This window comes from Stereum hirsutum (assembly GCF_000264905.1).
Source record: "Stereum hirsutum FP-91666 SS1 unplaced genomic scaffold STEHIscaffold_9, whole genome shotgun sequence".
Classification (NCBI taxonomy): domain Eukaryota; kingdom Fungi; phylum Basidiomycota; class Agaricomycetes; order Russulales; family Stereaceae; genus Stereum; species Stereum hirsutum.
The window spans coordinates 1,111,640-1,241,389 of record NW_006763139.1 but is presented as its reverse complement, the minus strand read 5'-3'; the positions used below and the strand labels follow the sequence as shown (position 1 = coordinate 1,241,389).

The 129,750-nt window shown below is 51.8% G+C and overlaps 35 protein-coding genes and 1 non-coding gene across 36 annotated transcripts in view; 18 read left to right on the top strand and 18 right to left on the bottom strand.

Moving 5' to 3' along the window:
* The window catches only part of STEHIDRAFT_158174 (uncharacterized protein), a gene marked incomplete at both ends in the record, with an annotated part of 1,021 nt that extends 347 nt beyond the window's left edge, over window positions 1-674 (bottom strand). The window contains 4 exons of the mRNA XM_007305509.1: window positions 1-106; window positions 169-345; window positions 416-502; window positions 555-674. The exon at window positions 1-106 is cut by the window's left edge and continues 347 nt beyond it. Of these exons, the coding sequence (XP_007305571.1) occupies window positions 1-106; window positions 169-345; window positions 416-502; window positions 555-674 (490 nt within the window). The remainder of the gene's footprint in view (window positions 107-168; window positions 346-415; window positions 503-554) is intronic.
* Window positions 675-1,851: 1,177 nt separating this feature from the next.
* STEHIDRAFT_158173 (uncharacterized protein) lies at window positions 1,852-4,469 on the bottom strand (the record flags this gene model as incomplete). The annotated part of the gene is made up of 3 exons (XM_007305508.1): window positions 1,852-2,539; window positions 2,603-2,813; window positions 2,867-4,469. The coding sequence occupies 3 exons, from the start codon at window positions 4,467-4,469 to the stop codon at window positions 1,852-1,854; spliced, it is 2,502 nt and encodes an 833-aa protein (XP_007305570.1).
* A 387-nt stretch (window positions 4,470-4,856) lies between these two features.
* On the top strand, window positions 4,857-9,189 carry STEHIDRAFT_112093 (uncharacterized protein; the record flags this gene model as incomplete). The annotated part of the gene is made up of 10 exons (XM_007305507.1): window positions 4,857-6,228; window positions 6,282-6,326; window positions 6,383-6,430; window positions 6,490-6,721; window positions 6,783-7,064; window positions 7,095-7,606; window positions 7,649-7,697; window positions 7,768-7,997; window positions 8,064-8,788; window positions 8,860-9,189. The coding sequence occupies 10 exons, from the start codon at window positions 4,857-4,859 to the stop codon at window positions 9,187-9,189; spliced, it is 3,825 nt and encodes a 1,274-aa protein (XP_007305569.1).
* A 1,682-nt stretch (window positions 9,190-10,871) lies between these two features.
* STEHIDRAFT_132095 (uncharacterized protein) lies at window positions 10,872-13,456 on the bottom strand (the record flags this gene model as incomplete). The annotated part of the gene is made up of 2 exons (XM_007305506.1): window positions 10,872-13,020; window positions 13,071-13,456. The coding sequence occupies 2 exons, from the start codon at window positions 13,454-13,456 to the stop codon at window positions 10,872-10,874; spliced, it is 2,535 nt and encodes an 844-aa protein (XP_007305568.1).
* A 1,823-nt stretch (window positions 13,457-15,279) lies between these two features.
* STEHIDRAFT_80978 (60S ribosomal protein L3) lies at window positions 15,280-16,991 on the top strand. The gene is made up of 7 exons (XM_007305231.1): window positions 15,280-15,318; window positions 15,374-15,383; window positions 15,445-15,531; window positions 15,592-15,685; window positions 15,739-16,353; window positions 16,409-16,698; window positions 16,769-16,991. Exons 1-7 carry the CDS (start codon window positions 15,314-15,316, stop codon window positions 16,832-16,834), a joined length of 1,167 nt encoding a protein of 388 aa, XP_007305293.1. The 5' UTR covers window positions 15,280-15,313; the 3' UTR covers window positions 16,835-16,991.
* A 2,133-nt stretch (window positions 16,992-19,124) lies between these two features.
* STEHIDRAFT_158169 (uncharacterized protein) lies at window positions 19,125-20,835 on the bottom strand (the record flags this gene model as incomplete). Its single annotated transcript, XM_007305505.1, has 3 exons — window positions 19,125-19,737; window positions 19,801-20,008; window positions 20,070-20,835. The coding sequence occupies 3 exons, from the start codon at window positions 20,833-20,835 to the stop codon at window positions 19,125-19,127; spliced, it is 1,587 nt and encodes a 528-aa protein (XP_007305567.1).
* Window positions 20,836-24,753: 3,918 nt separating this feature from the next.
* STEHIDRAFT_122442 (uncharacterized protein) lies at window positions 24,754-27,470 on the bottom strand. Its single transcript, XM_007305504.1, has 5 exons — window positions 27,329-27,470; window positions 27,089-27,258; window positions 26,934-27,027; window positions 26,172-26,834; window positions 24,754-26,102 (listed from the first exon to the last, which is right to left on the bottom strand). The coding sequence occupies exons 1-5, from the start codon at window positions 27,414-27,416 to the stop codon at window positions 25,903-25,905; spliced, it is 1,215 nt and encodes a 404-aa protein (XP_007305566.1). The 5' UTR covers window positions 27,417-27,470; the 3' UTR covers window positions 24,754-25,902.
* Window positions 27,471-27,894: 424 nt separating this feature from the next.
* STEHIDRAFT_59511 (uncharacterized protein) lies at window positions 27,895-31,870 on the bottom strand (the record flags this gene model as incomplete). The annotated part of the gene is made up of 8 exons (XM_007305152.1): window positions 27,895-28,018; window positions 28,225-28,452; window positions 28,646-28,903; window positions 29,048-29,132; window positions 30,436-31,014; window positions 31,066-31,203; window positions 31,418-31,579; window positions 31,696-31,870. 8 exons carry the CDS (start codon window positions 31,868-31,870, stop codon window positions 27,895-27,897), a joined length of 1,749 nt encoding a protein of 582 aa, XP_007305214.1.
* Window positions 31,871-32,382: 512 nt separating this feature from the next.
* STEHIDRAFT_59677 (ClpS-like protein) lies at window positions 32,383-33,154 on the top strand (the record flags this gene model as incomplete). The annotated part of the gene is made up of 4 exons (XM_007305164.1): window positions 32,383-32,502; window positions 32,605-32,688; window positions 32,773-32,889; window positions 33,038-33,154. Coding segments are annotated over 4 exons (438 nt in total), but the record flags the coding sequence as incomplete, so codon positions are not given.
* Window positions 33,155-33,746: 592 nt separating this feature from the next.
* Window positions 33,747-37,344, bottom strand: STEHIDRAFT_158164 (uncharacterized protein; the record flags this gene model as incomplete). The annotated part of the gene is made up of 6 exons (XM_007305503.1): window positions 33,747-34,049; window positions 34,135-34,850; window positions 34,918-35,141; window positions 35,209-36,126; window positions 36,187-36,442; window positions 36,498-37,344. 6 exons carry the CDS (start codon window positions 37,342-37,344, stop codon window positions 33,747-33,749), a joined length of 3,264 nt encoding a protein of 1,087 aa, XP_007305565.1.
* Window positions 37,345-37,704: 360 nt separating this feature from the next.
* On the top strand, window positions 37,705-39,866 carry STEHIDRAFT_158163 (uncharacterized protein; the record flags this gene model as incomplete). Its single annotated transcript, XM_007305502.1, has 6 exons — window positions 37,705-37,860; window positions 37,922-37,962; window positions 38,018-38,142; window positions 38,213-39,007; window positions 39,063-39,135; window positions 39,200-39,866. 6 exons carry the CDS (start codon window positions 37,705-37,707, stop codon window positions 39,864-39,866), a joined length of 1,857 nt encoding a protein of 618 aa, XP_007305564.1.
* A 295-nt stretch (window positions 39,867-40,161) lies between these two features.
* STEHIDRAFT_169430 (uncharacterized protein) lies at window positions 40,162-41,184 on the top strand (the record flags this gene model as incomplete). The annotated part of the gene is made up of 2 exons (XM_007305501.1): window positions 40,162-40,278; window positions 40,345-41,184. 2 exons carry the CDS (start codon window positions 40,162-40,164, stop codon window positions 40,798-40,800), a joined length of 573 nt encoding a protein of 190 aa, XP_007305563.1. The 3' UTR covers window positions 40,801-41,184.
* Window positions 41,185-45,168: 3,984 nt separating this feature from the next.
* On the top strand, window positions 45,169-49,945 carry STEHIDRAFT_140148 (uncharacterized protein). The gene is made up of 7 exons (XM_007305500.1): window positions 45,169-45,226; window positions 45,304-45,458; window positions 45,524-46,225; window positions 46,789-47,079; window positions 47,176-49,357; window positions 49,425-49,547; window positions 49,629-49,945. Exons 2-7 carry the CDS (start codon window positions 45,308-45,310, stop codon window positions 49,672-49,674), a joined length of 3,495 nt encoding a protein of 1,164 aa, XP_007305562.1. The 5' UTR covers window positions 45,169-45,226; window positions 45,304-45,307; the 3' UTR covers window positions 49,675-49,945.
* Window positions 49,946-50,089: 144 nt separating this feature from the next.
* STEHIDRAFT_t174 lies at window positions 50,090-50,171 on the top strand. The gene has a single exon. It is a non-coding gene; the product is annotated as a tRNA-Arg (tRNA).
* Window positions 50,172-50,435: 264 nt separating this feature from the next.
* Window positions 50,436-52,816, bottom strand: STEHIDRAFT_80965 (cytochrome P450). The gene is made up of 12 exons (XM_007305230.1): window positions 52,629-52,816; window positions 52,464-52,557; window positions 52,074-52,398; window positions 51,865-52,013; window positions 51,690-51,799; window positions 51,524-51,629; window positions 51,448-51,464; window positions 51,205-51,387; window positions 51,129-51,135; window positions 50,999-51,080; window positions 50,676-50,936; window positions 50,436-50,614 (listed from the first exon to the last, which is right to left on the bottom strand). The coding sequence occupies exons 1-12, from the start codon at window positions 52,725-52,727 to the stop codon at window positions 50,539-50,541; spliced, it is 1,509 nt and encodes a 502-aa protein (XP_007305292.1). The 5' UTR covers window positions 52,728-52,816; the 3' UTR covers window positions 50,436-50,538.
* Window positions 52,817-53,534: 718 nt separating this feature from the next.
* STEHIDRAFT_158158 (uncharacterized protein) lies at window positions 53,535-55,744 on the bottom strand (the record flags this gene model as incomplete). The annotated part of the gene is made up of 20 exons (XM_007305499.1): window positions 53,535-53,642; window positions 53,707-53,825; window positions 53,886-53,943; window positions 54,004-54,031; window positions 54,086-54,120; window positions 54,178-54,202; window positions 54,262-54,362; window positions 54,415-54,457; window positions 54,517-54,532; window positions 54,602-54,613; window positions 54,678-54,702; window positions 54,762-54,796; window positions 54,852-54,877; window positions 54,934-54,959; window positions 55,014-55,063; window positions 55,324-55,378; window positions 55,434-55,504; window positions 55,557-55,567; window positions 55,626-55,664; window positions 55,719-55,744. 20 exons carry the CDS (start codon window positions 55,742-55,744, stop codon window positions 53,535-53,537), a joined length of 909 nt encoding a protein of 302 aa, XP_007305561.1.
* Window positions 55,745-56,472: 728 nt separating this feature from the next.
* STEHIDRAFT_140146 (cytochrome P450) lies at window positions 56,473-58,740 on the bottom strand (the record flags this gene model as incomplete). Its single annotated transcript, XM_007305498.1, has 12 exons — window positions 56,473-56,580; window positions 56,653-56,793; window positions 56,887-57,003; window positions 57,068-57,149; window positions 57,212-57,234; window positions 57,290-57,456; window positions 57,512-57,526; window positions 57,601-57,705; window positions 57,771-57,886; window positions 57,955-58,103; window positions 58,162-58,486; window positions 58,551-58,740. 12 exons carry the CDS (start codon window positions 58,738-58,740, stop codon window positions 56,490-56,492), a joined length of 1,521 nt encoding a protein of 506 aa, XP_007305560.1. The 3' UTR covers window positions 56,473-56,489.
* Window positions 58,741-59,922: 1,182 nt separating this feature from the next.
* STEHIDRAFT_158155 (FAD dependent oxidoreductase) lies at window positions 59,923-61,315 on the top strand (the record flags this gene model as incomplete). The annotated part of the gene is made up of 2 exons (XM_007305497.1): window positions 59,923-59,977; window positions 60,051-61,315. 2 exons carry the CDS (start codon window positions 59,923-59,925, stop codon window positions 61,313-61,315), a joined length of 1,320 nt encoding a protein of 439 aa, XP_007305559.1.
* A 143-nt stretch (window positions 61,316-61,458) lies between these two features.
* Window positions 61,459-62,276, bottom strand: STEHIDRAFT_60073 (NDUFA12-domain-containing protein; the record flags this gene model as incomplete). The annotated part of the gene is made up of 5 exons (XM_007305198.1): window positions 61,459-61,563; window positions 61,640-61,756; window positions 61,819-61,847; window positions 61,962-62,011; window positions 62,161-62,276. 5 exons carry the CDS (start codon window positions 62,274-62,276, stop codon window positions 61,459-61,461), a joined length of 417 nt encoding a protein of 138 aa, XP_007305260.1.
* Window positions 62,277-62,473: 197 nt separating this feature from the next.
* STEHIDRAFT_147899 (uncharacterized protein) lies at window positions 62,474-65,268 on the bottom strand. Its single transcript, XM_007305496.1, has 10 exons — window positions 64,187-65,268; window positions 64,091-64,125; window positions 63,921-64,025; window positions 63,728-63,866; window positions 63,443-63,660; window positions 63,292-63,380; window positions 63,201-63,236; window positions 63,016-63,143; window positions 62,933-62,957; window positions 62,474-62,868 (listed from the first exon to the last, which is right to left on the bottom strand). Exons 1-10 carry the CDS (start codon window positions 65,258-65,260, stop codon window positions 62,603-62,605), a joined length of 2,115 nt encoding a protein of 704 aa, XP_007305558.1. The 5' UTR covers window positions 65,261-65,268; the 3' UTR covers window positions 62,474-62,602.
* Window positions 65,269-72,136: 6,868 nt separating this feature from the next.
* STEHIDRAFT_140143 (uncharacterized protein) lies at window positions 72,137-74,252 on the top strand (the record flags this gene model as incomplete). The annotated part of the gene is made up of 2 exons (XM_007305495.1): window positions 72,137-73,906; window positions 74,082-74,252. The coding sequence occupies 2 exons, from the start codon at window positions 72,137-72,139 to the stop codon at window positions 74,250-74,252; spliced, it is 1,941 nt and encodes a 646-aa protein (XP_007305557.1).
* A 1,266-nt stretch (window positions 74,253-75,518) lies between these two features.
* Window positions 75,519-76,920, top strand: STEHIDRAFT_140142 (uncharacterized protein). The gene is made up of 4 exons (XM_007305494.1): window positions 75,519-75,617; window positions 75,714-76,181; window positions 76,269-76,418; window positions 76,480-76,920. The coding sequence occupies exons 1-4, from the start codon at window positions 75,564-75,566 to the stop codon at window positions 76,753-76,755; spliced, it is 948 nt and encodes a 315-aa protein (XP_007305556.1). The 5' UTR covers window positions 75,519-75,563; the 3' UTR covers window positions 76,756-76,920.
* Window positions 76,921-77,246: 326 nt separating this feature from the next.
* Window positions 77,247-78,633, top strand: STEHIDRAFT_147896 (uncharacterized protein). Its single transcript, XM_007305493.1, has 6 exons — window positions 77,247-77,392; window positions 77,465-77,476; window positions 77,574-77,872; window positions 77,950-78,066; window positions 78,131-78,217; window positions 78,282-78,633. The coding sequence occupies exons 1-6, from the start codon at window positions 77,298-77,300 to the stop codon at window positions 78,398-78,400; spliced, it is 729 nt and encodes a 242-aa protein (XP_007305555.1). The 5' UTR covers window positions 77,247-77,297; the 3' UTR covers window positions 78,401-78,633.
* Window positions 78,634-79,623: 990 nt separating this feature from the next.
* Window positions 79,624-83,014, top strand: STEHIDRAFT_59279 (uncharacterized protein; the record flags this gene model as incomplete). The annotated part of the gene is made up of 14 exons (XM_007305138.1): window positions 79,624-80,064; window positions 80,137-80,352; window positions 80,470-80,546; window positions 80,606-80,744; window positions 80,805-80,915; window positions 80,976-81,147; window positions 81,210-81,269; window positions 81,338-81,640; window positions 81,705-81,946; window positions 82,025-82,297; window positions 82,355-82,415; window positions 82,486-82,608; window positions 82,686-82,780; window positions 82,859-83,014. 14 exons carry the CDS (start codon window positions 79,624-79,626, stop codon window positions 83,012-83,014), a joined length of 2,469 nt encoding a protein of 822 aa, XP_007305200.1.
* Window positions 83,015-84,511: 1,497 nt separating this feature from the next.
* STEHIDRAFT_140139 (fatty acid hydroxylase) lies at window positions 84,512-89,645 on the top strand (the record flags this gene model as incomplete). The annotated part of the gene is made up of 25 exons (XM_007305492.1): window positions 84,512-84,698; window positions 85,004-85,077; window positions 85,130-85,234; window positions 85,298-85,425; window positions 85,488-85,521; window positions 85,587-85,642; window positions 85,705-85,745; window positions 85,801-85,887; window positions 85,948-85,966; window positions 86,027-86,180; window positions 86,254-86,369; window positions 86,444-86,465; window positions 86,530-86,547; window positions 86,607-86,741; window positions 86,817-87,037; window positions 87,105-87,149; window positions 87,209-87,274; window positions 87,347-87,719; window positions 87,780-88,048; window positions 88,118-88,283; window positions 88,336-88,387; window positions 88,447-88,516; window positions 88,571-89,328; window positions 89,383-89,437; window positions 89,490-89,645. Exons 1-25 carry the CDS (start codon window positions 84,694-84,696, stop codon window positions 89,643-89,645), a joined length of 3,225 nt encoding a protein of 1,074 aa, XP_007305554.1. The 5' UTR covers window positions 84,512-84,693.
* Window positions 89,646-89,801: 156 nt separating this feature from the next.
* Window positions 89,802-92,676, bottom strand: STEHIDRAFT_99091 (cytochrome P450). The gene is made up of 13 exons (XM_007305491.1): window positions 92,126-92,676; window positions 91,934-92,048; window positions 91,853-91,870; window positions 91,777-91,796; window positions 91,697-91,708; window positions 91,458-91,632; window positions 91,263-91,405; window positions 90,929-91,203; window positions 90,851-90,867; window positions 90,514-90,793; window positions 90,368-90,454; window positions 90,193-90,312; window positions 89,802-90,108 (listed from the first exon to the last, which is right to left on the bottom strand). The coding sequence occupies exons 1-13, from the start codon at window positions 92,450-92,452 to the stop codon at window positions 89,940-89,942; spliced, it is 1,758 nt and encodes a 585-aa protein (XP_007305553.1). The 5' UTR covers window positions 92,453-92,676; the 3' UTR covers window positions 89,802-89,939.
* Window positions 92,677-93,212: 536 nt separating this feature from the next.
* Window positions 93,213-95,568, bottom strand: STEHIDRAFT_99088 (cytochrome P450; the record flags this gene model as incomplete). The annotated part of the gene is made up of 13 exons (XM_007305490.1): window positions 93,213-93,339; window positions 93,409-93,535; window positions 93,606-93,616; window positions 93,670-93,795; window positions 93,868-93,878; window positions 93,947-94,017; window positions 94,069-94,258; window positions 94,314-94,328; window positions 94,385-94,489; window positions 94,554-94,863; window positions 94,928-95,255; window positions 95,315-95,395; window positions 95,424-95,568. 13 exons carry the CDS (start codon window positions 95,566-95,568, stop codon window positions 93,264-93,266), a joined length of 1,596 nt encoding a protein of 531 aa, XP_007305552.1. The 3' UTR covers window positions 93,213-93,263.
* Window positions 95,569-97,419: 1,851 nt separating this feature from the next.
* On the top strand, window positions 97,420-99,315 carry STEHIDRAFT_80936 (uncharacterized protein; the record flags this gene model as incomplete). Its single annotated transcript, XM_007305229.1, has 6 exons — window positions 97,420-97,756; window positions 97,846-98,096; window positions 98,254-98,424; window positions 98,542-98,811; window positions 98,889-99,164; window positions 99,226-99,315. The coding sequence occupies exons 1-6, from the start codon at window positions 97,738-97,740 to the stop codon at window positions 99,310-99,312; spliced, it is 1,074 nt and encodes a 357-aa protein (XP_007305291.1). The 5' UTR covers window positions 97,420-97,737.
* Window positions 99,316-99,883: 568 nt separating this feature from the next.
* Window positions 99,884-101,368, top strand: STEHIDRAFT_37561 (phosphatases II; the record flags this gene model as incomplete). Its single annotated transcript, XM_007305122.1, has 5 exons — window positions 99,884-99,924; window positions 100,017-100,266; window positions 100,340-100,432; window positions 100,498-101,109; window positions 101,198-101,368. Coding segments are annotated over 5 exons (1,167 nt in total), but the record flags the coding sequence as incomplete, so codon positions are not given.
* A 2,203-nt stretch (window positions 101,369-103,571) lies between these two features.
* STEHIDRAFT_158146 (uncharacterized protein) lies at window positions 103,572-104,330 on the bottom strand (the record flags this gene model as incomplete). Its single annotated transcript, XM_007305489.1, has 2 exons — window positions 103,572-104,051; window positions 104,298-104,330. 2 exons carry the CDS (start codon window positions 104,328-104,330, stop codon window positions 103,572-103,574), a joined length of 513 nt encoding a protein of 170 aa, XP_007305551.1.
* Window positions 104,331-104,640: 310 nt separating this feature from the next.
* Window positions 104,641-106,898, bottom strand: STEHIDRAFT_158145 (uncharacterized protein; the record flags this gene model as incomplete). Its single annotated transcript, XM_007305488.1, has 3 exons — window positions 104,641-105,316; window positions 105,381-105,453; window positions 105,509-106,898. 3 exons carry the CDS (start codon window positions 106,896-106,898, stop codon window positions 104,641-104,643), a joined length of 2,139 nt encoding a protein of 712 aa, XP_007305550.1.
* Window positions 106,899-107,192: 294 nt separating this feature from the next.
* On the top strand, window positions 107,193-110,780 carry STEHIDRAFT_158144 (uncharacterized protein; the record flags this gene model as incomplete). Its single annotated transcript, XM_007305487.1, has 6 exons — window positions 107,193-108,033; window positions 108,089-108,341; window positions 108,402-109,319; window positions 109,387-109,610; window positions 109,678-110,393; window positions 110,478-110,780. 6 exons carry the CDS (start codon window positions 107,193-107,195, stop codon window positions 110,778-110,780), a joined length of 3,255 nt encoding a protein of 1,084 aa, XP_007305549.1.
* A 2,530-nt stretch (window positions 110,781-113,310) lies between these two features.
* STEHIDRAFT_122425 (alpha-L RNA-binding motif-containing protein) lies at window positions 113,311-114,704 on the bottom strand. The gene is made up of 6 exons (XM_007305486.1): window positions 114,629-114,704; window positions 114,502-114,578; window positions 114,205-114,445; window positions 113,924-114,000; window positions 113,782-113,854; window positions 113,311-113,722 (listed from the first exon to the last, which is right to left on the bottom strand). The coding sequence occupies exons 1-6, from the start codon at window positions 114,686-114,688 to the stop codon at window positions 113,699-113,701; spliced, it is 552 nt and encodes a 183-aa protein (XP_007305548.1). The 5' UTR covers window positions 114,689-114,704; the 3' UTR covers window positions 113,311-113,698.
* Window positions 114,705-117,798: 3,094 nt separating this feature from the next.
* On the top strand, window positions 117,799-118,358 carry STEHIDRAFT_37377 (uncharacterized protein; the record flags this gene model as incomplete). The annotated part of the gene is made up of 3 exons (XM_007305121.1): window positions 117,799-117,867; window positions 117,949-118,060; window positions 118,150-118,358. Coding segments are annotated over 3 exons (390 nt in total), but the record flags the coding sequence as incomplete, so codon positions are not given.
* Window positions 118,359-120,838: 2,480 nt separating this feature from the next.
* On the bottom strand, window positions 120,839-125,661 carry STEHIDRAFT_140135 (uncharacterized protein; the record flags this gene model as incomplete). Its single annotated transcript, XM_007305485.1, has 12 exons — window positions 125,213-125,661; window positions 124,889-125,144; window positions 124,193-124,832; window positions 124,066-124,155; window positions 123,744-123,837; window positions 123,101-123,286; window positions 122,207-122,808; window positions 122,011-122,119; window positions 121,185-121,940; window positions 121,030-121,085; window positions 120,926-120,975; window positions 120,839-120,893 (listed from the first exon to the last, which is right to left on the bottom strand). The coding sequence occupies exons 1-12, from the start codon at window positions 125,421-125,423 to the stop codon at window positions 120,839-120,841; spliced, it is 3,105 nt and encodes a 1,034-aa protein (XP_007305547.1). The 5' UTR covers window positions 125,424-125,661.
* A 1,113-nt stretch (window positions 125,662-126,774) lies between these two features.
* STEHIDRAFT_158140 (kinesin-like protein) overlaps window positions 126,775-129,750 on the top strand; it is a gene marked incomplete at both ends in the record, with an annotated part of 6,472 nt that continues 3,496 nt past the window's right edge. The window contains 16 exons of the mRNA XM_007305484.1: window positions 126,775-126,841; window positions 126,940-127,197; window positions 127,297-127,308; window positions 127,381-127,399; window positions 127,460-127,470; window positions 127,543-127,658; window positions 127,741-128,030; window positions 128,110-128,302; window positions 128,475-128,682; window positions 128,790-129,073; window positions 129,147-129,167; window positions 129,238-129,244; window positions 129,311-129,363; window positions 129,423-129,551; window positions 129,613-129,645; window positions 129,708-129,744. Of these exons, the coding sequence (XP_007305546.1) occupies window positions 126,775-126,841; window positions 126,940-127,197; window positions 127,297-127,308; window positions 127,381-127,399; window positions 127,460-127,470; window positions 127,543-127,658; window positions 127,741-128,030; window positions 128,110-128,302; window positions 128,475-128,682; window positions 128,790-129,073; window positions 129,147-129,167; window positions 129,238-129,244; window positions 129,311-129,363; window positions 129,423-129,551; window positions 129,613-129,645; window positions 129,708-129,744 (1,738 nt within the window). The remainder of the gene's footprint in view (window positions 126,842-126,939; window positions 127,198-127,296; window positions 127,309-127,380; window positions 127,400-127,459; window positions 127,471-127,542; window positions 127,659-127,740; window positions 128,031-128,109; window positions 128,303-128,474; window positions 128,683-128,789; window positions 129,074-129,146; window positions 129,168-129,237; window positions 129,245-129,310; window positions 129,364-129,422; window positions 129,552-129,612; window positions 129,646-129,707; window positions 129,745-129,750) is intronic.

Here is a 129,750-nt window from a genome sequence, read left to right as displayed (position 1 = left end):
CGAGGAAGAAGCGAGGAGAGTTGCGAATGATGTGGCGTAATGTGTCGAGGGGAGATTTCGGAGGAGTTGTGGCCGAGGATCTTTGTGCGGCGAGGGACTCCGCGCGCTATACGATAACGAAGAATAAGACCAATGATGAGACGAAGAATGTATTGGATGTAGACTTACGTAGTCGTCGATGCCTAGTCGACGTAGGTCGACACCTATCCAGGATAACCACGGTCGGTAATATGGTGTCTTTTCGAACAAATATGCGACGTTGTAAATGAGAAGCCAGGATTCGAAGCCCAGGTTCAGCCATGGGTACAGCTTCTTGTATAGTCTCCTCCATCGGCCTCGCCAGGTCTAACAGAAGCTCAACAGGTCAGTTTCTCGTTCAAAAAGCCTCAATGGTTGACCTGCGACAAGTACATACCTCTTCTGTCAATGCACGAATTTGCCTTCCTCCCGCATCATCGACGAGATCTGAGTCAATCCCTCCGCCAAGGTCCTCGAAGTAATCCTGCGCTTTGGCGCGAATGTATGGCAGGCCTACCTACACGTTCAAGGCATACAGAAAGGACATATTCGAGTGCAGGTTGGAGCAGGTCGCAGAGCTGTTCCTGAGCAATGAGCTCGAAAAGTAACGGCTTGAGGGGGTTTTCGCCCCCACCAATGTCGTTGAAAAATTCCATATTGTGGGTCAAGACGCTCCCAGCAAGTCGTTCAAAGCTCGAACCTGATTGAATGCGAGGATAGTCCTAGTAGTAGGAGTACTGAAGCAGGGAGATAGAGGAGGTCCCCGGTGAAAGCTGATATGAGGTGAAAGTCCCTGGTGGCGCGCCGTGGCGACCGTTACAGTGTCGTTGATATCTTGGGGCGTTCAACTGTCCTGGTGTGAATGAAGAGCTCGGTGCGGTAGCTTCTGATAAATTTAAACATGGCGAACATCGGAAGACGCGCGAACGACGTGTGCTTGCTCATGACGTGCACAAAAGACAGACCAAAGGAAAGATCAACGGCATCGAGAGGCAGAGTTGCGGGTACGGAATACATGAACACAAAGCGAGATACAGGCAGTCGGCGAGACATAAACGAAAAATCAACGACAACACGAAGCAGGATTGCGGGTACAAAATACATGAACAGAAAGGAAGCTACAGGCACAATCCGCGAGACGTAAGTAAGCAAACAAACAACAACATCATGAAGCAAGGCTACAGAGACAGAATACATGAACACGAAGCAAGATACAGGCACAGTCCGCGAGACATAAATGAAAGCGAAAAAGAGGAAGATTAAATGGTCGAGAAACAGAGAAAGGCGGGATAAAACTACTTGTAACCACAGGGTTGTTGAACCGCGCTGGACACGAGCCGATCGCTGTAGATGGACTGAACCAGGACGTGGTTATGTAGCTAATATCACCGCCACAAAGTGAAATAGAGACCACGAGACGAAATCAAAGGGAGCACAAATAATGCAAAGGGGACAACAAAAACAACGATTCAAAGATGTGCGAACGTACATGGACCACAGGTGATGGAAAGGATCACGCTGGACACTAGCCGATCGCTGTAGATGGACTATGCCAGGACGTGGCCATGAAGGTACGGATGCTGCATGAATCCGCTGGCATGCGTTGAATATTGTCGCGGATGAATGTTTGGACGTCTAGTGGTCCTGCAGCATCTTGGCTGGCGTAATACATTCATCAAGGCTGCATGCAGTGACCGAGCCAGAAAGAGGCTATGCAGTGGACGACTGTGGCCAACGAGAGGTGACGGCGACGATTCCAGGCCGCAACTAGATGGAACAGTGCATGAGAAAACGCAAAACGAGATGCGAAATACAGAACACGTACGCAAGCCCTCAAAACCGTTTATCAAATCCAAAGAACAGAGCACTGACACCGAGGCGGGAGCAGGCGGGACGCCGACTGCTTGAGGGGTTTTGGTAAACTGGAGCTTCGACCTCGTCGACCGCGAGATAGAATGGCAGCTTCACGTTGAGAGAATTTTCAAGGGCCTTCAGGACCATCGGATAGTTGCTCGGGTGGTAAAGTTTCTTGTAAAAAAGATGCCGATTCCTGGTAAAGAGCGCATTGAACCGACCTTCGGCCGTCCGCTTGAGGTCGAAGACAGAACTACAGGCTCTCTTGACATGGCGATAGACTGCGGAGAAGACGTCGTCCCTATTCGGTAGACGGGGTGGAGCATGCTGAAATACGGCCCATTCAGTACGTGCAAACTCTAAGTCTATGTCTCGAGGAAGACAGTCTAGAAATCTGGAGAGGACGATGATACGGGTGAGGTAGAGCGCATAGAAGCAGCGATGGGCCAAGGCGGTGTGGTAGGCTTCTGTTTCGTGGCGGTGAGTCGCGGTGTCCATGATAGACCCGAGCTCTTGAGTCGCGAGGATCAAATCTTGGGACATCTGGCTCGCGCGAGCTTCTTCCGCTGTCTTGTTTGGTGAATACGCGAAATAGAAGCCCCAGTGGGCGCTGATCCCGCGCAAGAGGTCCAAGGTATGTGGTCGTGACTCCTCGGCCCGGTAAGATCTATATTAAATCAACGTTGAATGAGTGAACACGTTGATGAACACAAGAAGGTATGCAACACACTTTCTCTTGACGAAATCACGCTCTATACAATATTTGTCGTAGCCATTGGGGAACGAGAGTCGTTCGACTGAGAGGGGATTTCGATCATCGTGGATATACGGTGACGGCCTTCGATGTGACGAAGGATGAAGTATCGCAGAGGGGATGAACAAGGGTTCTACTTCGGCTAATGCTTCATCGATTGATGCATCCAGAGGATTGGAGAACGCATCTGACATCATCCTATCAATATGGGCATGCAGAAATATAGGTAGGTCGGCTTACCTTGATTAGAGAGCATATAGAAGTCACGGTGGCGATCTATCACCCTCATACTAAGAGATCTAGTAATACCCGGAGTGGTGTCGGTCAAGTCTTCCGTTACAGTGCCGTCAGACGTCTCGCTCGTCGATGAGCCCAGAACATCGGTGTAACCGGTCCAACCGATGCTGTACACCTCATCTCGCCCACTCCAAGCTTGGGAGACCAGATAATTGTACCGGGCAGACAGTCGAGTTCGTGTGCTCTCAGGAAGTTGGTCCCAGGGAAGATGCTTGGGTTGAGCCATTGAACTTGAGTTCGCGTTGTCGATTGAGGGGCGAGAAGGAATAGATGTCGAGGCACAGGTTTTGCCGGTAGCTGGGGTAGGGCTAGATATTTGTGCTGGGTCTGGGATCTGGATGACGACTGGATGGACTTGAATGCAAGGGCGGACAGAGGCTGAAATAGTAGCTTGGGTAGAGGCTGGGGTGACAGCTGGGATAGGGATTGGCAGAGAAGCAGGGGACGGAACGGCTCGGATGGTAGTTGAGGCTGGGACGGGAGCAGGGAGTCGATCTGGAACGAAAGCAGAGGTAGAGCACTCAATGGATACTGATTGGGGTGCTGCGTTGCTCCTTCGAATGCGGTCCGCGGTCATCCTGAGCGAGTAACGGCTTTGGGCGGGATAGTATGGCTTCAACGATAAACGGCGCAAATGTTTTGGCCTCGAGAATGTCACTTCGCGTTGATGAGGGCACTTTGACGGCTCTCCGGGAGTATCGAAATTCACAGTATCGCGGGGAGGCTTTACTAAGTTGGACTTTTTAGAAGGGGTCAGGGCGGGAGCTGTGATTGGCACGGGAACGATAGAAGCTAAGATAGTAGGTGTGTGGCAAGTTGGAGGTGCTATGATTTTTCTTCTGGAGCGCACTCTCGTATTCCTCAGCGCGTAACGGCTCTGTCTGGTGGTGGCGGGCTTTGTCGAGGAACGGGTCTGATGCTTCGGGGGTGTGGATATTAGATGGCGCTCGTCGAGACACTTCGCCTGAGGTTCGTCAGAGACATCAGCATCCACACTATCGCGTGGACTCTTCGCGAGAGTGGGAGCTGGGGGTTGAACTTGAATGGGAGCTGGGATAGAAGCTGAGACAGAAGCGACGGATTCCGTGATGTTCCTTCGCGTGCGCTCTCGAGTATTCCTGAGCGAGTAGCGACTCTGGCTCGTGGTAGCAGGCTTTGACGACTCGTGCGCCTTACGTTTCGGTGGAGATGTCAGATGGCGCTGGTGGTGACGTTTCGCCTTCGGTTCTTCAGAGTCATCAGCATCCACAACATCCCGTGGACGTTTCAGGAGGCGAGCTGGGGATGATACGGGAACAGGAGCTGGAGCGGGTGCGGTGATTGCTCCGTTATTTCTTCGCGTGCGCTCTCTAGTATTTCTGAGCGAGTAGCAGCTCTGGCCAGTGGTAGCAGGCTTTGTCGAGAAATGTGTCTTGCGTTTCGGTGGGGACGTCAGATGGCGCTGGTGATGACGTTTTGCTGGCGGTTCGTCAGGGATGTCGACCTCCACATCTTCGCGTCGTCGTTTCCCTATTATGAGATTTTGGATGAGTCGAAGTGCGTACATTGTGAGGAGATTGGATTGTGGAATCTTCAAAGCGCGTATGTCGCAGTCATGGTGAAAGGAGCGAAGAACGTGGCGCGGTGCGCCCGCGCCGGTTGCTTTGCCATGTTTGTCTTGGACACCGTTCGCACGATGAACTTGCGATGAACGGCCCGACCGCTTAAACTTGTCCCTCTCTCAAATACGGCACTTACTTTGACAGTGACACGACACAAATGCGGACGGACCCGCGACAGCCATGTTCCCAGCATAAAACCTTGTTGTTGCCTCCTCTTTGCTCTCCCTCATCTCTTCCCTCCCCCACCACCCGGATTTCTCCCACTCCCCTGCCATTAATATTCCTCTTCCCCTTCTTAGGTCTTCTGACGCTAGTTCTTGGGCTCCGCTCTGATGCTCCCCCGAAAGCGCAAGAAGTCATCGCACGAGTCTCCTGGCCCATCAACTGGTCATAGTAGCGGCCTTCCCAAGCTCAAGCTTGCTCAGTACAACGCTGGACTCACCAGGATCCCTGGCTCCCTTCCTGCAGACACCTCCCGACAAGGCTCGAGCGCGGCACAACGACCGTCAATTAACAATGCCCCCAATCACCCTCATGACCGCCCGCCATCAATGTTCACGAAAGGGCATTGGCAGGCAGGAATTAGAAGAGTGATCGGTGTATTCTCCCAGCTCAAAGAGACCCTTCTTGGGAAACGTCCTCGTTCTGACCCTCTCGATAACAGTCCCTTCGATCCTGCCACGGTCCATTCTACTCAGCTGAGCTCTGGTGTAACAGCTCCCCTCACCTCAACTGTTCCCTCCGATGAACCCTGTCTTTCTGAACCGAGCGCAAAGCGCGCCCGACTGAGTGACCCGGATGACACTGTTATGCTTTCTCTTGACACTGCCCAGCCACGATCCCTTTCAACACGTCCTTCTCTTGCACGATCTCAGTTTTCCCGATCTTTGAGCATGCCTGAGTCTAGTCCAATGTTTTCCCACTCCCAAGTTACCGACAACCACATCCTCTCTCAGAGACGTGTCGGTTGGCCCTTTGAGCTCGGGCCAAGATTGAAACCACATGACCACGATACTACGGACAATTCTGAACTCCCTTCACGGCTCTCTAATTCAGAATCCGTCCAACCGGTCGATCCCCAGTGCTCTCCCCAGGATCGCTCAAGCTCTACTACAGCGACACTTGAAAATATATGTCGCCCCTCGGAGAGCCCATTCCGTACCCCTGAACTACAGTTGTACCATTCTCATATCAACACTCTTAACGATGTTCCTGAATCTCCTTTGGAGGCCGCCCCCTCGCGCTCCGATGAATCTGGGTATCTCGCTCCAAGCGATCATTCAGGTCTTCATAATTTCTGTGCGACACAGTCTCCCCTGGATATTTCCGACGACATTCTTGATCATTTTCTTGGGCCTTCCTCGATAACCTCTACTGCAGCTGTATGTCCTGTTTCACCAAGTCTCCCGTGGGATGCTCTCAGTTCAGCTCAACAAGAGGAAGTCCGAAGCCTGTGCCAAGATGCAGTGGACAGATGTCGAATGGTAGACCCTGAAATGGAGGACCTTCGCAAGAGGAACGCTCATCCATTTTTTAGAGCATTGGGGTTGAATTATACGTCTGACGCGGACGACGCATTTGGTATAATTATGGAGCACGTGGACATGATGCCTTTAATACGTTCGTTTAAAGATGTATTTGAGAATGCTAATCTGGAGCCTACGCCGGCCGTAGCGGAGCAATACTACCATCTTCTTCATCACAGTACGTCCTCATTATATTCCACTGATTTTCGGTGAACTAACTTCATAGCACAGAAGCGTGGCAGAACCGCACACTTGCAACTGACACATTGACACAATGTATGTTCACTCTTATTCGTGACTGATCGACTGGGGTATTCAACGTGATATTTTAGCGCCTCTTTTCCCACACGAAGCACTGCCTGCCCCTAACCCATCCAAACGTGAGTTTCATCATTCATCTGTGCTGCAACTTTCCGAATCATTCTGACCGTTCGGATAGCTTTGCCGAAGGAAGAGCACCACCTGATTATGGGAAGGCTCAATCATGGCTTAAAAGTCGTATTCAGACCCCTCTTCGACGAGCTTCTCCGGACCAAGAGACAGATATCCCTACGCTTCGGGCTTAAGAATGACGCCGACTGTGTGACGACTGCTCTGCTTGATGACCTTCATTCACCCTCGGCAGCGCTCACCGAGCAAGTCCGCCGCATCTTTGTTCCACAGCAGAACTCGTGGGTAGCATCAGTATCGTGATTCAGCTCTTTTCCAATCACTGACATGATACTCCTCCAGAATTGTGGGGGGCTCTTCAGGCCGGGGAAAGACACGGACTGGCATACAAGGCGGGGCGAAGATCGGCTCGATGAACTTCGGGTTTGTAGCAGGAATAGGCGAGCCCCTGCAAAAGACGTTGCCCAATGGCCATGAATTCTCTGGAGCCCAAGATCTCCACGTAGCGATGACGGAGGTCCTTCCCAACATGAACGATTTTGGCGCTATCTATGACGATCCTACCCAGCTGGAAAAGAATCGAAATTCTCTCAGACATCTTTTCCTGGCGCTGATTTGTGGTCGGTTAGTAATCATGGAGATGTTCTATGACAGCAAACCGCGCCGCGTGTCTCTACTGAAATGGCATATCGAATGGGCCGCGTTTCAAGCTCTCGCAATCTTATACCAGCGTATCCTTGCCGATTCTCACGAGGATATCTTCGTCTACTTCTTCAGGCTCTTCATGAAGGCTACCATCGACACACTCGAAGAGATTTTCTATACCACATGGAAGCGAATCATCTCCAAGTATCCTCAATTCGCAGACTGCTTCGCACTGGTCTTTGACAATGCGCACTTAGGTGCAGAGATGTACAGCTCCGACCACTTCCATTGTCGCTTCAGTCCAGACAAACCTCGCCCCGTCCTGACCGAGTTACTCACTGCCGCCATGGAGCTCAACACAAAGATCTTTACCCACACCGTCTTCTTGGGAAGCAGCGCGTCGACGGGCATGATGAAGGAGGCTCTTGAATCCGCCGCGACCTCTTTCGGATTGAAAACAGTCGAGCTTAGTGTTGACGGTAGCTTTGGCGATCAGAAGGCGCACCAGGAATTCATTCGTCGTAAGCTCCAGTCGAGGGCTGACGAATGTGAAATATCCCCAGATTCTTTCCGATGGTTTTTATCGCGCGCAGTTGCTTGGTTCCCCGGTCGGTACGTGGCATCTCATTAGTACTTGACACCTCCTCTCGATTTGACTTGACGAGATGTTCTTGCTTCCCAGTCCTATGATTACGATGTGGCTCATCGAAATCATTCTGCGGACCAAAACGAAGTCTTTCCATCGTGTCATCACCTATATCGTCCTCCGCTGGTCTAAGGGTTGGAAGGCTACTGACGGAGGAAAATACCAGTCTTTGGAGGCGGCGCTTACGGCGGAAGCTAAGCAGCTCACAGAAAGTTTGGTAGCAGAGTGTTCCATCAACTGGAATGAATTCGACGCTTTACACTCAGGTTAGTGTTTTTTCTGAGGGTCCTGTGTCGTCGTGGTAGCTTGACCTCAATATATCGTCGCCTTAGATATCAAGCAATCTATCTACCAGGTTGCTATGCGCCAACTCTTTGGATTCGGAACTTCACTCGAGGGCAACGTCATCAAGCTTATTGAAACCAATTTCGCCCAGGTGACCTACGAATGCTCCGGCGTCGGGGGTTCTGGGACCGTGAGGTTCCAAGAACCAATAGTACTTGCTGCGCTGGCTGCGAACCGCAGAGCTGAGCTCCTCAAACAAATGGCATACGCTGGTCGTTGGGGGCATGTACCCGAGATGCAGGGGTTTTCTTTCGAGCTTCAAGTCGCCGTCGCCGCCATAGACAAGCTCCAGGGGTTCATACGGTTGGACGAGCTGTTGACCATCGACACAAAGTTCAAACATCTCGGCAAGCTCGAGGTCGAATTTGTCAGTGTTTATCTGGTGGACGGCAAGTATGTGGCATCTAGACTTTCGTTCAAGGAGGGCCCTTTCGTCCAGTTTGCCTTCAAGGCCAGTACTTGCCAGGACATGCTTGACTACATCTATACTCGCACAGGAGCCGGGTTCATTCTCCCTGATAATTTCTTCCGCATCGACCTGTACTGCCTAGTGAGAGAGAAACAGACGGGGGCCCTAATCCCTCTCCTATGGCAGCTCAAGCACTCTAAAGGCAAGGACGGGAAAGGGGAGGTCCTTAGAAAGGAAACATGGGAAGAGGCGGTGGACAGCCTCAACCCCGATACGCACTATGGCAAGAAGTATGACGCAAAGGTCCGTACTTGTTCCTGTGTGACTGTTGTATGACCGTTGACTTCATGCCTTCTTTGCTTTGGATTTTTCAGACGGGTATAACGACCTACCGGCCCAAGGCGGGTAAGGAGATCCTCGAAGGCCTCGAGAAGATGTGCTTAGCGGAGAACACTGACTACGAACCGCCCGCCATGTCGCGCAGACAAAGAGCAGCGAAAATGAAACAGCTCCCCAAGATGATCCAGATCATCGCGGTTTCAGGGGTGAAGCATGCGACGCTGTCTGAAGAGGCGCCGCCCATTGCGGTGATGAAGAACGACCACTTGAAGGTACTTTTCGGCAACAGCTGGGAGCTCAGTCACGAGCAAACTAAGAGTGAGCCTCCACTGGCCACGTTGGGGTCTGTGGCTAGCCCGAATTGAGGGCAGACGTCGGACACTTTGCGCACGCATTTGCTCCTGCCCTTTATATTTTTCTATCGACGGTTCTGTTACAGAGACTGTATCTTCCTCTATGTTGTGATTCATGTTCTATATAACAATTTATGCGTTTTATTCAATATACAGTTTGTCTCCCATCCGGTCTCGAATGGTCTATTGCAAGTAGCCACTGCTTGAATTCCTGGATATCAACATGATTCCACGACAAGATTGATCCACCGACGAACATGGTTTTTTTGACCATCCGGTCTGGAGTAAGCCAGCACTTATAAGGGGAGAGATCCACGAACAATAGAAGGAGGGAGAGAGAGAGAGATCACGACACGAAAGACCGGACATCGTTCATATGAACGATTCGGCTGCTTGGTGCTCGGCGGATACTACGTTCGAGCAGAATGCAAGCTATCGCCCTAATTGGGGAACCATTCCGATCCAACACTAGCACTGTCTGCTGGTTAAGAAGAGAGAGAGAGACGGTGAGAGGGGTTCTATTTATGAAATGGCAATCCTAGACTAGTGAGGTGAAACAAGTAGAACGCGAGTTTTCAGAGTGGAAAAAAACAAAGAGGCAGGGGCCAACCAACCCAGTGCTCATTTCAGAATATCGAGAGAATGGCCAGAGACGAGGTAGGTCGGAGGAGATTGAAAGGACTCTACCCGCTGAGTTATTCGGTTGTCTGCCGCTTGGTGGCGCATGGGCTTGGATTGATAGAGTGCAAGCAGAACGCGAGCCAAACACACGGACGGATCAACGAGGGCCATGTTTTAGTTAGCTACAGCAGTGTTTACCAGTACCAACAAGGCAGACGACATGAGAGGAAGGGCCAGAAAGAAAGGAGGAGGAGGTCCTCTGGACTCTCATTCTTAGATCACGAATAGGCGTCAAGATTAAGCCACCTTCAGATCTAAAAGTTCTCGATGGGATGCGACGACGAGAACAGTCATAGATCCCACGTACTAACAGGTGTCTCCACGCCTTTGTATGACGCCGTAGAACGGATCAGCGACCTAGATATGCTGAGTATGAGAAGCAGAAAGATAGCGGTCAGAATCACTAATGCACCGCTACCACGGACAACTCAGGGCTTGGCTTGACTGACCTATGCTGAGTCGAGTACACTTTCTCACTGGTTCTGAGTCGGGCGGTTACCTTGGCTGCTGTGTTCGTTCGTCTGTTTTCTCGAAGAGGTTCATGATTGTTGATAATAGGGCTGTATAACCAGGAGATCAGAATTCAGGACGTTAGCATACAGCTCGCACACGTAGATGGTCAAGCACACACTGTGAATCCGCGGAGGTTGTCGTTGTCTCGAAGGAGCAGGGGCCGTCGAAGAGAGACAAGGGATGAGTCTCTTGCTCTGCATAGTGAGCGCGAGCATCCACTACTAAGATACCCATCGCACGCAGTAAGGGAATCACCGACTGTGCGATGGAATAGAATGAACCGTTGGCTCCATACCTTTCTCATAGCCGCTCCTTGCATGAAACGAACCGCTAATCAAATCGAACATAGCTGGCTTCAAAGCAATTAATCATTTCACAATAAGGATATTCTTCATCGACTCCATCCATTGTCCGGATTTCTGACGTAGACACCAAATGCGATGCGCGCCCAATTCGCTCTCGGTCGTCATCCCGTCATCACCCACCACCGACTTTCCCTCCTACTGTACATCCTGCCACCTAGAAGCTTTCCGCCCATCGTCGGAATTCCTCACCCTATCCCTGATCCTCCACAATCTCCCACCACCCCACGGAATATAGAACCTCTCTTCCAACCTTCGAATCACGCTTTCCATGACCTCTAAATCATGACCGCTCGCCTTACTGAACGCCATCAAAATCCAATAAACAACCGGGGCGCGGAGATGGATGTCTTTTGGGAGCGCAAGGAAACTTTGAAAAAGCAGTTCGAGGTTCGAGAGGTTCCAATCTTCTTGGGATGTCGAAGAGAATGCAGGAGAAGATAGTGAGGACGAGGACCAGGAATAAGAGGATAGTCGAGGATTAGAGAAATGGGCGTCGGGAGGTTGTCTGGTCAGCGAAGCGGACGACGGGCGCGGAGGCTGAGATGGTGTTTGGGTGTGTCTGAAGAATCCGATAAAAATGGCGCGGAACGATGTCATGTTGGGCTGAAACGTTGGCTCTGGCTCTGCTTCGTGCCTAACCCCGTCCCTAAACGGTCCATTCGGACTAACACCTGAAAGGGAATTCCGCATCCTCTGGACAGCTTTTGGTACACCATCGTCCGCCACTCCCGCAGGGGCAGTCAACATGTCCGCGAATACCTCCAAGCACCTCGTGAACTTCCCGTCATACGCGCATGCTTGTATGAGCATGAGGTATGAAATCTTGTTCGGTACCACATCAGACGGAATCACGACGTTTTCCTCTCTGAGGAGCCACGATCTCTCCATCTCGATCTCCAAGAGCTCGTCCTGGGCCCTATGCATCTCCTCCAGCGCACGGGCGCTACGAGGACTGTTCCCAGCCACAGGTCCTTCTCCCTTCCCTTCGTTGGAGGGACCCAATACACCAGCTTGAGCTTGACCGTGACCATCGAACTCCTCTGCCTTTCTCATCTGCTCCTGCAACTGCCACCTCATAACCCTATAAATCCGCATCGCGACATCCAGTCTCTTGTTCCACGCGAACGCCCACATGCTCGCATTCACGCTTACATAATTCACTTCTACACCCTGCTGCCGCATCTTGAGCAGCGTCTCGCGGACACCACGAATTTCACCGCGCCGAACGAAGTATCCAAGGAGGGAGAGATGGGAATGAAGATTGGGCCTGCAGCCAGACCGTTCCAGCAGTGATGAGGCATATTGGACGAGAGCCGGGTCGCCCGTAAGGCCCGCGAGGTTCAGAAGCGTGGTGTAAGTGACGATATCGGGCTCGACCTTGCCTCGCGAAGAATTGTCCACCACTTCGGTCTCATACCCATACTCGTCGTCGAAACTCCTTGCACCTTCGCCCTCGGTATTGGCAAGAAAAGTCGCGCCGGGCTCGCGTCCGTTCATCATGTCGTGGTAGAGGTCGAGGGCCGTTTTAAAGTCCTCCGCTCGTTTCTTCCGCCAATGCCTCCCAGCAAAATCGATCAGAGCGTTCCATTCCCAAATGGCGACCTGTCCGCCAATGCGGTGCAGATAAGAGAGGACGGTGAGAAGGCGGAGGAAGCGCGTGCGGGTGGGTTTCATGGTGCAGATGAGGCGAGCAAGACGATGTATATGACGGTAAGGAATATTGCGATGAATGGAAGGAGCGAGATCTGTGACAGGGGAAGGATGAGATAATTGGTGCGCGGATTCGAGAAGTGCAGACGTTGAGCTGATGGAATCGCTTGTGGGTGACATCGCTGAAAGCTCGTGATAGGCTTTCCAAGCGTCATCTACGGAGTCTGTACGGGCGATAATGTCCAGCAGTTGGCCTCGTCGGTCAGCAACTCCGACAGCAGGGCACAAACTGACATCGCCCTGGTCGCCAGTCTTTGTGCCAGCTCGAGGGGTACGTTCGTCGATAAGGGGTTTGCCCGAACGACGAGAGGGATGTGGACGAAGTGGTGCTGGCATGCTGTAGCTGGGTTCTGGAGGGTTGAAAAGCGCTTCGATCTCGAGAGACAGGTCTGGTGCATCGTCTCCGAGGTTCATTCGAACTTGAGGGTGTGGGGATGAAGACGAGTGTATATAGGATGGCGTATTCCGGTCGTGTGATGGATGGTGTTTTGCAAGAGAGTGTCTGGGGTTTGTTGGTGTAAATGCCAAGGAGATATTCGGTGTGGCATATACGAAGATGAGAGGGCGGATACGTCTACTTTGGTCGTCAGTAGTAAAATGGTTATGATCGCGTCACAAACATACATGTCTTCTCCGTTTTCTTCTCCACAAGATCTCGCAGCGACACTTCGTGTACGTCCTTCGCGTCCTATGGGAGCGCTCCGAATATCCCTGGTTTCGGTGCAATCTTGGGTTGGATGTCGCGTGCACTTGAACGTGTTCGAATGAAGACTGACACTTGCGCATTTCGCATATATATTGTCGATATGAGCACTGCGGGTAGTAAGAACAGAGGCAGTCGGAGGACCAGGTGCCGTTAATAGACGGTTGAACTTGGCGCGTTGTGGGATGAGGCGACAGGCGGCGGCGGATAGACTGGGGCTTTTGTGCCATATTATGCGAGGGTCTAGAGTTCGGTATGTCCGCGTAGACGAAGAGTGAGTGAGGCCCAGAGAGGACGCTCTGAGCATTAAGATGGCAGGCAGTCATCCACCGTGCGCTTGCGAGTGCGAAGCAAGTACTAAATAAATCCCCTGGATATGGACCGTTAGTTCAAAGGTTCATATAACGGGATATTGACTTACGACAAAGCCTATAGCAACGTTGTCACCATGTGATCCAGTCTTCGTGTTGGCTTTGCCAGTTGAAGTCGTGAGCAAGTCGATGAAGGTTGCGCGCGATTGGATGGTTTCAATTCCCAGGAAAACAAACACACGCTTGCCATTGGCCGCCACTTCGGTACTTTTGCCACAGCGCTACGAAAAGCTGTCAAACCGCACTAGCCTTTCAACCTAGCGTCAACGATCTGTCTCCTTCCTTGTAATATCTCTCCAAGTTGGATGCTGATCGCCAATACATTACTGTCATCACTCGTATTATACTCAGCTGCGAGTGCAGGCAGAAATCTAGAGCCTCTGCGCCTTCGACTTTTCCACTCTGGCGACACTTACTCACGAACAGTCCAGCGAGATTTACGCCTTCGCAAGACTTCATTAATGTTCTCACTGCTCAGTTGCTACCCAACGATACTACTGACGATATTCTTCTAGCTCCTAGTCTTTAACCACACTGGACAAGAGGACTCCTTGGCATATCATGGCTCTGCTTCTGTCCTCTAGCTCACTTGATGGCGAACCATAGGGCGTCTCCCGGACACGTCTCTGCCAACATCCTCAGACGGGTTGAGTCACCACCGCCGACTCTTCAGAGTCAAGATGTTTATTCCTCACGAAGATCGTACAGTTCACCCTAAATCTAGCGCTCATCCCTCCCTACCAGCGCACAGATCAAAACACAGCTTTCTCTCATATTCTGCACAAATAAGGTATTCTTTGGTGTAGTCCATGCTCGGTGCTGGGATCATATCATGGTCGCTCTATAACCCTGTTCACGACCTCGAATCATCGACATTGCACTCGTCGCTCACGCCCGTCCATATTCTTTACTTCGACAACCATATCACCCCTTACACGCTTGGTCATGGTGCGTAATCTCGACAGAACCACGCCACCGACCAAGGTCCCGCAGGACCGACAGTGGTAGCTTGAATGTTTCTCTACGATCTGCCGCGGATGCAGACCGATGCGCGCAAAGCGTCAGTACTGATCGGCGGTGTCCAGACTCTAGTGTGTTACATATCTACGCCTGTGGCTCATGTAAGTTTTTCCCTCTTCCGCGTCCTCTGCTTTTTTCTTCGTCCCACATTCATTTTATGCGGTAACTGGATACTTATATCACCATGTCCTAGTGCAGTCATTCAGAGTGTTCGGCTGACATCTAGCGTGTTGAATTCTCAACACTTGCGGTCCAATTACTTACATCCATTCAATCATCGGGGCTTCCTGTATCTCTTTGTGCCTCTTCTTGGTTGCCTTCGTTTCGCGGACTCTGTAATTACTGTACTTACAATATATTTCACCATAGTCGTCAGTCTCCCCTAAGTTGAATCGACACGAATAACTGAGTAAACCCAAAAGAATGAATAAACGCCGAATAAACTTTACTGTGCCACCATCTTCAATTTGGAACCAGATATTCAGAGAAAATTGTTGTCGGTGATGGATAGCTGTTGCCCGCGGTACAGTCATCGATTGAACTATTAGTATGGGTTCTTAACCTCACGAAAAACAATAATTTTGTGAAAGCGTGAGATCGGGCACTCACTGAATACGGGCCACCGTGAGGGTCAGACAGGTACAGTAACGTCGCGGATGTGCGTGGGAATCGTCTATACAGTTGAGATCAGCCACCGCCACTGAGGTCCGCGTGACGACGCGCGACGTCGAGCAAGACTCCTTCATCGACGACCGCCGCAAATTATCCTCAAGATGAGGTGAGTTTATTATCGTTTCCCTGTTTTCGTTTGACTGAGCCAATTCTTCTTCCAGTCACCGTAAGGTTCGTAGTCATCTTTTTCCAGCCAGGGATCACCACTGAAGCGAGGCGTCGATTCGTCTAGTACGAAGCGCCCCGCCATGGCTCCCTTGGTTTCCTCCCCCGCAAGCGTGCGGCTCGTCACCGTGGAAAGGTTAAGTCCTTCCCCAAGGTAAGCACTTCTTACCTCTCAAGTACCGGTTGCTTTGATAGAATATATCCCCTCGTACAGGATGACCCCAAGAAGCCCGTTCATTTGACTGCCATTATGGGTTACAAGGCTGGTATGACCCACGTTGTCCGTGATCTTGACCGTCCTGGCTCCAGTGCGTATTCTCTCTCGATTCATGGAAATGAACAGTGTCCGATGATTTCGCAGAGATGCACAAACGTGAGGTCGTTGAGGCCGTCACCGTCGTCGAGACCCCTCCCCTCATCGTCGTTGGTGTTGTCGGCTACGTTGAGACTCCCCGCGGCCTTCGCACCCTCACCACCGTCTGGGCCTCCCATCTTTCTGACGAGCTCAAGCGCCGCTTCTACAAGAACTGGTACCGCTCCAAGAAGAAGGCGTTCACTCGCTACGCCAAGAAGCACGCTGAGGACAACGGCAAGTCCATCACCCGTGAGCTTGAGCGTATCCGCAAGTACTGCACGGTTGTCCGTGTCCTCGCCCACACCCAGATTCGCAAGACTGGTCTCGCCCAGAAAAAGGCCCACCTCATGGAGATCCAAGTCAACGGTGGCTCCGTGACGGACAAGGTCGAGTTCGCACATGGCCTGTTCGAGAAGCCCGTCGAGGTTGGATCCGTCTTCGAGCAGGATGAGGTTATCGACGTCATTGCGGTCACGAAGGGTCACGGCTTCGAGGGTGTTACTCACCGTTGGGGTACCAAGAAGTTGCCCAGGAAGACGCACAAGGGTCTCAGGAAGGTCGCTTGTATCGGTGCTTGGCATCCGTCGAAGGTCATGTTTTCTGTTGCTCGTGCCGGTCAAAGTACGTTTTGCCAGCCTCCTCGCTCCATTCCCCATATCCTTATGATGTCTATCAGACGGTTACCACCACCGTACCGAGTTGAACAAGAAGATCTATCGCATCGGTCTCGGCACCGACGACGGCAATGCTTCCACCGAGTCTGATATCACCAAGAAGACCATCACCCCCATGGGTGGTTTCCCTCACTATGGTATCGTCAAGAACGACTACCTCATGCTCAAGGGCTCCATCCCCGGTACCAAGAAGCGTGTCATCACCCTGCGCAAGTCCCTTATGGTCCACACATCGAGGAGAGATCTTGAGAAGGTTCAGCTCAAGTTCATCGACACTTCGTCGAAGTTCGGTGTATGTTTCTTTGGTTCTCCTTCGTCTGTGGCGCTGCTAATTTATATCTCTTCTACTTACTCTCTTGCAGCACGGCGCTTTCCAGACCTTCGAAGAAAAGGCCGCGTTCTTGGGAACGCTCAAGGCCCGGGATTGATTCTCTTCACCTTTTGTCGTTGTCGTTTTCGCATTTGTTACTTCATAGGCTCTCATGTTCTATCCCTACCTATGCATATGCTGCTATGCATCCTTTGTGCGAGAGCACATTGTATCAACTCTTCCCAGCCTTTTCGGCCAGGCGAATGATATATCGGTCGTTTCATTCTCAAACACTCGAAGGTACAGACCCAGAAACTCATCGCGAGTCGACTGCTGCAGGGCACTTGCCCAATCTTTGACGGTCTGTAATAAACTCAGGAACACGAAAACAAGGACAAGCACACATTGTCTCGCCGTGCATATTCATTCTTTTGTTCGGGCTTGGGGGTGGCGGGCCGTTTCTTACGGTTCCAGGGAAACTTATACCCCGGAAAGGCAGAAATCACCCGTCTATGCGACGATGCTGTGGTGCACCGTCAAGTCGATTCCTCTGATGGTGAGTCTTCCTTCTTTGCCCCCTCACCTAGTCTGCACGTTCTCTAGTAAAGCCAGGACGAATGTATTAGTCACACCCTGACTTGGCCTGACGTCGTGGCCTTACCTTATTTCGTTGAGCGTCAAGTGTCCAAACTCTCCCCTCGCCTCGCCGGCTCCATTTGTCCAACATTGACTGCTTCCCCACCGTAACCTACTATCAGTGTCCCAGCATCTAAAGCTCATTCTCTAAGGCTTTCTACGTCCACTCTTATATCAGGCCTTCCCGTTCTAAATCACTTTGCTCTCTGTCTCGCTAAGAAATCCGCTTCTAAGTAGCTCAAAGGTCAATGCCGAGGTAATATATCGATATCTAGAGTCTTGCGCTGTAGGTTCGATGTCAGGTTGACGACGGCTATCAATTCAAACGAATGGGCGACCGACACAACATAAACCTTCGTCCACACCTCATCCCTTTTCATTTTGGATTACGAGCTCGAGTGAGCAGGTGCCTTCCCCTCCACTAGGAGTACCCTGATCGTTTATGAATAGTCTATGAGTTTCCTCTAGGCCAGGTGTATGTCCGCTGCGTCAGTTTCTTGACGTAGAAACCCGTTTCTGACCAGCACGAAAAGGCCCGCGAGTCGAACGCCCATCCGCTGCCATCACCTTGTCAACAAGCTCGTTTGCTCATCTCTATATCGTCCCTTAGAACATAGGACACCATCATGGATATATACTTGCTGACGAACTTGACTACTCTTCACACAAAAACCGAAACTACGCAATCCCACGAAACCTTCCAATCCAGCTCGATTTCGCCCTGAGTTTCCGCCCTAGTTTTCTCCCTCAGACTCTTCGACACGGCGTGACATGATGCTCCGAGATTCGGACGGCGCGCTACGTCTGTCCGTCCGTCCTCACGGAGCACTTCCTCACGTTACAGTAATGGAGTGGCGTCCAAACAATGTCTGTCACGGTTTCCACGTAGTGAGCGTACGAGCTTGCATGTTAGTAAGGAGGATATCCCGACGACACGAGCGGCACACTCGAAGTCAGAATCGAAAGTGATTGGGACTTGATTTTGAACGCTCGTGATGACTTCTCACTGTATCGGAGAGGATAGAGATCTTGGACAATCGCGATCTCGTCGCATTACTTGCGTAAGTTGGTGGGCTCGGTCGATGCCTTGATGAACTAGAATAATACATATTCGAGCACGAATGCACAACTGTCATGGTGTCAACGTATTTCCCAAGTCTGACCTGGGCATTCGAGGTGCGTCCCTCACGGTGCCCAGGCGAAGATAGCGCTGAGGTCAGCAGACGGGATGCGCCAGTGTATGTACGAGATTGCCTACCAAGGACTCAGATGGCAAAAAAGGGTACAAAGCGGGGTGGTGAGATAGATTGCAGGTAGATCAGTTACAGTGTCCGCAAAACAAAGGCAAACAAGAAGTAGCATAGAGACATAGAGAAACCGAGGTTGAATGGATGGATATAGGTGATTGAGCCACAGGTGCCGAAAATGCAACATGCTGGACATCAGCCGATCACTGTAAATGGACTGCACCAGGACATGACCAAGATGCTGTACTTCGAAAAAAAAAACCTCGTAAGGTAAAAAGCAATCGCCCTGTATAAGGAGATTCGCAGTCAATGTAAATTCGAAAACAGGAAGCCATCCTTTCGTCATGGTCTAAAATCGTCAAATTGGCGATGGCACCCAAAAGATTTACATGCGAGACGAGATATGCAGTGGGACGACTGTGTCTGACGAGCTGTGACGGCGATCATTCCAGGCCACGACTAGATAGAACAGGGGATGAGAATACACAAAACAAGATGGAAGAAACAGGGCACATATGCAAGCCCTTAAAGAGCTTTATCAAACAGGGCACTGACACTAAGGCGGGAGCAGGCGGGACGGTGACTGCTTGAGCGGTTTCGGGAAATAGGAGCTTCGACCTCGTCGACTGCGAGATGGAATGGCAGCTTGATGGAAAGACGCCGATTGCTCTTGGCCAGCGCACGAAATCGAGCTTTGACCGTCCGCCTGAGGTCAAAGACAGAACCGCGGGCTCTCGTGACATGACGATAGGTCGCGGAAAATACGTCGTCGCCATCCGGCATACGAGGTGGAGCATGCTGAAATACGGCCCATCCAGCACGTGCATACTCTGAGTCTATGTCTCGAGGCAAACATTCTAGAAATCTGGAGAGGACGATAATACGGGTGAGGTAGAGCGCATAGAAGCAGCGATGGGCCAAGGCGGTGTGGTAGGATTCTGGTTCGTGGCTGCGAGTCGCAGTGCCCATGATCGACCCGAGCTCTTGAGTAGCGAGGATTAAATCTTGGGACATCTGGCTCGCGCGAGCTTCTTCCGCCGTCTTGTTCGGTGAGTACGCGAAATAGAAGCCCCAGTAGGCGCTGAGCTCACGCAAGAGGCTCAAGGTACCTAGTCCTATGTCCTCGACCCGGTAAGACCTGGATTTAACGAAGGTTGGATGAGTGAAAGGGTTGGCAAATACGAGAAGATATGCGACGCACCTCCTCTCAACAAAGTTACGCTCTATACGATAATAGTTGTGGCCGTCGCACGAGGTTTTTTCGATTGCGAGGGGATGTAGATCCCCGCAGGTATAGGCTGACGACCTTCCGTGTGACGAAAGATATAGTATCGCAGAGGGGATGAACAAGGGTTCTACTTCGGCCAATGCTTCATCGATCGACGCGTCCAAATCATTGAAAAACAAAGCTAATATCGCCCGATCAATACACAAGTACATACTTACTAGAATATGAACAGTGCCACTCACGGTGATGATAGAGCTCGTAGAAATTACATTTGACTTGTGCAACGTGCAAAGCAGCACGAAGGTTGGGGAACTTATCGAGTAAGTCGTCCTCAGGAACACCATCAGGCTTTTCACGAGTCGACAAACCCAGAGCATGAGTGTAATCAATCCAGGTGTCACCCCAGATTTCCAACGGACTGCCCCAGACTCGAGAGACAAGACCATCGTACTGTGGGGATAGACGGTTTCGTGTGGCTTCTGGGAGTTGATCCCAAGGCAGATGCGTGGGATTCGATGCTGTGCTTGCGGTCTCGACTGAAAAACGAAAAGGGAAGGCACCTGAGGGACGAACTGGAATAGCAATCGAAGTGGGGGCTGAGATGGGAGCCGAGGCAGGGTCAAGAATACGCATAATCTGAATGGGGGTGGGGGACTTTGACGAGGATCGGGTCTGATGCTTCAGCGGTGGGGATGTTAGTTGGCGCTCGTGGTGATGCTTTGCCTGCGGTTTGTCAGAGATGCCAGCGTCCACAACATTGCGTGGACGCTTCACGAGGATGAGAGCTGGGGATGGTACTGGAACAGTTGCTGCAATATCCCTTTGTGTACGCTCTCTAGAGTTCCTGAGCAAGTACTTTGTGGAGAAAGTTGTCTTGGGTTTCGGCGGGGAGGTCAGATGGCGCTGGTGATGACGCTTTGCTGGCGGTTCGTCAGGGATGTCGACCTCCACATCTTCGCGCCGTCGTTCCCCTATTGTGAGATCTTGGATGAGTGGAAGTGTGTACATTGTAAGGAGACCGGATCGAGAAATCTTCGAAGGAGGTGTGTCGCAGTTATGGTGAAAGCACTCCCAAGGAAACGTGGTCCGGTGCGCCCGCGCCGGATATTTTGCCGTGTTTGTCTTGGACACCGTTCGCGCAGGTCGGGCTGTGCGGACGTCGACGATGAGCGGCCCGACCGCTCAAACCTGTTCTATCCCGAATTCGGCACTTGTTTTGGAGGCGACACAAATGCGGATCGGATCCGCGACTGCCATGTCCGTCCCCCATAAAGCCTTCTTATTGTTGTAGTAAGTCAATGTCCCTTATGTGAACCTTTCGCCGGTTGACGGTCCCTCGAATACCATGTCCACTGCATCCCGGCTATTTATTTGGTACTTCGCATTCACGAGTGCACGGTGGATGACTGTCTGCTGTCTTAATGCCCTCTCTGATACTCATACCGAACTCTGAACTCTCGCATGATATGGCGCAAAAGCCCTACCGGTCTATCCGCCGAGTAGCCTGTCGCCCCATCACTGTGTGACCGAAGGGGGGTGGATTTCAATATCACGAGCGGTGAAATTCATCGTTCGCTGAATTTGCAGCGAAACTTGTTTCGCTTCCCATAGAGCTTCAAGAGGATGGGAGTGAAATCCACGAGCTGTTACGCGAAGATTGCTTTTGGGGGCTATTGTGGCGTGTGGCAGCGGTGTGGGGTTATGATGTCATTGGCGGCTATGAGCTTCGTTCGTGATGCAAAGTCAGTCAAAGTAGCTCTTTGCTCTGTACCACCACCTCACCGGCTCGTCAAGGCTATGACCATGTCGTCGTCGTCGTCGTCGTCGGTGTCGTCGTCAATGTCGAGGCCCCCCTCGAAAAGTTCACACATTCTACTACATAAGTATCCACTCACACTAGGATGACAAGTTACTTGCAAGTTACACCACCATCACGAAGAGCGTCAATATCAGCGAGCCCATAACACTCTGATTGAGCAGACTGGAAACAGTGAGAATATTCGTAGGCACAAAGGTGTGTCTCTTTCTGTCTTTTGCTTCTCCATAGTCTTTGCTAACAAGACATCCTTCGGCTTGCCGTTGTAGCACAGGGTAGACATTTTGATTTTTTCTAATGACTAGTACTGGCCCTCGCTCTATTTCTCGCTGCCGCCTATTCATCTCACCCTCCTTTGCAACAGGAGCATTCGGTCTCCCAGCTGTGCTACACCTCCGTGTACGTTACCGTCACCAGAATCTCCGGCCTCGCTTTTATATATTTAGGCACACGTCAAAGGTCACCGTCAATGTACATGGAGAGTTCAGGCTTCACACGGGTCACGAGCGGCATACTTTAGGCAATATGTATATTAGCAGTAGGATAATTGTACTCAATTAACATTCTCATGGTGTCTAAATGATCGAGAGCAGCAAAGGGAGGTGGTTCAGTGGTAGTGCTCGCAAATCACCATTACATTGATAGCGAAACACATCGTGAAACGTTTCTAAATGGTAGCGAATTTTCGCTCCACCGTTTCGCTCGGATGCTGGTGAAATTGTTATCCATGCAGCGAAATCCACGATGTTTCTTGATGGACTTGACCTATTCTGCACTCAAAATGTGTCGTGAAAACCATGCTCCAAGAGGGGCTCAGTGCATCCTACAACGCGCAAGTTAAACCGTCTATCGACGACACCTGATCCTCCGACTGTCTCTGTTCTTATTACCCGCAGTGCTCATATCGTCAATGCATATGCGAAATGCGCAAGGGTCAGTCTTCAGTCGAACACGTTGAAGTACACACGACGTCCGAGCGCTAGCTTGGCGATGCTCGGAGCGTTATAAGGACGCGGGAGGGGTGAGTCAAGTTGGCAACTGTGATCACTATGTTGATTATCTTCGCATACGACTCGAAACTGACTCCTGCACACTTGCGCAGACATATCAACCTGGACTTGCGAAACTGATTGAGATGAATACAGAAAGTGTAACACAGAGCATTCTGAGCGCCAAGGGGGATCAAACGATCAAAGCCAACGAGTGGTGGAAGTTTAAGCCAAAGTTTGAGTGGCGCGATCATGAGAATCTGGATGGAGTGACGCCTAGTGACGCGTTGAGCCCTTCCACAGTCACTTCTGAATCGTGTCTCTCAACTTGATATTGTTTCGAGCTCAAGCTATAACCTCCGTCCTGTCAAGTGCCCAGTTGATTGCTGACTGACCATATTTTGTGTAACAGCACCTACTGGATGCAAATGCCTCCACTTAGCCAAAGCCGACGATCCGTCCTCTGCTTATTCGGTTAAGTACTGTTGCTATTACCGTCCGATCGGTGGATAAGCGGAACTAGTTGACAGTCACCGCGAGCAACCCTAATTCTCTGAGAACTATATGGGCATGGGTCCCTATATAAATGTGCCCCACTGTTAACGCAACGCTCTATCATTTCCCCCATCGTTCTCAGTTCCGGTGGGGAAATTCCTCCGCTTTTATCCTTCCTCCGTCAAAACATTGGGCAGTCGCACTTCGACATACCCTTCGTTGACACGTGCATATTCTCCTTTGGCTCCCTATTTATTTCATGGTCCTCTTTTCCCCTCATTATGTTCTCTCTTAGACGTCCGTCTGGGTTCTGATCTCTGCTCGTTGTGACGACCCGTCTCACAATTGGTTCTCTATGGTGAGTATCTTGTTCCGTGGTCATGGCCACTGTTTGTCATTATACTTTGTATTTTTCGGAATGAAGCGCTGACTAGCCTGAGTATCCTTGTACACGTCTCGCTTTCCGCCTCACACTAGTACGTTGCAGTTTCAGTCGGAGCACTACAGTCAGAGGCCGGACGGAAAGGAGCTCTAGTTGAGGAAGTCGGGGAGGGTTCAGATGGTACTGCATTTTGCTGAGACGACCCTCGAGTGACGGTCACTGCCAGGCCCCGTCGTCAGTCGGGGTCGAAGACAAGTGGACTTAGACCGACTACCTTTGATGACTGTGAACGAGCAGTCAAGGCATGGCCCTTCGCTACGTTCGCACGGCCGGTGAAGGCTGGGACCCACCGGGCTAGTATAGTTGTATAGGCCATTAGGCTGACCGAGTCGGAGACGCACCTTTTACCGGCCTGATCTGCCAATGTAAGGAAGGCCTCAGCTCGGATTGAATCAACACCAAGCTAAGACCGTCAGCTAGACCTTCATTAACATTGAAGGAAGTAGACGAAGTATCCACTGGTCGCGCACTATTGTAGTACCTTGGAGTCAGGTCTGCAATCTTCAAGTTAGCGGGTTTGCTGTGATGTCGACGGTTCCTAGTGGATTAGCTGGAGAACTGGAGAATACGATTAGATTGGAAGGCAGGCTACTTGTTGAAATCAATCATCGAAAGATGTACACGAGTACCTGTGATAGCTTACTCCAAGAATACATGGGTTCCACGGCTAGAGGAATAACGCGGCGCGGTAGGTGAAGAGAAAATCCCAAGGAAACCGGACCCGGGGCAGGAAGGTCTTCCGTTCGAAAGTAGAAGGGAAAAAAAACCTGCGTAGAGAGACAACCACTGAGCACGTCACAGTTCAAAAGCCAACCTATACTTCTGAGTCTTACACAAGAAGACGACTTGAACTGCCACTCGGAGGTGATGAGGTACAGAGACCGAGGGCCCGGGGGCAGATGTGAGATAGATGAACTTGGACGGTAGATAGGACCCAATGGACGCCGTACTAGAGATATGCGCAGCAGAAGAGGGCGAGAACCGAATTTCATGGGACGTTGGGAGAGGAATGGCGCGGATGGGATGGGAAAGGCAGAAAGGGGTTACGCAAAAACCAAAGATAACTCTCGAAGTAATCGTGTCCAATCGAGAGATGATTTTAGAAGGTGAATCTAGAGCGATGACACCGGCAATTGGGTCCATCGGCGAAACAATGAGAGAAAGAATCAGACGATGGAGATGTTGCGAGATGTATAAGATTGCGGGCGAGCAGAGATGGACGGATCATAACTGAAAATAGAGCCATAATCAAGGGTGGACAGGGTATGCAGGATGGTAACAATATAGACAATATGATGATATGTACAATACGCAGTATGTACCGAGTACGTGGATGGAGAGGAGAGGAGAATAGATCGATAGCTCGAGAGAACGAAACATAGTAGACCAAACGGAGAAAACAGAACAGTGGTGCAGGAAGCAAGCACGATGGCGAGAGTGTATGTGACGGGACCAAGAATGGGAAAAGGGGCCAACGGTAGACCGATAGTAGAATAAAGGTGATAAGTCAGGAGATCAAAAGAGGCACACGAGGAGTCATGGGAAGATAGGAAAAAGAAACGCGGAGAGGTATGAGGGTCGTTAGGCATAAAGAAAGAGAAATTGATGATGGAATGATCGATGATGAGAAGGAAATTGGATGGGATGCGAGAGGATGCGGAAGTGCATGCTGGAGCGATATCTTGTGGGCGTTACAGACGCGAGGGAGGAGATGGGTACGAAGAACATGGGTGTTGGGCATAGAAGGGATATCAATCCTGGAAGAAGCAATACTGTCACATGTCGTTGACAAGAAACGAACAGGAGGTATGACTGTATGGAGAAGTATGAAGACCAATCGGTGGCGTGGGGGAAGAGAAAATCAGAGGGTGCAGGCTAATGTAAAGCCGATGCAATCGGAACACATAGATAGCAGAATAGCGGGACTGGAAGTGAAGAACAAAGCTAGTTCTTTCCCTATTCAGGGGACGTTGTAGCTGGAGCAGGACCTGAGACGGCCGAGCACGTTGAGAGGTGATTGTCCTGATATGGCCGGAGGTATTGGCAGCCTTGAGAGATACGATGGAGGGAGTCCGACTGGGATATTGGAAGGGGCTTTTGGGATATGGAAATGGTGAGATCGAAACCGGAACACGATGCGGGAACGACTGCGGGCCAATCGTTGCTGGATAATGGCACAGAGCTGGTAGAGAGGCGTGAATCAAGAACGTGGAAGGATGAGTGGAGGGAGCGGCGGGACAAGTGGAAACTCGAAGGGTAAGGGCGCCATGACTGTTACTCGGTGTAAAGGTGTGAGTGGGCGTGCCATGTGTGGCCGAGAGGTGCAGAGCGCTTCATGTCTGGCAGCAGCTCCAGCCTCCGGTGCGCGAAGAAGCGGCCTTCTCTCTTGCCTCTTCCTCTTCCGCTTGGGCGTCCCATGCGGGAAGGCTTGACAGAAACACACTATCTCGCTTCTTCATCTCGTTCTCCTGCTCTATGGCGTCTTTCTTTTCGATAATCGCCCCGATAAGGGAGTCAAATAGTGTTTGGACACCTTGGGTGAGGATTATCGCATCATGGTAAGCCAGAGAAAGCAAGGGGACGAAGGAGCATAGATACACACCCAAATCATCCTTCGCAGAGACTTCGAAAAGTTCCATCCCCTTCTCTAGGCCCCACTCACGATCATCTGTCTCCTCTTCTTCTTCGTGCTCCCCAATCAGACTGTGACTATCCACATCCGCATATCCATAATCTGGACCTCCGTAGGTCCTGCCGTTGCCAACTACACCGTTTCCGTCAATCGCGCGCGCCAACGCCCCGCCGGTTCTAGAGATTGGCACGCCGTTTGTGCTCTTGGCCCTGTTGAGTAAAGCACTTGTCGACTTAGCACCACTAACGTGTGCTGTGCCTGTGTTCGCTCTTCTGAGTGCCGACGCTCGATTAAACGCGACCCCAGCACCCGGCGAGATGCCAGACATCTGCGCACTGCTTTCTGCGGAGGAGTTCGACTCTGGTGGGGATTGCCTTGGTAGCTGTGAAGGAGGGACAGGTGTGGCAAGAGGTGCAGAGCGTATGGAGGTGAAAGAAGTAAAGCGTGGCCGGATATAAGAAAAAGTGGATGGAGGGTTGGGCGGTGGCGGTGGCGTTGGTGGCCGGGGTGGAGGAAACCAGCGTTGGAGGGATAAACGTGCGAGGTCAGATGATACCTGGCGGTGATGCTGTAAGTCTGCTTTGGAACCGACAATGTAGATTATGAGATCTGTCGAACAGTTTTTCTTGAGTTCTAAATGATGAGCAAAGTCAGGATCGACGAATGATTTAGAGAAGTCAGTGGTGGTCAAGGCACGAGAAAGTTTTCCGCGAGAAGAAGGATATGCCTCACCTTCCAACCACCCTTTAACATCTTCGAAGGAAACTATGCTGGTGATGTCGTACAGGAGGAGGGCCGCGTTCGCGCCACGATAGTACATAGGTGCCTGGCCAGAGTAGAAATGCTGTGAGAAACTAGCTCAGAGGGCAAAAGTGAGAAAGGCGCACCATGCTGCGAAACCTCTCCTGGCCCGCGGTATCCCATAGTTGCAACCGCACTTTGACACCATTCACATAGACCTTCTTGGTGACGAAGAAGGCGCCGGTCGTGGAAGTTGTGTTCTTCGGGTCAAACTTGTTCTGGGTGTAACGTTGCAGAAGGCTAGTCTTGCCAACGCCTAGCAGAGCAAATCAAGGTCAGAATTTAAGCCAAAAGGAACTCAAGAGCAGCGAGCAAATGATAGCGACCTGTGTTGCCCATGACCACGATCTTCGCGTCGATGCCTTGCTCATACCGGGAGCGTTGGTAGGCATCCATGCGAGGGTAGGCGGCCATCGGGCACGACGACGACAACAACGGCTCTGAGGACGCCGAGGAAAGGGGGAGGAGGGAGGGGGTGGTAGGAGGAAAGGAGAGACGGCGAGCACAGGCTTTGGAAGAGCAACGAGCGCGGCTCTTGCTCTCAATTCACCGTCCGTGTCCCGAGCCGTGCTGTCGGGCGCGCGGCGCTTTTGTCCACCGTAGCCACGTGGCCCGCCTCTGCGTCTGCTCATCCATTCCATCCCGTTTGGGGTAGGCGCACAGAGGTCGGATGTTCGGTGCGCTCTCACGACATCGTTTGTCCCGCTCGCAGATTATCGCATCATCGTATCACTTCCTCACACGCAAAGCAAAGAGAAGAATGCTTCAAAGCAACGAACCCATACAGTGAACGGAACATGGCGCATGGACATATTTTGATGTGGCGAAGTAAGAGAACATGTCATAAGCCCGATCGCCCCTCCGTACCCCTATCACCCAAAAACTCGCTGCTCTACTCCTGCGTCTGCTGCACTGGGAACTCAAACACGACGTCCTTGCCAGTCAGGCGGCGGTAGACGGACGAGAACGAGTCGAGCTTGTACTCAAGCGACGTCGAGTCCTTGGAGTCAAGGAACCTGGAACATAAACGATAGTAATGATTAGTTTCTATCATTCCCCATTCTTCGCCCTGGGCGGTGTTAACTCTCTGCCGGAGCATTCGAGCACCGGAGAACGGCATAGCCACGATCTGAGGAATGAGGGGAGGATAGGATAATGGTGCAAGACAGGCTGAACGGAGCGATAGAGACAGTATGGAGAGAAATTGAATATGAATACGTACACCTTCAACAATTTTGACCCGTCAACGGCAACACGTGTCCGCTTTCCAACAATCTCGGTGGGGAAGACAAGATCCTCAAGAATCTTCTCGTGCACGTTGGTGAGGGTGCGGCTGCGCGGCCTCTTTTGCTGGACACGAGAGGTACGGGTGGGCTTGCGCAACATCCGGCGCTGGGCGACAAAAACGACATGGCGGTCCGAGAACTTCTTCTCCAACTCACGAGTCAACCTATTCGTTCATCCGCCATCCGGCCGATTCATTCGTCCCAAGCCAACCGATCCAGGCAGTCGTGCGATCCAGTGTCGACATCACATCCCATTCCGACCACACATCATCCCATTCGCCACCATTCAATATCATCCGCAATAAGATAGATACCAATCAGTTGAGAGCTAGGAATCAAATGCAGACGCTGACGTACCTTTGCTGAACCTTGTGGAAGGCCTTCAATTGGGGAACAGGGACGAAGATGACAATCGCCTTCTTTCCACCACGCACGTCCACCTCACGGGCAGCAGAGATCTGAAGGGGGCGAAGCTCAGCCTTGAGCTCGGGCACGTTGTTTTCGAGGTCGACGAGCGCCTGGGCGACGCTGGTCTCCGTCTCATCAGGAGCTGTCGTGGGCGCGTTAGCGGTGCGCAGAATCTTGTGTTGGACAGACATGGTGTTGGTGGATTTTCTTGAGGATGAGGGATTGGACCCTACAGGTACGATAGTAACGCAAAGTAGTCAGTAAGTGTTGCCCAACATGCCCTGAGTACAAAGACAAGACATGGACGGCGGGTGTCATCCATGCGCGTGCCCTCTAATCCGTCAAATTCACTCGTTTAAACTCGGATTTTGAGTGTCGTGCTCATTCCTACGTATCTTCTGCATATCCTGGAAGTCATACAGAGATGAATCATGGACTCACCGAGCGTAATTCCTGCCTCGCTGCCTTGACGATTCTGGGAACTATTGGACGAAGCGTAGCACGCTGAAGGAGGCACGGCAAGTACCGGAGACCGGCTTACGTCACCAACAATGTGTTGCGATGTACCTCGGTGTCCTCGTCGTTTGAGCTTGTCCCAGCCTACCGTGCACTAACATTCTTGGTTCCATATGTTTCTAAAATACCATGCTTGGCTGTGGTAGGTATCGATTTCAGTGATCTTGAAGCTTGGGCTTTGCTGTGTTTCCCCCTCTCGCTTGGCAGCTTAGTAACTTGAACGCAAACAACTACAGTATCCCTCCATTCACGAACGATATTAGGCCACTGCAGCGCTTTGGTCCTACTAGCTCGATCGTGCTGATTGGTTCCGCAGGTTATATTGATCTTGAAGGAGATGACAACACATGAGCCAAGGCGACGTGCTTAGGTAGAACTGCTTTCTTCGATCTCTAACGTGTTTCTTGGGAAATGGACGGCCATGGCTGGGAGCTAAGTGTTACACGACCTTGGTTTCAGCTGGAAATCCGAACGGTGTGCAGGAAAGATATACAGCAGTCCTCTGGGATTTAATTTTGTGAATTTTACTAGACGGGATCACTGCCAGGATCCAATAGCCACCCCTGCTTGTGCGCGTCTTCGCCTCCGAATTATTCATTACACAGGGCCGGTTACAACGTCGAGCGTGCCTCCTTACCCCAAGCTCTCACATAAATTGTCTCATTCTGGGTCCACCAAGATGTACCTGGTGTTATTCTCAAGGTGCCAGATGGCGAGTGTTCGCGGCTGATTCCACACGCAGGGTGTCACTGCTAGGCGTGTGGTCTCTTATCCGTGCACTTGTCTCTGGATCTCCTGGCCTTCCTCGAAAGAGTTCCTCTCCCCGACCTGGCTGCTCTTGGGGCTCGCGATCCAGACCTGGCATGACAGAGTCTCACCCTTCCTCTCTCCTCCCGCCCTGTAATCCTTGTTCTTCTTCCGACCAGCTCAAGCCGACGTTCCGCAGGTACTCTGCCCGCCTGAAGTTATTAGATCTGCCCACCGTTGCTCCTTGAACTGCACTGAGGAGCAAGCAATCGAAAGGCTCTTGTTTCTTTACTAGATCAAGCATATCTGGCTACCGCTGGCGAACTTCCTATTCGTCAGGCCGCGTCTGGATATGTCGGTCCTCGAAGTCCGTTTACCGCCATTGGCATAAGAATACATTGGGGGTTGCTACAGAAATAGTGATGGACACGGAGGAAATTATAAGTAGACGTCTATCTTAAAAGAAGATCATGCACCGCCATCTCTATTTCTCTTGAACTCGTCCACCCAGTTCTTCTCCACCTCGCCCTTCACGAGGACTAGTACGCTCAAGCACCCATCCTTCATTTCAAGGCCGTCGATTTTATTGTCGCCCTCCTTCGCCTTTGCGGCATTACAAAGGTCCCGTAGAGACATCTTCTTCCCCACTTTTAATAGTCGTTTCCTCTTCGTCACAGCATAGACTACCAACCTCCCATCATCCACGTATTGACCCTTTACGTCCCAATCCGGCTTGGCTGACTGGGGTGGGAACATGAGCGAGAGGTGATCAGCGAAGGGCGTGAGTTCATGATAGGTTGGGACGAGATCGGAGGTGGCATATTGTGGGTAGAGGAAAATGACGGGAAATATCATGGTGCTAGGGTCTTCGGGGTCAAACGAAGGTGGAGGGTAGGGAAGGGCAGCAGTCGGTGCTGTGGAGGGCGCGGAAGGGAGCTCGATGATATTGCGTTCAGCCAGTGCGGCTTTCATGATTCTTCTTTCTTCCTTTTCCCTACGCTCCTTCTCCTTGCGCTTCGTCTCAAGGTCTATCTTTTCCTTTGTTCGCTTCTCCGCTGTTTCCTTGAGTCCCTTGACGCCGGAGTTATCTGGGTCAAACTCTAGACATCTGGTGCAACAGTCCAGAGCTTCCTCCGGACGTGAGAGGGCGAGGAGTGCGAGGGCGGAGCGGTAGTATGCCTTGGAGGATTTAGGATTGAGAGCGAGGGCGCTTCCGCAATCACGTAGGACGGACCCAAAGTTTTCTGTGATGGTATGATGATGGTTAGAACTGCACTTGTACGGAACGAGTCGATACGGATGCGCAAAGGCCGGTACGGGGACGTGGGCGTGATGCCACAGCAGTCGACTGCAGGGCCACACGATTCGTTGACACAGTAGAATGGGGTCAAATACAGAACAACGGAGAGCCTGTTATGCCCAGAGAAACTCTGGGCTTGACTGGTTGGAACTACTCACTGAGCTCCAAATTGCATGCCGCTCGGTTACATAGTAGAGCCTCCTTCAAGATTGGATCCGTTGGCTTTGCATCGATGCCTTGCTGATAGAACCCTGCTGCCTCTCTATGTCTCTTCCCTTTGAAATAATCATTTCCCTGTTCTTTGAAGTTCTGTGCGATCTCTAGTCATTCCCAGGAGACACATGTTCGCCATTGTACAATGTACGCGGTCGATAGGAAGTGTTGCGAGAGGGCGAATGAGTTCGAGGTGTCATATGGTTTAAGAAAGCAGGCGCACCATCGGGAGTGCCCTCGTATGCGAGATTCTGAAGCGCTGCGAGTGCCGTGTTGCTTTCATCCTCAGATGCAGCAGGCAGAGACCTCATGAAAAGCGGTGTCGAATCGAAATCCGCCAGTTTCGCATCTAAATCCGTGGGTGCGGGGCGTGCAGGTAATAGTATTTCCTCCGACATAGCTCAGATCGTGTCGTATAAGCCCAGTTGTGTAAGGTATTGCCTTCAGAGGGCGAAGATGATGGCTTTTCCTGCAGTCCCATTTTTAGCAGCCAGTTTGGTCAAGGAGGCTGCTGCCACACAAAGCCAAACATCGCCTTCAATTCTCGGCGGCGCGTCGAGCCAGCGTCGAGTTCGCGCGACCAACACAACTTCGTTCTGTTCAGCACAACAATGGCAGTGAGTACGCCCCATATTCACCCTCCATCTTTTCTTCTGATATCATCGTCGTTTCATAGACTCGTTGTTCATCTTCACTTCGTGCCATTGCGCGCTGTTCACGGTCACGGCCTCTCAGTGGGTGAGCCGCGTTCGTCCGATGGCTGCTGTAACCCTCACTGACCGACTCTCCATCTCCTTCTGTTTTTAACGATTGTGCCCTCGCGAATTCGACGAAAATCCAATGAATATATAGCCCGCTTGGCTCATCATCCGTCTTCGCTCGCTCGCTGGCGACGGCAGCCCCTACCGCCTCTACGTCGGCACCCCCTCCACCGCCAGCTACCTCGTCCGACCCCAAAATCAGCAAGATTGTTGATGACATCTCTGAGCTTACCCTGCTTCAGGCTGCGGACCTCGTTACTTTGTTGAAGGTTCGTCAATATAGGCGTCACTGTCCATTGTACACGTGCTAACCGCCGTCAACTCGGCGAACAATGCGCCTTTCCTCATGTCTCAACTTTGTGCGTAATCAGTCTCGACTGAACATCCAAGAGATTGCCATGCCTGCTGCTGGTCCGGCAGTAGCTGCAGCACCTGCCGCGGCAGACGACGCACCCGTCGAGGTTCGTACCTCTCTATGTCCACACCTTACGCTCCCGGCGAGGTATTGAGTCGTTTGCTCATATTATACGCGTCTGTAGGAAAAGCCCAAGGAGAAAACTATCTTCAACGTCAAGCTTGAGTCTTTCGACGCTGCCGCGAAGCCAAAGATTATCAAGGAAGTCAAGGCACTTGTGCCCAACCTCACTCTCATTGACGTTCGTCTCTTCCTTCATCACTCCCTTCCTTCGATGCTCTGCCGTATACCCGCACCTCCTCAGCTCCTACTATCCGTTTTCCATCGTATACTGTCCTATCGTTCGTCTCAGGACAGAAGTACTCACCACATACACTGTTATATTACAGGCCAAGAAATTCGTCGAGTCCCTTCCGAAGGTCTTGAAGGAGTCGTTACCAAAAGAGGACGCAGAGAAGATCAAAAAGACCTTCACGGATCTCGGGGGCATCGTCGTTCTCGAGTAGACTATCCTACATCATCTCATCCAATAATATTCGGTCTTTCGCATTGGTTTGCCCACTTCTCTCGAGTGACCACTGGTCGCTTCAGTGTTCTTTCAAGTTGGAGCTTGACAGTCACGAGACGCCTGACGTTCACGTACCAGCGCAGAGTTAGGGCTTCAATCTCCTCGAATAAATACTTAACGTGGGCTCCACGCCGTGAGCACGCAACATCAACGAAGGAGGGTTTGCACCAAAAAGATCGCCCATGTAATGGAAAAATATAGCAAACGTGTGTTACTTCTGAGACGTTGTTTTAAACCCAAAAAGCTTGACATTACATAGAGTGACCTTCTCTTTGTACAAAAGATCCGAATGTTGCACACAATGCTGTCAGGAGAGGACAGCATACGTATAATAGTGATATATCAGAAAATTTGAGCAGGATAGCATACAATCGCATAAGGCATAGGATGTAGGAGAAACAGTAGATAATAGGGTACAGGTTGTAATACCAAATGCATAAGCATATTCGAGATTGACAACACAGCAACAAATGAAAACAGACAAGTCCGACCATGCGAATGTATGACAGCGAGAGAGAGATCCGGGCCTCTTAAGAAAGCCTCGCCATCGGAGGCTCAGCAATGCTTTCCTGGAGAGAGGCCAGCCAGCAGGCACCGAAGAGTTTCGGGAAGCGGTCGAGCCTCAGGAACGCGTATGGGGGATCATGCTCCGCGAGCTCCTTTTCTAGCTTCTTGGACAGCTTCGGCTGAGCTATCGCCGCGATCGCAAGGACACAAATCATCTCGGGAAGGCCGCCCCGTTTTGTGTCTGATTTCAGCGCCTTTTGCACCTTGGCCCTCTCCTTGCGAATTTCCGGGCCAGCTTTGGTTGACCAGACCCACTTCTTCTTCTTCTGGGAGATACAAGCCAAACGGAAAACACATATCAAGTTAGCAGGTGCAAAAATCTGGAAGGGTGACAATAAGATGAGTACACACCTTGTGGTCAAACCGCATATGGAAGTGTTCGGGGTCGAGGCTCTCGATCGCCTCTTTGAGCACGGTGTTCGTCAAACCCTTCGGATTCTCGGTGAACTTGGCCTGTATCACGAGCTCGATGTACCAACTTCTATTTTCCTCCGACTGCAGCAGGCAATGGATGTCGGGACCAGCATTAGGGTCTGGCCGAATGAATGCCGCGCCTTTGGGAACCTTGAGCTCGTCCCGGTAATCGGTGGCCCTCCTTGCCTTGAAGGCGAGCTGGGGGGAAGCGCCCGAGTTCGGCGAGACTGCCGATACGACGTACTCACCAGACTCCGTGTGAACACTGACCAGACGGAATCGACGTTCAGCTAGGTGTTCGAGCCCCTTGGGGAGGTTGAGGAGGTCCTTCAACGGTGCGAAATCGCCCATCGCATCTACGGTGACGACTGCGATTTGGTTTTCAAAGTTGGAGCCTTTCTGGTGGGACTCGGGCATGTTCTGGTAGACGGTTGTCATATGCTCCAGAAGCTCCTTCCTGCAATGGACGGCCACCGCAGAAAACACTATCGGTGCGGCGAACCTTACCTTTTGGACATCTGTCGGGTCACTATGGTCGTAGATTAGCTTTCCGACACTGGATTCGATGAGTTTGGCCGTCTCTCTGTTGACCGGAGTTGCATATCCGCCCAGCTGCTGCATAACGGTGATGGTGTAGATGGTTTGTTTGACACCTGTGAAGTGCCGAACCAGTCAGTGTACTATTTGAACGACACAGGACAATGCTAAGGCTTCGCTCACCCTCGGGGAGGCTATCAAAAGCAGTCCAGTCCATAGGATGGACTACTACCCGTTTTATAGTCTGCTCGACGTCATCCCCAAGCGCAGGTTCAGCAGACTCAAACTTTTCACCACACGTGATAAGCCAACCAGTCCAGAAGGAGACGATGCGACTCAGGACACGATGAGGAGATATTGTCTTCGTCTGGAGTATAATTTCGATCAGCCACGCAGATAACTCGTAGCTAAAGACAAAAGCGACGACTGTAAGTGATATTGTTGGAGGATATGAAAGGCTAGAATGACACATACGGACCACAAAGCCAATAGACGGCCCGATTCAGAAACCTTTCGAAATCCATCCGCGGTATCCTGCGTTCCTTAGCCCAGCCCTTAAGCTTGTCCTCTAAAAACGTCCAGTGATCCTCGGCGTCCCAAAATCCGCCAGTAATGGGAACCTCGACCGTTTCAAAGTCAAAGGAGGCCGCAGTAGACTCGAGAGCGCGCTTCATGGTTCCCGCCGATACGCCGCTCTGAGTAGAAAAGACAGTGCTGGTGAAGACGTCCTCGAGGGCCAACCAGGCATGGAGAAACTCGGGCAGAACCGAGCAAGGTTCGTCAGGGCGATCACGGAGGCGGAAGTGATCAGTGTTGAAGTGATTCAGGCCGTAGCTGGCGTTCGTCACCACCAGAGAGAGATTCTCCCTGAGCTTTGGAGCTTTCAACTTGATTTGATCAGAGAGACCATGGATGAGGCGGACAAGTTCTATCGTAGGCGCCGTTCGAAGCACCTCAGTACAACGCACAAAGATGTCCTTGGTGGGACCAATACGATCCGGGTCGAACGGCAACAGGCTAGAGGCCGTTTGGATCGCGGGCCACTCACGCAACCAGTCCTCCAGGGATATGTGCTCCGGTCTGCAATCCAGGAAGGCATTCAAGACAAATAGATGGCTACCGGCGACTGTGTAAGCGATGTGTTCGGACGCGTCTCGGTTGTGCTCTATTTGCTTGGGGTCGTCAGCGATAGGGCCAAATTTGGTCTTGTTCTTCAGGGTCTCCGTTATGGCTAGATGAAGGCTCTGGGAGCCATAAAAGGCAGATCCATCGGGAAACTGTTTGTGTAGAGCCTCCTCTTTTGGGCGAAGCGGGAGTATAATGGCGCCTGTATTCATAGAGTGTTGCATGCAAGCGTCAGTCTTGCCTTGTCCCTTGGGGCCAATCAGGATCCTGTCATTGTAGCATAAGTAAAAATCAGATAATGTCAAATAGCGATCAGCGGTCACATACGAGTTCTGGTGAGGTTTGGCGAGACTCTTCACTTGCTCTGAGAGTTCTGCGGGGGGAGAATAAAGCCTGTCCAGCCTCATGCTCACCATAGAGCCACTGCCGACTCTAAAGCGACCGGATACTAGGTCGCCGCTTCGAAAGAAGTCTAAGACTGGTTTATACTCGATATATAAAACGTCTTTGAGCTGTTGCATCACTACCGCGTAATTCTCCTTCTTTGGCGTGTCAGGGATGATGGGGCGGCCGTGCCATACTTCTGTGCAACAAAGTCAGTAAAAAGGCACTAGTCGATGAAGTAGATATGACCGTACTGTGATTGATGAGATTATAATAGCTCTCCACGACAGCTGACGTGACCTGCCCCTCCGAGCCTCTCTCTACCTCGACCTTGAATATGTTTGCAGCAGTCGACACAGTGTTGTCCTCCTCAAGTATGGCCACAGCGTCCTTTTCATTACGCGTATAACGCAGTCCAACTGCACTAAACAGCGCATGGTGCTGGCCCCAGCGAAAAACTCTGAGGCTAGGATCTTCAACGCGCACTGCTTCGATCTTCTCTTGACATTGAGCTCGAATTGCTTCTTGCTGTGCTTGGGGGAGGTCGGACCATGGGGTGAAGCAGCGTGGAGCAGGAAGTGCCACAGCAGGAGAGATGGGTGTCATGGTAGGATCCGGAGGACAAGCAAGGACTTCACTAGAAATGCCAGGGGGAGAACGTGTCGTGCTCGGCTGGTATTGATCCGCAGATTCAGAGAACTGACGAGGCGAAGAGAGAGACCCAGCTGGGGCAGGACTTGGTGAGGCAGCCTCAGGAGGAGAATCTGAAACGTTGCCAGGAGTACGAATATGAGAACGGCCCATACTTGTTTCAGAGTTCGAGTGCGCGGCCTCAGACGAGTCATCAAGCCTTGCGTCGTGAGCACCGAGACGAGCGCGCTTTATTTTGCGCTCAAGACGATCCTCTACAGGTGCAGGCCGTCGAGCGAGAGACACCGACGCATAAGAGCCGGGCCGGGGAGGCTTGCGAGGACGGAGAGTTCTGCTCGAGCCGGAGGCATGAATAGGCTCAGGAGGCGAGGGCCCTGCCAGTGGAAGGCCATCGCGGCCGTCCGATGTGTCTGCAGCATCTGGGTTTGACTTCTTGCGCTTGCGGGCCATGGTCCTTTCGGTATAGGGCAGCTCACGGTGAGTTACTGATGTGTCTCGAGATGACTAGAGAATCGTCGTCAGAAGGAACTGGCAGGTAAAGGATGGTAATACTCACGGGAAGGACGGGATGGTGGCGGGATGGTGGAGGTTGGGATTGTGCTGTGTCGCTGCAAAGAAGGGAAAGGAAGAAGTTCGGGAGGTGTTAGCCGACGCGCAACCGACGCGTGAGATGGTGTCCAAAGCAAACAAGACACAACACCCGGCGCGCCGGGCCATGCCGGGCCGCGCTCGCTCCTTTCATCACGACTTGCGACTTGAACGTTCCACAACATACATCCTTTGAAGATTGCACAATCCAATACCCTCGCCATGTACGCGCTCCGGCCGATCCAGAATTGTATGTCAGGGAAACGTCGACGCGACAATGTCGACACCAACATCCCAGAAGAACCGCCGGCGAAACGTCACCACCAACGCCATCTAACATCTCCACCACCGAAACGTGGAACAGTACTCGCTGCGATGGTACTTCTGGCGCGCTCTCTGGTATTCCTCAGCGAGTAACGGCTCTGGATGGTCGTCGCAGGCCTTGTCGAGGAACGAGTCTGCCGTTTCGGCGGTGGGGAGGTTAGATGGCGCTGGTGATGCCGTTTTGCTTTTGGTTCAACTGTGGAAACATCAGCGTCCACAGCGGTGCGCTGACGCTTCTTGAGGTTGGGCTTCGTGGGAGGGATTGGGATTGGGACTGGATTGGGAGCTGGGATGGGAGCGGTACTTGCTGCGATGGTCCTTCTGGCGCGCTCTCTGGTATTCCTCAGCGAGTAACGGTTCTGGCTGGTCGTCGCAGGCTTCGTCGAGGGTTGAGTCTGCATCTCAGCTCCCAATCCAGTCCCAATCCCAACCCCTCCCACGAAGCCCAACCTCAGGAAGCGTCAGCGCACCGCTGAGGACGCCGGTGTTTCTGAAGTTGAACCAAAAGCAAAGCGGCATCACCAGCGCCATCTAACCTCTCGACCGACGAAACACATAGCCCGTAACTCGTCAAAGCCAGCTATTCCCACTCAAACCCGTTACTCGCTCAGGATGACCCCAGATCTTATTCGACGAAACATTGCGGCATCACCCTCAGCTGCTCCTGTCACAGATCCCATCCCTGCACCCGTCTCAATCCCATCCCTTATCCAAGTCAGTGTCCCGGTCCTCACCCCAGCTGCCATACCAGACCCGACAGCCCCCAGCGACCGAGCCGCCACCTCCTCTTGCATTCAAGACCGCTCAGTCCCCATTCAGATTACTCGCGTCCTTAACCCTGTCATAGCTCCCATCTCAGACCCCACCCTGGTTCCTCCTTCAACGTCCATCCCCTCTCGTTGTTCGGTCAATCCTGCAAGCACATTGTCTAAACCTACGCATCTGCCGTGGTCTCAACTCCCAGAGGTCACACAAACTCGACTGTCTGCTCAGTACGATGATCTGGTCACTCGCACCTGGGGAAGCCAACACAGGCTCTGGGGCGACAGCTGGCCTGGTTACTTTGAAGCTCTGGGTCTATCCACCTGCCAAAAACCTATCGGAATCCCAGAGGATAATGTGTTCAAGATGTTTCCCGACCTAGATGATGCTATGTTTGTCGCACACGGGAAATGCAATTTCTATGATCTTTGCCACCATCGTGAGTACAGATTTTCTTCTTTTCCAGCCATGCGTACTCAACTGGGTCCTTTAAGATGTATTCTCGAATGATCTGGACACATCAATCAATGAGGCGTTAGCCCAAGTAGAGACTTGGTTTCTACAAAAGTGCGTGGTATTCCTGTATGTACTAGTCGGGGTTTCCCGCTCATTTGACCCCGATCTATTATAGGCGACTCTGTGAAGTCGAGGGGCTTCGTCCACATACTTTAGATCTCCTGCGCAAGGTCAGCGCACACTGGGGCTTTTATTTTGCGTATTCGCCAAATAAGACAGCGGAAGAAGCTCGTGCGAGCAAGCTATCCCATGATTTAATCCTTGCGACTCAAGAGCTCGGGGCTTCCATGGACACTGCAACTTACAATCACAAAGCAACATCGCACCACGCAGCCTTGGCACAACACTGCTTTTACGCCCTCTACCTCACCCGTATCATCGCCCTCCAGAGATTTCTAGATTGCCTACCTCGAGATATGGACGCAGAGCTCGCACGCAGTGAATGGGCTCTATTTCAATATGATCCACCTCGTCTACCGGATGGCGACGACATCTTCTCCGCGATTTATCGCCGTGTCACGAGAGCTTGTGGTTCTGTCTTCGATCTCAAGCGGGCGGCCGAAGCTCGGTTTCGTGCTCTGGTCAAGAAGGACCGGCAGTTTTTCCTGAAAAAACGTGAACACCCGCTTGTTATCTTCGCGGCTTCCTACCAGCTACCATTCTATCTTGCAGTCGACGAGGTCGAGGAACCTGTTCTCCAGAGCCCTTCGAGCGGTCGCCGTCCTGCCTGCTCCCGCCTTGGTGTCAATGCCCTGTTCTATGGATTTGACGCGCCTCCTTGAGGCCCTTCGTACGTGCTCTATTCCCTCTATCTTGCTTTACACTTCCTTACCCCTATTATATCCAGTTCCAGCCTCAAATCGTCACCATCACCTCTCTTTGGCTGTGGTAATTCACAGTATTGCCTTCCGCCTGCTCAGTCATGGTGCAACCCTGGCAGAACTGGGCTATTGCAACACCATTGGGCGCCCTACAAGCATACATCCACGATGTTCTGCGACCGTACGCTAACGGATGCAAAGCATCGATCTCCATGGTCGATACTTGGAAGGGTTCCTAGGTCTGCGGCCACCCGCCATGCCTATTGGAACCGACGCCCCGATCCAGCCAGTTTGTCTTCACCTCCGTCAATCGGTCGACGTTACACCTTCAAGAAAGGATCCCGGCTTTCCGTTCTCGCCTTCCGACGGATTCGTGTTTGAATTACTTTGTGGCAGGTGATCGATTTCGCCCTTACGGTCTCTCTTGTATCGATACCAGCTACACGGCCATGCCCTGGCGCAGTCCATCTACAGCGATCGGCTGTGTCCAGCGCGTTGTACTACAACGCCTGTGGACCATGTACTGGTATTCATACAGACCCTACTTCCTGAAACCATCTTCGTCACCTCTCTCTCTGCATCCGCATCGAGGACCCCGGCCTCTCTCATCCTCGTCCTCGTCCTCGTCATCGCCCTCGTCGACCCCACCTTCTGCGCGTTTGCCTCCACCCCTTCCGCCCCTGCCGTTTTGGTCCGCGACGGTATTTATATTACGACGCCTCCATCTGTGATGCTCGCGTGGTGCTTCCGGCCTCACTATCGTGCTCGGTGCGGGACATCGCCTCCCAGTGGCATCGTCCTCGCGTGGTTATCGGGCTCCCTGGTGGATGTGTGTAGTGTGAGGTGGATAGATGTGCGGGTACGGTGGTTTATCTTTATCTCTATCATTTCTTAATTACGGTCTCGGTCTCTTTTTCTTCGTACTGATACTAGCTACGTGGCCGTGTCCTGGCGCAGTCCATCTACATCAATCGGCTCGTGTCCAACATGCCCGTGGCTACCGGTACTTCTATCTCTTCACTCTTCATCATTTCTCGACCGTTTAATCTTCTTTCTCCTTTTCTTTTCGCTTTCGTCTATGTCTCGCGGGTTGTGCCTGTAATTTCTTTTCTGTTCATGTAATTTGTCCCCGCAATCCTGCTTCCTGGTGTCCTTGATCTTTTGTTTATGTCTCGCGGATTGTGTCTGTAATTTGTTTTCTGTTCATGTATCTTGTCCCCGCAATCCTGCTTGTTGTGGTTGGTTTTTCGCTTACGTCTCGCGGATTGTGTCTGTAGCTTCCTTTCTGTTCATGTATTCTGTATCCGCAAACATGCCGTTGATTTTTGCCCTCGGTATACCTTTTGCACCAAACGTGAACAAGCACACGACGCTCGGGCGTCTTTTGATGTTCGCCGTATCTCGTTTGTTAGAAGCTGCTGTATCGTAAAATTCCATTCACTCCGGAATAATTGAACACCTCAACATATCAACAGCACGGTTACTATAGGAAGGCCTGGTAAACATACGTGTACACTGCAACTCGAGACAACTCAGCTGCGAGCATTATCGTCGTAGCTCACAGCAGGCCTTCACAAGATCCACACCTGTTGAACCGAACGGACAACAACAAGAGCTCCGGGATCTAAGTATCTGAGCGACGTTAACGGTTTCCCCTACCCCAGCGAACCCCTTTTGGACCAAGCGTGGCGTTCACTTCGTCCCAGGCTCCAAGATCGCCCTCTCTTCGCTCCCTCCGAGTCGTTTGTCGAACGAAAAGCGTGACGCGCACTGGATCGAGCGTCCGGGTGTAAATGCATCGTGATCGTGTCGACATGTCGTAGCAAAGGGAAGGGCGAGTCGATGTGAGCCTTTACCAACCTCGAGTTTCAATGGGAGGTGGGAGGCGAGTCGGTGGCTGTCGGTGGATAGCGACCGGGGGGTGGTGGGTGGGGAGGTGGCACCTACTCTACAGACATTCCGAGCCGTTGCATCAGCGGATTGTCTTCAGACGTGAGAGCGGGAGAGATTAGCCAACAAATATACAAAGACAAACATAGTTTTACTTACTTGAGAGACTCGAATCTGGCGAAGATATCAAGCAAGTAGGGGGAGGGAGGTGGGCGGTGAAGTGCACGTGGCGCCTAGAACCATTTCGCGTGTTCGCATTAGCGGGCTTTCTTCAAACGCGAGGGTGGGTATGGTTAGTCGACGCATATACGGGTATGAATAAACTCTTATTCACCTGAGAGCACAAAACTCGCAGAGATACCATAAAATCTCGGGAGGGGGTGAATCGGACGTGGCACCTAGTACTAAGTAGCAGAGCTACCTCAGGCTAAAATATTACAAGCGGTCACATCATCGAGAACTCTACGAACTGGACATTATAGCCAACTAGCTGTCATGTAAATGAGCACAGAGGTATCTTTACTTACGTGAAAAGAGCCCATTTTGTGGAGATATGTCCAAATCTCGCAAGCACCGAAGGGCGAGTGGTTCATTCTGGCACGTGGGTGACGCGATGCGCGACGCGTCTGTTTGTTTATCGCCCAATTCGGTCAGAGCCATCCGGACCGCGAGCGGAGCCAGTCGACCCCAGTCACGTATATATACCCTCTCTCCCCTTGCCTGGTATCCTTGTCGCTGCTACACCCGCTGTGGGGCTGTTTGAAACGGGCTGCGGCTCTTGCGACCCACCCACTCTTCCTCAAGATTTTCGAGACCATTCATTCTTTTACCTTTGATCTCTTCGAGTGAGCTCATGACCGTCATGATCAGTGAGTGCTTCCTGAATTCTCGACCATGCTTCCTCATGTTTTTTTGTGCTCGCGTTAGCTACGCGTACTTACTCAATCCTCGCTCATTATTGTCACCACCATCACTAGCGTCCCATCGGACAATGGTCAGATTGTGCCTACGGCCGTGAAGTACCAGGCTGAAGCAGAACGGTGTTCAAGGTTGGAGTAGGTATGTTCTGTCTTTTGTGGGAACATATGGCAGAGGGAATGAGAAATCTGACAAAAGCGGTACAAGATAATGTCGCACACGGCGCATCGTCCGCACTCGCGCTCGACGTGCACCTTCCGCACACCGTCAGGCCCCCATCTCGAGAAAAGACGCGTCAAAATGCATCGAAAGCTCGTGTCTTTTGAGACTCCGGAAGTGCGTGCTATAATCTCCCTACCTCGACCATCCGATTTATCATCTTTTCTCCACTGTTCAACCTCGACCTCATATCTTTATTCTACGTCGTTTTGTGTAGACACTCAGGCCGTTCTTACCACGCGTAAACTCAGTCTGACGCATCGTGCGTTGCTTCGTTGGGGAAATTTACAAGGTCCGTCCCGTTCGCCTCCATCAGTCTCTGCCTTTCTTGGGACGGGTGGAAACTTTGGGGGCCAAAGACCAATCGCACCGCTCGCCGCCTCCAATTTAACAAGGGACAGTCTCAGAAGACGTCGATGACATTGAGCCGCCTTAGCGCCTGAACAGAAAGATGCTTGTTGACAAGGACAAACTAGAGGCCATGGACAAGTCCGCTGCAAGTGAGTTCACTCTTGTCACACGTTTGAGCAGCGGACTGCACCAAGCTGTCATCATCTCTCAGAGCCACCCCGTTCCAGGTGGCACCTTCGTCGCCGAGCCCGCGGGAATCAACACTCAGTTCTACTCTGCGGATGCCGAGGTGCACTAACTGACGTGGATCTCGCTGCGCCGCACGGAATGTAGTACGTCTCCTGAGCTCTGATCTCTGGTGTAGAACACGGTAAGAAGTCTGGCTCGCAGAACGAGCCTGATAGTAAGTCGTCCTTTGGGTCCTCTCAGATGATGCTCCAGTCTGATACATTTACGGCAGGTTTGACGGGTGTCCAGATCCCGGCGCGCTCGAAGTTCTACTCTGATGAGGACTCATCTTCGGAATCTGAGTCCGAGCCGGCGTCGTACTCCCAGAACATATATCTTCCCATCGTCCATCTCAGCCCTGTACGTCCCTTTACCCCATGCCTTTCATACCGCTTCCTCAGCTGTGGGATGTCACAACCGCCGCTCGGGTTGAACGAGGTGCTCCATCTCAGCCTGCAATGATAGTGTCAAATGAATCCGAAGGCGCGTCAAGTTATCACACTCGATAATGCGCTCGGTGTCGAAGCCCATGATTGTTCGTATCTTCGCATAATATAGTGAATGAGCCCATCATGGTACAAGAACTTGCATCACTTGTTCTGCTCTGCTCACTCGGCGTGTCGAATTCAATCTCGGGTCCTTCTCTGCTGCACGATGCAGGCAAAGTGAAGAAGACCCGAAAGGTGATGTTTTCCACGTAGCCCATGCAGCAGGCCGAATGTGCCAATTTCTCGCTATATGGTCGTGGTGGTGCGTCGGGCCCGCGTCGCTAGGTATCAAGTATCATCAGCCCTTAATTGTACATTTGCATAAGCCGTGATCTTTTGCCTTAGTCGTCTGCCAGGATTGTCTGTACCTTCGGAATAGTGTATTCATCTGCATTTCTCAGTATTTTGCCTTTCTATCCTTCCTGTGTATGGTTCTTTGCATTTATTTGCTCCCGCGCGTACCCGTTACATCAGTAGCATTTCAGAGGATTTTTCTTGCACACAGTCTTCTGTCTTATCCTTCGTAGTATGTTTGCTTGTTGGCTCGAGATCGTGCGGGGTCTCCTTGCATCAGTATACCACCCGTAGGAGCTTGTATATCGGTCAGGTCATAACGTGATCGACAGGACCTTCTAATTGTTTCTCTGCTCGACAATGTTACACGGTTTGTGGGATGGGCCGTCGTTTTCAAGTATGGTGCAGTTCACTTAGTCACCACTAAAAAAACAACTGCCAAATTGGTCGGTCCAAAATCGAAAATCTAATTTATTAAAAGAAAATTCTTGGGCCAGTCAAAAAAACACTGGCACTTTCGAAAATTAATATTTAAATGAATAAAATATTATTCTTTGGCGGGGGATTGCCAAATCCATGGGTGGCAGTTTTGTAAGTCCCTCAGTTTTGATTATTTTCGAAATCTGTCTTGGGGAACTCTTCCTTTTAGCAAAAGAAACACTTTCCCAAGACAGATAAGAAATTGAGGCACTTTTGGGCCGGGTATACCCGATTCTTCCGGTTTTTTTTTTTTAGTGGTGACTAAGTGAACTGCACCATAGAGTACATAAAAGCAAAGTTACTACTTTGAAATGTGGCGCTCATTGACAAGTGGCGGAAGGCGGGAAGGAATGATGCGCGTCAGTGCGCGTCTCGCCGACTTCGACTTCTACCACCGGCACTGCATGCCTACTTACCACACCATATAACTTTTTAGACGAGACGCATACCCTGGTAAGCTTTGCATAGTCAACATGTCTTCTATCCCATGATGGGGCTCTATTGGCGCAGTCTGCTCATGAGATTGGCAGAGCAATGGCGAGCGCATTCGCAGACATCGTCAGCTCTTCGACGCTGGACGTCGTCGCACCCACCAATACTCTTGGATTTCCGTCCTCTGATGACACCCAATGGCTGGAAAGAGTGAAGGAGGACGTGTCTGTGGACCGCAAGCAGGTTTTCTACGGTGCGTTGCATATTCGTACACTATGTCTGTTTGTCTGATCCTCAGATGTATCGCCGCACAAACAGACGAACGGCTTGTGTCCTTTCTCATTCACCGTCTGGAAAGCCCGGAATCGTCGACACCAACTAACACTCTGTCTCCAGAGTCCTCTACACCACAACCACCAGCCTTTCTACTTTCGTACCTCTCTCATCTCCAGGTATCTTACGAAGCCTCTTACATTCCACAACAATATCCATCATCCCCCGGGCCACCTGGAACAGCCCATCCAAATCCTCCACTGACCGCACGATCCCCCGTACCACCACTCGCGTCACCGCTTCTTTCAGCTACACGTCCAGCATCGACAGGTCCACCTGCATCCGCGTCACTTCACCTGTCGGCACCTCCACCACCCCGGCCATCATCGCTGGCCCCTCCTGTTCAATCGTATTCTTTACCTCCACCACAAACGCAGGGTCATAAGGCGAGAGGACACGTACCGCCGAGCATTGTTCCGCCTGTTACGCCACATCCAACACCATCAACAAGGGTCGAGGATAGGAGATACGCTGGGGCTAATGTCAGGGAGCAGGGCGTGTTGCTGGTGGGTGGGATTTGGGGCGAGGAGAGGGACGGAAGAAAGTCACTGTCCAATGGGACATTATTTGAGAAGGGGCGGCCAAGCGCCGAGGAGGCGGAGCAGAAGGAAGCGTCTAGGTTCCAGCTTCTTTGGGATGAAAAGGACGGAGTTTGGGTAGCGGTGTATAAGTTGTGGATAGATGTAGGTGCGACCTTCTCTGTCTCTTTTATTTCTCTCCTTCCTATCTTCCCCATCCTTGAAGTGTTGGTCTTCGTCTACTTCCCTCGCACGGTGTTCGACCTCACATACGATGTTTTGGGTCAACTGTCTCCTCAGGAGGCGTATCGTGTCATTCTGCACCTGTTTCCATCTATCAAATATCCGTCAACCCTTGGCGCATGCGGTCTTCGAGTCACGATCTCTGAGCACGACATGTATCGCTACGTGTGGCGCGCCACACGGTGACGGTCTCATGCTCGGAGCATATCGTCCCCAACTCAGTTCACACTAGGAAATCCTTGTGGGTAATGATATTTGAGGTCTCCATGGCTTCGACTTGCACGGATTTTGTGCCACACTAAGTGCAGGGGAACGATGAGGAGATGGTCATCATGTTGCATTGTGGAGTTCGTAATATCTAGAATTGTTTCTACAGTGGCATTATATCCCTTTGGGTTCATTTGTCTATCTGTTCCATGTCTATTCATCGTCTACAGCACTCACCACGCACTCTACTAACGTTTCTCAACCACTCTTCTTTTTAAAAAGCATTTCTTCGCACCCCCTACCCACATCCTCTTCTTTGCCTCACGGTCTCCACAACTCTACGCTCGCATCCGGTTCACGTCACACCTGCACGAAGCCGCCTCATGGAGTTCATAGAAGCCATCGGAGGGATACCTGACTCGCTTGTGTTGAGTGCTGGAGGTGTACCAGGATCGGAGAAGGAAGGCGAAGAACGAGATAAGGGAGATGGGACGTGGGGCCATGGATATGGCGAAGATAAAACCAAGAGAAGTACGTTGGAGGAAGTTAACTTGTTCGCTGGATTGGCCGGAGGTTCGTCACATTTTCTATTGCCGACTTTTACTTCCTCCTCGTCCATTACAATTCTGTCGTTGACCGAAATGAACTTCGTTCTTCCCATTTAACCAGAGAAAATAGCGGGCAGCAAGAATGGGAAACCATTAGACCTACCTTCAACCCGTCTAGGACCACAAACCCGCCGATCCGAGTTCGGGCTTGGACCTCCTCTGCCCATGCCTTCTTCCGCAAACAGTTCCGCAAACTCCGCCGCTTCGACGATCTCACCGACTGCAATGGCCACAACGTCAACGCACACAAATACAGTCCACCCGACCATGCGTAAATCGTTCAGGAAGACGCTCCAGGTTGTTTCGGGATTCAGGGTGAGGATGAGGACGGTGTTCGTGCCGTATGTTTTGTTACCGGGTACTGGCGATAGCGAGAAGAGTAAGAGGAAAAGTAAAGGAAATGAAGGACTGGGCGGTCGTGAGGGCGAAAATGATGAATTACAGGCAGGCGGGGCGGAGAGGACGGTTGTGCTTTGCATTGAGATTGAGAATGGTGGAGAGGCCGGGAGTGGCTTCGGTTTTGAGGTTGAGGGGGTGGATGTAAAGGTTGGTGGAGGATCGGGAGCTAGTCGAGGGAGTGGGATAAAGGGTGGAGGTGGGAGTGCTGCTGGAGGGGAGGGCGGTACGAGGGTTAGGCTGATTGAGTGGGATCGAACGTCCGTTGGAGACGGAGACGAGGTAAAGGGAGCATTCCCGTTGCGAGTGGGGAGTATGGAGCAGTTCAATTTGCTGTATGCAGTGGAGTTCCTGGAGGATTTCGGCGGAGATGGGGATATGCTAGCTGGTAGAGACGCGAAAGGGATGGTAGAGATGGAATTGCAGCGGGCGGTGGTCATAAATGTGCTCGGAAAGCCATACCACGTCGTCGGAGTCGACGAAGGGTTCAGTGAGGACGGAGACGAGGAGAAAGGCAAGTTTACATATCCCACAGACTCGTTCAACTCAAGATGGAACTGCGTCCTCGACCTCTCACCGAAACGGAATCGCGACTCGTTGTCTGTGGCACATACGTCCTACGCTACCGATGCCGATGGACAACCCTTATTCGATGGACCTCCGTCTGGTCTCAACAACCGTGAAGCTCTCCCTGAACCTGCTTCCCCTTTCCCTACCGCTACCTCTCGTGCACGTTCACACATGTACAGTCCCGGTCCCACTCCGCTGAGGACCTCGTCCTTAACCCCGACCGTCTCGTTGGCTAACTCTGTGGCGGGTAGCAAGAGGCATACGATGCCTATTGTTGGAGGCCCGGCTCGCCGACCTCCAATGAATTATCGATCTTCGACGTCTCTTCTAAATCCTGCCAACGCAATTGTCTCGAGTTCGGGGCCGTCTACTCCGATGGGGACGGGATCGACACCGACATTACGGGACTCACCATCGACCTCTGTAACTTCTTCACATTCTCCCTCGTCATACTTCAGTCCTTACCCCGGCGGAGCACACGGATCTGGCTTTGCAGCATCGACACCCGGAATTGGACCTTCACCACTCTCTAAAGTCGCGTATACACCCACTCCACCGTCCCTAGCTGTCCAAACGTACATTAGACCTCCGGGCACACCGACAACGACATTCGCTCCCCCACCTCCTCCTACCCCGCTACTCACCAATGCCTTCGGTAGTGTTATACCTCCGCCAAAACCAATCGCAGAGGTATTCACGGATGAACAGGAGGCGATCGCCATCGCTTCTGGGATGGGCGGTGGTGGTGTACCACCGACACCTGCATATCCTGCGTACCCGAATTCACCATTTCCGAGTACCCCGAGAGCTATGGACCCTGTCGCTGGATGGGGCGCTGGTGCTGGCGCTAGTGCAGGAGGTGTGCCCAATAGTGTGGATATTCCGAGGTCGAGAGGCGTGGGAGGTCTTGCGCCTGCTGCAATGATCAATATGCCTGGAACGCCTGGACCGAGGGTTGGGGCTGGGTATGCTGGTGGCTTCCGAGACAGCGGGATAGGTTTCGGAAGTGGAAGCGGAAGTAGAGACGAAGATGGTGAAAAGATTGTGGTTTCGATTGGACTTGTTCATGAGGGAGGGGAACAGAGCAAAATATACCCACACGACGAATTCACGCTCGACGTTTTCGTGTTCAATCAGAGTTCGTGGACTAGACGGTTCGAGGTCAGTTGTCCAGGGCCGGAGAGAAGGAGGAGGAAGCTAGTCCAGTCGAATATTATGAAAGTAGGAGGAGATGCTGGAGACGGGATTGTACCATTGGATAATCGGATCCGGGTTGGGTGAGCCTTCTATCTGCTTTCGTCCTTCATTCCAGAAGTCTTAGCTGATGAATGGGGCGGTGTGTAGACCGCTGAAACCCGCGACGTGTCAGAGCGTGAGGATGGGTTTTATGGCGTTAGCGCCGGGTGTGCATAGGATCGACACAGTCACATTGCTGGATGTTGAGACGGGGTATTCCATGAACCTGCGGTGGGTGAAGTTCACCGTACTTTACATGAACGAGTCGTCACTGACCGACTGATCGGTTTTGTTGTTGACTTTGGTCCGCAGGTCTGTGATGGATATCGTCGTTCATGAGGTTCCCGTCCAGACTTGATGCGTTGTTATATGTTTGCTCTTGCGTTCGCCGGCAGGTACTACGTCCAAGCCAAGTGCTTTGCACAGGTTCTATCAACCAGACTGTCTGCCATTGAGATATTATCCCCACTCTGGCAGAGCTCCTCAAGGGCTGAACATCGCACACTCCTCTCATCCTCGAAATGACCAAATATGTACGTCTCCGTAAGTTACCATACTTTGGTAGTTGCCTGCAGTAGGTTGCCTTCCTTTCACGGTCTCTGGCACGGTTTTATTCACTTGCCTTTGACATACCATCGCGAAACTGTGAAACAATTCTTTCTTCAGAGTCTCATATATATCTTTTCCTTTTTATGAGCCTTTAATGACTTGAGTATGATGGGGCTTCTACAGGACTCAAGGTCGGTGTAAGTCATGCACATAACTCTATATATGGCTACCTGGCGCAATGGTAGCGCGTTTGGCTTCGATTGCCTCCATACCAAAAGGCTGCAGGTTCGAGTCCTGCGGTGGTCATCAATTGTGTTCATTTGTTTTGCACCCACTTCCTTAACAGATTGAGGGGAACAAAGTTGGTACTTGGATGATTTGGCAACGCCAGATGGGCGGCTGAGTAAAGAACATATGTTGGCTAATTACTGAGAGATCGACAACCTGTGGAGAATTATAGCGTACAGAAACGTAGTTTTTCGAAAAGCATCTGCTTTAGAAATGTGCACATCCGACCCTTTCACATGGCGGTCATCATTGAGAATCACAGCGATACGTATTTGGAGGGCAAAAAGTTGAAGTGTCAAATGATAGGTGAGGAAAGAGAAGAGAGGGGAGGGGTTAACGAGTCAATGATAAAGGGAAGACATATGATTATTCAAAGGCGAAATATTTAGTGCTCAAGGAGGATAAGTTCCTCAGCCTTTGTCGAACGTGGCTTGATTATGCATTTGAATGGCTCAGGGTGACTGTAAGATGCATGGTGTTATAAGTCTGAATGATCGAGCAATCAGACAGACCAGTACTCGCCTGATAGTACCATCGGTGTACTTAGGGACTGGCACAATAGGAATGCCATTCTCGTCCAGCTTCTTCGTGATGTCGAAAACAGCAAGGGACATAGCGCAGGAGATCCACACGGAGACGTCAGCGAGCTGAAGGCCTGGACAGATGCGGCGTCCAAAGCCGAAGCACATTGTACGGGGGTCTTCCTGTGGATTTTGGTCAAGGAAACGTTCAGGTGAGAATTCCAGGGGGTTTGGATAACGTTCTGGCTCATGGAGCATGTTCCTATGTGGTCACGACAGCGTCAGAAGAAACACATTGAGGTGTGTTGTGAGGACATCACGCACCAGAGATTAGCAATGATTATTGTGCCCTTAGGGATGAAGTAACCGTCGTGAATATCGTCCTCCATTACACGATGAGGAACGCCTGAACGAGATCAGGCACAGCAACCAAAGGATTCTGGAAGCGGCTCACCGAGAGGCTGAGGATGTAATGGTAATATTTGTCAAAACCCCGCCACGCAATGCTAGAGGAAATGAGCGGTACTCACAGCCACAGGATTCCACCGAAGTACTTCAGTGACCAAAGCATTGACGTACGGGAGGCGTTCACGGTCAGCATGAGTAGGGAGCCTTTCGTGACCGATGACCGCATCAATTTCGGCCTGAGCCTTCTTCTGGACATTCGGGAACAGCGTCATGGCCAAGAAGAAAGAGTATACCGAGGAGACAGACTTCGAATAAGAAGGGTGTCAGCTAATAGATAGCCAGATTGGTTCGAGTATTATACAGACCGTATCAGCTCCTCCACCTGTAGGCCAAAGTTGTGAGTGTCTGAGAACAACGAGAAAACCAGGGAAGACTACAAACCGTAGAGAGAAGCGGCAGACCATTTGACTATGTCCTCCTCCTCTGGGGTGAGTTGCTTAGAATCTAGTAGGTTGGAGCTGAACGAAGACTCTGCCGTGCCCTTAGCCTGCAGTTACTTGTGAGCTTGCTAGTAAACAGTGTTTATGATTGTAGTCCGACGACGCACCATGTTGGCCTTCACCAAGTTGAACGGAAGATCAGCCATATCGCAGAGCGTTTTTTTCCAGGCAACCGCCCTCTGTTTGAATGGTGTGATGAACGTTGGCATGTATTGGACTATGTGGATGTAGTACAATGGTGACGCCCAGGAAAGTCTGAAGAGTTGAACCATTTCCACGTACGGGCAGGAAACACGTCAACGAGATATGCACCAGGAGCAGACATTTGAGAGAATTGATCTGTGGCGAGGTCCACGAGAGCGACCAGCTCATCAGTTTCCTCCTTCACCTTATAGCCATATACCATGTAGAGAATAATAGCGCCAGTAGATCTGAGTATGAGCTCAGCATTGCTATAGACTAAGATAATATCTATATTGATCTGAACTCACTTCCGGATGTTCATTGAAACAGCCTCGGGCTTTGCAAGAGTCATCTTCAAGAAGCTATGTGTCTGGGTCTCTATCAGGTCGATCTGCGGCTCGACGTTCGCGCGGGAGCCCATGAGGCGAAACAGATGCTTTCTGTACTCGCGGAAACGATGCCCGTACGGACTGAGGGCGAGGGTGTTCTTCCAACCTGTAAGGATACTGGCCATGATGAGAACAGGACGGTCGCTGTAGATGGCGCTCTTCTTGTCAAGCATCTCGAAGGCGATCTTCGCGTCGTTAACAATCATCATAGGTTGACCCAGCGCATCGACATAGATGATACCCCCTGTTGACGCCAATGACAGCATCAGGAAAGAGCACGAAACAGATCCTTTGCACAATGCTACATACCGTACTGTTTGCCCCACCCAGCAAAAGTCAACCATTCCTGCGTCTTGGGCAAATCGGTGACATTTCCTATGATTGGGAGAGGCTTCGGACCAGGCTATGGAAAGACATGGAGACATCAAGCAAGAACAGTGGCATGACGGGCATGTAACGGATAAGACAGCGTACCGGCAAGGGAGCGGCGGGCTTCTTAGCAAGTAATCTCTTTGCCAACCATATCCCAAGACCAGCAAGCGCAAAATCTAGCAGAGCGATTGTTCCTCCCATGTTATAAAAGGTTCAAAGGAAAGCGGGGTTCAACGGCAAACAGAGAGGGCGAAGAACGAGAAAAAAGCATAAGCGTGCCCCGCTCCAACACGCTGCCACAACATTTGAAGGATCCAGATAGCATCGTAGAAGCGCGGGGGGCAGGCTTCGTACAGGCATATCCTGCCCGGAGATAATAAAATTGTTCTGATTAGACTAGCGAGGAACGGAACGGTGGAGAGAGAAGCCTGGCCTCTGGTACACTGTTTCACGAGCGATGGTTCAGGCTGGTTCGGAACAATCAATAGGGACAACCACCGCGACCCTGATTACCGGCTATACCATTTCATAATTCGCAGGGTTGAGTCGAACCTGCTGTACGGTCGATCCTCCATCTAGCTTGGCCGATCCTAGTTAAACTTCAGACAGTCTTGCGCATGAAACGCATCTGGCGAGCGCTTCCAGTATAAGTAATATTATTTTTGACTTCGGTTTTGACCGATCGGCGGAATTGAGATTTCTGTGAAGCAAAATTCTGATCACCAATACGATCTCGTTCATTGGCGGGATTTACGTGCTACACTCGTCCCTCAGATTGTCGGGCGGCGAACGAGAGAAGACATGCCCTCTCCAAGAGCAGAGCAACGAGTCCAGACATTCCAAAAGAATGCTCTACGGAAAATATTCACACTTAAACCGTCCAGCCGACTGCAATTGGAAAAGTTGAGTTTTTCACGCGAAAGAGAAGGGATCCTGGATCAGAAACAGTCAGAAACGACCATCGTTGTCCTGCATGTGTTTGATGTCTCCGGCCTAGATTGTGCCTGGTCAGCCTCCTGCGTATAGAGAGATCGGGTTTTGACGTGCCTCGAGGTCGTGAGCCGACTGCTGCGATGTTCCAATCCGGATAGCAAGGTTCGTCTCAGTTCTCGACACCTAACAGAGTAGAATAGTGAGATGAGCCTGATGAGGGGACGAAGGATTGGGAGAGACAACATACGCTACCGAGCGGGAGCGCCATCCTTTGGAGCGAGACGGATGTAGCGCCGTCCTCGTTCTGGGACGCGGCACGAACCGACCTACGAGCATTAAGGCTGGCGAGAAGGGAGTTCGCGTAGACTAAATTGACGTGGTAGCGTGAGCTAGGCAGAAATGATATGGTATCCCAAGAGGACTGACGGCGGCCAAGGGCAAAGAAAAACAGGATATAAATGAAGGTGTTAGGGTATGCGGCACCCTGTGACGATAGACATATTAGATCTCAGCCTCTCTGGTCGGAAGAGCTGGAAAATATCACCGTAGCAAGGCCACAAATAGCGTCGATGCTGTATATCAACGAGGGGTTAGTGAAGAGGCCTCAATATATGGTGTCGCCGTACCTTGTTAACAAACCCGTGTTCACGGTAAAGATGATCTATAGCGTACATGGTATTGAATCTGCATCCAAAAGCACAGAGTCCTAACGACTTACTAGCTTGGTGATCATTGTGTCTGAGCTTTGAAGCCAAAATCGCCATTATTAAAATGTGCTAGAGCTGAAACAGGGCCCAAATACCGTTTGAAGCCCGTTCGAGAGCTGTGCAACATGGTGCAGAGAATAACCGCAATTAGCACGTCAGTCGCGGCCGTGATCGCGTTAATGGACAATGTGAGTTCCTGTGAATGAATAAGACCTGTAATCACGATGAGAGGAAAGTGGGGCGCGTACGTGAAGTTTGGTGTTAAGTTCCACATAAGTCTTCAGTTCGAAGCTGGATCAAAAGTACATCGTAAAACGTTATGTTGACCAGAAAAAGGTGAGCCTACTTACGCTTGTGCCGTATAAGCTGAGAAAACATGTATAGCATATTAGAACAAAGCTTATGGACATGCTAGATCACAACGAGATCACGTACCGATGATAAGTACTGTGCGGTTTGATAGATGAGTCAGAACATTCAGTGCAATGGAAGCCTGAGGGCGGATACTTACGAAACTGCGTCAAAACAAGTATGCCCTGGCCAAGGCCACATCAGCGTGGCCTTTACACGATCGATGGGCAGAAGTTAAACGTACCACGCCGCCCGAGAGGTAAATATTCTGGTTGCTCACTATGACCGACAATACCTCAGCAATAGTCATGTAGATAGTCAAGAGCTGGCCTACATCTGTAGATACGCATTACAAAGAACCTAACAAGTGCGGGTAAGCAATCCCGCTCAACAAGACATCATGAACAATTGCTTACCCTTGAACAAGTAGTGCGAGTAGGCCCTAGCGACAGATCAAGTCAGTCTGAGGCTATTAGAGATGTTGACAATGACGTACATTGAAGAGGACCTCAGCCTCGCTCTCGGGGTAAGAAAACAGGAATTCATCTATGAAGGTTCAACTCACTAGGATGCTCCTTCATAGGGACGAATTGTTCAGACACGAGAAGCCACACTGGCGCGTTGAGACCTACCAGACGAGTTCTCCCAAGAATGCCACGTTGAAATAATTGGTGACCTTGATGATAGATGATGAAAGAGATCTCATGGATCAGGTCACAGCCTTACCAAGTATGCATATCCTATGAAAAACGAGGCCATGTTACGTTATTTGACAGATTGTTGCAGCAAAAAGTTGGGAAGCTTACCGGTATGCGTGATGAGGGCTTGATGAACTGTATCGAACAAGCAAACCATGACGACCTATGGGTACACATCAACTATCGAGCTTATGTTTAGGCATAATGGACAGAGTAACAAGAAGCTTGATCCAGAATGTATCCGTCGCGTAGTACTCTTGGAAGTAGTACCAAGTCTGCAGACACGTCACTGGCCAGGCGTCAGTGTGTTAAGGAGCAAACGTTTTAGACTTGTGTCTTACTTCCGTATAGTCTGTTCGTACGCGAGGTCCATGAGCGAGAATCACGGCAAGAGTAACTGGACAACATACATGCCGGATAGAACAATCCCGACATACATCACACCCATCCTGCATGAAGTTCAGTAATGAATGAAACTGCGGAACCGCGTGACGGAGACGCACGTATTATCCAAAGCCGGGGGTGCCATCGTCGACATAACTAGTACTGAAGGGGGGAAGAAGTTGGGGTGGAGAAAGGGGACAGGTGGAGGGGATAATGTTCTCGCAGCGTCTATCCATAGTCTTGGGTGCACCGAATATATATATACCTCGAAATTGGTGATTCTTCTAATTTACTTGCAGTAAGGTATTCGAAAGTCTTGCAGCTGTGAATGATGGAAAGCTTCATATTCTGGGTCCATCGGGACATGAACGGCGTCTGAGAGACCTCGTTCTGCATTTCCTGTGATGTTGATTTTCTGCATGCCACTGCTTAGTAAAACAGAGCATGTTGGGCCCAGAGTCGGCAAAATAGCGAGCAATCGAAGCGCAGAAACGGCACCAGCTCTTATTCACAGTTGCGAAGAACGCAACAATGTGATCGGAACGACGGAAACCTGCACAGATAGGGACCGCTGTGAGGATAAGTAACTTTCAAGAAAGAGAGGAGCTAAATTTAGGCATACCTAGCCGCGTTAAAGAGGGAACGAAGCCGAAAACTTGCGAACAGTGATGATGGTAATAGCTCATTCAAACCATCATTTGAAGCCTGAGGTTGATTCCGAGGAGAAGTAGAGGTCATCAATAAGAGGTAGAGAGGACAAAGGGCGGAATAGAAGTGCGTCGATCGATATCTTAGGTAAAGTAGATGTGAAGACACGGATATATTACAGCAGAAGGGAAGGGAGATGAGGCTCGTTGTTCTTTACTGGTAATGACGAGCAGACAATATACTCAGACATCACCGAAAAGACCATCAGACAGTATCAGTGTGACCGCCTTCTCCGAACGAGGTTTGATGGAACACTTGAATGGCTTTGGATGGCTACATTCATGTAGATCATTAACATCTACCGTGAGACGAAATGAAACGAGGGGGTAGAGAGGATTCACGCACCTAATAGTTCCGCTAGTATACTCAACTTCTGGTTCGACGACATCACCGTTCTCGACTGCCTTCGTGATATCGAACACCGCTAGTGTCATCGCGCAAGATATGAACACCGATGCATCTGCAAGGTTCAGGCCTGGACAGATACTATGTATTTTGAAAAGGGAAGGGAAGGGAAGGGAAGGGAAGAAGTATTGAGCGGAAGCAGCGGGGGAATAGGGTAGAGGAGTCTGAACTGACCGCCGCCCGAAGCCAAAACAGACAGTTCGAGGGTCCATCTGTGGTTTCGGCCCCAAGAATCTCTCGGGATCAAATGACATAGGATCCGGGTAGGTTTCCTCGTCATGAAGAAATTTCCTAACGGTTATAACCATCTTGATTAGTGTTGGGTTTGAGCAGGCAGGTATATCAGTACACCGACCAGATGTTAGTGAAGACCACTGTGCCCTTTCTTATAATATATCCCTCTTGTACGTCGTCCTGGATAAGCCTGTGTGGCAAGCCTGATACACAGGGAGGGGATAATCAGAGGATGTCAAGAGATGATGGCTGAAATAGGACTCGCCCATCGGAACCACTGGCTGCCATCTGTGGGCCAAGGTTAACCTTTGACGCCGTTCTAAGAAGGTTGCGAGAGACTAACCTGAAAACTTCCTGGACAAGCGCTTCAGTGTAAGGTAGGTGTTCCCTATCGGCGAAGGTCGGGAGACGGTCACGGCCAACGACAGCGTCAATCTCTGCTTGTGCCCTGTTCCGCGCGTCCGGGTGAAGAGTCATCGCTAGGAAGAAACTGTATATAGAGGACACGGTCTGGTACAACATGTTCAGAACCCCGTCTGATGACACAAAAGGCATCGTAACGTACAGTGTCTGCGCCACCCTGAGATACGAATCATATATACTTCATGTCAGTCTTTCTTTGACCGGGGAATGACGGCGTGCAGATGTACCTACCGAGTAAAGAGAGGCAGCAGCCCATTTCACATTGAACTCTTGTTCCGGAGTCAAGTGTCGTTCGAGCTGGGTAGCAGTAAAAGAAGGTAAGGCAGCACCTGACGCCTATAGGATCAAAGACAAAATCAAAAGGGAAAGCTAAGAGGGAAAGCTGAAAGTGCGAAGCCTACCATCTGATTCTTCACGAAATCGTGAGGCTCGTCCGCCATCGTGCTCAGATCCTTCTTCCAGGCTTTCGCTACCTGCTTCCACTGCGTGCCAGGGAACCACTCTGGTACATATTTCACTGATATCACCGGGTTATGAGTTGAGTGGTCAAAGTGTTCAGAGTGTCATATTGGACATGACACTTACACCACGAGATAAAATCCACCAAGAATGCACCTGGCTTCGCGCTTTTAGAGAACTGATCCACCGCAATATCGGCATTCGTGATAAAAGGATCCTCGTTGTCTTTCACAGGATAGCCATGCGAAATGCGAAGGATGATCGCGCCTGCTGCCCTATGTACGAAAGCATGTCAGAGGCTTAGGCACAATGCCACGATTGATGAACACCCACCACCGAATGTGCCCTGATATCTCATCTGGCGTCTGAAGCACTCGACGCAAGAAGCGATGCGTCTCCTGTTCCTCGACAATATGGAAATTCCCAATGCCCATTCTGGTCCCGATGACGGAGTGCAGCATTCGTCGATAATCCCTGAAGCGATCTCCATATGGTGTCAGAGCAAGCGTGTTGAGCCATCCGACAATCTCGCTGCTGAATCGGAAAAAGGGCCGGTCAGAGTATATCGAGCTCTTCTTGTCAAGCATCTCTATGGCCGTCTGCAAAGAGTTGACAATAATGAAGGGTTGACCGAGCACGTTGATGTAAACAAGTCCACCTGCACGCGACAGAAAGACTAAGTAAGCACAGACTCAGTATACGAACAAGTAAAAACACTTTACCCCAACGGTTTCCCCATTGTGCGTAAGTCTTCCACTCCTGAGATGTCGGCATATCTAGCGCATTCCCGACCAAGGGTAAGCCCTTGGGCCCCGGCGGATAAGGGGCGGTTGACGGGCGCGATATGATATTTTTGACAAGATAAACACCAACTACAGCAAGCAAGACATCGAGCACAAGGAAGAAGGTCATGGTAGAAGTGACGGACGGGGGAAACACAGAGGGGCAAGGGGTCTTCGGGGTGTCGAATAGCGGGATGTCCTCGGGCGAGCCTTATATCATGGATTGGGTCAGAATCCTCCATCTATATGTCCGCGTTTGTGGAGGTTTGTGGCTTGCTGTAGACATGATGAGGGATGTGGCGCCTTCGAAGATCCGCACAAATCATCAGGGGGCTGCTCGGCAACGCAAGGCACATGTAGTCTAACTTTACAAAGTACTCGTTGAGCGTCGATAAGGGTAGCACGACCACCACGGAGCCCGAGTATAACCATGAGTCAGAGGTAGAATGGATAAAAGCAGTGCGACAGAGGCCGTCCTCATTAGAAGCAACAGGGATGCGCAGCGGAAATCCACTTTGCTGAAGCAAGAAATCGTTTCATCTTGACGCTGAGACCCTCATGAACAAAACTCGGGCGTTTTTGCTCGAGCAAACTGAACAATAGCATATGGATGGATGTCCTATAGGCGTTAATTTGGTAGCAATGTAGACCTGCGTAGCAGAGAAGTCCGAGGATCCGAGGTCGAAGATGGTGGAGGAGGAAGACAAGTTCGACGATTTGGTCACGGACTGCCGTGCCGCTCCGGTGCGCTCCGTGCTGCCGCGTGTCACCCGGGCCCTCGACGCCACATATCCCTTCACAGACACCTTTCGAAGACTTTTGGAAGCTTACACCACCCAACGAACAGTGATTTTCTGTGAGTAGAATTCACTTATAGCTGGGCTGCTCGAGGTTTCGATGATCACTCAACGCTCGGTGTAGTAGGCCTTTATGGCAATTCGTGGATTATCTCTAGCGCTCAATTCGAGGGGGCGCTTCAAATACAAGGTCAGTAGCTATCATACATGCAGCCGATCTTATTACACATGTGTTCTGTCATAAACATAAGTTTCGTCTTCTGTCATTATGTAGGCACCTGAGACAGCTGTGGACTTTCTTATAATAGGAGGAGGTAAATAATCCCGTACTAGACGAATGCCAACCTTGGGCCACATTAATGGATGACATACCTTGCAGGTGTAGTCGGGTTAGCGATAGCCCGACAACTGTCCAAGAAGCTTCCGGAGAAGACCACCTTTCTTCTTGAGAGGCATACTCGAGTTGGTGAGGAAACCAGGTACATACTCTTCACCGCCTCGATTGTGGGCCACTCATGTCTTTACCCCATATTGTCGATAGCTCCCGCAACTCCGAGGTGATTCACGCCGGTAAGTGTCCATGTAATATCATGCGACGCTATGCGCTGGCCTTGACTCACAATTTTTACGCTGATCTCTCCAGGTCTATACTACCCTCCTGACTCCCTGAAGACCCAACTCTGCCTCCGTGGCCGTCAACTGCTTTACGACTACTGCAACGACCCATCGACCTCCGTCCCCTACCGCCAAACAGGCAAACTTGTGGTCGCCTCGGACCCGAGTCAAGTTCCCTATCTCGAATCCCTCCACTCCAAGGCCCAATCCCTCTCGCTTACTGTTCCACCGCCATGGGCCCCATCTACGACTTCGCCTCGGAAGTCTGGTGAAAATACTATCACCCTGCCCACGAAGCTCATCTCCGGCTCGGAAGCCCGTTCGATGGAACCTCGTCTTTCGCCTTCCATCCAAGCCGCTCTCCTCTCCCCTTCAACAGGTATTCTTGACTCGCACTCCTTCATGGAGAGCCTCGAGAAGGATATAATGGAGACGGAAGGCGGCGAACTCGCCTACTCTACCCGGGTAGTCCGTGTAGATCCTTACGAACCTTCTCCAGGATCAGAATTCAGAGAGGCTGGGTGGGTGGTTCAAGCGGTCACTGGCGCTGAAGGCTCAGCGACCTCAAGCTCTGCCGAAGATGTCGCGACAGATTCGATGCTCGCTCGAACACTGATCAACGCGTCTGGCCTTTCTGGACCATTGGTCCTAAACTCGTTGATATCCAAGTTAGGAGACGGCGAGAGGAAGATGATACAGATGTTCCATGCGAAGGGGTCATACGCATCTTACAAAGGACCAGGCGTAGACGGGGTTTCCCACCTTATATACCCATGTCCTGACACCGCTGCGAAGCAGGATAAAACCGAGAAGAAAAGCCAGGCGGGAGCAGGCTTTCAATCTCTAGGGACTCATCTTACTCTCGACCTCGAAGGCAACGTCCGTTTCGGACCAGACCTCGAATGGATATCGCCTCCAGCCTCCGCATTCTCAGACTCACAATCAGATGACGAGACGGCAGATTTCTGGACGCGTCACTTAGTCCCCGACGACTCGCGTCTGATACAGATGTACGAGGCCGTGCGACAATATCTCCCTGATGTAGTACAGGAAGGGTTCAAGCCCGATTATGTCGGGATCAGGCCGAAGTTGGTCGGTCCAGGTGGAGGTTTCCAGGATTTTGTCTTTAGGATGGACCATAGTTTAGACTTCTTGCGCTCGAGTGGTGGGGAGAAGGCTGGTGGCAGCAGTGCGGGACAGATGATTAGCTTATTGGGAATTGAGAGTCCGGGGTTGACGGCCAGCCTTGGTATCGCGGAGATGGTGGAAGGGATGTTGGCGCGGCGAGGATGAAGCATCGGGTATGGGGGGACTTATGGAATGATATCCGTTTGCTGAGGATATACTTGACGGGCTTTTCATGGGACATGCACAGTGTATGGATGTAGGATTGCGCTGTTACACAGACACAAGAGAAAAGATACCGTATTACTCAATCAACCACGAGGGATGGCCTTGGGCTCCCAGTGCTCGATCTTTGGCTTCACAGTGTTGTACGGCCTGTACGCTCCTCTTGTGCCGGTCAGGTTCTCAATCCATGGCTACAAAATTATGTGCAAGAGACTTCATCATTACTATATCCTCATGACATCTGTCGATATAAAGGACATGACGTACTGCCTTCCAGGGTGGCGATGAATTCAGCATGACTGGGTCCTCAGTCGGAGGGTCCATGCGAATGTGAGATAGCCAGGAGTGCCACTCAGGAGGAACCTGGGTTGCATTATTGTAGTGCTATATACCACGGCAGCGCAGATGAGTGCCTAGTCATGGAAGCCAACACGGATAAGATGCACCTGAGAGAAGTCGACCCATCGGTGACGGCCTATAGATCCTCAGAGCATCAGCACACATCGCTATGCCCTCCCCGCCAACATGATATACAGGCAACGCCCCAAACGGCATGAAGCGCAAGCTATGTTAGAACAAAAGCACGTACCAGGAACCTCCTGGAATCCGTCCAAGTTCTCGAAATACCTGTTCCCGAACCTATACATATTAGAGTTAGCCCTCATTCTACACTCATGAGTATCGTCAGCCATAAATATCTCATATTCCACATGTGGAACGATAAGAGACAAGCCAAGCAGAAGAAAGCGAGGCGAATGGCCAACAGAAACTCGAACAAGGATACGCACTGGTCCTTTCCAACAAATCTGCCCGCCTTCACGTCTCCGATGCCCTGCATCTGGTGCCACCACTCCTTGATCCCCACCGCGCGAATACCGCGAATATAGCGACCGATTGACGGCATATCCTTGAGATGAAGGCGTAATGTGAGTTGTTGGGTGAGCTGCTGCAACTTGCAATGAAGTGGCTGCCACTGGCTCGACGGCGAGCGCTTAACCCGGGATCGGGCCGAATATTCGGTTCGTGAGCGGCTTGTGGCGGTGGCGCAGTGCGTAGGCAGCAATATGATACTATCTTGAAACTTACTACCAGAATAACCCCCTTAAAGCAGGCCTATGAGACACGACTAGTCTACTACAGAATAAATATGACAGACAAAACAAGTGCAATACCACAAAGACAGCTGAACAGCGAATCTGATCGACAACATAACTACATCAACCCAGAACCTCATACCTCTACGTTCTTCGGAATCTTCGCCAACTCCCTCTTCATGACGTTCTCCACTCCTTCTACCTTGATCCTATCCCCGAGATGCTTCACAAATACGCTGATGGCAGGATCGCCAGAGATGCGCTGTGTCAAGTGCGTCGCAATTCGACTAGTCTCGGGGCTGAAGATAGAAGGATCGACGCGCGGATTTCGCGAAATGTACTCGTCCAAGTTGAGCATACCCGCACGTCTTTCCATAAGTTCGTAGAGCCGGTGGCTAAGATCTGCAGAGAGCAACGATATGAGTGGAATAACAGATAACGGGTACCACATAGGCGGTATACGGACTGCTAGGAGCGGACTTTGTGGCGACCTGGACAGACATTGGTGTGAGATTCATGGATGGTATATTATATCGGAAAGCGATCTACCCAAAGATGTTCCGGGGGGAGCCAGGGGTCGTCTGGGAATTCTGAATTATGCTTGTCTATCTCCTCGAAGGTGCGGAGCAAAATGCTGGTATGCGAGAACACGCCGCGTTCATCCACGTCTCCCCGATCTTTGGTGTTCTGGTCAACAACGCATGACAAGAGGCCATCATTGCAAAGCCACTCACCGAACATAGTCAATGTTCCTGTAAGCAGTGTACGATCTTGACGATAATGCAAGTCAAAACAACACCGTTCAACCATAAATATCGTGCTTACTCTTGATATGCCACTCGAAAAACCATACTCCAGCAAGGACAGAGTTCGCAGGCATTAACACCTCGGATTTTCGTGTATTGAATGCGACCCTTTTTCAAATAGTTCAGCCTTTGAATCAGAAAATAACTACATGCTCAAAAGTTAGGCGTACCACTCAGCGGTCGACTTCTCTGCCGCAGTGGACTGTGTCCACTCGGGCTTCGACTTATCTCGCCTTCTCCTCGCTTTCGCCCACGTTAGAGAAAGATACTGGCGGTGATAGGGGGTCAAGGGTGGTTTAGTGAGTAGTTCATTTGCCGGTGGACCCATGTTGATTATTTTCTGTAGAATATCATCATAAGTTCTTAGTTCTAGCGAGTGTTCTAGGACCTGTCGATAATCCGGCGGTCAGAAAGGACAAGAAGATACTGGGATGTTGAAGCGGAAAGAAAAATACCTCGGGGGTGGCATTCTTGCCAAGCTGGTGCTCTTTCCATAGGTTGACGCAGGCGCGCACCATGTCTGGATACTCTTTCTTGTGAGACACATTGCCGGGAATCTCCCAAACTGACATCTCCATGTCCCTCGCTCCAAGTCTGCGTATCAACTTGAGAACCACGACAGACGAGAGAAACTGGACCGTAGCTTACTTATCATGGCTTAAAGAGCATGTCTTGCGCCCTTCTTCAAACATCTCCTTACACCTCCACTTTCCGATCATCGCGCGCGAGGACGCACCACCGCAGTTAGAGCATCTGATTGACATGAAGGGTTCTTTTGAACACTGAGCGACCACTGACCACTATGATATACTACTCACCGCTTGTACTTCTGCGAGCAAGGAACGCAGACAGCCTTCGCGAGGTGAAAAATCAAGTCAGCACAAGTGAAGAGCGAATTAAATATCGCGACTTACATCGTATGTGAACGCGAGCGGTTCCCTGTCCTTCGACACGAAACCTCCCTGACCTTGTACTCGAGTACAAACAATGCATACAGTGGGAGCGGTCGTGTCTTCGATCTCGTTCGTGCGCTTTTTCGAAGTGAACGTTGCTCCTATTTGACCCTCGGGCACCATGCAGTCGTTACAGCGGAACTGGGCCCGATATTGCACGTCTAGCTCACTCCGTGTGCCCCGGAGTAAAGCTTTGACAACGACCTTGCTGCACTTCATGCACTTTAATTCGCGTTCCTCGAGTACGACGCCTTTCTTCTTCTTCGAGCTTCTAGCCGGTACGGGTGGCGAACGATACTGGTCGTTGGAAGAGGTCGACGGTTCGAGAGCTGGTGAAGAATTCAGGCCATGATGATGTCCCGATTGTAGTCCGGCATCTGGAAATGAGGTGGAAACTGGGCCGGGATTCGGAGAGGCTTCCAAAGATGAGACGTCCGGATTGGATGAACCGTACGTCCCGCCTCGATGGTCGTCGAATGATGGGAACGATGCGAAGGGCCACGACTCTGCGAGCGAGGCGTCGGGTTGAAAAGAGGAGGTAGAGCCCGTATCATCGACGCTACTGAAATCGTGTGTGTGGTGGCCCAAGTTGGCTATGGCGAGTTCGGCCTGGCGTTGTCGCATGATGGCTTCGTCAGAGCGACGCTTCTCCGATGCGATGGACAGCTCGAGCTCCCTGATCCTGCGTGTCTCACGGAGGAGTTCGAGTTGGATTTGTGGGTCCATGCTTCCTTGCTGTGATCCCTGAGAAACCTGCGCCATGTTTTGTCCGGGCGGAGGCGAGTAGGCATGGCTCGCCATTGAATGGGTCTGTGAACCAGAGAGAGAACTGGATTGGTACTGGAGCAGCGGATCGGGCTGGTAATGCAGAGATTGCGAAGATCCAACAAACGCCGATGAGGAGGAGGATGAGTGATTAAAGCTGTCTGAGGCATAGTGGAAAGGTGATTGCTGGAGATGATAGGGGTGCTGCTGGCGATTTTGGGTAGTAGGATGAGAACCAGAGGGAGCCATGTTAGAATACATATCGTTCATGTAAGCATAATCAGCTGAGCCCTCCATAGTCTACAAAGGCGTATTTGGAAAAGCCGAGAGTGAAGACGGTTGATCGCTCAGCCTTCGGGCGAGAGCAGTTTGCTGGAGAACCTGTCGGTGAACGTCGGCTGGGTCGATCTTTATAACTGTTCAAGAGCAATGCCATTCGTGCCGGCGCCGAGACCCAAGGAGAGTTGTGCGATGTTTGCTTCTGCCTCGTCAAGGTTCAAGGTTGTTTATCATCAAGTGCATCAAAATGTATAAATGCGTGATGTACGATCGTCAGGAAGTGCCTGCATAAGGAGACTAGCTCCGAGCCGGTCCTGACGATGTTGATGCATCTGATGCTGCGATTCTGAGGCTGTTGTTGTCGTATACCATCGACGATGTGGGGCTGTGGGTTGGCGTGGGTCACCGGCAACTGAAGTAGCCGCCTAAGCAGAATAGCCAGGTCCATTCAACGGCAAAGGTATTGGTAGACAGTCTGTAGTCACACTTTCCATTGTCACACCCAGCGGTAAAATGTTTATGATAATGTCAAATATGTTTTGTATACAACGTGGCGTGCTACGACGGCGGATATTTGTACAAGTCGGCGAGGTCGCGTTGGACGAGAGTGTGGCGCTGGTCGGAGTGTGCCGCGAGCCAGCGTTCGGGGCGCGTCCGGAAAAGGCAGTTGGTTGGGAAAGCTCACCACCCCATTTCACCCACACCTCACTCCATATTATATGACTGCACATAGCTGAATGCTGTGTTGCCCTCATCCGTGACTTTATTAGACATCATTCCCTCAAATTGAGTCCAATCTTGCCTGCATGAATGTACTGAACCAGTCGAGCAGTTCACTCAGCATGGTGAAGTGGTAAACCCGTCTTTTCACAAAATTCAAGAGCATATGGAGACCTAATAAAGTCATATCTCTGGTCTACAGGTTGTAGAGGACAGCGAGTCCCTTCGGTGAGTCGTGCTCATCGTGCATGGTGGGGGGACAAAAAAAAGCTTCCCCTTCCGACCACCTAAAAGTTGCCTAAAAGTGGCACTGAGTCGAGTTTTGTATCCAGATCTTCGCCCTTTGAAACATCTTCTATCCAAGCCTCACCTTCTTCCAAAACGAACAAGACAATGGGTTGTCTGACCCTTCTTCTGGTATGGCTATGGGTTTGATTTGACGTGTTTCGCCCTGTGTTAGCACCATGAGCTTTGTGCCACCCACAAATGGTGGGCCATCCGACTCACAAAACTATCATGATACCCCGCGGGCTTCGATGACTCCCGCTCAGGCTTCGGCGGACAAGACGGGAGGCACTTCCACTTTTAACCATCGCCCAAAGAGCTCCCTTTCTTTAACCTGCAGATATAAGGAAAATACATTACCTGGAATACTTAAAGCAAGCGAGAGACTCCTCGGCTATTCTTGTACATACCCTAGTGAGACCTACAGTATCACCGTGACCGCCAGTGATTCTGATACGCCATCATTCACAGTAGTGGCTAAATAGTGCGTGCAGTCGGGGAGTAAACCCGGGAGTGAACCACCTGAGAACATTAATGAAGTTGCACATCGACCCAAGGGGGTGGCCCACGTAAAATTCTGTACCGGATCTTACCTCCCGCGTTTAAGGCCTTACCCCCTCCCCCCTCCCCCCCCTCGAATATTTAAATGATTTAAAAATGATTTATTTAATACCTTTCCCACAACATAAAAGATCAAAACGGAGGGTTATTGTGGTATTAACACATTGTTTTGACGAATGTTGGTGTAACCTAGCCTAAGGCTAGGGGAGGGGATGACTGACGTCGACCGTAGCTTAACCTAGCCTAGGCTAGGGGAGGGGATGACTGACGTCGACCGTAGCTTAACCTAGCCTAGGCTAGGGGAGGGGATGACTGACGTCGACCGTAGCTTAACCTAGCCTAGGCTAGGGGAGGGGATGACTGACGTCGACCGTAGCTTAACCTAGCCTAGGCTAGGGGAGGGGATGACCGACGTCGACCGTAGCTTAACCTAGCCTAAAAATATTCATTATCATCTTTTTTACACTCAAACCATCTCCTATTCACAGTTTTATCAGCACTGTGTACACAGATAATCATATATGTGCCCCAGGAACCCTCCAAATGGCTGCCATAGGACCTCCCGTGATGTCCGGACAGTTCGCGTTTAAGGGCCCTCCGGGCCCCCCTCCCCCCCTACATCCGGTTTTTTATTTTATTCCTGCCACCCCCTTGCATCGACCTAGCACTGTACGTGCAAACAGACGTGATCTCCTACAGACCAACATCAAAAATATATGTTGAAGGTGTTGAACGTGTCAAACAGAAGAGGTCACCCCAATTGCGACGGGTCGTAGTACGTTCATACGCAGGAGCGGCGAAGTAATTGTGGCAAACTAGGCTTCGCAGACTGAAGCGGACTACGTACAAGGGAAGCGCAGTGTCCGCCAGTTGTCAACCTTGATGGACTTGCAGCTACGCTACAAAATGCACACAATAAGTGCAGCCCGGGAGTGACCTGCTTCAAGAGAGTAAGATCGTGCGGGAGAGCGGTGTTGGACTGGAGTGGCGTTGACGCGTCCAGAGTGAGAATCTTTGTAGTGAGACTACGCCACAGTATTTGGCCATGTTTGTCTTTGGCAATCTTGGCGGCTTCAATTCCGGGGGTGGGAAGGACCTAGCAAGCAAGGTAATTTTTTCTGTCCGCACTGGTCACAGAAATGATTTGGAAATGATCGTAAAAATCAGCAGAAATGTTGCCAAAACAAAACCACTTGAGATCCTGGACCATGGCCAACTCGAGCCTTTAAAAGTGCTATACTAGCTTTTCCAACCATGACTCAACCAGCAAAACAAAAGAACCACCAGTCACGAAAGGATCCCTTCATCATGGTCTCTGCAAGCCAAGCAAACAAGGAAAAGGGTGGTCTCTCGTCCCGCAGCGTTGCCTCACAACTCTACATCCATGAGTTAAAGCCCACATCCCACCAAAAGAAGACAATACTAGCCTTGTACGAAGAAAACCAAGGCTTCGATAACGTCTACCGGTGCTTGAATGAAGAAGATCAGGTGAACGCGGCAGCGTTGTTAGCCTCCCTTGGGCTTGACACCGATACTCGCGAGTCTGTTGCTAATCGTTGGCACGTTCGTTGGACAAATGGAGATAGAAATGATACCCGCAGAGTACTTTACCAGTGGTGAGCATGTCAGCCTTCTCTTTTCAATAGAGAATGAAGTGCTGATGCGAAGCTGTGGCGCGTAAGCGACTGTGGCTACAACCATGCTGCAGCAGGAACGAAGATCCGTCAGAATCCTATTCCGTTCACAGAATGTCCTGCTCATATCGAGCTCACCTATGCTGCCAGCACCCAGCGTATCCTTCGAGTCCGTGGCCTTTCGGTTCACAACGCTGCTTGCGAAGCCGCTGAGTACAGCCATACCCCTCGTCGTCCCCTTCATCCTTCTGTCTTTGCCGTCGCTCTCCAACAACTCGCCGATGGTGTAAACCTGGACAACATACATGAGAAGAACAATCAGATGTTCAAAGCAGGGTTGTATAAGGGACAGCCTACCAACATGGACGAGAGCAAGTCGGCGTACCGCTGGCTCTTGAAGCGCCACGACACACGGTCTCTCTACCGCCAGTACAATCGCCTTCACGGGATCAATGTTACCGAAGCTGCCCATGTCAACATTGACGAATGGATGGACAAGACCTCACCTCGATATAATCCAAAGATCGCGGATGCGATCTTCCACTATTCTGCGCGTGCAGAGCAGGGTGATCGATTCGAGGTCTGCATTGCGACTGACGAAATGAAGGACGCGGCGTGGCGTCACGGAGATTGAAGCCAGATTCTCCTAGATGGAACATTTGGCGTCAGTACGAAGAAGATCCTGCTATTTATCCTGATGGGGCTAGATGGGAAACGACGTGGCGAACCTCTCGCGATGTTCCTGTTCTCTGCGCCTTCTGGGAATCGCCATACTGCCGCTGGGTACAATACGGAGATCCTGGAGAAGCTTCTCAGAGCTTGGAAGACCTCGCTAGGAGAAAGAGATGGACGCACGTTCGAGCCCGCGGTAGCGATCACCGATACCGATCTCATGGAGCGTAATGCTCTCATGCGAGTGTTCCCTGACCTCTGGCTCCTGATCTGCAAGTTCCATCTTCGTCAGTCGTGGCGAAACCATCGAAACAAGCTTTTACGAGGTCGCTCACCGGTCCACATGTCTCTCAAAACTCGGATGGCCCGTCTTGAAACCGAACTTGTGGCCACGACAGATTTCGGCGAGGCGCGTGAGATGTTGGCGAAGGAGACGGCGGTACTCAAAGGGATGCTGGCGGACTATCCAACGATCGCTTCGAATGGCCTGGAGCACCTTCGTTATCTTGGTGATGGGTACTGGATGAAGGACGAGAACCTGTGGAGGAGCTGGTCAGACTATGGACGCCGATACGCCGCCGTACTCCTTCACTGCGAAATCGAAGGTGTCCTTACCACAACAAACCACCTCGAGTCCTTCAACGGAATCTTGAAGCGCAAGCATCTGCGCCGCTGGCAACGAGGGAACCGACGCCTTCGAGTCGACATTCTCGTCAAGCTCCTTGTCACGAAGATCCTTCCGGCGATCTTCGAGCAACGGAAGCTCGAAGTACAGGAGGAGGATCGCTGGAGGAAGTTATTGTTGACGCTACCTGGAGGCGCGGCTCTCGTTAACGGACTGTCGTCAAATGCTGGCCACGCCATCCTACCGCCTATCGCCTACCTCATTCCAGATGCCGCGCGCGACCAGGCGGCAGCAGATCTCTTACAAGAGAGTCAAATCAGTGTTCCTGCTTTCGACTTACACACCCAGAGCTTCCTCTTCAGCTGTTACTCCTCATACGCAACCGTCTACGATCCTTCTCCCACCCTATACAATATCGCGGTTTCGACGGACGGTTCAGGTGGTTGTGATTGTGCCGACTTCACTCAACGAGGAGGAGCGTGTAAGCATCTCCGCGCGGCACTCCTTTGGCTCGAAAAACGCCGCAGTGAAGATCCGAGAACGCCGTTAGTCAATATGCCTTGCTCGGAGAGCGAAGCGCGGAAACGTACCCAGACAGACCTCTTCTCACGGCTTCAAAACAGGGCCGAAGTCGCACCCTCCCTACCAACAGGTGTTATGCGAGGCATCCCAGCTGCAGTTGTGGATGAGGCGATACGAGAGGCGAATGAGATGTTGTATGAGGATGAGGGCGAGGAAGGAGAGAGGGCCAAGGACTCCAGAGAAGATGAGCAGGAAGAGGACGACAACAGTGATCTTGAGAGCGTGGCAACAGATGCTGGCGAAGACGACGAGTTTATATTCACAGCGCTTGATCACACAGGGAGCGCTCGGCGTGCGATCGATGAGCAAACCTTCGCAAGAGTCCTATTCGACCTAGCTTGTGTGGCACCAAAGCTCGGTCAGCTGGGACGCTACCTGAAGGATACTCACGGAATGTTCAGCACCCCTGCTGATGTGGCAGAGAAGGCCGCTCAAGCAAAGGCGGACATTGACCTGCTTTCCGAGCAATTAGGGCGCCTCCTAGCGAAGAAGGACCCACCCGCATCAGAGCCACATCAAACCAGCGCCACACCAGAACGTCAGCACACTCCGAAACCTACCTTTGCCACACAACTATCACCAGGCTCGAGCAAGCAAGATGTCGTCCCAGGCTCTCAAGGTGGAGGTCAGAGCGAGAGCGAGCGTATGCGGCTCAAGAGAGCTTCGCTCTATCCTCACTCGCCAGAGAAGAACGCAAAGAGGCATCAATCTTACGGCCACGATTAACTTACCTCATACGGTGGGAATCAGTCTTTTTTTGGACAGGAATGTTCACATGCGTAGAGATCTGCTTTATCGGGGTTCAAAAAAGACACATTCTGTATTTGGGAAAAGATCCTTTGTTGCTGCGTTATATTTCATCTCAATATAATATGCAGATGTGCGTGCTACGACGGCGGATATTTGTCTAAGTCGGCGAGGTCGCGTTGGACGAGAGTGTGGCGCTGGTCGGAGTGTGCCGCGAGCCAGCGTTCGGGGCGCGTCCGGAAAAGGCAGTTGGTTGGGAAAGCTCACCACCCGGTGAAATGACAACGTAGGAGTCAAAGAACACTATGCCAGTGAGTAGCATGCGTGGCGCCGGAGAAAAAGTGCGGGCATTTTGTTGGGAAACTGTGAATGAATAGGGAAAGTGTGATCAGCTACCTACCATGGTTATGAGACCAGGGGCCACTGTTACACCGTGAACTTGAAGTCTTTCTCAAAGAAAAATAGTATGGGCAAGTCAGTTCCGTAGGGCGACGGTCAACCCATCAAGCAAGGTTGCCAGCTGACGAAGGCAGCGCTCCCTAGTTTGGCCACCTTTCCGCATGTCTCGAAAAAGGCGACGAATAAAGAGGGGCGGCCGACTTTCCGTTCAAATAAGCTTGACTTCGTTCATATTTCCACCAAGCGGCCAATACTTTCCCTCATCATCTTCGTATCAGAAATGTCCTCCCTAAATTCCCGAATGCCTTTACCTTTCCGAAAATTTCGCGCGACGTTGTTCCATGCTCCTCTTTCGCCAATCATAATCTCATCGTTTTCAGAGTTTTTGGAGTAGGCAGCGTTCACGCTATCAGGGTCCAGCTACGTCATTATGCGGCTTTCTCCGCAACATCAACATCATCACCGCGTTCACCGCAGTCACTACTTGCCGGACGACATAAAACACACATACTTCCCTCGTCGTACTCGAATTACCTTCTTGTCAGCAAAACAGGTATGCAAATCCCTGTTATCGAGTTATTCGGTCGTTCTTACTGACTTACGGAGCTATAGTCGAAACTCTGCCCATTTTTAGAGGTTACGATGGAGTCTGTCGAGTGGCCCCCGAATATCATTACTGGTCCCTTAGACCTTCACCAGAATTATCAGTCGCCTCTACTCACTGTGCCTCCAGAGATCCTTTCCAACATATTCATCTTTCTGATCGACATAGCCCCTCTATCCAAAAGAAGTCGATCCTACTGGGACATTGGTCGCGTGAAACAAACCTCGAGTTCGAATGGCTGGCTGGGATGGATCGTCATCACTCACGTCTGCCGTTACTGGCGTCAAGTAGCCATCGAGACTCCTGCCTTGTGGACACAGATTTCGTTCGTCATCGGACGGCAGTGGATGCTCGAGATGATGAGAAGGGCGAAGCAGGCTCCGGTCACCATCAGATATCCAGGAGGTTCTAATGTGCCCGATGTTGATCTCATCCAATATGTTCGCGACAATATCTCCCACATTCGAACACTCGACATGTCATTTGGCTTGGACGAGGGAATGGACCCACCTCTCTCATCGTGCACATCGTGCACTCGTCGCCCGGCCTCGATTCTTACCCATCTTCGCTTGTTGTCGTATTCGTTCCAAGGCATCGCTACTCCTGTCGACCTGTTTGCGCTCGAAGCACCTCAGCTGCGTTCGATTGACCTACAGGGTAACTTTCGAATTGATTGGTCGAGAGGTGCTTTAGGTTCAGGATTCAGTGGTCTTCAAGAATTGCACGTGACCCTGAAGGAATTTGACCCCGCCCCCTTCAGCCTTCTTCCGCCTCACGTTCGGGACATGTTGCCATCCTTGAACCAGCTTCTCGACGTACTGGAACGTTTGCCGCATCTTAAAAGACTGCGTCTCAGCCACGCAATCCCTGCAGTACAGTCTTACGACCTCACCCAGCATATCGGCGCTCGTACCGTCCACCTCCATCATCTCTCAGACCTATTTCTTAGCGGAGGCGTCATCGAATGTATCTCTCTCCTTCGTTCTCTTCAATATCCCGTCACGACAGAATTGGGCATGTCCTGTGGCGGTAGCATGTCCGATCTGCCACTCATCTACCCCGTGCTTGCGGCCCATGTTGCAAGGTACGACGAGGCTCATGGGACACGGTCTCGAGAGAAGAAGTTAGACCTGTCCATATCGTATGGCTTCCCCCACATCGCCTTGACTCCTTGTGATTACCGCTATTCGTCACTGTGCAGCGTCAATTTCCCCACCGTCACAGCGCACGTCACGACGCGACAGTACGAAATTTTCAAGGCCTTCATGGCCTCCATCGACGTCGCGGACGTTGTAACGCTCAACGTGACGAAACTGAATTGTCTGAGGGGTCCCGAGGATTGGGTTGGCCTTTTTGCGAGGGTATCTAATGTCCGGACCATCAATTTCGAGACTGCGAAACCTAAGCATTTTGCTGGCGCGCTCCTCTCGATGTTGCTTTCCGGACAGTCGATGGCGGACAATGCACCAACGACTACTACCACTGCCGATGCCACCGCGCAACCCTCCTCGACGCCCCCAGTGACATGCCTCTTCCCTTCCCTCACCTGCCTTTCCTTCGCGCGTATCAACTTCTTCCGACACGAACAGGAAGGCCACGAGTTCCTCGTGGACCTAGTGCGGACCCTCGGGTTTTGCCAGCAATTCGGAATGTATTCAGTCCTGGAGGAAGTTTACTTTGAGGATTGTACGTTGACGAGAGTGGAGGTGGATGCATTTCGAGGCGTGGCGAATAAGGTGGAGTGGTGGAGGGACGACGAGAGGTATGAGGGTCTTAGTGAAGATGAGGATTCAGGCGATACGGACGACGTGAGCGAGTTTTGAGCGAGTGGATCATGGGACTGAAGCTATCACGCTCGCAAAAGCGGCAGAACAAAGAGATATCGTGTGACGAGAGCGTTAAGAGGATCGGCATTCGATACCTTCAAAGGACATTGTATATACCCTCTGATAACTGGCAGCCTTCCATCGTACTATATTACAGCCTTGTTTCCTGATTGCTGAAGATGAGAGTATACCACGAAAGAAGGGGGACGAACAGCAACAACCCAAAAGTTTTGGATATGAAACAGACGTCGAAGCTCGAGCGTGCAAAGGGATTAAAAGAACGAGCTCTACTGCCCAATTTTGTATGAAGGTACCCCCGCAAGTATGAGGGCGCGTTACTACTTGTGGATATGTCCGATCGGATTCGGTAAATAAATAAATAAAAAAGGTGTGGGGATGTCGGGAGATGGTTTGAGGGGGTGAAACTGTCGACTCTACCCTGAGTATGTAGATGGTCCAAGAACGAATATATCGGGGGGAGGAACTCTCGCGAGGAAGTCGGGGATATCTAAAAGCAAGGAGACCAACAGGTGATTCCACACGCCCAGAAGCACTACTCTGCGTGTGGTGCCAGTTGGATACTCTTCAACTGGCGTCTTGGGGGATGGTTGGAGCTATCCGCGCTGTGCTATAGTCCTGGACGAGAAGCTGAAGTACAACCCATCGATATGTTGCGTGACACGGTGACCAGGGGTCCTCCGAGGGTTTACCAACTGAAGGCATCGGATGAGACGTGCCGCTAGACCGCCCATTATATTCGGAGATTGTGCGTGTCTTGCTTAGTTGTGAGTAAACATTGTACATAGCTGCTGATCGTAGATAGAAGCACCTTGGGTGACCACGGCTTGAGGCATCTTGAACTTCAGCTGGTGTGCAGTAAGGTTGAGACCTAAAGAAAACCGACTAGACCCTCACTCGTGCTAGAAATGTCAAGAATAACATGCCTTTACCACCCGTCTTTAGGCAGGCCTTGGCCTCAGAAGAGGCCATAAGATCAAGGCCAGACTATGTCAAGCGAGGATTCATCGAGAATTCTCCTACTAGTTCAGAAGCATGTTCGTAGACATTCATAGCGCAGAAAACATAATCGCAGAGCAACCTAGAGCAAACACTAGTCAATCGTTATCCACTGTTCTAGGGACGGGAGGAAGGAAGGAAGGTTTCCAATTCCGTAGGGTATTGGCCTGGAAGTGGTCGCGAATGTAGACATGAGCTACGCTTTTGAGAAAAGCATGGGGAGCATATGGGTATCGATATTGTTTCACATTCAATCTCGGACAGGGAGAGGCCAACAAGGAGCTTGGCATAATTCGAAGATGTGGGTTTGCAAAACGCTGGACGACGCAGCGTATTAGTCGTAAGTTAGCAGAGAACCAGCTTGGTGACTAGCGCGGGTGGATTCGAGCGTTGTAGTGTGGCTTGAACCTAATCCTTGACAGCTACAAATAGACCGTAGAAGGCTAGACCCCTTTCGTTTTTCCGCCTTCAACCGGCATTACAAACGTTTACAAACTCAACAAGCGCCTTCCCCCGACTTCTCTGCCTCCTTTTTCTTCCATTACATCCTCGTCCTTGCTGCTCTCTGCAGCTACAACTCATCCCAAAAATCCACTTTTGAACGCGCCGTGTCGCGTCGGCGATGACGACGAACCCTCCCATGGACGGAGCTCAATTCGAGTTCCACAAAATGCAGGTCCGTCGGCGCCAAGTTCTCGCTCTTTTTCTTTTCTTGTCGCGTCTTCGCGTCGCTGACACCCATGTTCGACTTTGGTTCTTTATGCAATTGTAGCTCATTGGCAGCCTCAATGCCGTTGCAGCTTCTATGCGCTCCTGCGCTGAATACGCCGACCAGTTCGCACACATGCTCGGCACTGGTCCTAATCCTATGTCCCCTCCTCATATGGCCGCGCCCCCCATCGGTTTCGACCCAAAATTATATGCAGCAAATCCCAACTTCGTTCCATACATGCAACAACAGCCACCACAACAACAGGTCGCATCCCCCGCTGTCGCTCGAAACGGGAAACGCAAGGCCGGAGAGGTCGATGGTGCTGTTGAGGATGGGAGTAAAAAGAAGAGAGGGCCGATCAAGAAACCAAAGGATCCCAACGCGCCGAAACGACCTGCTTCAAGCTACATCTACTTCCAGAACGAGATCAGAAATCAGCTGAAGCAGGAGTTCCCAACGATTTCGCAGCCCGAGTTGCTCGCGCGGATCTCGAAGAGGTGGGGAGAGCTAACGCCTGTGCAGAAGGAGGTGGGTGTCCATTGCGCTGTTCTGTCTTCTGTGTGATGAGTATGCATACTCAGTGCTAAACCCGATGTCGGTTGCGCTGCGTTCTAGGTCTATGAGAAGAGGCAGGCTACTGCCAAGGCTCAGTACGAGACTGATAAAGCCGCCTACGACGCGAACCACGATGTGTCACACGACAACTCACCGTCAAGCCCCATCGTCCCAGCCACGCCCGCACCAGTGCCTGCCTCTCCAGAGCCTGTAAGTGGTACGTCTCATGTCCCTATCCGTGTTCACCAATGAAGTCCCTCTTCTCAACTAGGAACAGACGAGACCGACGAAGAGTAAAAAGGCGCATCCTGCTACGCCCTCGAGTGACTCAGAGGGAGAGGGAACCTCGAGCGGCACTAGCAGCAGCGGTTCCTCCACCGACTCGGAAGATTCTGAATCAGAGGAGACGCCGCCACCCAAGCCGAAGAAAAGTAAAAAGGGCAAGCAAGAGGCACCTGCGACGCCCGCACCTCCACCCCCAGTCGTGGTCTCGCCCAAGTCGGAGAAGAAGGAGAAGAAGAAGAAGTCGAAAAAGCCTAAAGCCTAATCCAGTAATCTCTCTTACCCTACGCACAGCATATTGCGTTTCTTGTTTCCCTACGTTAGCGTCTGCTGCGCTGACCGGCTGATAAAGCTTGGTCGGTTACTTTACAATACTGCGTCTGGCATGCTCTATACCTATGTGCGATTGTTTCATCCACTCTTCATCTTTCCCGTCGATGTTCTTGCCATGGATCGTGATCGTCCAGTCATGATCATGTTCGTTCCCTGGAGCACAGTCGTCTGTGTTACGTGGCCGACACTGCACTATGTGTTCTGCATCGCCTGCTCCATCTTGAGAAACGCGTCATACAGGTAAACAATAGTCTCAGTACTGTAGGTGAGAATGCTCTGGAAGGAGGCAGGACGGTGTCCGACACTGGAACGAACAGCCTCCAGTGCCACTCGGCGAGGCCCGCCGGCCGGGACGCTGCGTAAACCAAGCGAGTGACCATAAGTGGTCGATATATATAAGCCCCTAGAGTCCCAGCGGCTTGCACCTCTCCCTCTCTCATTCATCAACACTCATCGATTCATTGACCTTGGAATATGGCCTCGCCAGCACCTCCACCTTATGGGCCTCCACCTGGTAATCCTGATAGACGTCCTTTGCCTCCCGGGTGGGTCTCGCGATATGACGATAGGTGCGTTCTTGCTTCGTACATGCTTCGTGGCCGATGATTCTGATCATACGATATTGCGGACGCCTACACCAGATATGGAACATGGTGTGTCTTTGGATACGTGCTCTGTCTTTTTGTGTCGGTGTAAGCACGATAGTTGACTGGAACTGATCAATAATATTCGTCGCGTCTGTTCGTACAGGTTCTATGTAAATACCAACGATAATCCTCCTCGTTCCTCCTGGGAACATCCCGCAGGGCCTGATCGTGGAGGACCTCCTCCTCCTGGTCCTAATTATCCTGCTGGCGGGGCATATGGCGCAGGATATGGTGGTCCTCCCGAACGTGGATGGGGTGGCCCGTCGCCACAGCCGGGATATGGAGGTGGCTATGGTGGTCCTCCTCCTCAGCAGGGATATGGTGGATACGGCGGAGGATACGGTGGTCCGCCGCCACAGCAGGGTTACGGTGGTCCTCAATATCAGCAGCCGCCTCCCCAAGGTACGTGGTCTATGTGGATATAGGTTCAGGAATATTTGAACTGATAGGTTAATGGTCTCCTTGGTGTTGTGATGTAGGGTATTATCAGCAGCCCGTACAAGAACAGCAACGCGGTAAATTTGGATTTGGAGGAGGAAGTAGCAGTGGTGGAGGTGGTGGAGGTGGCATAGGGTTGGGCAAGGCAGCTCTCATTGGTACGTCTGATTTCCGCTCGGATCTTATCGCAAACTGATGTAGCTAATTGGCTGGTTTAAATAGGTGGTGGTGGTCTTCTTGCCGGTGCTTTGATCACGGATGCCATTGAGGATCACGAGGATCACGAGGAAAGGGAAGCTTACGACCAGGGTATGTCTATCCGTATACCCACTACTATTGTCTCACCTCTGATAATTACGGCCCTATTCTGCAGGCTACCAGAATGGGCAACAGGACGATTATGGTGGAGGAGGTCCCGGTGGCGGAGGCGACTTTGGCGGTGGCGGAGGCGATTTCGGTGGAGGCGACGACTTTGGTGGTGGAGACTGGTAGAGCTTTCTTTACAACTTCATCGCATGGTCCCTCTGAGTGGCCATGTCAGCCAAGCCGTCCCTTCCTTGTATTTCTGGTTTGCCTGTATATTCCTTCTTTGTCGTGTCGCATCAGTCTTTCGGCTGGAAGTTAAGTATTTTCGCTATCGTGTCATGATTGGAAGTTGTAGTATGTATCATTGGCCAGAGTATTTGCTCTTTCGTCTTCAGATGGAAATGGTGGCTAGTACATTTCCAACTCAAAGGGTGGTCCCCTCGGAGTCGATGCTGTCGGTGCCACTGTGGCGAGCTAGCTCTTCGCTGGCGCGATTGTGGCTGAAGCGGCCGATGCCGCGCATATCGGCCGGACCCGAAGCGCGTTAATTAATCTTCTCGCGCCTTGACGCGACTCGCCAGTGAGAACAAAACCCCATCGACTCACCTTGCCCTGTCTTGTTCCTCCTTTGTCCTCCTACTCTTTTCTTCTTGCAACGGCGATGGCTCCTCGCACCAGACGTAGCACACAGGTATCGGCATCACCGCCAACGACGGCGACACCTACGACGCCTGCCACATCTCTCTTCGCTAGTAGCAACAAGGCGTCGAAGACGGTGACTCCCGACACGAGTGACATCGACGAGGACGAGGATGCTCTCCCTGTAGTGAAAGGGAAGGTGACCGCTCGCAGACAGACTAGGGCCTCGGTTGGGAAAGGACCGAAGAAACGCGTTCAGGAGAGTGACTCAGACGAGCCGGTAGCAACACGGGCGCCTAAAAGACGCGTCGTCGCGAAAACTGCATTTGTTGAGGTTTCAACTGTGTCGTCTAAAGCCAAGGGCAAGGTTTGTCGTCTTCTTTGCTCAGTGCTGGTGAACGTCGAGGCTGACCGCAGTGTAGCAGATAGCGAAGCCCAAGCCTGCCGCCAAAGGCAAGGCAAAGGCCAAAGGAAAGGCTAAAGCGCCATCCGTCCATCAGTCCGCGGACGAGGACGAGGACGAGGACGAGGGCGAAATCGTCCCAGACTCAGAAACGGAGACTGGACTCGAATTCGACGAGGATGCTGAGGAGCCTAACGAATCTGACGGCAGTGGCTCCGAGTTCCAGGGCTCTGACTTGAACGAGGACGGTATCGAGGAGGACGAATCCGACTACGAGGTTCCTGCAACGCGCCGCTCACCCAAGAAACGCGTTGCTATTGACGAGGATGATCTTGACGAAGACAATGAATCAGAGGCTGAAGAGGCCATGCTCGGTGCCGCCATACAAGAGTCCATTCGTACTGCCAGGAACGAAACCGCTGGTGTGTCGAGTGCTGGCGCCGGCTCTTCTTCCAAACCACGCTTGTCTGGGCCTGCTGCTCGTGCTGCCGCTGCTGCTGAAAGACGTCTTGGCCTGGCGCGGTCCGAGTCGGTTGAGGACTTTACTTCCGCCTTCGGTGCAGAAGATGATGAAGTCCTAGAAATTTCGGATGACGAGCCTCTGGCGACCAAGACCAAGGCGAAAGGAAAGAGCAAGGCGAAGGGAAAGGAGGCGAAGGTGGCAGATACGTCCAAGCCGAAGGTCATGACGCTCGCTGAGCAGAAGCGTTTGCGGAGTGAAGCTAGGGCGAAAGCCAGGCTGGAGAGGAACTCCACCAAAGCCGAGGAGAAAGCCTTGAAGGCAAAGCTCGGTCGTCCGCTCACTTATGTAGGCTTAGATGTCTTTTCTATTATTATTTCTACACGTTATCTCTGAACGCTTTTCTTCTTCGATAACTAGGCCGAGAAATCTACCATTCAGCTCCACAAGCATCATCCCGAGCTTCGAGATGCTTGGGGGGACTTGGAGGCCACTATAGAAGTGGTAGAGCCGAAGAAGGCTGAACAACCCTCTGGACTGAAGGCCACGCTTCTTCCGTTCCAGCAAGAATCCCTTTACTGGATGCGCAAGCAAGAGTTCGGGCCTAACAGCGGCGGCATGCTGGCTGTGAGTAGCGTTTTCAGACGGATGGTCCTCTTATACTCTGCTAATCACACCATCTATCTTCATGAACAGGATGAGATGGGGTAAGTTGCGTTTCATATTGTCTTGTACGATCCTCGTGCTAATCAGATACACAGAATGGGCAAGACAATCCAGATGATCGCCCTCATGGTCTCAGACTCCAATCGCCCCAATCTTGTCATAGCGTATATGTTCTGTTGTCCTTTCTGAGATAGATCACGCTCACATTCTACCTCCCCCATAGGCCGACCGTCGCCATCATGCAGTGGCGTAACGAGATCCATGCACATACCACTGACGGAATGAAAGTTCTCGTCTGGCACGGTAGCAATCGCGAGAACAACGTCAAGGAGCTGTCGAAATACGATGTCGTGCTTACAACTGTGGGTTCCTCTACCTGCAATCATCACTATGCTGAGTGCTAAGCTGAAGTTTCATTATAGTATGCAGTTATGGAGAGCTGCTTCAGGAAACAGCACTCTGGCTTCAAGAGGAAGGGTTTGATTGTGAAAGAGAAGAGTGCTTTGCACGCTATGGAATGGCGGAGGATCATCGTCAGTTCTGGTCTATCATCGTCTTTACCCCTTTCCTTAGCTCAATCACTGGCACGACAGCTCGACGAAGCCCACAATATCAAAGAACGTCAAACTAACACCGCTAAGGCAGCCTTTGAGCTTCGAGCCAAGTTCCGTTGGTGTCTCTCTGGAACGCCGCTGCAGAATCGAGTGGGTGAGCTGTACAGTTTGGTCAGGTTCTTGGGCGGCGATCCGTTCTCGTACTATTTCTGTAAGTTCTTCTGTGGCCTTTCAGCTCTGGACAACGACAGAGACTAATTCGTTACCGTCCAGGCAAGCGATGTGACTGCAAGTCGTTGCACTGGAAGTTCAGCGATAAAAGGACTTGCGATGGTAAGCCACCTTCTCTTATATACTCATTCATCCAGCATACAATGCTTACGGATCTTGCGGTGACACAGATTGTCACCACAGCCCGATGCAGCATACCTGCTTCTGGAATAATGAGATTTTGACTCCGATCCAGAAGAACGGTATGTTTGGCCCAGGCAAGATTGCATTCAAGAAGCTTCGCATCCTGCTCGATAGGATCATGCTTCGTCGTACCAAGATTCAGAGGGCAGATGACCTCGGGCTGCCACCAAGGACAGTTATCGTCCGGAGGGATTACTTCAGTCCCGAGGAGAAGGAGCTTTACACTAGCTTGTTCTCGGATGCGAAGAGGGAGTTCAGCACCTACCTGGACGCAGGAACATTGCTCAACAGTGCGTACCTTTGATCCTCTCGAGTTCAACGTCAAGTTAATCAGGACGTCTGTGTGGCGGCTAGATTACTCGAACATATTTAGTCTGTTGACGAGGATGAGGCAGATGGCGTGTCATCCTGATCTAGTGATCCGTAGCAAGAACAATAAGGGCAAGTTCGTGCCCGAGGGAGAAGTTGGCGAGGCTACCGTTTGTCGGTTGTGTAACGATATTGCGGAGGATGCGATACAGGCCAAGTGTCGCCATATCTTCGACCGCGAGTGCATGAGGCAGTATCTTGACTCTGCGATCGACGTAGACCACACTGTGCGTCACACTTCATCCAAGGCTACCCTACTCACCACATGTACTATGTACTCACTGGTCTCTTCTTTTCTCACATAGCCCGAGTGTCCAGTCTGCCATCTGCCGCTCACCATCGACCTGGAAGGCCCGGCGCTCGAACTGGAAGAGAATAACACCATCGCTGCGCCGAGGCAGGGTATCCTCGGAAGGATCAACATTGACACATGGAGGTCGAGCTCGAAGATCGAGGCTTTGGTGGAGGAGTTGACTAATTTGAGGAGGCAGGAAGCGACGACGAAGAGTATCGTGTTTAGCCAGTTTGTGAATTTCTTGGATTTGATCGCGTTTAGGCTCCAGAGGGCCGGATTTGTGGTATGTCTATACTTCTTTCGTGGGGTTCTGGCGTAGTTGTTGACGTTACATCTGTAGGTCTGCCGGTTGGAGGGTACCATGAGTCCACAGGCGCGAGACGCCACCATCCAGCATTTCAGTATGTTATCTTTCCAGAACTCCGTTCTGCTGCCCGGATTGGGTCTGATTTTACGTATGTTTCTCTCTAGTGAACAACGTACACGTTACGGTCTTCCTCGTCAGCTTAAAGGCCGGTGGCGTTGCGCTCAACTTGACTGAGGCGTCACGGGTATACCTCATGGACAGCTGGTGGAATCCCGCTGTCGAGTTCCGTAAGTGTTCCATTCCTACCCTCTTGTCCTGTACGTATGGATCAGCGACTGATTTATGCTTGGCTTTGTATATGCAGAGGCGATGGACCGTATACATCGTTTGGGTCAACATCGTCCTGTTCAGGCGATCAAGTTGGTCGTGGAGGATAGCATCGAGAGTCGTATCGTACAGGTAAGTTTAGCTTCTTCACCTTCCGGCTTTTGTGGCGTTTGTGCGACGCGGGCTTATTTGTATCCCTTGGGACTGTAGTTGCAGGAGAAGAAATCGGCGATGGTGGATGCGACACTATCCACAGATGACTCGGCCATGGGCCGGTTGACGCCGGAGGATCTGTCGTTCTTATTCAGGGTAAGCCATCCATCCGCTTTCCTTTGGTCGTTTCTCTCGTTGTGTTTCCGTCGCTGATTGACCATTCGTTAGTTGTGAACGCGCGTTATTCTGTGTTTATGTGATTATGCCCTATCTATGAGTGACATTTAACATAGACAGGTAGAAGTGTTCGCGAGCCGTTTCGGAGTGTTATGATTATCTTCTCCCTGGTTGCCTGTTATGTTTTCATGCTTTCTTGCTATGTTTCTTGTGTCTGGTCTTGAAAGGTGTAATTACAGCTAGCCACGCATTGCTTACTTTTCTTGGCATAAGTAGTATCGTTTCTTATATGAGGGCCGCTGTGGATGTGCTTTCGCTCATCAGCAGCCCACGAGGATGTGATACCCCGGCCCGCTCATGTAAACTCGATACCGTGAAGCTCGGGTTGCGGCTGATGTTCTCTCGCAAATAGTCCAACGGTGCACAGTCGTCAGCTAACTAATGGTCTTCTTCCTTCGTTCGCAAACGGAAGTTCTCGATGTCAACGTGGTGCTTCCTCGAAAGCACACTCTGTTGATAAGTAAAGTGTGAATGGGTGGGGAAGTACGGGCAGCAGGAGAGCGGCAAATCCCGTTCGGCAAATGAATCGGAGTTGACGTGTCAGAAGGATCTCCTGGTGCTCGGCTTCGAGCTGTAAACCTGCCTGGGTGAAGAACGAATCCACTTATGTGAACACGTGACACCCAGACGTGAATACTGTACTTTTTCGCGCAGAAGTTCACGCCACCGCCCCTCGGCTGTTGCCGAGATGACATAATCCATCTGTGTCCCGGTTCGCAGACGTGGTGGGACAAGGGACAACGTTCCTCAATTTCGACTGTTTTCTATGATATTGCCATCTATCATGGATTTACAGCCATAAATATTTGCCTGTGGGTTAATTGAAATGACGGAATAACAGGCTTAAGCTCAAAACTTAGCTTGAAGGGCTTGCAGAGGACAAATTGGAAGCATTGTGATTATTCTTGTATTTTGGACATGTTTTACTTTGTCCCGTTTACATGTTCATTTCAGGTCAACGCTGTGGGACTGTCCCAGGGCACAGGTTCGTTCGTGACCCCCCTGGGACGCGGGACACGAACTTCTGCCCGAAAAACTACAGTACGCTGAGTATGAAAGGGAGGTGGGTGGGTCGAAAAAGAGGCTCAGAGGCCGTACGGTCTCTGAGGATCATGGTGGTCGAGGAAAGAAAGAGCGTGAGAACTCCACTCGCCGCTCCAGATTATTTTCTCGATCGGCGTTGACTCGCTCCTGGCCGACAGACTTACTTAGCTCACGTAAGTGCTATTACCTCGTTCCTCGGCATCGCTCTGACACCCCTATGTAAGTACTGCGTGTATCGTTGGTGCCAGTGCATCATCTCGGTGTGTATCGCTTTCAAGAGGCGGCAGGGGCCACGACGTAGTGCCACCCCGGCTATGGGAAGTTGCCGTTTTCCGACATTGTAAATATCCGGGTGGGCCCGAGGCCGGTTTCCATCAAGTTGCACTCAAGCTGCACATTGACGCCACGGTCGTTGGAAAGAACAGATAACTGGTTGGTGTTCGCCATGAGGTTCCTTGCACCTCGATCCCGTTGGAAGAATGGTTTATTGGGCCCATCTCAAGGCAGAGCTAGAAATGTCCATCTATCACTCTTACCCGCTCTCTCACACTCAACATTGTCTCCGAGCGCCTTTTGACCTGTAATTAGAGCGACTCAGTTGTCTATCGAAGATGAGGTATGTTGTCCATATCTGCGCTGTGCCCGATACGTTGTGGTTCTCTGCATCACCTTCATTTCCGGCGGAAGGCTGCCCGGTGGTAAACCCCCCGGAGGAAGTGCGCAACGCGCCTTCCAAGCTTGTCCTGTGATAGTCTCTGGTGGGTATTTACCACCGCCTAGCAAAGATACTCTGATGCCTAACGTAGCCTTAGGGTGACGATTGCGCCGTAGGCAGTTGGGTACCACGGCGTTCTTATAAGAACTCGGGTTGGAGGGAGAGAATATCAGTCACTGATCTCTCTGCACACTACCTATTTGCAGCTTCTTCGCCTCCGTCTTCAACAACGCGCCCCCGTCGTCAGAAATGACCACGACAATTCCTCAGCCACCTACCAGTATGGAACTTGGATAATTGCCGTTGTTCAGGACTGACTTTGTGATGTTTAGTTCCGTTCCTTGGAAATGTAGGCACAATCGAGAGAGAGGTTCCGCTCCGCTCGTTCGAACTACTAGCTAGGCAGTACGGCGAGATCTATCATCTCTCTTTCTTCGGTATATATCCCGTGAATCTAGTAAGAAGAGAAAGTCGTCTTAAATCTCTCTCTTGATTTTCAGGAAGACAGGTAAACGTGATCACCAGCCATCGACTGGTCAATGAAGTCTGCGACGAGAAGAGGTTCAAAAAGTCCATCTCCGCTGCCCTTAACCAAGTCAGGAACCTAGTCGGTGACGGTCTATTCACGGTTTGTAAACGTCTGTTGAGCCTATTGCTTGACGGCAGAGAGCTGATTGGAACCGGTTGCAGGCATACAACGATGAGCCAAACTGGGCCATCGCACGTCAGTATTCCAAAAGGCGTGTCTCCAAACGCTTGAATACAGTTACTGATTTCTTCTGCATGCAGACCGACTTCTCATGCCTGCCTTCAATGTGGCTTCCATTCGAGGCATGATGGATGACGTCAGTTTCCGCTTTTCGATGCACCGAAAACTTGATACTGACTTTGTTGTGGCACTATTCAGATGAAAGATGTGGCGTCCCAGCTACTTCTCAAGTGGGAAAGGTGATACAATTCGCAGTCTTTTAGCTAGACACGGTTTTTGACCTCAGCATGTTAGATTTGGACCAAACTTTATCATCGACCCGTCTGAGGATTTTACGAGACTTGCTCTGGAAACAATATGTCTAACCTCCATGTCATATCGGTGTGTCTCTCGGTCTGTCATTCCTCTATGAAACCGGTTTCTGATTTTTTTTTCACACAGTATGAACTGCTTCTACATGGTGGGTTCACATCGGCTTTATCCATTCTTTGTTTGACTAGAGAGATACTGTCTTCTGCAGCAAGAAATGCCTCCGTTCGCAGGCGCCATGGTCGACTTCCTGAAAGAATGTAACGCTCGCGCCAATCGACCTTTCCTCATCCAAAGTATGATGACTGGTGCGAATGCAAAATACGAGGGCGACAAAAAACTCATGACTGATTTGGCTGATGACAGTGAGCACGACTTCCCCCTTGTCCCTTCTCTGTCGTTCGTATATCTGACTCGGGCATCGATTCCTTTTGACAGTCGTACGAGAGCGGAAGGCAAACCCAGTGGATAAGAATGATCTGCTTGGGAAGATGTTAGAGGGTAAGGATCCTAAGACTGGAGATGGCCTTTCGGACAGAGCTATCACTAATAACGTGAGCATTTTTCCCTTCCTTCTTTCGTGCGCACATCGAGGTTCTCATGACTTCTCTGGCCCTCTATTCTGAAGCTGCTTACTTTCCTCATTGCTGGTGAGTCCCGGGAACATTCCCGCGCTCTTGGGGATAGTAAGCTCATGCTCGTTCGCCACACTAGGCCACGAGACGACATCTGGTAGGTTTGTCGATACGTGGATACTTGTACTGCGACACTTACGGAACAATTCGTCACAGGTACATTGTCGTTCATGTGTTATTACCTCTTGAAGAACCCAGAGTCCATGCGCAAGCTTCGCGAAGAGATTGACGAAGTACTCGGTGACCAAGAAATTCAACTCGCGGACCTTAACAAGCTTCCATATCTCATTGGTCAGCTAATATTCTATCACACCCACTATTCCTGGTCACTTTGATGTCCCGAGGTTCGACTGACGATGTTGACAGCCGTGATGCGCGAGACACTACGTCTGAGCCCTCCTGCCCCTATGAGGGTGATGGCTCCTATTGAAGATACCACACTAGCCAACGGAAAGTATTTCATTCCGGCAGGCCAAGCAATCGTGATACACAGTGGGCAAGCTCATCGTGATCCAGCGGTTTGGGGAGATGACGCGGAAGAGTTCAGGCCTGAGAGGATGTTGGACGGAAAGTTTGAGGCCTTGCCTGTGGGTTGCATGTTTATCGCTGCCAAAAAGAGTCGTGTCGTTTACTGAACAGAACTTCTGCGAGTAGCCAAACTCATGGCAACCTTTTGGGTTTGGTATGAGGGCTTGTATCGTAAGTGATATCCATTTTCCGTACACAGATTAATTGATGTTGAAGCTTGAATGACCTAGGGACGTGCATTCGCCTGGCAAGAGATCATAATCCTCATGTCGTCCATCATTCAGAAATTCGACCTGGTACGTTGTAGTCACCATTCGTCTGCCTTGTGTGCATGCCCATCGCTGATATGTTCGCCGGCCACCTACCAGGTCATGGCCGATCCCTCTTACAACCTTGAACTCAAGCAGGCCCTCACCATCAAACCCAACGGATTCTCGATCCGTGCCGTCCCCCGCGCCGGCCGTCGCAATCTCATCGCCGCTCGCTCTTCCGACCTCAAATCCCCGCAAGCAATAAATTTGCCCAAGGCGGACGTTTTGGCTCTGGGGGACGATGGAAACCCGAAACAAAGATTGTACGTACTGTATGGGTCGAACACGGGGACTTCGGAATCATTCGCGCAGAGGATTGCGAGTGAGGCTCCGGCGTATGGGTTCCGTGCTACCTTGGGTACCTTGGACTCTGCTACGGAGCGTGTCCCGACGGATGGACCTGTTATTATTGTTACCGCCTCTTTCGAGGGTAAGCACGCTTCGTCTTTTGACATCGGTTGAATTCTCAATGTCCTGGTCGGTTTCGCAGGTGAACCCGCAGACAATGCTGCCCGCTTCGTGGATTGGCTCTCTAATCTGCAAGGCCAAGAATTTGCGAACGTGAAATATGGAATCTTCGGGTGCGGGAATCATGACTGGGTTAATACCTTCCAACGCATTCCTACTCTTATCGACAACCTGTTCACCGAGCGAGGGGCACAACGGCTGGTTGAGCGTGGCCTTGGTGATGCTGGGTCCGGAGACTTCTTCGAAAAGTTCGACGAATGGGAGGCGACGATGTGGCAGACCCTTGCCAAGGTCAGTGCTGTACTTCATGACAATGGATGATTTTGGTGCCGTTGTTGACATGTAACTGTAACTTAATAGGAGTACAGCACGACTGCGTCTAAGTCTGTGGTTGGGCTCGAAGTGAAGACCGTGGATGTGGGTACTGCCCGTGCATCGGCTCTGCGCCAGCCTGATGCCGCGCTTGGAACCGTCGTCGGGAACAGGCTTCTGACCTCGAAGAATGCGCCTGCTAAACGCCACATCGGTAGAGTGATTCCAGTTCTGATTACCGAGAAATTGCTTAGTCCATCCTCCAGAATTCGCACTTCCGGAGGGCATGACGTACAGAGCTGGCGACTATCTCGCTATGTGAGTAGCGACGTCGTGGTAGCAGACAAATCCTCACACTAATAAGCTTTCCTATCCAGTCTTCCGGTCAATCCGAGGAGGGACGTACATCGCGTACTCGCTCGGTTTGGACTATCTGCAGAACAAGAGGCTCGTCATCTACCCCATCTCGAATTGTCTGCGTATTTACCTTGTGGTCCATAGGTCGTCATTACCTCGGCAGGTCCTACGCCTCTTCCGGTTGACAAACCCATCAGCGTCACCACGGTGCTCAGCGGCTATGTCGAGCTCTCCCAACCCGCTACTACTCGTGACCTCCGCCTCCTTGCCGAGGCGCCAGGCTCCGAGTCTTCCACCGCGGCCCTCAAAGACCTCACCTCATCGTATCAACGAAACGTGCTGGAAAAACGTCTGAGCGTTCTTGACATTCTGGAGGCACATCCGGACATCAAGATCGAATTTGCCGCCTTCCTCAACCTTTTGCCATCGATGCGCATCAGACAATACTCCATCTCGTCTTCCCCGCTCTGGAACTCTGATAATGTCACGTTGACCATCAGCGTACTGGAGGCAGCAGCAGCCTCTGGACGGGAGGAACCTTTCTTGGGGGTCGCCTCGACATATCTCTCGGAGCTGAAAGCAGGTGATCGAGTGCAGATGAGTGTGCGTGCCTCGGCTGCGGCTTTCCATCCTCCTACAGACCCAAGTGTGCCTATGGTCATGTTTTGCGCTGGGTCTGGATTGGCACCAATGCGCGGGTTCATACAGGAGAGGGCGGCGCAGAAGGAATCTGGGAGGGAGATCGGGAAGATCTTGTTGTTCTTCGGATGCAGGAACCCAGAAGAGGATTATATATACTCGGCATCGGACTTGAAGAAATGGGTTGACGAGGGTGTCGTGGATGTGCGGCCTGCATTCTCGAGGAAGGTGGAGGAATCGGAAGGGTGCAAATATATACAGGAGTAAGTCGGTCACATGCGACTCACTCTAGTCCTTTCACTAATCATATTTCTTAGCCGTATCTGGCACGATCGCGATGATGTTCGACAAGCCTTCAGGAACGGTGCCAGAGTATGTCTCCCGTTCTTGTTCAGCGACTAGCCACTTACAATTCATGTTGCAGTTCTACACATGCGGAGCCAGCAAGATTGCGGCTGGCGTAAAACAGCAGCTTCTCGAAATCATCAAAATAGACCGCGACCCCAACAATACAGAGGATATCGAGGACACCTTTGCGCGGATTTCGCAGGGCAGATATGCCACCGATGTTTTCGAGTAGAAGGAGATCTTAGGCTGCTTCGACCATCTAGAGTTGCTGTCTGTCGCTGTACGTACGAGGATGTGGTACCGATGCTATGTATATATCGCAATGACCATCACCTTTCTCGCTCAATTCCCGCGGTTGAATGCTTAAAAGAGGAAGCTGTTAGAGTGGGGCCAAGCGTCGTGATTATTATTTGTGAGTTGAGGGACACGGAGCTGGGTAAGGATAGCAATGTAATCAGAGTACAATATTCGTACAGAACCCGTGATAGCAATCGAGAACAGTAACTGGGACACCAGCTTTAACCCTCTAATCCAAGCGCACAAGAGATACAGACAAAGGCAGCTGAGGCCCTGCGTCGGGAGCACTCTTCCTGTATGGTTTCTGGGTGACATTGGCCTTTGCAATAATGTCTTCACGAGGGATAGCCAGGTCAAAATGGAAGGTGCGAATGAGCATGAAGAGAATCGCCTTCATCCTGAAATGAGGCAGTTACATCAGTATGGTTCTAGCTGAGTCTCACCGCTGTACCGCACTAAATCGACGGAGGGAGATAACGTACTCCACGAGAGAGAAACGGTAGCCGATGCAGGCATGATTTCCGCCAAGGAACGACAACATGTTGCCCCAGACTCCGGGAATGGAACGGACAGCATCGGGGAGGTCGTCCCACCGTTCGGGTCTGTGTACATGAATGAGTTTTGAACCTTATGAAGCCAACTGAGCAATGCCCTTACTTGAATTCGAGGGCGTCATCGCCCCATATCGCCTTCGAAGTGTTTAGGGGAAGAATCTGAATGGAGATAAGATCTCCTTTCATGACACTATTACTGGATGAGTGAACCAGAGATGGCGTATGGATGCGAGAGGGGAACAGACATACGGGAGTCCTTGCCTCTTCTGGCCAAGTTGATCGACCCATTCACTCTGAGTAGGAATAACATCGTCCTTCATGACCTGTCTGACGGTGTTGGGCACGGGTGCGTAGAGGCGCATAGTTTCGCGAACAATCTTGTCCAAGTATGGCAGCACATTAAGTTCGTCCATAGTCGGTGTGCTGCTTGAAACAGAAAGGAGCTCCGTGCGAAGTTTCGCCTGGTATGCCTGATTTTCGGAGAGGGCTAGCAGAGTCCAGGTGACAGCAGAGCTCGTGGTTTCGTGACCTAACATAAGCTTGTGAGTGCAGCAGATCCAATATCGAAGTTGGCGTTATCATTCACCTGCAAATACGAACGTCCTGTACAGGCAAAAATAACTCTCAGTTGTCAGAGCACTAGATCACTACACCAAGGACTTACGGAATTTGGGCCAGGACATCTTCGTCGCTCATCCGCAAGTGATCAGGAAGGTCAGTAGCCATGTTTGCCTTGACTAAGAGAGCAAATAGATCAGCTCCTTGCACGTTGTCCCGGAGCACCCGTGCCTTTTCTGACCCCGCCCCACCACCCGATCCCTTAGCCTCGCCCATTTCGACGTCAGAAAGAACTGCAGCTCTCCGTTCTTCAAACAATTGTCGTCCTACACGGAAGGCGGTGTCATGACTGTGCTTGATAGACTTTTGCTGTTCGGTAGGCTATTTTTCGATTGTCTTCTTGAGTGTTATTCGGAGGAAAAATACCTGGACACACCTACTATAATACGTAGTGGGGGGAAAATAGCTTGGAGGATCGCGAAGATAGGTAAACCTTTAGGGACCCTGAGGGCAGACTGCATGGCCTCGCTCAGTTCGTTTGGAGTTCCCGCCGGATTCAATGCATCAAACGAATAACCAAACGCTGAATCTTTGTTAGCGCGTAAACATGAGCATTCTCTACTCAGTTTGCGCACCTGTACGCCCAATTATGTCCAATGTGACCTTGTTCAACCATGGAATAACGTCTATGGCTGCCTTGCTATCGCCAGCCTTGGATATCTCTATCGTCATAAGATCGCATAGGTAATTCGCTTTTTGGATGAACGTTTGCGTGAGCTCTCGTATCTGTATAGGACTAAAAGCGGGATTCTTGACGCGTGAACACAGACGTTCAAGTTAGCAGGTTGGATGCCACTGAAACGCTATTGCTTACCAATAGTTTGCGCTATAAGTATGGGAATGAGCCATCTTCTCAATGTGAAAATCCCGATTTGGAATGATTCATAGGCATACCTGTTGCTTGTGAACATCACCTACAATACAGTTTCTTGAGCCAGGCCACCAGATAAAGAAAGTTGAAAAAGCGCACCCTCAGCAACCAACAGACCTGGGTAGATGCACAGTATCAGGCCACAGTAATATTATTATGTGCCATATACAGAGTGCTCACCCTGACCAAGGAGACTGCCCAGATTCTTACGAGCGAGGGGGGGCTTTTCATACTCGACTGGGTGAGAGAGAACGTGATTGAGCGCTTTAGTATCCATCAGCACGAGCATATTTTGCTGGACAATTAATGAGGAATGACGAGAATCAGTAACAGTAAGTCAGAGATACTGCAGCCATGAACTCTTTGACATACATTGAAGAATAGCTTGCACTTGAATATGGGTCCAAATGTCTCCGTCCATTGTGCAATCGTCCGTGCCGATTCGGCAACATCGATCCAATCCCCTATCTCTACTAAATTTCCGATGAAAAAGTTCGAGCTTTTGGGACCGGGCACCAACCGAAGTGGAGAACGGTATTGGTGCAAGAATGCCCTGGAGAGCTTGAACAGAGCTGGTCCAACAAACGCAAGTACAGTCGCCGAGGAAAGCAGAGCAATGACGTCTGATCTACGAAGCTGAGAGACATGAGAAAGTAAGTGAGCGAAGCGCTCAGAGCTGAGCCGGTTGAACTGTTCCATATTGTTGAGTTCTTCAGCGGGTGTGAAGATGAACCAGCGTGATCTGGGATAAAACCTGCTCTGGGGTGGTCTTTATACCTAGGACAACAAGGATGAGAAGGGCCGGGTGTCTGCGTGATTTGGGGCCGCAGTGTGGACGGGCAGTACACGCCGTAGACGAGTCACTCTGAATTGCGGTGTGATTAGAGTCGAAGGGCCTTTTACCGTGTGCGCCCGGCAGTGCGCACTACAACCGCTATTGCCCATCATCAATATGGGTACGTGTGCATCAAATTCCCACCATCAAAGGAGCCACTCACATTCTTGGAATTTGGTAACCAAATGCCACGCTCAGCACCGCTCAGGTAGACAATGCGCCTCTCGATGCTAAATTGCTATTTATCGAAGACTTCGTGTAGAACGCGTACTATGAGGACGAACGGTCATATGTAGTTGTACCCAAGTTGTCAGTGAAACAATGGCCCGGGGGACTCGGCTTCATTCCATTCGGACTTCGCCGGTAGCCTTGAACAAAACAAGGCCATTCATCTGAATCGCCACATCGCCACAGTTCGAAACTCCACCAGGACGTCTCACCGATCTATGTAGATAGCACTTACTACCAGGAATGCGCAGAACCTACACCTGCGGGTAGCGACGGGCACCAAAAGTCGTCCATCAGGACTTAGAGGAAGGGGCGCGCCACACCAGCTCACGAGAGCGTGACAGCACGCCCAGCTTTCGATTATTCGAAGTACGTGAAATACGAGGGATTTTTTTTCACATATCGAAGTCTGCAGCAATGCCAGGTATATACGCTAAGCCTCTCTTCTCAGTTGAGAGCAGTGATCAACTCAAGAGCATGTTGGGACCGCGGCTTTATGGAACATCTAAACGGCATCGGGTGGCTGTGGGGGAAAGGATCAAGTAAGGTTCACTGAGATTGACAGTCAGATGTGGAAGGAGTGAGTACTTACCTTATGCCGCCCACGAACTCAACTAATGGTTCGACCACTACACCATTCTCGACGACCTTGGAGACATCGAATACCGAAAGAATCATAGCGCAGGCTACCATGATAGATGCGTCTGCGAACTCTATACCTACTCCTCAACAAAGTGTCATGGTCAGTGCACTTAGAACCGAAGGCATAGATTAGATCAGAATTTTTACCGGGACATCGTCTGTATTGAGAGTGATTAGTGATGAACAGTCAGTGAGCAACATTTTGACACACCGTCTGCCAAAGCCAAATCCTACATTGTGCGGGTCCATCTCTGGTGTTCTGCCGTCGTCGTTCAGGAAACGCTCTGGCTTGAACTCCATCGGGTCGTGATATATTTCGGGATTATGAAGTATGCCCCTATTGCAAACAAAGTGACCGTCTGTGAGCTGTACTGTGGCTAGCAGCGTAATTGCACTATCGACGACTCACCATGCATTGACCTGCGGTGTGATACCGAGGGTGAATACTGAGTTCTGCAGAAAAGTTTGTTGATTGTGATCTTGCTTACCAGTACCACAGTTCCTTGTGGGATGAAAAACCCATCGTGTTCGTCTTCCTCCGTGAGGACATGTGGTAAGTCTAACCAGTTGACGTCAGACATGCCCTGTGAAGCGTATAGAACAAACGTACTGGTCGGTACAACAGGACTCCATCTCAAGACTTCGTTCATCAGAGCACCTAGGTATGGAAGATCATCCCTGTCCCCAAGATTCGGGAGACGGTCGTAGCCTACAACGGAGTCGAGTTCTGCTTGTGCCTTCTTTTGGACGTCGGGGTATAGGGTCATAGCGAGAATGAAGGATTGGAGTACTGATACCGTCTATGGCTCTTCCGATGAAATCTCAAAAATCTCAAATAAATTCACATCGACTCACCGTATCCGCGCCGCCCTAATAACGCTCGTCAGTCAATAAGTCGAGAATAAAGCAGCACAGAGACCGCATACGCCAAACAGTGCGAGCCCTCCCCATTTAATATCCTCCTCGTCCGCAGGAGTGGAGTCTTCCGCTAATTTTTGCGAAGAGAAAGACAGATCATAAGTCCCGGTAGCCTACTCAATAAGTATATCTCGTGAGTGAATAATAGTAGCGTTGATCAATAGAAAGAAAAGTTACCATCTGCTTCTTGACGAAGGTGAACGGTATGTTGAGAAAGTCGTCCAGGTGCTTTCGCAGCACCGCTACAGTGCGCGTGTGACGGGTGAAATGCTTCACTGCATGGTCAAGGAAAACAGCGCTCAGAATAGTAACGAAATCCAAGACACATTGGACTTTACATATCGGAATTAGATCTGCGAGGAAATTTCCTGGCATCGTGACCATCATGAAGTCTGACATCCCTTGCTCTGCTATTGCGATCAGAGGGTCTTGAGGATCCTCGACGCGGTAGCCATATGCTACACTGAGGATGGTGGCTCCGACAGCTCTGCAGGATGTATGATTGGGTGATGGTCAATGGAGAGACTAGAGAAACGCACGACACTACTCACGTCCGGATGAGCTGCAAGAAGTCTTCAGGCTGAGTGACTAGATCGTTTAGCAGCTTCCTGGTCTCTCTCTCGATGATACCACTCCATTGCGTCTCCACAGCAGACTTAGTCCCCACAACCGGGTGTATCATCTTCCTTTGCGAGCGGACTCTGTCTCCATAACGTGACATGCCAAGGAGGCGGTCCCATCCGATGAGTTCACCACCAACAACGAAGCGTGGCCGATCGGCGTAGATAGAACCCTTCTTGTCCAATAGAGCATTTGCGCATTCCAATGAGTTGATGATCAGAAGATGAGTGCCAAGCACGTTCAGGAAAACGAAGTCGCCTATTCCAAAAAGAAGGGGGCGTCAGTACGAGAAAGGTTGATGAGAGATGGACGTATACCGTATATTTCCCGCCATTTTGTGAAGGTTTCCCATTCTTTCGACTGGGGCATATCGAGAACGTTCCCGATGAGGGGGTAACCTAGTCAGATATTCAGTTTCGCCCACACCAGTGTAGCAGTTGCTCTCGCCTTTCGGTCCAGGAGGATACGGCAAGGACCGACGACCACGACGACGACCGACAAGATGTGCGAGAACATAGAGGAACCCTACTCCCACGACAACCTTTGTGTTAAGGAGGTTGAGAACGGACATTGCGTGTAGGTTGCGCAGAAAGGGATATGCAGGCAACACTGTTATGGCTCCGGACAAGATGAAGCCGAGGTAAGACTCGTGCAATCAAAGACTCTTAAATACCCACGCTGCCTACCCCTGATACATAAAGGTAGAACCGATATCGGGTACGCCGGGGGTAAGCTGTTTACAAGCTACTCGAGTTGTCGCCTTTCAATCTCAAGCTCGCACGTAGAATACTGCCTCAAATCTGACACGCATGGTGCGACAGACTTTCTGGCCGAAGCTGCCATTCAAACGTGTCTCTAGACTTTGAATATATAGGCACGGTACACGAAACGATCGCGGACCGCCTACAAACCCGACTTGGCTCTGTGGACGGCTTCAAGACTCAGCGACCTCGACGAATAAATGTTTCGTGTAAGAGGAGTCGTTAGTCGAACTTGCCGGCGAGGGTATATATGTGCTGTGACATATACGTTATCATGCCAGGGATCAAAATGGAATCGAGATTCGATGTGATGAAGATGCTGGTGGGTATGCTAGGGTCGAAAGGGCGTTCGCCTCGGAGGCCTGTCGTGGAGGCCCGAGACGGACTTGAACATAACAGATTTGGCGTGGTAGATATACTTAGATGGTGTCGAGAGGACCGATGGATTTATCGTCAACGATGAGAGGACTACTAGTGCAGGGGACGAAACTTATGATTTTAGAGCCCGCACTCAAAAATGAAAGAAGAAGAGATCAGGATGAAGGCCTGGATCGTACCTACTACCAGGAGGGAGACACCTAGGGACGTCAGTTCAAAAATAATCATCCGTGACCAGTGGACGGGACATACGCTCCTTCTGTGGAGAGCTGTGTTCACAGCGGAATGTGAGTTCATAACGTAGAAGACGGAGTATATCCTACAATCTTAGGCCGTATTAATAGTCTCTGTCAAGAGAGAGTATTCGCGGCTGGTTGCACGCACGGAGGAGCGATATGCGGGAAAGGAAAATCTAATTCAGAAAAAGAGAGGGTAGAGTCAGCCTCCGTATCTGCGCGTGTCATCTATGCGACCAAAAAAAGCCGCGACATCATGTTATGTCATGGTAATGCTAGCAAATTCGTCTTGGTTTTGCTGGAGGACTTATAGGCTAGGCGACGGAGGGAATGAGAAAGTGAACATGGCCGCCATTCGAGCGAGATGAACGGCGAAGTGCTGACGGTGATCCAGTGGGTCGTCTCCTTCATCGATAGTACTTTAATATTTACATGAGAGCCTGTGACTGAGCGCGATAGATAGTGTCGCAACCAGCATATATATGCAAGCCAGCAAAAGTCGAATATGAGAGTCGGAAGGAGGAAGAGCGGAGGAACTCGCGACGCGTCTCGACAGGTCTCGACGCGATCGGCATGTGAAGATGACGTAGTAACTGTCAAAGAGCCACAGGTTGTGTCAAGAAAATATTTGCCAAAATGCGAGTTTCGTAGCGCCACACTATTTTATTGTTCCAGATCATTATGGTATGCTACACAAAATTGTGCGAATATTTTGAATAAAGTGAACAGGAGGTTATTATGTTCTGTAATTCACAGTGTTCTACTCCGGTGACCGTACGGTTGCGCGGAGTCTGAGGTCCGGCTGTGTCCGAGCCTACGCCACACTTGTTGGATGGACCTTCAAGCTTCAAGCTTCAAGTGAGGCCTGAGGACTTGGTGATATCTGCCGCTTACTAGTGATCTATCGACTAGCTCTTGTTTTGTGGCAGCGTGCTTATTTGTCTCGCGATGGCTATCGTCGAAACGGACTTGGGCTCAGACTCAGATTCAGAATATGTGCCATCCACCTCCGTCCCTCGCATCTCCACCACACACACCCCGACAACCACTCTCTTAAGCTCTCTTCACATACCGCAAGAATATGCACGCCTTGACTCTGCAGACTCAACCGCAGATGTACTCTCCAAACTTGATGAGTGGAAGACGAGGGCTCAGAAAAGCTTGGAGGGGCTGAGGGCGAAGATTGCTGAGCTTCGGTCTAGGAAATCGGAGGATTCAGAGGAAACACAAGACGAGAAGAAGAAGGGAGAAGACGAAGAGGGGACTGGGATTGAGTGGGGAGAGGATGTGAAGGACGAAGACGTCGTGTGGAACGTTGCAAGGTTTAGGGATTGGGGAGGTCATGAAGAATGGACGACTGAGCAGATGGGCGAGATCGCTGACGGTACGCCTTTTCTCAAATACACTGTCATGCGGGTTTCTAATGCTATATTATTGTTATCATCTTCCCTGCTGCTCGCCAACTTCGCCCAGACATCCTGACCCACATAACGTCCTCACTCACCTCCACCTCCCACCTGGCCCTCATTGAAACTATTCTCTCCACTCGTATCAAACAACTTTTCCGGTCAAACCCCCATCCTTCTCTCAATATGGGCACAGGTAGGAAACTTCCCCGTCCGGCTGGAGGACCAATGGCTTCACAGGATGTGTATGAGGATCAGGTCTGGAAGAAGGAGGTGGGTGTTGCGAGAGTTATTGAGTGGTGTGTGGCAGGGATTGAGGTGCGGGACCTTGCTCTCCCCTTCTCACACTCGTGTTCACTTCCGTCACTCTCGACTTTTGCTTCCATCTGTGCATAATGATGCTGACGGTTTGGACAATCGACGGCCGCGAACCTTTGTGTGGCGTGTGGCGCGCTCGGCATTGTTCTTACATCAGAACGACGCATACGAAAGGATGTGGTTCCTCGTGGTGCCTCCGACAATGACGCTCTTGGACGACTACGAGATACGATACAAGATCGAAGGAATGAAGATCGTGGACGCGATGATAAAGAACGTACCATCGGATTTGTTGCGTCGGACTGGAGTCACAGAGTTGTTATTCACCGTAAGTACCGTCGCATCGCGCCTTCGCGCTTCTACTGTCGGTCAAGATTTATTATGCTCACCTGTACCGTTCTGGGTGTTTCTGGCTTGTGGGCTTTCTGTGGGCTTTCCTTGACAGACCCTTACTCGCTCCCTCACTTTCCTCCACAGCCCCGACACGCCCGCACTTCTCCGCGCAGCGATTCCGACTACAATCTCACTCATCAAGCACACCACAAAACCCCAGTCTGAAGCTCGATTCCATCAGCTGTGTGCGTTGCTTGGGGACGGCATCATCGGAAGTATTTGGGGGTATGGGTTTTCGGATTTAGAGAGTATTACGGCGAGTGTGGAGGGTTTGCCGACGATCGTGAACGAATTGAAACTGGGGACGGTGAGGTATCTGAAAGTGAAGTGTTCATCGAGCTTCTCTTTTAGACCTTCCATTAAAGTCGTATAATTGTGTCTCTATCACATCATTCACAGGCCCTCATCCCACAACTCACGCACCCTCTCCTCCCGAACCCAGACAAACAACCATCAACGAGCCTTCAGTTAGCTTCTCTCAAAGCCCTGAGCTTTGTGGTACGCGAATGCGCGATCAGGATTGCGAGGTGGAAGGGAGTGATTCTGGGACCTGTGGCGAAGTGCTGGGTCGTGTTAGTTGACTCAGGTAAGAGCGGGAAGGAAGTCGATGAACTGAAGGGAGCGATGTCGGACATATGTCATGAGCTAGCGAAAGCAGTCCCTTCTGCTGTCGAGGTACGTATACTGCCTGCGTGTGTTGTGATTGGTCTAGTTGCTTGACTGACACGAGCCACAGGACTACAGAAAGCTACTGCAACTGGATATGAACATGTTCTCAGACTTGGTTGGGGACTTGGTCTCACCTGCTAATGGGCATCCGTAAAACACACATGGCTTCGAGTTCTACATGGAGACATCTGCTACCTGGCCAACAGGATACAGTTTGTGGACGTGTGTGTTGATGTCAAGATGCTGCCAAGGAGGCATATCGTGTTCCGGCGAGGGACATTGTTTTCGATGATCTTATCTCAATGAACGGACCCGGATCTCAGTTACGCAACATTTACGCGGTACGCGCCACGATCGCGAAGTTGGCATATCGTAGCACGTTCAACCATGTTTGTTGATTCTCTCCCCAGGACGCGCTCGACGCGCTCTTCCCGAGTCGAGTAACGCGTCTCTTCGTGTTATATACATACCGTGAGCAGTGGTCGTGGATATCTGCAGCAAACGAGGAGGACGAATGCGATACCTGCAAATCTAATGAATTTGAAATCTGGAGACGCGTCCAAAGGACTCACACGGTCACGCCTGGTGGGGACAGCGTGCCGGACTCGTCGACACGCTTACCAGGCCTGCTCCTCTCCCCCATCTCCAGCTGCCCTTCCTCCAGCCGTCCTCACCTCACGCCCTTCCCCCCTCCTTCCTTCTTGCCGTCATCCCCACCGCACACCATGGCCCCAAACTGCGAGCCACTATGCCATTTCGGCGACAGGTAAGTTTAAGCTGACTGACTGTGCTTCGTCGCCACAATCACTGGCGCCCAACTCGAACTGACCAGGCGCTTTACACTGATATGTCGGCTAGACTCTATTTCACCACATTTCCCCATCCTGCGCCGAAACAGTCGACTCTGAACGATCTCAAGGATGGCGACAAGCCTCGCGTACGAGGCATGGCCAAGGGTGGTCCCTCAGTCACCCCAGACGATGACGCGAAATATTACTACTTCACCATCGATGACCAGCTCGTCTACATGTCCTTCTATCAGGATTGGGGTCCTCTCAACATCGCTATGGTATACAAGGCCTGCATCTACATTCACTCATTGCTAGGCGTACGTTATCATCTCATCTTACGTCTTCGTTGTCAAATGGTCTGATCTTATTGTCCGACCGATCTGGGTTCAGGACGAGGAACTGTCTTCTTACAGACTCGTGCTCTACACTTCCGATGATCCACGGCGTAAAGCTAATGCGGCTCTTCTCATGGCTCTCTTCTCGGTGCGCACAGCACATACCCATCATCACCGCCCTAACCAATTCTGACCCTTCACCCCCGTCCTCAGCTGATCGTACAACAACGCGCACCGTGGGACGCCTTCCAACCCATCGCCGAGCTCGAATTCATGCCCTTCCGCGACGCAGGCCGCGGTCACTCCGACTTTAACCTCAACATCCAAGACTGCCTCTGGGGCGTCTACAAAGCCATGCAGAACGGTCTCTGCGACCTGAACGAATTCGATGTGAACGAGTACGAGTATTACGAAAAGGTCGAGAACGGTGACTGGAACTGGATCACACCAAACTTCATCGCGTTCGCGTCGCCGATGGATCCGACGTGGGTGAAGGGACAGAAGGATAAGGAGAAGGATAAGGCTGAGGCGACGTTCGCGGCTGGGTGTTTGCCGGCGAGAGCGGGTTCGGGGAGTAAATTGGCGTTGAAGAGGAAGCTGCCGACGCCGTTTATGAACTGTCTGGAGTACTTCGAGCAGAGGAACATCAAGATTGTCGTCAGGCTCAACAACGAGCTCTACGATCGGAATACCTTCCTCGAACGGGGGATCAATCATCTCGAACTCTACTTCGATGATGGAACCAATCCTACGGACGAGATCGTGCGGAGATTCATTGATGTGTCGGACGAGGTCATTTCAGGGGGAGGCGTCGTCGCTGTGCACGTACGTCCTCGAGTTCCTTAGCTATCGCTTCTAACGAACGTGTTCTCAATATACGATCGACGTGTACTAAACTCATGGTTGTCTCTAGTGCAAAGCAGGCCTTGGACGTACAGGAACCCTCATCGGCGCCTATCTTATCTGGAAATACGGCTTCACGGCTTCCGAAGCCATCGCCTTCATGCGCATCGTCCGTCCCGGCTGTGTCGTCGGTCCCCAACAACAGTACATGTACTGTAAACAGCTCGAATGGGCCAAATGGGCGGCCGTCGATGAAATGCGACGCACTCAGGCTCAAGCCCAAGCTGCTACCACCCTCGTTGTCGCCCCCGCCACTCCTCCTGCTGAGTCCGATACCGAGATGGCCAACGCGACTACGACGACAACCGCAAAGTCGAAAGCGAAGGGCAAGGAGGTGGATATGACGGTGGAGTCGGAGAACGTGCCGATGCCTATGGAGGTCACGATTGCGTTCCCGCCGTCGACCCCGCCTGGCCCGATGTTGCCACCCGTGACGCCGAACAAGCATGTCGCTGCTGCTGCCGCGAAAGCAAAATCGATAGCTCCACCTGGTCAGCCGCGTAAGACTCCCAACTCGAAACGGGTAGCTGTGGATTCATCGGATGAGGAGGACGCGGGTGAGGAAGAGGATACGTTACCGGCCTTGGGTGTCGTTCCTCCTGCGAAGAAGGCGAAGGCCACGCCACCGAGAGGCATCACTGCGAGTGAACAGAGGCCCGCAAGGGTTACGCGATCGACGGCGGGCGCTATGAACAGCTCGAGGAGACCTGGGACCGCGCTCAGTTCTACGTCGAATAAGGCGAACGCTGCACCTCCGCCAAACAAGATTCCTAGGCTTACGCATGGAAGCACTACGAGAAGTACAGCTGCGACGAAGGTGACTGCTGCCGCTAAGCCTTCGACTGCGACCACTTCGAAACCTTCGACACCAGCACCCACGAGGCGGTCGCAGAGACCGGTATCCCCTGTGCCGTCGAGGTTGCCGACTTTGGTGCCGCTGAAGAGGCCACACCATACGTCGGTGAGCTCGATGGGTGACGCCAACGCGTTGAAGGCCGTCGCTCAGGGTAAGGCTGGTTCTGCGACCGGGCAGGAGTGGATGAAGACTGGGGCTGCGAGTGCGGTGGTGAAGCCGGGCAATCCTGGGAAGGGCGAAAGGCCAGGCTTGAGGAGTGTGAGGAGAAGGCGAAGCAGTTTTAGTTCTGCAGATGTGGTAGCTTGAGGGACCGGATGGCTCAACTTGGTTTGAAGGAATGCTTTTTGTTTAGTTCTGTTTTGCACCTACTCCGCTTGGATTTGTTATCTTCTTCTTGATTTACCCTCCTTCGTTGTCCATATTTATATCCCTTTTGTGCATGTTTTCTTCGCAAGCATCCATCCATCCACCCCACTGCCCCTGCCTCCTGCCTCACGCATCTGCATCAATGCTCAGATCTTTCTCTCGTCTCATCTATTCGTCTCTCCGTCTTGCATAGTACGTACACAGCATACCTTGCACACTCCCCCATTCCCCACCCAGCCATACATCCGAATCTAGTCTCTTCTCTCCATCTGAATTTGTCTGATATATCTTGCCTCTACGCATCTTGTCGCCCGCTTATATATGTATATATACCACATTCCCTTGACGTTTCCTGGTCTGACCCAAGCTTCGCGAATCAGCGTTTGGTTTGGAAATCGCTTGCTGCTGGTACTAGCGACGCTCTACACCACTCCTTCGCTCATCCTTTACTAACTCTCTAACCTGCTTCCACTCAGACATAAACCCTACGTTGCGACCTCTGAATCTCCATTGTCTCCAACTCTCTCGACTCCGCCTTCAGGTCGTGAACTCGTATATGTACGGTATCGGCGATACTTTTAGAACCTTACTGCATACTCTTCAGGTCCTGCAATTGTATACACTCTCAAATTTGGTACTGTTATTAGGAGCGTTGTATGAGAGACTCAAAAGTCTAGTCTAAGAGGGTAAAGAACCAGTGAGGATGGGCACTAAGGTGCGGGTACGGAATACATGAACACGTAGGAAGTCGAGTACAGGCACAATCCGCGAGACAAGCGAAAGATCAAAGACAACAGGAAACAGGATTGAGGGGACAAAATACAGGATCAGAAAGCAAGTTACAGGCACAATCCGCGAGAACGTAAACGAAAGATCAACGACAACATGAAGCAGGATTGCGGGGACAAGATACATGAACGGAAAGCAAATACAGGCACAATCCGCGAGACATAAACAAAAGCGAGAAAGAAGAAGATCAAACGGTCGAGACTTGATCAAGAGTGATGGGATAGAAGTACTGGTAGCCACGGACATGTTGGACACGAGCCGATCGCTGTAGATGGACTGTGCCAGGACACGGCCACGTAGCTAATATCAGCACGAAGAAAAAGAGACCGTAATAGGGAAAGTATAAAGATAAAGATCAGCGGAACTGGACAGATCAACCTCTATCAACAAGAAGCGGATGGATCGAGTTCGAGGTGAACGTTGGTGGCTTGGGAACAGTGCCTGTACGTGTTACGAACAAAGACGTAGAGACAGACTGGAGGTAGATGGGCGGTGGAATGAAGGTGGGCCCGATGGTGTGTGTGGAGATCAACCACCGTACCCGCACATCCACCCACCTCACACCACACACATCCACCGGGGAGCCCGATAACCGCGCGAGGATGATGCCGCTGGGAGGCGATGTCCCGCAACGAGCACGAGAGTGAGGCCGGAAGCACGACGCGAGCACCACAGATGGAGGCGCCGTAAGATAAAAGTCATCGCGGACCAAAACGGCAGGGGTGGAAGGGGCGGAGGCAAACGTCGTGCAGGAAGTGGGATCGACGAAGGCGACGACGAGGACGAGAGAGGCTGGAGACCTCGATGCGGATGCAGAGAGAGAGGTGACGAAGATGGGTTCGGGAAGTAGTGTCTATATGAGTACCAGTACATGATCCACAGGCGTTGTAGGACAACGCGCTGGACACAGCCGATCGCTGTAGATAGACTGCACCAGGGCATGGACGTGTAGCTGGTATCGACACAAGAAAGACCGTAAGGGCGAAATCGATCACCTGCCACAGAGTGACTTATAGGCGGGTTAGAAAGACAAAAACGGGAAGCCGGGATCCTTTCGTGAAGGTGTAACGTCGACCGATTGACGGAGGTGAAGACGAACTGGCTGGATCGGGGCGTCGGTTCCGATAGACATGGCGGGTGGGCGCAGACCTAGGACCTCTTCGCAGTATCGAGCATGGAGATCGATGCTTTGCATCCGTTAGCGTACGGTCTCAGACCATCATGGATGTATGCTTGTACCACGTCCAATGTTCTTGAAATGGCCTGGTCAACATGGCTTCATCAAGGTTGGGCGCCGCGGCGACCGAGTAGCCAGGAGGCCAAGTAATGGATGGCGACAATTAAAGGGAGGTGATGGCGACAATTCAAGGCTGCAGCTGGACAGAACAGGGTGTAAGGAAGCGCGAAACGGGATAGAGGGAATGGAACACATACGAAGGGCCTCAAGGAGGCGCGTCAAATCCATAAAACAGGGCATTGACACCAAGGCGGGAGCAGGCTGGACGGTGACCGCCCGAAGGGCTCTGGAGAACAGGTTTTTCGACCTCGTCGACTGCGAGAAGGAATGGCAATTGGTGGGAAAACTCGAACAAAACATACGGGAGTTCACTTTGGAGTTCACTTTTTTTCAGGAAAAGGTGCCGGTCCTTCTTGACCAGAGCACGAAACCGACCTTCGGCCGCCCGCTTGAGATCGAAGACAGAACCACAAGCTCTCGTGACACGGCGATAAATCGCGGAGAATATGTCGTCTCCATCCGGTAGACGAGGTGGATCATATTGAAATAGAGCCCATTCAATGCGTGCGAGCTTTGCGTCCATATCTCGAGGTAGGCAATCTAGGAATCTCTGGAGGGCGATGATGCGAGTGAGGTAGAGGGCGTTAAAGCAGCGTTGTGCCAAGGCTGCGTGGTGCGATGTTGCTTTGTGACTGTGAGTTGCAGTGTCCATGGAAGCCCCGAGCTCTTGCGTTGCGAGAATTAGATCGTGGGATAGCTTGCTTGCATGAGCTTCCTCCGATGTCTTATTTGGCGAATACGCGAAATAAAAGCCCCAGTTTGCGCTGACCTTGCGCAGGAGGTCTAAAGTATGTGGAGGAAATCCCTCAACTTCACAATACCTATAATAGATTAGGGTCAAATGATCAGGGAAAATTGGTTAGTACATAGAGGAAGAACACACACGTTGGTATAAACGAAGGGTCTACTTGGGCTAATGCCTCATTGATTGACGTGTCCAAATCATTCGAGAATACATCTAGAAGGACCCAGTTGAGTACGCAAGCCTGAAAAAGAAGTATATCTGTACTCACGATGGTGGCAAAAATCATAGAAATTGATCTTCCTGTGTATGGTGCTCAGAGCCTCGCGTAAGTCACGGAACATGATGAGCACATCATCTTCTGGGACACCGATAGGTTTCTGGCAGGTGGATAGACCCAGAGCTTCAGCGAAACCATCCCACCCGTCAGTCCAGAGGATGGAGTGGCTTCCCCAGGTGCGAGTGATCAGATCATTGTACTGAGCAGACAGTCGAGTTTGTGTGACCTCTGGGAGTTGAGACCACGGCAGATGCGTAGGTTTAGACAATGTGCTTGCAGGATTGACCGAACAACGAGAGGGGATGGACGTTGAAGGAGGAACCAGGGTGGGGTCTGAGATGGGAGCTATGACAGGGTTAAGGACGCGAGTAATCTGAATGGGGACTGAGCGGTCTTGAATGCAAGAGGAGGTGGCGGCTCGGTCGCTGGGGGCTGTCAGGTCTGGTACAGTAGCTGAAGTGGGGGCCGGGGCACTGACTTGGATAAGGGATGGGATTGAGACGGGTGCAGGAATGGGATCTGGGACGGGAGCAGCTGAGGGTGATGCCGCGATGTTTCGTCGAATACGATCTGGGGTCATCCTGAGCGAGTAACGGGTTTGAGTGGGAATAGCTGGCTTTGACGAGTTACGGGCTATGCGTTTCGTCGGTCGAGAGGTTAGATGGCGCTGGTGATGCCGCTTTGCTTTTGGTTCAACTGTGGAAACATCGGCGTCCTCAGCGGTGCGCTGACGCTTCCTGAGGTTGGGCTTCGTGGGAGGGATTGGGATTGGGACTGGATTGGGAGCTGGGATGGGAGTGTTGCTTCCTGCAATGGCCCTTCTGGCGCACTCTCTGGTATTCCTCAGCGAATAACGATTCTGGCTGGTCGTCGCAGGCCTTGTCGAGGAACGAGTCTGACGTTTCGGCGGTGGGGAGGTTAGATGGCGCTGGTGATGCCGTTTTGCTTTTGGTTCAACTGTGGAAACATCAGCGTCCACAGCGGTGTGCTGACGCTTCTTGAGGTTGGGCTTCGTGGGAGGGATTGGGATTGGGACTGGATTGGGAGCTGGGATGGGAGTGTTACTTGCTGCGATGGCCCTTCTGGCGCGCTCTCTGGTATTCCTCAGCGAATAACAGTTCTGACTGGTCGTCGCAGGCTTCGTCGAGGGTCGAGTCTGACGTTTCGGCGGTGGAGATGTTAGATGGCGTTGTTTCGCCGGCGGTTCTGCTGGGATGTTGACGTCGACATTGTCGCGTCGACGTTTCCCTAACATACAGTTCTGGATCGGCCGGAGCGCGTACATGGCGAGGGTATTGGATTGTGCAATCTTCAAAGGAGGTATGTCGCGGAACGCACAAGTCGCAAGTCGTGGATGAAAGGAGCGAGCGCGGCCCGGCATGGCCCGGCGCGCCGGGTGATGTGTCTTGTTTGCTTTGGACACCATCTCACGCGTCGGCTAACACCTCCCGAACTTCTTCCTTTCCCTTCTTTGCAGCGACACAGCGCAATCCCAACTTCCACTACCCAGAGACCCTTTCCGCTGCGTCCCACTTAATTTCCCTCTACCACCACCATCGGATCCTTCCAGTGAGTGTTCTCATCCTTTACCTTGTTCAACTTTCTGACGACGGTTCTCTAGTTGCCTCGCGACACATTAGTCGCCCACTGTGAGCTGTCCCATACCGAAAGAACCATGACCCGCAAGAGAAAGAAGGAGTCAACCACTAGTGCTGCAGACACATTGGACGGCCGTGATGGCCTTCCACCGGCAGGGCCCTCGCCTCCTGATCCTGTTCATGCTTCCGGCTCGAGCAGAACTCTCCGTCCTCGCAAGCCTCCCCGGCCCGGCTCTTATGCGTCGGTGTCTCTCGCTCGACGGCCTGCACCTGTAGAGGATCGTCTTGAGCGCAAAATAAAGCGCGCTCGTCTCGGTGCTCACGACGCAAGGCTTGATGACTCGTCTGAGGCCGCGCACTCGAACTCTGAAGCAAGTATGGGCCGTTCTCATATTCGGACTCCTGGCAACGTTTCAGATTCTCCTCCTGAGGCTGCCTCACCAAGTCCTGCCCCAGCTGGGTCTCTCTCTTCAACTTATCGCACCGAACCAAGGACGGCACTTTCTCTCTTGGACGACATTCCTGGCGCAGTCCTTGTTCGCCCTCCGGATCCTACCACAATGCCGAACTCTCCTGCTATGGTACTTCCCGCTCCACACTGCACTAGGCTATGGTCCGACCTCTCTCAGGATGAGCAAGAAGTAATTCGAACCGAATGTCAAGAGAAGATTGATGCAGTGCGCGTCGAAGATCCTGACCTCGCAGCTCTTTGCTCTAGCTCGAACCATGTGTTGTTCTGGGCACTTGGATTGCGTTATACGCATAATGATAAGGAAGGCATGGCCGTATTGCGTGAGGACTCCACTGTGTCACCTGTTATAAACAAATTTAAACACAAGATGGACCAAGTCGTGGCGACGCAGGCCACACAGGCCACGCCAGCTGTTGTGCAGAGCTATTATGAGCTCATCAATCACAGTACGGAAATATCTGCTTCATTGACCAGTGTCTTCTTACTGACTTTGTTGCACAGAAGTATGGGCCGGCCGCCCCATCATACCTGACACGCCAAAGAAGGAGAAGTATGCGGTTGTCAAGAAACAGCTCGAAGACGTTTTGAATAGCGAGTATAAACCACTCTTAGACTTGCTTCAAAGCGGCGACCCAGTATCCGGTCGCTTTAGAGTCGGCAGTGGCTCTATGGTGAGCATGAAGCTGGACAGGCTGTATTCCCCCGCAGCGCTCTCAGAGCAAGTGAAGAGTCTCGCCAAACCTCACCAGAACTCGTATGTGGCCGCTGATCAAAATTTGACATTATCTGATTTTTACTTATGCTACAATGACAGGATCCTGATCGGCCCCAAGGGACAAGGCAAGGGCGACACTTGCATGCAACACTCTATGAATACAGGCGCCATTCTACTCGCGCTTGTCCCAGAAGAGGAGGCTCTCCGCAAAAAGTTTCCCGACGGCTCTGCGGTTTATGGCTCCCAGAGCCTTCACATAGCCATAACGGAGACCCTGAAGAACAAGACCAAATTTGGCCCTATCGCTGACGACCCCAAACAAATACAGCACAACCGAGAGGCGGCGGAACACGTCGCTTTAGGAGTCGCCGGTAGCCATCTATTCGTCTTCAATGCCTTCCTGGATTGCAGACCGGAGCACATATCCCTGGAGGACTGGTTGCGTGAGTGGCCCGCGATCCAACTGGCCTCTGGCAGGTTGCCGTTCGACCCGGATCGTATTGGTCCCACCAAGGACATCTTTGTGCGTTGTGCTGAAGTGCTTCGAACGGCGCCTATGGAAGTACTTGTCCACCTCATCCATGGCTTCTCTCATCAAGTTAAGTCGAAAGCTCCGAAGCTCAGGGACAATCTCTCTCTGGTGGTGATGAACGCCAGCTACGGCCTAGATCACTTCAACACTGATCGTTTCCGCCTCCGTGATCACCCTGACGAACCTTGCTCAGTTCTGACTGAGTTTCTCCATGCCTGGTTGGACCTGGACGACGTCTTCACCAGCACTGTCTTTTCTACTCAGAGCGGCGTATCGGCGGGAACCATGAAGCGCGCTCTCGAGTCTACTGCGGCCTCCTTTGGCTTTGAAACGGTCGAGGTTCCCATTACTGGCGGATTTTGGGACGCCGAGGATCACTGGACGTTTTTAGAGGACAAGCTTAAGGGCTGGGCTAAGGAACGCAGGATACCGCGGATGGATTTCGAAAGGTTTCTGAATCGGGCCGTCTATTGGCTTTGTGGTCCGTATGTGTCATTCTAGCCTTTCATATCCTCCAACAATATCACTTACAGTCGTCGCTTTTGTCTTTAGCTACGAGTTATCTGCGTGGCTGATCGAAATTATACTCCAGACGAAGACAATATCTCCTCATCGTGTCCTGAGTCGCATCGTCTCCTTCTGGACTGGTTGGCTTATCACGTGTGGTGAAAAGTTCGAGTCTGCTGAACCTGCGCTTGGGGATGACGTCGAGCAGACTATAAAACGGGTAGTAGTCCATCCTATGGACTGGACTGCTTTTGATAGCCTCCCCGAGGGTGAGCGAAGCCTTAGCATTGTCCTGTGTCGTTGAAATAGTACACTGACTGGTTCGGCACTTCACAGGTGTCAAACAAACCATCTACACCATCACCGTTATGCAGCAGCTGGGCGGATATGCAACTCCGGTCAACAGAGAGACGGCCAAACTCATCGAATCCAGCATCGGAAAGCTAACCTACGACCATAGTGACTCGAGAGATGTCCAAAAGGTAAGGTTCGCCGCACCGATAGTGTTTTCTGCGGTGGCCGTCCATTGCAGGAAGGAGCTTCTGGAGCATATGACAACCGTCTACCAGAACATGCCCGAGTCCCACCAGAAAGGCTCCAACTTTGAAAACCAAATCGCAGTCGTCACCGTAGATGCGATGGGCGATTTCGCACCGTTGAAGGACCTCCTCAACCTCCCCAAGGGGCTCGAACACCTAGCTGAACGTCGATTCCGTCTGGTCAGTGTTCACACGGAGTCTGGTGAGTACGTCGTATCAGCAGTCTCGCCGAACTCGGGCGCTTCCCCCCAGCTCGCCTTCAAGGCAAGGAGGGCCACCGATTACCTGGACGAGCTCAAGGTTCCCAAAGGCGCGGCATTCATTCGGCCAGACAATAATGATGGTCCCGACATCCATTGCCTGCTGCAGTCGGAGGAAAATCCAAGTTGGTACATCGAGCTCGTGATACAGGCCAAGTTCACCGAGGATCCGAAGGGGTTGACGAACACCGTGCTCAAAGAGGCGATCGAGAGCCTTGACCCCGACCATTTTCATATGAGGTTTGACCATAAGGTGTGTACTCATCCTATCGTCACCGTTCCAAATCTTGCACCTGCTAACTTGATATGTGTTTTTCGTTTGGCTTGTATCTTCCAGAAGAAGAAGGAGTGGGTCTGGTCAACCAAAGCTGGTCCGGAAATTCGCAAGGCGAGGGCCAAGGTGAAAAAGGCCCTCAAAGCAGACGCAAAACGGGGCGGCCTTCCCGAGATGATTTGTGTCCTTGCGATCGCGGCGATAACTCAGCCGAAGTTGTCCAAGAAGCTAGAAAAGGAGCTCGCGGAGCATGATCCCCCATACGCGTTCCTGAAGCTCGACCGCTTCCCGAAACTCTTCGGTGCCTGCTGGCTGGCCTCTCTCCAGGAAAGCATTGCTGAGCCTCCGATGGCGAGGCTTTCTTAAGAGGCCCGGATCTCTCTCTCTCTCTCTCGCTGTCACTCATTCGTATGGTCGGACTTGTCTGTTTTCATTTGTTGCTGTGTCGTTCATCTCGCATATGTATTCGGGTTTAAGTTCTCACAATGCTTTTTCTATCTGCTCCTCGTACATTCTATGTCTTATGCTCTTGTACACTACCATGCTCGATCTTTCCGATATATCCCCAATATAACTATGCTGTCCTCTTCCAATAGCATTGTCTGTCACAAGAGAAGGTCACTGGCCGTAAGTAGGTTGGAGCTATCGTACCCGCGACAGTTGAATATGCAGACGGAAGTTGGATCTCAGTCATGGGAGTGCGACGAAGAAGGCCACAGAAAACCATACTCCTCTTCACCAGTGCTCTGACTCCGAGTCGTCTGGCGCAGCGCTTCGCAAACGATACAAAGACATCCACAATGGGGCGAGAGAGAACGGTAAGGGAGTTACACAAGCAAGCAAGGCGGGCTGGAGGCGATATGCAACACGACCGACCAGTCAGGCAACATGGGTGGAAGTACCTGCCAACGGGACGATTATCAGCAAAGGGAGGCAAAGGGGCCCAAGTCGGGCGCGAGGGTGGCGTAATAGCAGAGCGAACGTCGATGGGTGTCACGGTGAGTTCGTAGATGCACTGCCAGTCGTGCTTATCGCGATGATGAAAACTGAAGCATCACGACATACTTACAAACAGATGGGTAGAATGCTTTGAACCTGAGGCGAAGTCACGGCCGGCGAAGTCGGGCCACATCGTCATTCATGTGTGCAACAGTGTGACCCGAACCTCGCTCACATACAAACGCAGAGGTCTCATGCCTTCGTCTTCGTTCACGCCTAAGGCTCAGGTATCGCTCTTGCATCTTTATCGCGCTGGCGCAATCCCTAACCTCTCATATCCGGAAGATAGTCAATGGAAAGAAACGAAGGGAAAACGGGCTCAGTGCCACCGTGTCATCATGTCGGTATAGCCCCGCAGAAACTCGGACAGCCTGAGGTCATGATCGGCGAGTAGTCCTGCATCGAGACCTGAAGATGAATATTCTCCGATTTTTTCCGACTGTCAACCAAAGAGGAGTGGTCGCAATTGGACACGACGACTCAGGAGTCTCAAGGTCCGCTGTACCTTCTGTGTTCGTGTAGCACATAGGACGGATCCGGCCACTGCGCCCTTGTGTCTAAATCCCAGAGCGATTGCGCGTTCGTCATGGGGGTAGTATTGGTCATGAGTAGCAGACAGGAATCGACACGGCACAGTCAGTGTCACGGTGACGACGTTACAGTTACGAAGAAGACGCGTGGGTGGATTGTTGTACGTCGAAGGCTCGATAGATAGTCTGACTTCGAGCCAGCCTTAGGTTAGTCAAGAACGCGAGCAATGAGCATGATAGAGCCAAAAAGTCCTTTGACAAGAGACGAATAGAATACGATTGGACTGTGTGCTGTACATAGCGCAAGAGGTTACCGTCACCGTCACCATCACCATCATATGGTGTATGGTGCTCAGTCGGTGATATAGTCCTGAACCACGGTCGGGAGCATGATACGGATCACGTCCACGACCCACGACCCATGACGCGTCCCGGCTGGACTGCACGCAAATCCATGGAACGTAGGACACAACAATACAGCATTCAGCATTCGATCTCATCCAATCGCATCATGAGAAAGCACCGACGAACAAGACAGAGACACGAAGCAAGCGGCAAGACAAAGGCACGTACACCTTCATACCCCATACGCTCGAGAAAACACGATACCTTTTTGGCTTCAGTTTCAGATTCGGTGTTGGCTTTAGCAGATAGGTTTTGAAACGTGAAACTGAGGGCGATGAACGCAGGGCGTGCGCGAGTCGACGAGGACGAGGACGAGGGAGGGAAGATGGCGATTGGGTGAGGCGTCGCGGGTGACCGGTGAGGGTAGGACGAAGGAGAAGGATATCCGACTGTCCTGACGAGGAAGAGAGGTGTGGTTTTTCGTGTCCGTACGTGAAGCGATTCCGGACACGCCCTTATTTATATATCCCAGAAAGGACAATAGATCCCAAAGAGGCAATCGAAGCGATTGATTGCGTTCCGCATTGAGTACCGAGTAGCAGATGTCTTGAAAGCGGGGCAACGGGTGATCGAGTCGCACACACGCTCATTCGCGAAGCCCTTTTGACGCAAGAGGCGTATGAATTGGAGCGTAGACGGCAGGGGGACGGGGGATCAGAGCAATGGGCAGTCACGGTGGCAATGAAGTGAAGAGGAGTCATGGATGAAGGTCCAATGATTTGAGTCTGAGTCTTCGTTAGAATAAACGAAGTCCTTTAATAAAAATCGGGTAGGACTGTGTACGTAGCGCCAGACAATTATCGCCGTCATATCTTGTATGATGCTCAGTTGGCACTGGTAGAGACCTGGACTGCATGATCATGATCCGAATCGCGACCATGACCCACGACACGTCCGACTGTCACGTAAAATCGGCTGGACCGCACGCGAACGTCCAGTCATAGAACGTAGAATACAACAATGCAGCATTCAGCATTCGATCTCACACGCATCATGAGAAAGTCAAAGCACCGAACGAATCATAACCATACAAAGACACGAAGACACAAAGCAAGCAGCGAGACAAAGAGACGTACACCGAATAAGTTATTGTTATACCCGAGAGAGATTATGATACTTTTTGGGTTCAGTTTCGGTTTTGGCCTTTGGCGGGTAGCTTTTAGCTTTTTAGACGTGGAACTGGGGGTGGCATATGGCCACGGCCGGTGATCGACCGAGCGCATGGGCAAGTCAACGAGGAGGGAAGACGAGGAGGGAAGACGGCGATCGGGTGAGGCATCGCGGGTGAGGTCCAGTCTCTGTCGAGGAAGAGGAGTGTAATCGTACCGAGCGTGGTGAGAAAAAGGGAGACTATAGAAGGTCGAAGTCGTCGAGCTGTGAAGAGTAGTGGCGGTCAGCATCATCGCTGGAAGAAGCGAGCAAAAGGGACCGACCTCGTCGTTGTAGCTCATGACAGTCCTCTTCAACTTCGAGGTGTCTACCCAGGTCACGAAGTCTTCCATGTGTCTGATAATCGGCGTCAAATGCATTGTTTAACGCTCGGGATATTCGAAAGCGGGAAGCGGGAAGACATACCGTGTTACGAGGTAGGCTGGATCAGTGATCATATCTGGACCGACGCGTACGTGACCTTGTTCGATGAACTTGACCGCCTGCAAAATTAGAAGGGCGCATGAGTATTGATGAATTGAAGATGCGCGGCTCCTTCTGGGCTGCACCGCGACTCTTTTTCTGCACGAAATATAAAGCCTCGCAACCTCACTGCTCAAAGGTCTCGAATTCACTCGAAACCATGTCAAGACAATCTTCCCACCCCTGCGGAACAAGAACGGGGAACAAGGGGGAGGTTTACATACCGCGCTAACAGTTTCTGCCATTTTCGCCACGACCATGATGACGGCGAGGCGCCTGCGACAGAAGGCTGCGACGGTGAGCTTGTTGTCTACGTCGCTGAGCTTGGCCTGGGCGTTGAGGACGCCCATGTCGAAGAGCTTGGAGAGGACCTGGCCCTCCATGCGGGCGCGGAATGGGTCCTGGGCCGGGAGGAGGGAGAGGCGGTGGGCTAGGGAGCGCAGGGAGCCACATAGTTTATTGTATCTGTTGAAGGCATGGTTAGGGATGGGATAGGAAAAGAAGTTGGAGGCGTGTTTTACTTGTGGTAGTCTTCTCTGTCCTGGATGTGGTACCGGCGCATAACCTTGATCTCGCGAAGATTTGCATCTTGCTTCCACTGCAAAAAGATGAGGGATGTGGCAAGAAAAACATAAGAGAAAAACATACGTTGAGAAAGTCGACCTTCTTGAGGAGCTTCTGCTCGTGGTGCTTGAGCTGCCTGACCATCGTCGTTTGCAGAGAAAGGCGCCGGAGCGTGGCCGGAGCGTCTGGCCGACGCGTGGCGGTCAACGAGCGAGCGTGGGAGCCGTCCCCGAAGCTTCCCCTTCGCTGCCCGCACTCAGCATCGCCTCCCATCCACCTCTTCGTCTCCGCCGCCAACGACAGCGACGACAACTTCTCCCCCGCCGTCGACCACAGCGCCCCGCCTCCTTTTTCTCGACCCCCACGACGAGCGAGCGTGCCCGCGCTGCAGCAGCCCCGCCGTCCCGACCCGGCGATCGTTTCGCACGCGTCTTGTAGGCAGTCTCCGTCTGCTCTGCGAGCGTTGCCTTATGCTAATCGGGTGCCCATCCTGGAGCACAGCTTCCCGTTCGCGCTCGACAACGCCCTCGCGTCCTCCCAGCCGGTTTCGCAGCTCGCCATGAACGTCCGGCCAGACATGATGCGCACCCCGGGCATGCACAACATCGCAGGAGGCAACATGCTCGGCATCAACCCCTCAGCCTTCCCCCCGCAGCCCGGGCAGCAGCCACAGAACCAGCCACACATGAATATGCTCCCCAACAACCCTGCCGGAATGAACTCGATGGCCTACCTCGGCCCTCAGCACTCAAACCCAAACCAACTCCCAGGCCAGCCATCCGCAAATCTCTTCCTCGCACAGCAGGCAGCAGGCCAGCAACAGCAGCAGCGCCAGCGCCAACAGCAGCTCCTCCAGCAGGGCCACAATCCCCAAAACATGACCCCCCAGGGCGCGAGCCCTCCCGTCCCTCATACGAACGGCCTCGGTCCCGCTGGTCTCGGTTTTACTCCCAACATGATGCCGCCAGGTGCCGCAAGTCAGCTCCGTCGCGTCGCGTCCCAACCCCAGCTTCAACCCGGAGGTGGCCAGTCTGGCGTCCCAATGGGCGGTCTTCATCCTAATAATATGGGGCCTCTCGGTGGCCTCAACCTCGCGATGGGCGCCCAGATGCGACCGGGTCAACCACCATCACAACATATGAGCATGCAAGGGCCACCCGGCCCCATCCCCAATCGACAGGTCTCCGAACAACATCGACAGCAGCAGATGGCGAACCATATGTCCTCCTCGAATCCAATGGGAATGGGCCGTCCGCCTCCTCACATCGGGATGCCGCCACAGGGTATGGGACGCACTACGTCAGGCCAGGCCGGCATGATGCCTGGCAACCACAACCCACATCCTTCGCTCTCCCAATCTCACCCCGGCGGAGTCATGCAGCCCGGTCTCGGACAACAGCATCTCTTCCAGAACCAGGTGCCGCTCACCAGCCAGCATCAACACCCACAGCCGCCTATCGGCACCTCCCCTCGTCCACCGAGTCATCCCCAGAACCACAATCCATCACCCGAAAACTCGCTATTTATGAACTATCAGAACGGACCACAGTTCGCGCAGGGCATGCAGCCTCATCCCGGCAATCGAATATCGGTCGGTCAGAACAATCAATTCATGTTTCCTTCTCCAACGCCACCCAATCCGTCGCTCGATATGGGACAAGGAATGGGCGGTGGCGGCAATGGCGGCGGGCCACCCGGTGGTCCTTCTAGTGCGCCTGGCTCAGCGACTCGTACAGAGTTCCAGATGACACCCGCTCAGACGTTTGCTCAGATGCAAGGCGCGCCTACCAACGTCGATAGCTTCATGGGTGGCGGTCCAGGCGGAGGACCGGGACCAGGAGGAAACCATTTCGGTATGCCTCCGCCTCAACAACAGGGTATCTCTCCTGCACGACCGCCGTCGCAGCATCATCATCGACCCATGAACATCTCTCCTCACCAGCAGCAACAGCAGCAACACGGTCCTCCGTCGCAGCACCCGACTCCCCAACAGCAGCATCTATCCCAACAGCAACAACAACAACATCCGCCGCCCTCCCTCCAACAGCCACACATGACCCATTCCCATCATTCTTCGCCTTCTAATATGCAATCGCCGCACAATGGTCAATTGAACGGCATCCCCCATCCAAATAACGGCATGAATCCCCCTCGTCCGCCTTCGTCCGCACAACAACTCCCTCTTGGTCCCCAGAACAGTATCCCTATCCCCGGCCGACCCCCGTCACAGCAAAGCGGATCCTCGAGGACTCCTCATCCGCACACGCATCCACATTCGCATTCGATCCCTGTACCGGGACCGGGACAGGGAGGCGGGTTGCCCGCGAATGCGACGTTGTTACAAGGGAGACCTGCGAATATCGGGGGACCGCCGATGGGGATGCCTGTTCAGCAACAACAGCAACAACAACAGCATCCGTCGCAACAGCAGCAGCCACCGCAACAACAACACCACCACCACCAACAGCAGCAGCAACTACAACCGCCGCCTCCTCCACAACAACAATCCCAATCGCATCCTGGACTCCAACCTCCTCCATCGCAGCAGCAGCAGCAGATGCACGCCCACTCCCAACATCCTCCGCAACACCTCCAACAGCAGCTCCAACATCAGCAGCAACTCCAACAACAGCAGCATCAGCAGCAGCAACATATGCAGCAGATGCAGATGCAGCACGGTGGTGGTCCTCCCCCTCCTCTTTCTCTCCAGCCCGGCAATCCGTCAGAAATGGGTCAACCGCCTCCACAGCCCGGGCAACCTCCCGGTCCTCCCGGACAAGGCCAAGGACAAGGGCAGATGGTGTTAGCGTCGAGACCGCCACCGGGGATAGGTGGACCAGGACCAGGAGTGGGTATGGGTGGCCCCGGAGGAATGGGTGGTCCAGGAGGAATGGGCGGACCAGGAGTTGGCATGGGCGGACCGGCAGGAATGGGCGCAGTTGGGATACCGCCACAAGGGCCGGGACAAGGACAGGGACAGGGGCAAGGGCAAGGGCAACAGCAAGGAGGAGCGGGGACACCGCCGGATACGACGATGATGGGTATGGTTGGTGGTGCTGGTGCGGTGGGGATGAGGAGGGGAGTGCCGGGACCCCCGATGGGTGTTCCGCCGAGGCATATTTCGAAGTGAGTATTTTGTTTTTGGTTTGATTTCTTTTTCTCCTTCGTTTCCTGCCTTTCGAATCCATTCTGATGAAAATGTGCCTGACTGATTTTTTACTTTTGCGTGTGTGACTAGTTTCGGGGTGCAGGGCGCGGTTGGAGCTGGGCAGGCACTCCTGAGGTTGTTACAGTTTAGTGGACTTCTGCACGAGAATCCCAAGGTTAGTATCAGCATTTTATGATTTACTCTATGTGTTCGTTGCTGATTTTTTTATATCACATTCTGCGTTCGAACTCTACAGAGACTGCAGCTGTCGCATTGGGAAGAGCTCATCAAGGACTACTTTTTACCGACTGCCACGCTCAAGCTCACGCTCTGGAAAGACAACCAGCAGGCCGAGGCCAAGATCTTTGGTCTGTCATCTCTCGCTTTCGCTTTCCTGTCTCTGTGTCTCAGCAAACATCCTTATGGCTCTTAACCTTCTTTGTTCTTTGTGCAACAGAAATCGGCACGCCGATTCTCCCTCGGTTCTTCCTCGTCACCTCCCAATCCGGCGTCAAATCCATGACCCTCTCCCTCGACGGTGCCCGTGAACGCCTCTACGCCGCAAACCACGCCGTCGTCGAATGCGTCGGCGCCATCTGGACGTACAAGTACACGAACGGATACACCGTCACCCTTCGTGGCCCTCTCACCGCCCACGTCCTCGTCATCCCCAACCAAGCCGCATCGGGCGCCTCCGCCCAGGGAAGCGCAAACCATCCGTCTCATACGCTCAAGATCAGCATGATCGATTTCGGATCGAATAAGTTTGAGAAGTTCGTCAGTATGGATGCGGTGCAGGGGACGAAAGTGGAGCCTGGGTTGGGATTGGGAGTGGGTGGGAGTGGGAACGGTGCTGTCGCGGGGATGAGTGGGAGTCCGAGCGGGTCGTCGACGGCGGCGCAGACGCCGAAGACGCCGAGGTTGAAGAATTCGAATGCGAGTGCGAGTGGGTCGACTGGGGGGCAGACGCCGGTGATGAATGGGGTGACGGTGAAGACGGAGCAGGGACAGGGACAGGGGCAGGAGGAGAAATGGGAGGAGTCTTCGAGGGTGATTTATGAGAGGGTGAGTTTGCCATCGGAGCCTGTGAACGCGTTTGGAATTCCACAGGCGACGATGAGGTGTCTTGAGGTAGGTTTCTGCATTCGGGATCTTCTTTGTTACAACAGTGCTGATGTTTTTGATTGGTGATAGCTTGCGGAGAGCGTCGGACAGATGTCTGAGCTTATATCGTTCTCCAAGGACTCGCCGATGGGTCCAATACGTGAGTAGGATTCATTGATTGCGATACCAGTGAGAGAAGTTGTCGCTCAAACGAATTTTTATGTTCACAGAGGCTCTCAAGCAGTTCGCGGCCGAAGTCAAAAAGTTCCAAGCCCTCAATCCGGGCGCCGTAAACCCCACCGGCGGCCCTCCACCCTTCGGCGATCCCTCACATCCTACAACGTCAGCCCTCTACGCCTCAAACCCTTCCTCGAACAGTATCTCTGGCGGCTCAACCGCCCCCACAACTGCCGTCCAAAATCACCCCACACCAGGTGCGGGCACCGTATCTGCCGCAGCTTCACCCGACAAACCGAAGGGAACGCCACAGCAGGCGCACGCACCGAACCCATTGGCGAGTGGGAGTGGTGGTGGTGGCAGTGGTGCTGGTGGAGCGGGGAATGCAGGAGGGACTAGCTCGTCAGCACCGGCGGCGAACCCACCTGCACCGCCACCGCCTGCTAATCCGCATCCCCCAGCGAAGTCGGGGTCGAAGAGAAAATCGGCGGCCCACCATGCGGACGATGGAGCAGATGGACCACCGCCGCCGAAGAGGGCTGCAAGAAAAGCAAGGCGGAGTACGGCGGGTGGGTAGTATGTATCTGAACGGCGTGCTGTGTTTCGTCGGTAAGGTTCGGTCGCCCTGAGATGAAATGCGGATCTTCTGTGGCTCCGTTGCCCTTGCTTTTTTTTCTCTCTCTGTTTTGTCTGTTTTGTCTTGTCCTCTTTCTGTGGATCAGTCTCCCCCTCTGCGTTTCCTCCTCTCACTTGCTTGCTCATCATGTCAATCCATCAATCGTCGGCTGTCATCTTGTGGATCTCGCCTCTCGCCTGCTTTGTCTAGAATATTACTGTACTGTACTATTCCCCTCGCATCCTCCAACTCGCTGGCAAATTTCATCCTCGTTCGTCATCCTCGCTCGTCGTCGTTTTCTGCACCCATCTCCCTTCTTCCTCCCCTGTCGCCAGCTAGTATGCTCACACGCACACCGTTTGGACGGTACTTCGTGGATCGCTTCGGATCGGTGCCGTCGCTTTTTGTTATATCGTCTGTTTTATCAGCTGGGTATTTATCATATCGACATCTTTTCTCGCAGTACTAGTCAGTGTCTGGACCATAAGCAAGCAAGGTCTCTTCTCTCTTCTTTCTTTCCTCTTCTCCCGCTTAGTATTTTTTTTCGTTCGAATCCAGTGCTCCTCCCTTTTTTTTCCCTTTTGTCTTATGTCTTGTTGCTGTACTGTATTACTTGCAATTTTTTTTTCTTCCCGTTTCCCTCCAGTGTCGCTGCTATATTTGGCGCGGTTCGACCAATCAATCCATTGCGATTTGGAAACATAGTCACAGCGGAGGGGTAGCTGTGTACATTTAGTACGCTGGTGTTGAGCTAAGGTTGGTTCGCAGTGAGTACGGTCAACGATGGTTATTGGCTCTGTCCACGATCTTGCAAGCTAAGGGTCAGGGATGACGATCTCTGACGGAGATCTGTTGACTCTGACGAGCATGAGAGAACAGAAGACAGACAGCAGGGAGACTGATGGTCGAGCTTGAGTCATGGTTTAAGATTTCATATGCATGTCTGGAATAAGATACTTGAATGAGGGATAGACCGTCGAAAAGACGTCGAACAAGAGAGAAACATAACACATTGGCAAATATTGGTAGGTAAGTAGAGTTCAGGAACGGACGAATGCGATACATGCCTCAGAGGAGGATGGTAAGAAGAACGAAGTAAAGATGGGCGAACCATATTTGGGGGCAATACTTAATCTGAGAAAAAAGGTGGTGCATTCGGCAGCGCCCTACGACGCTACGAACGTATGCACTACTGTGCATTGCGATATTACAGCCGGCCCTGGAAATAAGGAGAATCACAACTTTTCTTTCAGGCGCACTCGGAAAGGGCATCACTCCCAAAGTCCAAGACAGGAAGCAGCTTGCTGCGACGCACACAGCACGAAATGTGACATACCCAGCTGCATCCAGTTTGGGATTTTGGTCGCGTTTCCTTTCTGTGCGCGCCTGAAAGGAAAGTTGTGGTTCTCATTATGCCCAGGAACGGCTGATACAAGACACGAAGCATCCATCAAGGTAGCTCGTGGCTGAAGTCGCACTGATCGCCATATCTGCACCTAATCCACGTAAAAGAACAAAAACCAATCAGCACCGACATCCCAACGCACATACGTAAGAGAGACAAAGCACTGACCTTCCCTTCGCAAAGAACGTACAAGGTATTCGAGACCGAGTGGCTCTATGCGCCTCCGACCTCGCACCACCACGACCCCCTCCTCTTCCCCCTCTCCCCCTCCCCGCACCCCCAAATCCATCATTCTGCCACCCCGCCGGTCCATCTGGCGGTGCCCATCGCTTATCTCGCTCTCCAGGACCATGGCCCGCAGGTCCAGTCGGGGGAGCAGCGTCCTGATATGCTTGCTGTCCCTGCCCCCCAGCGGCATAGTACGGGTCCCATGCCCCATTAGGCTGTTGAGCTTGCGGCTGCTGCTGCTGTTGCTGCCGTTGAGCAGTAATATACTGCGCCAGTTGACTGAGCTGTTCGGCCGTCAACGACGTCCCCATCGACGTCAACTGCGTCAGTGCACTTAGGTCAATTCCCGGCCTCTGAGCCCCAACGCCCGCAAGCTGCCCCACCAAATCCGAGACTGACGGCGTCCCACCGCCCGCACCCGCACCCAGACCAGCACCAGCGCCTGCACCACCCATCATATGCTCGTCCTCATGCATCCCGCTAGGCGCATTCGTCCAGAACAACCCGTCGACTTCGGGACCCGTCATCATCACCTTCACATTCTCGTCCGTCTGCTCCGGCGTGAGCTGGATCGCGGGTTCTGCGGGTGAGTCGGGGATCTGTTGGGGGGTGAGGTACATCGCGCCCAGCGCGGTTTGTTCCCGCTGTTCTTGGACGACTTTTTCTTGGGATTCTTCACCTCGTGGGCGCACTTCGAGGCCATCGGGGAATCCGACCACTAGAGCGATTGACAGTCAGTATCGTCATTGCACGTACGCTGGGGAGATGGTGAAGGGTCTCGTGCTTACGTGAAGGTTCGACAAAGTCGATGAGTTCTTCAAAGAGATGCGAGTTGACGTGCAACGCCGCACCCTCGTCCCTATCATAATCACGAACATTATGCAAAGCATGCGAGCCCTGTATAGCGAAAGAGAAAAAAAAACGCAAACAAATCAATCCCACGCGAGTCCGTAACAAGGTCTTCATGAAGAACAAAAGACTAACATCTACAGAACCCTCGTCATCATCGTACATCGCCCTCTCAATCCACTTCACCTTCTCCAGCTGGTCCTCCGCCGGCCATGTGACGCTCTTCTTCTTCTTGCCCTGTAAACCTTTTTGTGGCGGTGGCGGTGGCGTCCCTACGCCCGGCGGCGTCGACGCAGGTCCAGAAGCAGGCGATCCCTTTCTCCCTTTCGCCATGTCTTTCAATGCCTCCTGGAACGGGTCGATCGCAGACGGCTGGGCCACATTTGGGTCTGGCTCCTTTTTCACGGCAGGGCCGCCTGTGGTAGGTCCGCTACCATTGGCGATGGCGGCAGAGGCAGAGACAGAGGTGGATGGTGGATGTGGTGCTGGTGCCGCTGCTGCTTTCTTGAAGCTTGGGAGCTTTGGTTTGGGTTTGGGTGCGGAGAAGAAGGAAGAGTCGGTTTTCGATTCTTTGAGCGAGGCGTTGTTCGCTGATGTCGAGGTTGATGACTTCGGCTCTTTCTTGACGGCGGATTTAGATGACGATGATGACGCGGCCGAGGAGGAGGATGCGATGGCTTGTTTCTTTGCGGGAGGACCGGATTTCGATGCGAGCGGCTCGGATTTTCGCTTTTTAGCTGAATATTTAGGACATATTTTTAATCGTATTTTCGGTTGTTTGTTTGTTTGTTTTTGTTTTTGTGTTTTTGGAAGGTGGGGCAGTGCACGGAATTACAAACCCAGAGCCGCACCATGCACCATCCAGACATCCCAGCACAGCAGAAACGAGACAAGCCGGGACAGCCACAAGGTCATCACGAAAAAGGGAAGACAACATTCGTCAGCGATCAATCAAGCGGAATACGACGTGCAAACACGCCCAGCGTTCGCGCGCGAACAGTGAACATTCGAATGAATGACGTGACCTACCCTGTTGTACATGTCCATTACTGCCGCCATTAGCACCACTACCTCCCACCGTCACCGTCGTAGTCGCCGCCACAACCACATCTTCGTCCACGTTCATCGGCTGCGGGTGTTGGCCGTCCTGCGCGTGCGATGCGACGAACCTTTCGCGCCATTTACGTTCCAGATCTGACGCCATGTCTTTGACCGCTGTTATCAAAACGGGAAACAAACAGCGACGAACACGATGACACGGAGCATCACGGAGGACGCAACGCGCGTGCATGCGTGTGTGCAATGAAAGGGTATCGTCAGAATAGGGCTCTTTACTACTTTTGTTTTTGTTTCACGAAAAGGAAGAAGGGAGAAAAACGGTGTTTCGTTTGTTTTTTTTCGGACAGACAGACGGGTATATCGATTCATTCCATTTTTCTATTTTTTTTTGGTGGACTTTTCGTGTTTTGGTTCTCAAGCAAAACGTAAAAGCCGAATGAAGTCGCATTTGCGTCGGACGGTGGCGTCTTTCTTTGCTTTAATCTCGCACGAAGGGAAGTGGCAAAGTGGCAAAGGGTAGGAGTGAAGGCGACGTGGGGTTTGAGCGAGCAAGGGCGGCGGGGGATGGGAAAGAAGGTTCGGATAGGGGGCAAGAGGAACGGGAAGGACTCACCAGGGATCGGAACCTCTTTCGCAATCTTGCGCACGATCTTGCCGATTTTGGAAGCCGATAACGTTTCCCCCGTGAACGGCAGGCGGTCCGTAATCTACATCAAAGCGAAAAAAAGAAGTGCGGTGTTCGCGAAGCAAACGGAACGTCATTTTCAGTTTTGTTTCTTTGGTTTAGGATGTTATTTTTGGGGTATAGGAAACGGGATGGTTCAGACGAGGTGCTACGGCACAAAGCCGCGCGTTCATGATGGCATTGGCATTCAGGAACGTGTCATGGGCGTTGCGTGTCAGGAGAGGGCACGAATGGCAGGCGGTGGGAACACTTTGGCGCCAACAAGGGATAACACGGCGAAGAAGACGTCGTGCAACGCTTGCGCACCGCGAAGGTAAACGGAGGGTGGTGGGGCAAAGGACTGAAGAACGAGTAGATAGAACACGAATACTACTCACGTGTAACAGCGGCATAATCGTCTCAAGCATCTGATTGTCCTCCGTGCCCGTCGCGCCAGCCTTCAACCACTCCCTCGTCACCTCCATCGCTCCCGAGTTCTCCAACCAAGCGCGGAAGAAGTGGTTCCCGGCATTATCCCTGATCTTCGTCAGGATGTCCCTCCGGGTTTCCGCATCGACGTCTTGCACACCATATTCGGTTATGAGCATGACGAGGTGCTGTACACCTCGTGCGCCCGAGAACTCTTTCGGTTGGAGGGCGGCTTTTAGGGATGTGAGAAACTGATCCTTTCGGGTTTGCTCGGGCGATTGCACAGACGGGGGTGCGGGTGCGGGTGTGGACGAAGAAGATGGGGGTGTGAGATTTGTACCGTAGAATTGGTTTGTGGGTATACTCATAGATGATGGGGAATGCAGTGCGAAGGGGGAGAGGGTGCCCTGTGTTGGGGAGTGTTGCTGCTGGGAAAGATAGGGAGAGCCTAGATAGTTCATCATAGGGTACTGTCCGTACAGAGACTGTTGGGAACGCTGCATCTGTGGTTGGGACTGCTGGGAGGATTGCATCTGGTTTCCATTTGGTGGTGGTGAGTATGCGTTCAGAGAGCTCGATGGAGGATCTTGCATGGTCGTCAATGCGGGGCTACACCATCGCTCATTAAAATGTATATTTCATTCCAAGAGCGCAAAGTAACTCACTCGATCACGGCCTGTTGCAACGACGACTGCTGAGAAATTTGAGGCGGGCTGGCTGATGTTGTCGCGCCATTGAGGGAAGAGTAGGATGACAAGGGAACCTGTGTCTGTTGGGACGACCAGGACGTGTTTCCGTACGAGACTGCATTGTACGTGGGCGTGTTTGAAGGGTGTAGCGAGAGAAGGTAGTTGTTGAGGGTGTTTGGGTTGACGTTGAAGAAGCCGCCCGGGGACGCGAGCGACGGGGAGTGTTGTGGCGCTAAAACAAATGAAAGCTTTTGTTTCAGTTTGGGGGGCGCGTTTCCAGGGGCTGCGCTGGCTGCTCACCAGAGAAGTCGGCGAGGGAGAAGTCTGAGAGGTCGATGGGCGGCGACTGTGGATGCTGCACGCTCGCCCCGCCGTTTCCATTCGAGCTCGAAGGCTCTTTCCACTCCGCCGATGCCGCCCGCTGCCCGTCGTGCTCGAGCGCGTCGGCCTGCTGCTGGCCTTGCGGCGGCTGCAGCCCCTGCATCCAATAGTTCCCATACTGCATATCCATTCCGTCCAGCCTATCTGCTTCTGTCGCCCTTTTATCCGTCTGCCAACACGTTACGCGCTCAGGCGAGATGCGCTGTTACACTACACCCGCTTATTTCTGTCCAAAAAAGGGAAAGAATTTCGAGGAGAGCAAGGTCAACCGGATGGGGCGCAGAGGGCGTGCTGGTTTTCGTGTCCAACACCGACTGCAATGGAAATACCGGCCTTTGGGAGCGTTTGCAAGACTCACTGCGTCCAACAAAATCGCGTTCGTTGGCCGTCCCGCCCGCGGACGAATCCCCCCATCTCACAACACTTTCGGTCTCCGCTCCAATTAGATTCGCACGCTCACTCAATCACTGATCATCCCGCGCTCGGCACCTCCCACTCAGTGTCCACTCTCACGTCTGGAATCAAAACCTCTAGGGATGGTGACTAGGCTCAGCTGCTTTTATTTATGGTTGCGATGCTCGTTTCTAGGTATACTCTGAACACTGCGTCCTCAAGGCAAGTATTGCTGTCCGAGTGCATAGGGGCTGCCACCTGTCTCGCTCGACTACTGTCACAACTCGAGGCATGTGCATGGCGTACAGTTATTCGCTTGTCAGGCCTAGCGACCTGATCTGATAGCAGGCGTACATGTATTTGAACAGGACCCATGTCTCGATGAATCTTTTACGAGGTGAACAATGTGCATCGTGTGTGATTGTTGAGATGCATGGTGATTCGGTAGTACACACTCGAGTATCATGTCCTTCCGACTACTCCACCTTGGTATCGAAGGCCGGGCTCATAGGCCTGGAGGTATCGGGCTTGACATGAGTAGAATATGCCTTCTATTTAGCTGCTGAGTGGGAATATATGTATGTTTGTTTGTCTATACGATGGAGAAAAAGTTGAATATGTTGTGGAGTCCGTGGACGCCATGCTTTGGTGCTTCATTCCGCCAACAAAACGCAAACTGAGCGAAAATTGTCCTGCAGAATTGTTGTTCGAATTTCTTGAGGTCTGCCACGAGATTCGTTGAACGTTGTGAAACGAAAGCTGTACTTAGCCAACCCCGAAGAGCACATACGAGAAGCGTCGCCACAGCCTCTCGCCACAGCACAGGATTTCCCACGCGAACTTTTTCGCTGTTGTTGACCAAAGCGGGACCGAGCTGTCGGTCGTCAAGCAAGCAGGAGCGCGGGGTTGCAGGAGCACGGACGCCTCAGCCTGCAGCAAAGCTTGCTCCCTTCACCGCCACCCTATCCCCCCTCCTCCTTTCCTTCCTATTATTCCTTTCCTTTTCTCATTTCTGTCTGCTCGGAATACGTATAGAGGGTATCCTAAACTATAATTTTCCAGCTCAAGACCTCGCAAATCCGTAGACGATGGCCGACCACGGTGGTGACGGCAACATCAAGGTCGTCGTACGATGTCGTCCCCTCAACTCTCGCGGTCCGTCCCATCCTACGTCTTCTTCACGACCGTCTCAAAACTTTGTACTTACATCTGACTTTTCCATATGTTCTGAATTTCGTACCATGGACGAACAGAACTCGCCCGAGGCGCGAAACCCCTCATCCGCATGTCAGGCAACCAAACCTTCCTCGACCCACCCGAGGCAGGCTCCCAACAAGACAAATCGCGCGCGACGGAGCGCAAGACGATGCCGTTCAGCTTCGACAAGTCGTATTGGAGTGCGGGGCCGAGGGACGAGCCGGGGTATTGTTCGCAGCAGACGTTGTTCGATGATCTCGGGAAGGAGCTGTTGGACCATGGGTTTGCGGGGTTTAATACGAGCATCATGGCCTGTGCGTGTTTTCCTTTTTTTGTGACTTTGCGTCTGGTGAGAGACTCTGGACGCGTTGTGGGGATGAGGATTGCTGATTCTTGTTCTGTGTGTGGTGTAGATGGGCAGACTGGTGCGTCAATTTGATCTTTGGGTTTTTCACGTGAAGATGAATGAAGTTATGAATGGACAATTGTGTGCATAGGTTCTGGGAAGTCATACAGGTGGGTGCTACACATAGCATTGAGAAGGACGTCCAACTAACAGTGACATTTGTGGGGCAGTATGATGGGATGTTAGTCTATTCGTTCAAGCTCCTAAAAGAACTCGCAACCGCTGACGAGCTCCCATTTCACAACATCCTCAGATGGAGCCGACAAGGGTATCATCCCTCTGACCTGTGGCGAGCTTTTCGCGCGCGTAGAAGCTAAGAAGGCGGCGGACCCGAACACCGACTTCACCGTAGAGGTGTCCTACATCGAAGTGCGCTCCGTCTCCACCCTCGCCATCCACACGTCCCAATCCACAACTAACACCCAACACCGTTGCGTTTCGCCCTTTCTAGATCTACAACGAAAAAGTCCGCGACCTCCTGAACCCAAAGAACACAGGCAACCTCCGAGTCCGTGAACATCCCTCCCTCGGTCCCTATGTCGAAGATTTGTCGAAACTTGCTGTGAACAGCTTCGAGGAGATGATGACGCTCATGGACGAGGGAAACAAGGCGCGTACGGTAGCGGCGACGAACATGAACGAGACTTCGTCGCGTTCGCATGCCGTGTTCACGCTCATATTGACCGCGAAGCGACATGATGTGGATACGAATCTGGACACGGAGAAGGTTTCGCGGATTAAGTGCGTCTCTCTTCCTTCTCCCCTGTTTACTCACTGTTATATACACTTCTTTTTGAATGTTGACTTGAATTATGTGAAGTTTGATCGACTTGGCAGGGTCAGAACGTGCAAACTCGACGGGCGCGACAGGCCAGCGCCTGAAGGAGGGCGCGAACATCAACAAGTCGCTCACCACGCTCGGGAAGGTCATTTCCGCACTCGCATCTGCGTCCGGCGGCGACGGGAAGAAGAAAGGGAAGAAGGCGGAGGACTTCATCCCATACCGTGACTCCGTACGTCATCCATCCACCCTTCTTCTCATCTTCAGTACCCTCCACGCTTTTGTCTTTCCTTCCATGTCCAATCCATCTTATTTGATGTCTGGGGCTGTTCTTCGCTGTGTCGTGTGTCGTGTGGCGTGCGTATGTGGACGTGGACATGCGACGTTGGCGTGAAATGATGTAGGTACTCACATGGCTCCTGAAAGACTCGCTCGGCGGAAACTCGAAGACGGCGATGATCGCGGCTATCGCTCCTGCGGACTACGAGGAGACGCTGAGCACACTCCGGTACGCCGACCAGGCGAAGAAGATCAGGAATAAGGCCGTGGTGAACGAAGACCCGAACGCGAAGCTGGTGAGAGAGTTGAAGGAGGAATTGGAGATGTTGCGCGGTGCGTTCTCTCTCCGTCCTGTCTGTCTTCCGTTCAAAGCGTCCCCGGAGGTCCGGCAATTTGACGAGATCTGATCTGGTCGCATTCTTGGGTGACTGATCCTATAGCTCGCGTCTCCGGTGGTATAAGTGAAGACGTCTATGACCCGAAGATTCCGCCCGAGAAGCAGAAAGTGACTTACCAGACAAAGGAGGGCAAGATCAAGACGGTGACAAAGGCGGAACTGCAAGACCAGTTGGAGACGAGCGAGAAGCTGATGCAGAGTCTGAACGAGACGTGGGAGGAGAAGCTGGACAGGACGCAGGAGGTGCACAAGGAGCGGGAGAAGGCGCTCGAGGAGCTCGGGATCACCGTCGAGAAGAATAATGTGGGGGTCCATACGCCGAAGAAGGTGTGTCATTTTGTGATCGTGGAACGGATCGCCAGGAAGTCACTGAGAAGGTCGTTTTCATTTTGCGGTGTAGATGCCGCATTTGGTGAACCTGGTAAGGGCTTCAGCTTGCCTTTCCTGCGCGTGTCATTTAACGAGTCTAAACGTAATGTTTCATTTCACAGAACGAAGGTGTGTGATGATTGATATCGGGCAGGTTTTTGGAAGTTGATCATTGTTGACGGTGTTCTCAACTAGATCCGCTCATGAGCGAATGTCTCATCTACCAGCTCAAACCGGGGAAGACGACGGTACGTTCCTTGACGATCTAATGTCGCTACGCTCACCCCCTGACTATCCCCTTCCTCAGGTTGGTCGAATGGACAGCGACAAGGCGGCGCATATCCGACTCAGCGGCGAGAACATCCTGGAGGAGCACTGCCACTTTGAGAACAATGACGGGAAGGTGACGCTCCATGCTCTCGGTGACGGCGCAACAGTAAGTTATCATTCCGGCCCTCTATTCGGCTTAGCAGCTCATCCAATATTGCCTATTCTAGTTCCTGAATGGCAGACAGATTGCGCCGGATCAGGTAACTCCTTGTCCTGATCACTCACGCTTGCAATTTAGAGTTTCTTACATTGTTATCTACAGCCGTGCAAGCTACGCTCTGGCTTCCGTATCATTCTAGGTTAGG

Bases quoted from the DNA above. Each gene is read 5' to 3' on its own strand.
- STEHIDRAFT_140148 (XM_007305500.1), top strand. From the start codon at position 45,308: ATGGCGAGCGCATTCGCAGACATCGTCAGCTCTTCGACGCTGGACGTC. The intron at 45,459-45,523 runs GTGCGTTGCATA...CCGCACAAACAG, and splicing joins CCGCAAGCAGGTTTTCTACG to ACGAACGGCTTGTGTCCTTT. The intron at 49,358-49,424 runs GTGAGCCTTCTA...GGCGGTGTGTAG, and splicing joins GATAATCGGATCCGGGTTGG to ACCGCTGAAACCCGCGACGT.
- STEHIDRAFT_147896 (XM_007305493.1), top strand. From the start codon at position 77,298: ATGGCCTCGCCAGCACCTCCACCTTATGGGCCTCCACCTGGTAATCCT. The intron at 77,873-77,949 runs GTACGTGGTCTA...GTTGTGATGTAG, and splicing joins TCAGCAGCCGCCTCCCCAAG to GGTATTATCAGCAGCCCGTA. The intron at 78,067-78,130 runs GTACGTCTGATT...TGGTTTAAATAG, and splicing joins GGGCAAGGCAGCTCTCATTG to GTGGTGGTGGTCTTCTTGCC.
- STEHIDRAFT_140142 (XM_007305494.1), top strand. From the start codon at position 75,564: ATGACGACGAACCCTCCCATGGACGGAGCTCAATTCGAGTTCCACAAA. The intron at 75,618-75,713 runs GTCCGTCGGCGC...ATGCAATTGTAG, and splicing joins TCGAGTTCCACAAAATGCAG to CTCATTGGCAGCCTCAATGC. The intron at 76,182-76,268 runs GTGGGTGTCCAT...GCTGCGTTCTAG, and splicing joins TAACGCCTGTGCAGAAGGAG to GTCTATGAGAAGAGGCAGGC.
- STEHIDRAFT_80965 (XM_007305230.1), bottom strand. From the start codon at position 52,727: ATGGGAGGAACAATCGCTCTGCTAGATTTTGCGCTTGCTGGTCTTGGG. The intron at 50,937-50,998 runs GTGCGTGATGTC...GTGACCACATAG, and splicing joins ATAATCATTGCTAATCTCTG to GAACATGCTCCATGAGCCAG. The intron at 50,615-50,675 runs GCGAGTACTGGT...TGCATCTTACAG, and splicing joins TACACCGATGGTACTATCAG to TCACCCTGAGCCATTCAAAT.
- STEHIDRAFT_122425 (XM_007305486.1), bottom strand. From the start codon at position 114,688: ATGGTCAGGCAGCTCAAGCACCACGAGCAGAAGCTCCTCAAGAAGGTC. The intron at 114,446-114,501 runs GTAAAACACGCC...TGCCTTCAACAG, and splicing joins GACAGAGAAGACTACCACAA to ATACAATAAACTATGTGGCT. The intron at 113,855-113,923 runs GTATGTCTTCCC...GCCGATTATCAG, and splicing joins CCAGCCTACCTCGTAACACG to ACACATGGAAGACTTCGTGA.
- STEHIDRAFT_80978 (XM_007305231.1), top strand. The intron at 15,686-15,738 runs GTGCGTATTCTC...ATGATTTCGCAG, and splicing joins TCTTGACCGTCCTGGCTCCA to AGATGCACAAACGTGAGGTC. The intron at 16,699-16,768 runs GTATGTTTCTTT...ACTCTCTTGCAG, and splicing joins ACACTTCGTCGAAGTTCGGT to CACGGCGCTTTCCAGACCTT.
- STEHIDRAFT_99091 (XM_007305491.1), bottom strand. From the start codon at position 92,452: ATGGAACAGTTCAACCGGCTCAGCTCTGAGCGCTTCGCTCACTTACTT. The intron at 91,204-91,262 runs GTAGGTGTGTCC...ATCGAAAAATAG, and splicing joins TCCCCCCACTACGTATTATA to CCTACCGAACAGCAAAAGTC. The intron at 90,313-90,367 runs GTAAGGGCATTG...TCATGTACACAG, and splicing joins GATGACGCCCTCGAATTCAA to ACCCGAACGGTGGGACGACC.
- STEHIDRAFT_147899 (XM_007305496.1), bottom strand. From the start codon at position 65,260: ATGAACGATATGTATTCTAACATGGCTCCCTCTGGTTCTCATCCTACT. The intron at 63,661-63,727 runs GTATTTTTCTTT...GATTATCGACAG, and splicing joins GCAAGAATGCCACCCCCGAG to GTCCTAGAACACTCGCTAGA. The intron at 63,144-63,200 runs GTGAGTGGCTTT...AGAACACCAAAG, and splicing joins AGGAACATTGACTATGTTCG to ATCGGGGAGACGTGGATGAA.
- STEHIDRAFT_122442 (XM_007305504.1), bottom strand. From the start codon at position 27,416: ATGGCCGCCTACCCTCGCATGGATGCCTACCAACGCTCCCGGTATGAG. The intron at 27,028-27,088 runs GTGCGCCTTTCT...TACTCTGGCCAG, and splicing joins AGGAGAGGTTTCGCAGCATG to GCACCTATGTACTATCGTGG. The intron at 26,835-26,933 runs GTGAGGCATATC...CTCATCATTTAG, and splicing joins TGTTAAAGGGTGGTTGGAAG to AACTCAAGAAAAACTGTTCG.